This window comes from Mustela putorius, unplaced genomic scaffold, assembly GCF_011764305.1.
Source record: "Mustela putorius furo isolate JIRA1106 unplaced genomic scaffold, ASM1176430v1.1 tig00003875_pilon_pilon_pilon, whole genome shotgun sequence".
NCBI lineage: Eukaryota > Metazoa > Chordata > Mammalia > Carnivora > Mustelidae > Mustela > Mustela putorius.
Genome location: NW_025422026.1, coordinates 4,939,814 through 5,065,575, shown reverse-complemented (window position 1 = coordinate 5,065,575; position 125,762 = coordinate 4,939,814). Strand labels below are relative to the sequence as shown.

The 125,762-nt window shown below is 43.9% G+C and overlaps 1 protein-coding gene across 2 annotated transcripts; it reads right to left on the bottom strand.

Moving 5' to 3' along the window:
• Positions 1-18,881: 18,881 nt before the first annotated feature.
• On the bottom strand, positions 18,882-119,461 carry IQGAP1 (IQ motif containing GTPase activating protein 1). 2 transcript variants are annotated; one of them, XM_045067235.1, is made up of 38 exons: positions 119,295-119,461; positions 117,441-117,540; positions 84,884-85,040; positions 82,949-83,026; positions 78,178-78,254; positions 72,324-72,391; positions 71,257-71,370; positions 70,510-70,688; positions 69,741-69,825; positions 64,686-64,849; positions 63,772-63,856; positions 62,906-63,069; positions 62,551-62,711; positions 62,036-62,160; positions 60,133-60,296; positions 51,216-51,306; positions 50,857-51,024; positions 49,740-49,882; positions 44,915-45,085; positions 44,141-44,224; positions 43,973-44,044; positions 43,811-43,880; positions 43,224-43,432; positions 42,230-42,385; positions 41,828-41,991; positions 40,899-41,123; positions 37,390-37,530; positions 37,213-37,297; positions 35,969-36,201; positions 35,245-35,377; positions 33,931-34,033; positions 33,280-33,415; positions 32,808-32,895; positions 30,224-30,436; positions 28,914-29,080; positions 26,762-26,884; positions 22,880-22,988; positions 18,882-21,190 (listed from the first exon to the last, which is right to left on the bottom strand). In XM_045067235.1, exons 1-38 carry the CDS (start codon positions 119,347-119,349, stop codon positions 21,077-21,079), a joined length of 4,974 nt encoding a protein of 1,657 aa, XP_044923170.1. In that variant the 5' UTR covers positions 119,350-119,461; the 3' UTR covers positions 18,882-21,076. The 2 variants fall into 2 exon arrangements, with proteins under 2 accessions (XP_044923170.1, XP_044923172.1); XM_045067237.1 differs by lacking the exons at positions 117,441-117,540; positions 119,295-119,461 and adding an exon at positions 95,205-95,242.
• Between the last annotated feature and the right edge of the window lie 6,301 nt (positions 119,462-125,762).

Sequence of the window (125,762 nt, the reverse complement as noted above, 5' to 3'; positions counted from 1 at the left end):
TAGGTTCTAGGTTGAACTTTCAGGAGTGACATGGAGAAGCCTGCTGCAGGATCAGCCACCAAAAGAGCCACTGGCTCTTACTGGCCCAATCTGGAAGCCACTTAACTGAATGGCTGGCTAGTGAACCGCATGGCTAGTGTCCTGATTGGAACCCACCACGGAGAAATGAGACACCCCCAAGGCATTGCTCACCCACAAAAACAGCACACACCCACACTCTGCGTCACTTCCACCTTACAAATCAAGTAAGAGAAAAGTTGATCGGAAGAGCCAAAACCGAATCCAGAATCCTAACTTTTGAAATACAGGAAGGCCCAGGAAGACACAGGAATGGGTAATGAGCTAACTCCACCATACTCATCCAGCGACTCACCAAAGCATTTATCTACCATGCCTGCATTTTATTGCATTGAATGACTGGTTTTTACTTCCACATTTCCCGGATCTGATCTGGAAGATACTCATTCCATTTCTATTCTTATTATGGTTAGCCTGATCACTTTCAGTTTTTTAATCAAATAAATACATGCAAATTGTTTAACACAAGAAGGGGGGATGGGAGAGGGAGAAGCAGTCTCCCCGCCAAGCAGGGAGCTGGACTTGGGCCTTGATCCCAGGACCCTGTATTGTGACCTGAGCAGAAGGCAGACGCTTAACAACTGAGCCACCCAGGCACCCCAAGGCCTATAATTTTAAAAAGAAGTAATTCCCATTTCCCTCTATAAACAAGCTTGTCCTGCTGTTTTGTGATTTTTTTCTTTCAGCTTTAGATATTGACTATTCATTTTCTGCAGTGAAGGGGGACGCTCTGGCTATTTTGTATCCTCAACCAAAGTATGATCTTCCCTGCTCCCATTCTTTCAGTGTCATTACATAATAATTTTTGGTAAATCAGTGGTAAGTGCTTACATAGCATACCGTAGTTTCATTTTTCTACAGTTGTGCAGGCAGGGGAAATTAATTACTGCCTCTGATTTTTATTTGCTTAGATTTCTCTCAACCTGTTACAAATCCTTTTCTCCCACTCTCCAGTAGAACAGTAGAAGGTGTGACTGCACTGTGAATGGTCAGTCTGGGGGGGACCTTCCCTTCCAGGGCACTTTGACTTCTTGTCCTACCCAGACCGGTTGCTATGTGGGCCGACTGCGGCCCCCACCATCACCCTGAGGGGTCCCTTCACCCCCTGTCCATCCTCTAACCTGCTTCCTGCAAGCCCCCCGACCCCCTCAGCCCCATTGTGCTAGAGATTCACATATTTCTTCACTGTAGTGGAGAACATTCCCCCCTAGTTTCTTGAGCAAAGAAGAGTACATAAAACCCTTGCAACTCTGTGTGTGTGTGTGTGTGTGTGTGTGTGTGTGTTACCCTCATATTTGAGTGATAGTTTGGCTAAGCATAGTCTTCTTCATTGGAAATCCTGTTCACTTAGATCCGCGAACACATTGCTTCCCTGTTTTCTCACTTCTCACACTGCTGTTGAGAAGGCCATTCACATTCTGTCTCTTTTGTGGGTGACCCGGTTTTTGAGGGCCTTATTGTTTATTTTTGTTTTGTCACCCCCGTTCTCTGAAGTCTTCATGTTCTGATGTTTTACGATGATATACCTTGGTGTGGGGCTTCTGTTGTTGTCCATTGTGCTGGGCAGTGATGTGTATGTAGAAACTAGAAACTCATGTCCTTCAGTTCTGAAAAATTGTCTTATTTTTTAAAAAGATTTATTTACTTGAGAGAGAGAGAGAGAGAGAGAATGAATGGGGGAGGGGCAGAGGGATAGGGAAAAGCATGCTCCCCATTGAGCAGGGATCCCCCACCCCGGGGCTCAATCCCAGGACCCTGAGGTCATGACCTGAGCTGAAATCTAAGATCAGCTGCTTAACCGCCCAGGGACCCCAAAATCATCTTATTTTTTTTATAATTTTCTTCTCATTTACTTTGCTCTCTCTTTTTGGAAAATCTACCAGTCAGTTAACAGAACTTCTAAATTGCTAATTGCTAATTTTCATATACTTTCTCTTCTATTTTCTATTTCTTTTTCTTTTGTTGTTGCTGTTTCCTGATACATTTTCTCAACTTCATCCACTGACCCTGCTATTGAACTTTTATTTCTGCTATATTTTTAACTTCTAAGAGCTTTTTCCTGGTTTCTGAATATATTTTTTAAAGATTTTATACTTATTTGAGAGAATTTGAGCAGAGGGGAGGACAGAGGGGAAGGGAAAAGCAGACTCCCTGCTGAGCAGGGAGCTTGACCTGGGTCTCAGTCCCAGGACCCTGAGATCATGACCTGAGCCAAAGGCAGAGGCTTCACCAACTGAGCGACCCAGGTGCCCCTGAATATTTCTTTTTTAATAGCATCCTGTACTCATTGCATGAATGAACTATTAATTACAGATTATTTATGTCTTTACCTTTTCTTCTACTCCTTACATTGTCTGCCTCTGTTTTGTCTGAGTTCAATTTTTTTTTTTTTTTGTTTTTTGGTTCATATTGACCATCTAGAGGCTTTCCCCAAATCTATGGTAATCCTTGACTCTAAAATCATAATTAAGACAGAGATGATAAATATGTATAGATTCCTTTTTTCTGGAAATAAACGTGTTTCTGCAGTAGAGATTGTTAGCTGTCTGCTAAATATTCTGTCTGGATATTTAAATAGATTTGAATATTCTGCAGTAGAGATTGTTAGCTGTCTCCCCATACTCATTCTCTCCTCCTTCCTTTATTAAAAGTAATCTGGAGGGCGCCTGGGTGGCTCAGTGGGTTAAGCCGCTGCCTTCGGCTCAGGTCATGATCCCGCATCGGGCTCTCTGCTCAGCAGGGAGCCTGCTTCCCTCTCTCTCTCTCTGCCTGCCTCTCCATCTACTTGTGATTTCTCTCTGTCAAATAAATAAATAAATAAAATCTTAAAAAAATAATAATAAAAATAAAAAATAAATAAAAATAAAAATAAAAAAATAAAAGTAATCTGGGGGCGCCTGGGTGGCTCAGTTGGTTGGACGACTGCCTTCGGCTCAGGTCATGATCCCGGAGTCCCAGGATCGAGTCCCACATCGGGCTCCCAGCTCCATGGGGAGTCTGCTTCTCCCTCTGACCTTCTCCTCGCTCATGTTCTCTCTCACTGTCTCTCTCTCAAATAAATAAATAAAATTTAAAAAAAAAAGTAATCCGGAGATTTAGCGGGGTTCATCATTGCCCAACTAAGGCCAGCTACTGACTACATTTCCCAATCTCCCTTGCAAAGAGGTGTGGTCATGTGATTATGTTCCACCCAATAGGGTATCCTTTGCAAATAAGTATGGTCATGTGATTATGTTCCTCTTGAGAGGGTGTGAACAGAAGTAGTATAGGCTACTTTCTCAGGCAGTTGCATGAAAAAGGGGAGTGGCCTGTTTTCTCTTCTCTCCTGCTCACTGGCTGGAATATGGATGTTGTAACTAGATCGGGAGCAGCTATCTTAGATCATCAGATAAAAACTATGTGTTGAGAATGCAGAAGAATGGTAGCAAAGGGACCTAGGATCCCAGGACTGTGTAACCACAATATTAGCTCTGGACTGCTTCTAGATCATTACATGACTGAGAGTTAAGCATCGATTTTGTGTAAAGCCCTGCTATTTTGGCCTTTGTCACAGGAATCAAACCAGGATCTTTTATACTGAAATAGAAAAATTTGTATAAACATATCAAGATATGGTTAACAATAGCTACCTTTGGGGATGTAGGGACTACTGAGAAACTTTAATTTTCTGCTTTACACATTTCTAAATGATTTATATTTTTAAAAAACAAATACGTATTATTATCAACATCACAAAAAAGTAAGAAAGAACAAATACCACTTAGTTTTAAACTGACTGTAAGCTATGTGTGCCTGCATGTGGCTCTTTTATTTTTCTAAGTAGGCTTCGCACCCAGCCTGGAGCCCAACACATGGCTTGAACTTGTGACCCTGAGATCAAGCCCCGAGCTGAGATCAAGAGTCAGACACTTAACCCACTCAGCCACCCAGGGGTCCCATAAAATCCTGATTTTTAGTTGGGCATTTGACTTTCTTATATTAAGATGTGGCCATGTAAGTTCTGTTCAATGGCAGAGGTATAAAAAAAAAGTTAATGTAGCAGCCTCTGAGAACCTCTCTGAAGAGACATAGTGCATCTGCCCTTTTCCCTAGTCTCACCTTCCTCTGTCTTGCTGCTTAGAATGTAGATGACCATGAAGCCGAGGTTGTGAACGGCAAAGCAACAAGATAAATACCTTGCCTTTTTTTTTTTTAAAGTGAGCTCTACACCCAATGTGGGGCTTAAACTCGCTACCCTGAGGTCAGGAGTCACGTGCTCTACAGACTGAACCACCCAGATGCCCCAGTAATACCTTAACTTGTACATGAGAGAGAAATAAACTTTCATCCTGCTTAAGGTCCCTTTTTGGGAGGTTTTCTTTTATAGTCAAATCTAATCTTCACTGATATACATCTTCAGATAGAAGTATATGGAGTAACAAACAAGATAAATAAAACAAAATCCACAGTTCAACATAGTATAACAAAACTGTAAAGTAACCAAGGACAAGAGAAAGATGGTCTATGGAAGAACAGTAATTAAGCTAACAGCACCAGCAACCAGAGGCCAGAAAATTTTTTTTTAAGTCTTCAAAAGGGGTTCCTGGGTGGCTCAGTCATCAAGCATCTACCTTTGACTCGGGTCATGATCCCAGAGTCCTGGGATCGAGCCCCGCATAGGGTTCCCTGCTCAGTGGGAAGCCTGCTTCTCCCTCCCCGACTCTCCTGGCTTGTGTTCCCTCTCTCACTGTCTCTCTCTGTCAAATAAATAATTAAAATCTTCTTTAAAACGTCTTCAAAATTCTGCATTTAAAATAACTGATTCCCACAAATACTGAGCAATTCTCTTAAAATCTTTATCAAACATGAAAAGTTCTCAGAATAACTTAGCCCACAGGTCAGCCATCTACAGTCAGTGGGCCTAATCGGTCTCCCCGTCTGTTTTTGTAAGTGAAGTTTTATTGGAAAGCTGCCATATCCGTTTATTTATGTGTTGTTTGTGGCTCCTTTCCTGCTACAATGGCGAAGGTGAGTAGCTACAAGGAGATAAGACCCTATGGCCTGTGAAACTCAAACAATTTACTCTCCGGCCCTTTACAAAAAGGAGTTTGCCAATGTCTGACTCAGACAAAGGAGACATATTAGTGAGTGCGAATTCCCGTTGTTGTTGTTTTTTTTTTCCTTCTGCTCTTCATATAGGGATGCTCAGGGTGGTGGCGGTGATGGTCAGCAGGCCTGAAGAGCTTTGAAATAAAGTTCCCAGGTTTGTGATTCCACGTCTGCTGAAGTACCAGTATCAGCACCTGGAAAGCAGCTTGGGTCATCTGGGTGCTGAGTCTGGGTTCAGGTTCAGGGTCTTGAAATTCTTGGTGTGACCAACTTCTTCAAGCTTGCCTTGCCTATGCCCAACTTTTCACTTTGTCCAAGTAGGGGCTTTCTTCTGGAAGGCCTAGCTATGGCCTACCGCACATGGAGTGGCGGTAAGTGCCAAAGCAGATCAAAGAAAGCCAAAAACAAAATGTCTGAGAACCAGGGGAAGGGGAAAAGCTAATAAGTGGCGAGATAATTTGTATCAAAGAACTTTAGAAAGTGGACCAGAGGCAGCAAAGGAGGGAAGTAAAAGGCCTGAAAATACAAATATTGGTCAAAAGTGTGTACAGGAGCAGTTAGACCTGACTCTCAGTTTGGGGTCAGGTTGGGATCTCAGCGTCGTTAGATCGAGCCCTGGGATGGGCTCCATGCTGCTGAGTGTGGAGCCGGCTTAAGATTCTCCTCTCTCTCTCTGCCTGCCTCTCTGCCAACTTGCGATCTCTGTCAAATAAATAAATTCATTTAAATAATAAAAAAAAAGATTCTCTCTCTCCCAGGATGCCTGGGTGGCTCAGTCAGTTAAGCGTCTGCCTTCAGCTCAGGTCATGATCCCAGGGTCATAGGTTCAAGTCCAGTGTCAGGCTCTTTGCTCAGCTGGGAACCTGCTTCTGCTTGTGTGCTCTCTCTCTCTGACAAAACAACAACAACAAAGATCTCTCTCTCCCTCTCCCTGTCTCCCACCCACTCACGCTCTGTGTTCTCTCTCTCTAAAATAAATACATAAAATTTTAAAAATCAGGACTCTATTATGATAGAACAGTGGTTCTCACAATTTAGCATCAAACAGAACCATTGGAGAGCTTATTAAAACACAGATTCCTGAGCCCCACTTCCAAATGTACGATTCAGAAGGTCTTGGATGGGGCTGAGAATTTGCAGATCTAACAAGTTGTCAGGTGAGGCTGAGGACCATTGCATTAGATGAGGGGAGAACAGATCCTGCAGAAACTGGAAGAGTCTGCTACACACCATTCAAATGTTCTAGAAAAAATTTTAAATTTCTTCAACTATCACTTCTTCTCCATATTCTCTATTCTTTCCTTCTAGAAGTTCAGTTAGATGCATATCAAATGGTTCTCATTCTGTTTTTCATTTCTTTTTACCTCCCTTTCTCATTTTTCCACTCTAGTTCTGTGCTATGTTCTAGGTGATTTCCTTAGATCTATCTTCCACTTTATTAGCTTCTCTCATCAGCTCTATCTAATCGGCTGTTTAACCTCCCCATTGAGATTTTTCTTCTTTAAGAATTATGTTTTCTGGGGCACCTGGGTGGCTCAGTGGGCTAAGCCTCTGCCTTCGGCTCAGGTCATGGTCTCAGGGTCCTGAGATCTAGCCCCGCATGGGGCTCTCTGCTCAGCAGGCAGCCTGCTTCCCCCTGATTCTCTATCTACTTGTGATCTCTCTCTCTCTGTGTCAAATAAATAAATATTTTTTTTAAAAAGAATTATGTTTTCCTAGGGGCACCTGGATGGCTCATTTGGTTGAATGGTTGCCTTTGGCTCAAGTCATGATCCCAGGATCCTGGGATGGAGCCCCCTGTCAGGTTCCCTGCTCAGCAGGGAATCTGCTTCTCCCTTTCCTTCTGCTTGTGCTCTCTAGCTCACTCTCTCTCAAATAAATAAATAAATAAATAAATAAATAAATAAAAACTTTAAAAAGCACTACGCTTTTCTAGTTAATCTTGCCAAATCTAGCCTGATCTTTATTCAGAATCCTGTTCTTTTCTTACTTTTCCCCACCTTTATTTTATGCCTTTAGCTATACAATTTTATACTGCCTTTCAGCATGGTAGTTCTATTATCCCATGTGGGGAGCTCTGATCTTATTTGTTGCATCTACTGGCTCTTGCATAGGGAGAATTGTTTCCTAAAGTTTTTAACTACACTTTCCTCTTTAAGGGGGCTTGATTTTTGTGTGTGTGTGTGTGTGGGGGGGGTTCCTGTGATAATCCTGGGTAGTGGGAATATGACTCAGATATAGTTGTGCTTTGTTCCATGAGCCACAGAAAAATCAATTACTAGACATGAGGATTTTTATTTTTTTTTAAAAGATTTTATTTATTTATCTGACAGAGAGAAATCACAAGTAGATGGAGAGGCAGGCAGAGAGAGAGAGAGGGAAGCAGGCTCCCTGCTGAACAGAGAGTCCGATGCGGGACTCGATCCCAGGACCCTGAGATCATGACCCGAGCCGAAGGCAGCGGCTTAACCCACTGAGCCACCCAGGCTTCCCCATGAGGATTTTTATTATATGGATATTGTGAATGCAGACCCTAAACCCAGGTGGGGCCAAATTTTTGGTTTCTCAAGGATTCCCTCCCTCCCAGAGCCCAGCCAAGCTTCTTTGTTAATTTTACCAATGGGCAGATTTCACTATTTCAGGCTGAAATTTTACCTTACAAGTTAATGCATGAATCGGTTACTGATTCATGGATTCTGGGAGGAGGCAAGAGATTCCTGGGTCAGAGACACCACCCAGCAAGCAAAACGAGCATCATTTTTGTGTCAATTCCCTTTACCCACCAAGTCCCACAGGGGGTGATGCAGAAGGGCCCACATGGATGCCTACACATGCAGTGGGTTCTGTTACAGGAGAAGAATGAGCCTGTTCTTTGTGCCAGAAAAAGGCATTACCTCATCCCTCCAGGCTACCTGCTGCAACACAACCCTGAGACATGGCCCAGTAAAGAATGATCAGAGATCTGCGTTTGCAGCATAACCAACCAGAACATCCGAGAACACTCAGGTCCCATAGAGGACTGCTTCTCCCCACACACCTGAAGTCCTGGCTAGGGTTCCAGGTCTAACTCTCTGGGCCTTAACAACTGAACTCCAATCATCACAGCCAAGAAGAATCTAAGGGGTCATGATGACTAAATGTCACGTGGAACCGGGAACAGAAAAAAGATAATAGGTAAAAACCAAGGAAACCTAAATGAAGTATGGAGTTAAGTTAATTAAAAAACAAACAAACCCAAAATTTGAAGCTCCTAGATTACTAGAAGAGATAACTACAGGCTTACAATTTGATTTTTAGTCACTTGAGGATTTTCTTTTCTTGTGAGTTCAAGTGTGCATAACAGTTTTTGTTATGTCTTATCCAGTGTTTCTAGGTGTTTTACTATTTTCCATTTACCTTTGTCCACAACTTTGCTGGAATCCCGGTGTTTGTTTAAAATTTATATTCCTGGGGCGCCTGGGTGACTCAATCCATTAAGCATCTGCCTTCAGCTCCGGTCATGATCTCAGGGTCCAGGGATTGAGCTCCACATTAGGCTCCTTGCTTGGTGGGGAGTCTGCTTCTCCCTCTGCCTCTGCCTGCCACTCCCCCTGCTTGTGCTCCCTTTCTCTCTGTATCAAATAAATAAATAAAATCTTAAATAAATAAATTAATTAATTTAATTAAATTTATATTCCTGGCTCCCATCCCCAGAGATTATGAGCTTTGCAGACTGGATTGTAGCCCAGGATTCTGCCTTTATAACAAATGATTCTGTTATAGGGGGTTTGGGCACCAAACCTTAAGAAATGCTGCCATTAAGAATGGAATCATAGGGGCGCCTGGGTGGCTCAGTGGGTTAAGCCTCTGCCTTCAGCTCAGGTCATGATCCCAGGGTCCTGGGATCGAGCCCCGCATCAGGTTCTCTGCTCAGCAGGGAGCCTGCTTCCTCCTCTCTCTCTCTGCCTGCTTGTGATCTCTATCTGTCAAATAAATAAATAAATAATCTTAAAAAAAAAAAAAAAGAATGGAATCATAGGGGACACCTGGGTGGCTCAGTCCGTTAAGCATCTGCCTTTAGCTCAGGTTATGATCCGAGGGTCCTGGGATTGAGCCTCACGTTGGGCTCTTTGCTCAGCAGGACCTCTGCTTCTCCCTCTCCCCCTGCTCATGTGCTCTCTCTCTTACTCACTCTTTCTCAAAAAATGAATAAAATCTTAAAAAAAAAAAAGAGAGAATGGATTCATAGGGTTGATCAAAGAATTAATACAGTCTGTAGTTTTCTTTTCTTTGGATTTTATCTATTTGTCAGAGAGTGAGAGAGATAGAGAGAGAGAGCAAGCGTACAAGCAGGGGAGCTGTAGGCAGAGGGAGAGAAGTGGGTTCCCCTGAGCAGGGAGCCTGATGCAGGGCAGATAAGTGGCTCGATCCTAGGACCTTGGGATCATAACCTGAGTTGAAGGCAGATGCTTAACCGACTGAGCCACCCAGATATCCCCAGTTCATTGTTTTCAAATTAAAAGTATTCAACCTCTTAGCTTGGTAAAAACTCCCTCCAGTGTTCTGTTGCAGAGACCAGGCAGGCAGATGTCTCCCTCTGACCTCCCTCATCCATGAGGTTGGCAACATGGCCAGTTTGGTTATTGAGATGGAAGGGCAAGCCTTCTGGGAAGCTTCCAGGAAAACTTCCAGTCAGCTTCCAGGAAAACTTCCAGTCTTCAGAGATGAGGGACACATTAGCTGCGGCTTGCCCCTTCCTTCTGTATAGTTTAAATACGGAGGTGATGCCTGGATCTCTAGAGCCATCTCACCACCGTGGTAAGAGAAAGCATAAAAACAAACTCAGGGGCACCTGGGTGGCTCAGTTGGTTGAGCGACTGCCTTTGGCTTGGGTCATGACCCCAGGGTTCTGGGATTGAGTCCTGCATTGGGCTCCCTGCTTGGTGGGGAGCTGCTTCTCTCTCTGCCCCTCCCCCTGCTTGTGTTCTCTTACCCCCCATCAAATAAATAAATAAAATCTTAAAAAAATAACCCTCAGTATTCAGAAAGATTAAAAATAAAAAACAACATTGTCATTGTTGAATAGCTGAACCAATACTTATTTTTCCTCTAGATTTATGTGAAATAAATTTAAGTCACTAGAAGTCATTTTCATTTCTTACAGCCAAAATCATTCCTGTTGCACGTAAGGATCCTCATTTCTCTAAAGCTTTTTAATTTTACATAATTTTAGTCTTCTAGAAAAGTTGCAGTAATTTAAAGAATTCTTGGTGTGTCCGGCTGCCTCAGTCAGTGGAGCGTGTGACCCTGAACTCAGGGTTGTGAGTTCAAGCCCCATGCTGGGTGGCTCAGTTGGTTAAGTGTCAGCCTTCAGCTCAGGTCATGCCAGGGTGATGGGATTGAGTCCCAAATCAGGCTCCCTGCTCAGTGGAGAGTCTGCTTCTCCCTCTCTCTCTGCCTGTCAACCAACTCAAGTCTGCTTCTCCCTCTGCTCCTTACCCTACTTGTGCTCTCCCTCAAAATAAATAAATAAAATCTTTTTAAAAAATCTTAAAAAAAAAAAAAAAGAGAGGGTTGTCTAGGTTGCTATTGATTAAGTGGCTGACTCTTGATTTCAGCTAAGGTCATGATCTCAGGGTTGTGATATGAAGCCTTGCACTGGTCTCCACAGTGGGCATGGAGCCTGCTTAAGATTCTCTCTCTCCCTCTGCCCTCCCCTCACCCTCTCTAAAAAATTTTTTCTTAATTAAAAAAAAGAATTCTGGGCGCCTGGGTGGCTCAGTTGGTTGGACGACTGCCTTCAGCTCAGGTCATGATCCTGGAGTCCTGGGATCCAGTCCCACATCAGGCTCCCAGCTCCATGGGGAGTCTGCTTCTCCCTCTGACCTTCTCCTTGCTCATGTTCTCTCTCACTGTCTCTCTCTCAAATAAATAAATAAAATATTTAAAAAAAAAAAGAATTCTTATATACTCTTTATCCAGATGCCTCAAATATTTTACTTCACTTGCTTTATCATTTCTTTAATCTCTCTATTTTTTCTTTTTTTAAAAGATTTATTTATTTGTTTTGGTGGGGGGAGCAGAGGGAGAGGGAGAGAGAGAATCTCAAGCAGACTCATCACTGAGCATGGAGCCCAATGTGGGACTGGATCCCATGGTCCTAAAATCATGACCTAAGATCATAACCTGAGACAAAATCAAGAGTCAGATGCTTAAACTGACTGAGCCACCCAGGCGCCCCTACATACATTTTTCTAAACCATTTGAGAGTAAGCTGATAACAGTGGCCCTTTCCCCCTAGATACGTCAGTGTTGATTTTACAAAATCAAGGATATTCTCTTACATGATCACAGTGTAATTATCAAAATCAGGAAATTGACACTGATACAGTATTGTTATCTAATCTACAGATGTTATTAAAATGTGTACCTACTGTCCCTCTAATACTCTTTAGAGCAAAAGAAAACCTGAAATAGCTCACCACATTCAGGTGTCATGTTTCTTAGCATCCTTCAATCTGGAACACCTGTGCAATTTTTAAAAAAAGATTTTAATTTATTTGAGAGAGATCGAGAAATCACAAGCAGTGGGGAAGGGTAGAAGGAGAAGCAGACTCCCTGCAGAGTAGGGGAGCCTGACATGGGACTTAATCCCAGGACCCTGAGATCAGGACCTGAGCCAAAGGCAAACGCTTATTTGACTGAGCCACCCAAGCACCCTCAATTTTATTTTTTAAAAAATAGGCTTTGAGCCCCACACGGGGCTTGAACTCATGGCCCTGAGATTAAGACCTGATTTGAGATCAAGAGTCGGTCACTTAACTGACTGAGCCACCCAGGCACCCCTCAATTTGTGTATGTTTTTCATGACTTTGAAAATTCTTGACGCGACAAGCCAGTTATTTTGTTCAATGTCCGTTAGCTAGGGTTTGTCTTGTATGTCTCACGGTTTGTTTCAGATGATGCATTTTGGGCAGGAATAACATAGGAACAATGTCGTGTTCTTCTCAGTTTATCAGTCAGGAGGCAAACTATGTCTAGGTGTCCCACAACTGATGGTAAGCTTGGATCATGTGGTTAAGGGGATGTCCGTAGGCTCTCTCCACTGTGTAGTTTCTGTTTTTCTCTCTAATCAGTAAGACCCTTGAAGGGAGAGGCTCTGAGACTTAGTAAATATCTTGTTACTCAACAAACGTGCATCCAGTAATTTTAGGACCCATCGATGATTCTTGCCTTTCCCTATTTGCTGTATCAGAACGGACTCACAAAGTCTTATTTTATCCATTAGGATTTGATCCATTACTGTTATTATTTTTGTATTTAAAGTATCCTGGACTTGACCTTCAAGCTGGCTTCCCTGTCCTTTTAATATGTCCCTGTCTGTTTTTTAGTTTTTTTTTTTTCCTTCTGGACGCAACAAGATGATCCAGGCTCGTTTTGTACTGCTGTGGTCAGTCCCAGAATCAGCCATTTCTCCAAATAACCTGGTTTCTTTTCACAGAAAGCGGTTTTTTGAGTACTGGTTTTCTTCCCTTTTGGAAGCTAGTTCTTAGTTGGCTTTTTAGAAGAGGAGTTACCTTCAGTTCCTATCACACCCTCCTTTCTCGTATGTGTTCTACTATGTGTCTATCTGCAGATTTTCCTTTGCCCGCCAGACCTCAGTGCCTCTGGGAATGTGTTTCTCCAGAGACAAAGGCCAGTGGCTATGAACAATCTTTATCAAGTACACATGCTTACATTTTCGTATGAAAACTATTTCACAGACAATTTGGGGCAAAATAGAGAATACACATCTGTAACTTAAGGCCAAACATGTTTAAAAAATAATTTTACCCAACCCGATATGTAGAATGGAATACAAAATTATTTAGCAAACGTGAGATACAAATGCCCATCTTTGCTTGTTTCCTAAGTAATATTTACTACTTATTAAAAGCTTAAGATCGGGCGCCTGGGTGGCTCAGTGGGTTAAGCTGCTGCCTTCGGCTCAGGTCATGATCTCAGGGTCCTGGGATAGAGCCCCACATCGGGCTCTCTGCTCAGCAGGGAGCCTGCTTCCCTTCCTCTCTCTCTGCCTGCCTCTCTGCCTCCTTGTGATCTCTCTCTGTCAAATAAATAAATAAAATCTTAAATAAAAAAATAAAAGCTTAAGAGCGAGCTGATTGCAGCCTCCCCTCTCTCCAGCATTTCGGAGTGTGTTTCACGGAACACAGAGCCTCACAGGTGGCTGACAAGATTTTCCTGCAAAGTAAGGGGTGGGATTGCACTGTCCAATCCATTTGGGGAAAAAGCTAGGTAATCCGAAGTTAGGCAGGTTTCCCGTGTGACTTCTAAGGCTTCTTGAATTGCTGATGCCTCTTATGACTTGAGTGTAGGAAGATGGAACATGGGGCTTCCCAAACTTTCTTGATGGTAGAATACCTCCTGCTGAGCCCTTTCCTGGCTGTGTTGCCCACGGTTCCGTGGCTCCCAACAGCCAGCACACCGACTCCACTTCCCAAATATCCCCAGAATTCACACACTTCTGTCCATCCTAACTATCTCTACCTACTTCAGCCGCTGTCCTCCCCCACCTGGAACTCTCACTCAGTGAGACGTTAATTGGCCCACTTGTGTACCAGTGTCCCAGCAGGGAACAGATGGGACGCTCAGACTGGTAATTTGAAGACAAGATAATAAAGAATGAGGGCAGGATTTAGAGAGGATGCTCCCCGGGGGCCAGTTACAGCGGTTGGCACTGTGTGCGCCAGGGCCGTGGGGAGGGACTGCTTCCTGCCGCAGGGCGAGGGCAGTGTTGGGTGGGGTCCTGGGATTGAGCCCCATGTCGGGCTCCCTGCTCGATGGGGAGTCTGCCTCACCCTCTCCCTCTGCCTGCCGCTCCCCCTACTTATACTCTCTTCTCTCTCTCTCTCTGCCAAATAAATAAATCTTTCTTCCTTTTTTTTTTTTTTAAGATTTTATTTATTTATTTGACAGAGATCACAGGTAGGTAGAGAGGCAGGCAGAGAGAGAGAGAGAGAGAGAGAGAGAAGCAGGCTCCCTGCTGAGCAGAGAGCCCAATGTGGGACTCGATCCCAGGATCCTGAGATCATGACCTGAGCCGAAGGCAGTGGCTTAACCCACTGAGCCACCCAGGCGCCCCTCTTTTTTTTTTTTTTTTTAAGAGAGAACTTACAGATGAAGATTTAAAAGACCTGACAACTAGATGTGATATGTGTGCCATGTTTGGCTCCTGATTCAAACATATGAACTGTTTGAGGAATCACAAGACACTGGAGAAATGCAAACACCGGCCGAATATCTGGATTTTTTAAATGAGTGTTTAGGTGTGATCATGGTTTGGAGATATTTTTCTTAAGTGCTTCTATGGAAAGAGGGGGACTTCTCACCCCGGTACTACTGACATTTTGGACTGAATAATTCTTTGTAGAGGAGACTGTCCCGTCCATTGTAAGGTGTTGATCAGGACCCCGGCATGTACCCATTAAATGGGTAGCACGCCAGCAGCACTCCCTTACTTGGGACAACAAAAAGTATCTCCAAATATTGCCAAATGTCTCCTGGGAACACAACTGCTCCCTAATTGGAAACACTATGCTAGAGACACATACTGAAGTATTTATGGGTGAAATGATACTATATCTGGGATTTGTCAAAACAACCTAAGGGGGCTTGGGGTGGCATTCGGGGGGAGAAGTTTGACTACGTGTGCATAACCACTGAGGCCACATGGGAGTTCATTAAACGATTCCTTCTATTTATATGCTAGTTTTCCCTAATAAGAAAGTTTAAAACTTGTAGTGCTGAAACCATATTAAAATATTCCCATTTCCCCCAAGCATCTTTAGCATATTGGGTTAAATAAGTTGTCTCTAAGTCAAAAGGTTATGACTTTAATTCAGATATTTAATAAATCTTAGTGAAGCCCCTTGTCTACTTCCCAAGTCCGGAGAAAGTGGATGATCTCATAACTGAATAATAAATTCAGGTCATTTTTTTTTTTTGGCTTTTAACAAAATTGGAAGACCTAATCGTGTCCTAATTGTGATAAATCATTGAGATTCTTTGGATAAACTAAGGCGTTTCCCAAAATGGATGGCATCATTCTAACACAACACCCTCCACTGCCATATGCTTATTTAGCAGCAAAGGTTCTCAGCGTTTACATTTATAAAAATGAAAAACAGAAGAGCTGGCCATGAGCCCTGTCTCATTCTAACAAGTAGTAACATTTATCCGTAAGTTTCTTAAACCTTCATTTAAAAACTCTTCGTTTATCTCACTAAGAAACGCATTTCAAATACCTTATTTATACAACTGTCCAGACAATACAGGACTTTGATAAAATATTCACTAATGAGAACTATAATGACACAAGTATCTTTCTGGATGTCATTAATAGCCTTATAGTCAAAGGAAATTAAGCAAATATTTATTTCTGTTAGATAATCATGACAGACTAATAAAAAGTAGGATTTAAGCTTTAAATATTACGTTAGGATAAAATTCTCAGGGAAGTGGAATGGAAACATGAGTTTAAAGAGGAAAAAGATATAAGGGTACATTTAAAGTGTACCTTTAGGGACGCCGGGGTGGCTCAGTTGGTTAAGCAGCTGCCTTCGGCTCAGGTCATGATCCCAGCGTTCTGGGATCGAGTCCCACGTCGGGCTCCTTGCTCAGCAGGGAGCCTGCTTCTCTGCCTCTGCCTGCCACTCTATCTGCCTGTGCTTGCTCTCCCCCCCCCCGATAAATAAATAAAATCTTTAAAAAAAATAAATAAAATAAAGTGTACCTTTAAAAATGGATAAGGGACAAAAATAGACATATGGATCAATGGCATAGAATAGAGAACCCAGAAATAAACCCACACTTCTTTGGTCAATTAACCTACAACAAAGGAGAAGAGAATATACAGTGGAGAAAAGAGACTCTTCAGAGAAGAAAACATAGGCAGTCATCTTTGACACTGGCCTTAGCAACACCTTTCTGGATATGTCTTCTTGGGCAAGGAAAACAAAAACTAATCAATAAGACTGTAATCAAAATAAAAGCTTTTGTACAGGGAAGGAAACCATCAAGAAAATGACAAGGCAACCTACTGAATGAAAGAAGATATTTGCAAATGATTTATCTGGTAACAGGTTGATATCCAAAATACATTAAGAACTTACACAACTTGGGGGTGCCTGTCGGTGGGTTAAGCCTATCTTCATCTCAGGTCATGATCCCAGGGTCCTGAGATCAAGCCCGGCTTCTGGCTCTCTGCTCAGCGGGGAGCCTGCTCCCGCTCCCCGCCCCCCGCCTGCCTCTCTGCCTACTTGTGATGTCTATCAAATAAATAAATAAATAAATAAAATCTTTTAAAAAAAAAAAAACCCTGATATTTAAAAAAAAAGAACTTACACGACTCAAAAGCAAACAATATCTGATCAAAAAATGAAGAGAGAGGAGCACCTGGGTGGCTCAGCCAGTTAAGCGTCAGGTCATGATCTCAGAGTTCTGCGATCAAGTCCTGCATCGGGCTCCCTGCTCAGTGGGGAGTCTGCTTCTCCCTCTCCCTCTGTCCCTCTCAAATAAATAAATAAAATCTTAAAAAAAAAAGAAGAGTGGGGGATCTATTTTTCCAAAGAAGACTTATAAATGGCTAAAAGACACTTGAAAAGAAGCTCACCACCACTATTCATCAGGGAAATGCAGATCAAAACGAGATTATCACCTCACATCTGTCAGTACGGCTAGAATCAAAAAGACAAGAAATAACAAGTCTGGGTGAGGATGTGGAGAAAGAGGAGCCCTCGGGCACAGCCTGTGGGAATGTAAATTGGTGCAGCCATTGTGGAAAACGGTATGGAGGTTTCTCAAAAAATTAAAAATAGAACTACCCTATGATCCAGTAATTCCCCTTCTCCGTATTGACCCAAACAAAATAAAAATACTTATTTAAAAAGATATACGACCCTCTTTATAGCAGCTTTATCTACAATAGCCAAAATATGGTAGTGGCCCAAGCGGCCCCTAATGGATGAATGGATAAAGATATGGGCTACAGTATGGGCTATGGTGAGTGCTGTGAAGTGTGTAAACCAGGCGATTCACAGACCTGTACCCCTGGGGTTAATAATACATTATATGTTTATTTAAAAAAAAAAAAAGATATGGGCTACACACACAATGGAATATCACTCAGTCATAAAAAAGAAAGAGATATTGCTACTTGAGATGACATGGATGGCACTACAGGGCATTATGCCGAGAGAAATAAGTCAGAGAAACAAATACCATATGATTTCGCTCATGTGGAATCAAAAAAAAAAAAAAAACCCAAAACAAATGAAGCAAGAAAAAAATCAAATTCTTACTTATAGGGAACAAATGGATGGTTGGGGGTGGGTGGGTGAAATAAAGGGGATTAAGAGGTATAAACTGCCAAGGAGTAAGTCATGGAGAGGGGAAGTACCGCATGCAGACACGCCTGGTTGGCTCTGTCAGAGGAGCGGCAACTCTTGATCTCGAGGTTGTGAGTTCGGCCCCCATGTTAGGTGTAGAGATGTCTAAAAATAAAATCTTCAAAAAACACAAAAAAGGAAAATACCGCATAGGGATTAGTCAGTAGACTGTAACAATGCTTGGTGACAGAGGGGGACCGCATTTACTGTGGTGAGCACTCGGTGTAAAGAAAAATGGACAGCGGGTTCTGCTGCATACCTTCGAAAGTGAGGAATTTTTTTCTTGAAATTCACAGTATGTGGGCACTTGCATGCTTCATAATGAAAAGATTACAAGATTCAGATGTCGGGTTTAAAATCCGTGGAGGGGTCCGGTCGCCCCAATTCCTCATGGGTTTGCACAGGCATCCAGGTGGGAGGGGCACGGCTGCCGGGGGCACTCACTGTCCGCCTGCACCACTGGGGCTTCCTCTCCTTTCCCCTGGTCCTGGTTTCCTTATCGAACAGTTAGGTCCTGAGAAGCACCTTTCTGCCTCCTTTGATTTCTCTGCAGGACAACATGGAGCCCAAGTTGCCTCAGTGACACAGCCGCAGCGAGCAGCTCCCCCACTTCAGGAGAAAAGTGGGGTTCAGGGGGCAAGTGGCTGGGCCCGGGGGGTCCTGTTCCCACCACGGCGCCCACCACGCTTCCACTCACACGGAATGCTGTCTTCTCTTTCCCACTGCTGCTTACTTTAGAAGCATTCTGTTTTCCTTATTTCTTAGTCCCTAATTTTCCAATAGACCCTGGCCACCGTTCATAAACACAACGGGATGCTTGTATACTTACTTGTATTTTGAGTGAGGCTGTGCCCTGGGGCCTTACTTAAAAGGAAGCACGCCCCCTCCCGTTTGCTGTTTACTCTTTCCATATGCAGCTTCCCCAGGTCCCTTCTGGTGACGTCCCCCGAGGGACCTGGGGTGCTGCCGCTCCTAAGAGATCAGATGCTGTGGCGGTTTTAAACTTCCCACTGTCCGCTCACCAGCGGCGGGAGGACATGTGCTCTCCCACCCCGCTTTCTTTCTCTGGGGAGGCTACTTGAAGCAGATGACCCTTAAAAAAGGCTAACCTCCCGGGCTAAACATCGCTTTGCTGTGATTCAGTGAACGGGTAGCCGACTTGGGTTGGCTCCTTCAGGACTGGCAAGGTGGTTGTTTTCTGTTGTGGTTTTCAATCATTAAATCTCGCTTTGGTCGACACTGTTGAACAGGAACTGCTAACAATGAAACTGAGAAAAATAAACACAAACATGAACAAATGACCTTTTATTTCATACAGAGATACAAAGGCAATTGTGTGTAGCGATCTGATGGGCGGTCCGAACAGCTGGAAGTAAATTCACGAGAAATGTCACCATAGCCGATGGAAGAGAAGGTCAGAGGCAGAGGGACGAGACAGAGAAGGCGGCGGCTAATAATTAGGAGGCCGAAGGGCTACGTGGAGTCAACGCCGCAACGTGAGCTCGTCTGGACGCTTCCCGTGCGATCCGAACCGTAATGCTACCCAGCAACCACCAAAATCTTGAAGTGTGTTTTGTGCTACTTTGCATTAGGAGCTGTATCAAGGGAACTACAATCCTCACAAATAATCCAAACACCGTATTTTACTAAAGGAGCTGTAAACTCTGCTCGCGGTCTGCTGCGGAGGCCCGATGGGCATCTGGGATGGGTCTCCTGTTAAAGTGAAAGGGTTGGCGCTTTGGTTGGTCCCAGTTTTTGAGGTGATGCTACTTGTCACAGCATCTGCTTTTGAGCTGAGGAAAATATTCACTGAAAAATGATCTTCAGAAATACAGGAAAAAACCAGGTCAGGCTGATGGCGCGCCACACCTCACCTCTTCCTGGCTGGGGTGCGTCAAGATGCAGGCAACTCACATTTGCATGGCGGTGGCCCAACTGAGCAAACGGTCTCTCAGGAAAGACACATCTCCAATGCTTACATTTGTAATAGGGACACATCACGTAATTTGTTATTAATGAAACAGTTTATTGGTTTCCAATATAATCAATAAATTTTCAAATGTAAGTTTATTTTGTTAAACTTTATGTTTTATGATAAAAGAATACTGAACCAAAACATCAGAGAACACAGAGGCTCAGTAGCATGATTTCTAACATATTTTCCTGGATAAACAGTTGTTTGCTTTTTTTTCCAAGTATATGACTTTTTATGTAATAACAAAAGCTTCTGAAGCTCAAAGTTTAGAACTGAATTGTTTTGGACTAAACCCAGAAAAATGGGAGCTCATAAAATAAAGGCAGGGCAGGCATGGGTAGCAACAGAAGAGAAAAAAGTGGGGAAAAGCGATCTTCATACCAAGTTTATGTCCATTGGCTGGTTTTGTTTGTTTTTGTTCCGGTCTATTTAAGGCAGGATTAAGTCCCTGCAACCCTGCAGATAAATCCTAGTGTTGTAGTTATATAAGAAAGTTCTAAGAGTTCAGATATACAAATAAGCCAATTTTTAAAAACACTTTTCTTACAGTATTCTAAAGGCTTTTAAAGCATTATATAAATCTTCCAAATTTCTATCACCCACATTTCAAGAAGTAAATCTACACTTTAATAAGGCACTCTTAAGATAGAAAATAGTTTTGAAGATAATTCCACTCTACGCTAGGGCTGGCCCGTCCGCGCCTCAGGGACAGGGCTGAGTGGAGCACCTTCTGGAACAGAACCCCCTTCCGCGCACCAGCACAGAAAAAGCAGGCCCGGCGGACCGTTGTGGCCCCCCCGCAGCCGGGTGTGATCAGTGGGGGCTCTCCCACCCCAATCAGAGCTACACCAACAGCACTGCTCACATTTAATGGTGACATTTGAAAGCCGTCTCTTCCCTTTGCTAGAAATGTTCCCTTTGAACCCAGAACAGGGACTTCTGTTAGCTCCTGTGCATAAAGGAAATCAGAATGGACGAGAACCAAGGAGACCCTGGATCCCTTCATCTGACCGACAGGATGGAAACGTACAGGAACTTCACCTTTAAATGACAAGCTAGTGACTAGAGATGACCTGACATTCGAGTTGTGTGCCTTCCAGCGTGTCCTTAGTGCCGAGCGCACCCACTTCCAAATAATAAGAATTCAAGTCCCACCAACCCTGTTGCTAATTCACACAAACACCAAAGCCTACAAGAGGGTCATGCAGCCTCTCAGCCTTGTACCAACCAAGAGGGATTTTAGTGGAGCATCTGCTCCTTCCTAAGTGACGGAAAAAAGGGAAGGAACAAGAGGGTCAGACTAAGCCTGAAATACAATTTCACTATGAAGAAAGGGCAGTAGAAGTCCCATTAGATTGGGAGGGGTTAAGAGGGTGGTGTTGGGAGTGTATCAAGTTGAGGCTCTGTTCAGGGCTGCGTCTTTGCTTCCAATGAGGAAAGAAGGACCCGAGAAAGGGAACTGTGAGGAGCTTCTTTCCTTCATCCTTCTGGGCTGGCAGCAACAGATCAATTACTTCCCGTAGAACTTTTTGTTGAGGAGGAAGATCAGAAGGTTGACATTTACTTTAGCTCTATTAAATAACTTCATGACTGCGACGCCTTCATACTGTAGCTGCAGCAGGTCCTGTTCAAAGAAACATTTGGCCCATCAACCAAGTCTGTGGCACGAGACAAGACACAAGGTAGGGAGGAGGGACCCGGAAGGAACAAGGAAGGACAGACATGAAGTGGGGTGAGAAAGGAGTGCCCCAGGACAGAACCATCCCCGGCACAAGCCCCCTGAGAGCCCGAGGAACAGGGCACACTGCTCAACAGAACGTCCTGGTCCACTGGGAATTAAGACGACACGTGGTTCATATCAAAATACACAAAACAGGGAAAGAAAAAGCAGCATGTTCATTCAACATACAGACTTCCTACTTCAGAAGCAACAATATCATGTCTCCAGTTTGTTTAACTGATGGGTCACCTGCAGAAGGTGAAGGCATTTCAATCTAAGATAAACACACGTGTCACTAAAACCAGGACACGGCCACTCGGGGCGTCATGATGGGGTCCGCTAGAGTCTTACTTCCTATTTCACATGAGAAAGCTTTTATGTTTTGAAGGCATGGGGGGAAAGGACCTGTCTATTAGGTGTCTACTATGTATGAGTTCCACACTGGGTAAGCACATCAGATAGTGTCTAAGTGCTGATAAAAGTCTTAGAGGTGTGATTATCCCAAGTTTAAAGATGAAGCTTAAAGACGAAGCTTAAAGACGGAGTGGATCTGGACCTGAGTAAAGCCCCTGCTTCTCCCACTGCCCTCCACTGTCCGGAGCACCTTTAGGAAGTGAGCGGTCTCACCCATAAACTTCAGAAGAGAGGCAGGCGATGAGAGAGCAAGAATCAGAGTGCTTGAAAGAACCCCCAAGTTCAAGTTCAACCAGTTCAGCTTCTGGAAAAATCCTAGGGGCTCCATGAGAACGAAGGCCCTGGTGGGTCACCTGATCCTCACTCCATATTTAATGCCCCTGTGCACGGATGAGCATGCCACCCGAGGCGGGCTAGTGAGCCCGCACAGCCCTGGGGATCCTGAAGGCCTGACGGGGTCTCCTTTCACAAAAGCACCTGGGCATGTGCACCATGGAGTCATGGAATCACTGAGAAGGCAATGAAGATACACTACAGTCCTTACGGAGCTCACAGTGTGGGGAATGCTGGTCAGAGCGGTAACATGTATAGAGGAGGAAAGGACAAGGACTTGTGGGAAGGGGGAGGTCAGCAGGTGCAGAGAGGGCCCCTGCCCAGGCCAACAGGGTAGAGCAGTGAGAAGGAAACGGGGCTGATGAGGACAGAGCCCAAGAGGCCTCGAGGTACCTGGGGCTTTGCTAAGGTGTAAAACCTAGAGATTCTACAGAATAAAAATTAGCTAATATTATGTTATAAAATGATTCACTGCAGAGTTCTTCCTGAATTTAAAATGGGATTTAGTTTACAAAGATGCAATTTGCACACAGCTTGTCACAAATACACCTTTAAGCCCCTACATCAAATCAAGATGAGAGAAAACATTTCAAGCTACTGAACAACAGGAAGCAGAAGCTTCAGACAAAAGCTTGGAGAAGATATCCCGGCCTGCCAGAGCTCTCCGGGAGTGCAGACCATGGCAGAAGCACAGCAGCCCTTGCTCCTTCCCCGGCTGCATGCAGCCCAGCTCACTGCGGGTGTGGACAGCCATCCCCGACCCAGTTCCTTTTCACCTACTCTCCTGCCCCGCTGAGAACAACCACTTCACATCAGAGCTTTCGGTTCTGCATGGTGCGTACCCACCTGATAATGCAACATAAACGTCTCCATCTGAACGCCCATGAACTTGGCTTTCACTTCAAAGTCTCCAACTTCTTCTGTTGGACTGATTTCAAAGATAACATTCTTAAACCTGTTGAAACATAACATCGTAAGGGTGTGATTTTTACGTTCTCGTACAAAAATATTTTACGAAATGTAGAAAGGAGATTAGCAATCTTCAAGGGGCGCCTGGGTGGCTCAGTTGGTTAAATGTCTGCCTTGGGCTCGGGTCTTGATCTCAGGGTTCTGGGATCGAGCCCCCTGTTGGGCTTCCTGCTCAGCGGGGAGTCTGTTTCTTCCTCTTCTTTTGCCCTTCCCCCCTCTCATGCTTCCTCTAATAAATAAAAATTTTAAAAAAATCTTCAAGAGTGAAAAGGGGTACAAACTAAAGGTCCAAAGTATTTCCACGGGTGAAGCAGGGAGGGGCCGCCACTCTAAGTGCCACACGCTTGAAGACCTTGGGAGAGGACGCAACCTCTGCCTGCAGCCCTCGCGTTCACAGCAAGAGGGACCACTGAGGACGGCCACGAAGGCCTCTGAAGGGATGATGTCACACGAATTCTCTTGGCCTTCCCTGTGGCCACTGCTGAAATCTAATGATAAAAGCATAATCAAGAGGAAAGAAAGGGAGGAAGGGTGCGTGTGTGAATGCACCATGTTTGATGATTGCAAGGGGTGTGTAAGGAAACTAAAAGGAGTAAGAACAAGAAGAGCCATGAGGGGAGCTGCCCTAGATATCACGGCACTGGGTACCCAGTACCACCAAAGATACACTGCTATTTCCTGAAAATATTTAAGGTATCATTCATTCTCAACCTGTTATGAATTGGCTTGGAATTTTTTTTTTTACACGAGTTTGGAGATTTTATAGCAACAGGAGAAGGTGTTGTTCCCCAGATGATCAAATTATATCAGCCCGAATTTCTGGAACTCAACTATGGAGAAAACTTATCTCCCAGAAACAGAGCTGAGAACCACGAATGATGCAAAAGAGGCCAAGGAGAAGCTACGAGAGAGGCCACAAAGTCCCCGCACGGAACATGAGCATCTGATTCAACAAGAGGTCCTCACTGGTCACTCCCTGAAGGTAACTTCCTGTGATAATTTTACTTTAACCAGTTTGCTTTGTTATCTTTTTTTTTTTTTTAGATTTTATTCATTTATTTGTCAGAAAGAGAGAGCACAAGCAGGGGAGCAGCAGGCAGAGGGAGAAGCAAGCTCCCTCTGCTTTAAGTTTTCTTTTCTTTTTTTTTTTTTTAAGATTTTATTTATTTATTTGTCAGAGAGAGTGAGCAAAGGCAGACAGAGAGGCAGGCAGAGGCAGAGGGAGAAGCAGGCTCCCTGCCGAGCAAGGAGCCTGATGTAGGACTCGATCCCAGGACGCTGGGATCACGACCTGAGCCGAAGGCAGCTGCTTAACCAACTGAGCCACCCAGGCGTCCCTCTGCTTTAGGTTTTCTGATCTGAAGTAACATATATTCATTATTGAACTTTGGAAATTGGTAAAGCATGAAGAAAAAGAAAAGGCACCTATAATTTCACAAGCCAAAGACAACCTCTAAAATACTCAGTGTATGTTCTTCTGTGCCTCTGTTCACATAAAGTTTATCTAACCACCCACTTACTTATCTACCCTTTTTTTTTTTTTTTAAGCATAAGTTATAAATATAGTCCTGTAACCCATCTTCCCTCTGGTAACATTATGAGAGTTTTTCACATTCTTTGAAAGCATCCTTTTTAATGGCCACGCAATATTCCAAGTTAGAGTTAAAATTTAACCATTCATCTACTGTTCAACACTTAAGTTGATTTTACTGTTTACATTATTACGCTTATGGTACATGTTTATATGTAAATCTTTGGTTTTTACCTCTGATTGTTTTTTTATGACAGATGCCTCAAAATGGAATTTCTGGTCAGAGTATTAATTTTTTTCATTATAAAAACCACAAGACAGGGGTGCCTGGGTGGCTCAATTGTTGAGCATCTGCCGTTGGCTCTGGTCATGGTCCTGAGGTCCTGGCATTGGGCTCCCTGCTCAGAGGGGAATCTGCTTCTCCCTCTCCCACTCCCCCTGCTTGTGTTCCCTCTCTTGCTGTGTCTCTTTCTGCCAAATAAATAAAATCTTAAAAACAAAAACAAAAAACTACAAGACATAAAATTTACCATCTTAACTATTTTTAAGTGTGTAGTATGTATATATACGTACATATATGCATATATACATATGCATATACATACATACACACATATACACTGGAATATTACGCAGCCATCAAAAAGGAAATCTTGGCATTTACAACGATGTGGATAGAACTAGAGGGTATTAAACCAAGTGAAATAAGTCAACCAGAGAAAGACAATTATCATATGATCTCACTGATAATGAGGAATTTGAGAGGCAGGGTGGGGGGTTGTAGGGAGAAGAGAGGAAAAAATGAAATAAGACAAAACCAAAGAGGAAGACAAACCATAATAGACTATTAATCTCAGGAAACAAACTGAGGGTTGCTGGAGGGGAGTATTCTGAAGGGATGACATCACAGGAATTCTCTTGGCCTTCCCCATGGGCACTGCTGAAATCTAACAATAGATTGGGTGGAATGCGGTGGCTGGGTAAGGGATATTGGGGAGGGTATGTATTGTAATGAGCACTGGGTATTATCTAAGACTGACAAATCACAGCCCTGTACCCCTGAAACAAGTAATACATTATATGTTAACTTAAAAAATAGTAATTAATAATAATACATACATATTTTTCCATGTTTTTGAATTCGGTAGTTAAAGAATAGTATCCCATTTTAAAACTTTGAATTTTTAGAGTCTGGCTGAGTTTGCATGTGTATGTGTGTTTGTGAATCATGGCATACTATCTGTATTTTCTCCGGTCATTTTTCAGTTGGAGACCTTGGTCCTTTAGAGGTTTTTTTTTGTGTTGAGCACTTTATGTATTTTTTGAGTTTGTCTCATATTTATATCCCTTCCCTTCTTTTTGTCATTATTTTCTACTGTTCAAATGTCACCCACTTTTTTTTTTTTGCCTTTCTTCTTTTAAATTTGCTGTTAAAGGCTCTGAAACTAGGTTACAGGGACACCTTACTGGCTCAGTCAGTTAGGCATTTGCCTTTGGCTCAGGTCATGATCTCAGGGTCTTGGGATCGGGCCCCACATTGGGATCCCTGGTTAGCGTGGAGCCTGCTCTCCCTGTCCGTCTTCTTTTGCCCTTCCCCTGCCGCTTATGCTCTCTCTCTGACAAATAAATAAATCAAATAAATAAAAATCTAATAAATAAAATAAGAAAAAAAAGAGAGAAATTAAGTTTCATCTCAAACAAACCTGTTGTTTTACCAGACTCAAAATCAGCAAGCTCAGCTGCCAGAGGTCACAGGGCCAGCTGAGTCGGTATATAACAATGCCTGCTAATGATAGCCAGGACAGGTTCAGGAACCATGTCGACAGCAAGCTGGCACATTCCAGGAAAGAGAAGGAGGGTAATCCCCTGATTCTCAGCCTCAAATGGAATAAAGTAAATTCCTCTTCTTGTTATTCTTATTGATTCTTGGCTTAGACACAGGAGAATAAGAAATGGCATCCTCCTTTAAAGAGGAAAGGTTAAGATGGGGCCCACACAGGCAGGTACGAACACAGCCTGGAGCAAATATTCCACAACAAAGGAGAAGAAATACTTTCCCTTCTATGACAGACAAATTAACTCTGACTATTAGGCCTAGTGCTGTCCTAAACAGATATCTAAGTAGATAGAATATATGAAAATGACCAACCACGTAACAGAAATAAAGGCAGTAAGATAAAGAGGTAATGAAGTAAAATATAAGACAAAGTAAAAAAGTAAATACTCACTGGTTCACTTGTAGGTCCTCAATTTCCAGAAGGACTCCTTTTTCATGTAGTCTCGCTGCCGTGTATTTCAGAGAAATCTTTTTGCTTTTCTTTCCTTTCATTTCCCTAGGCTTCTTGGAGACCCTGTGTGTGTGTGGGGGGGGGGGAATCACACCATTATCACTTTCTTTCTTTTTTCTTTTTTTTAAAGATTTTATTTATTTATTTGACAGAGAGATCACAAGTAGGCAGAGAGGCAGGCAGGGCGGGGGTGGGGAAGCAGGCTCTCCGCTGAGCATAGAGCCCCATGTGGAGCTCGATCCCTGACCCTGGGATCATAACCTGAGCTGAAGGCAGAGGATCAACCCACTGAGCCACCCAGGTGCCCCCATTATCACTTTCTGTATGTAACTGTGTACTACAAGTCTGTCGATAGTTCAAGGATATGAGGTCAGAAAACGAACTTCCCATACAGCAGCCTGAGTAACATACTGATTCTAAAATGGCAAGTTAGTATTAGGATTAACCTGAGCAATCTCTGCAGAGGAAACATCACTAAATAGCGTTTGCCTTTAATTGTACTTGCAAACCCACCATGAATTTAACCTTCTAACACCAACATAAAGGAACTAACTATATTGAACCTCAGGGGAGTCCCTGTAAGCCCCGTGCCCTGGCAGGGCAAAAATAAATATATCTCAGAATAAGTAATGTTTAGAAGACTTTAAACCAGTATAGCAAATACAGAAGAATGGGGACAAGTAAAGAGAAATAGACCTTAGGAGGCTATTGGGATAATCAAGGTAAGAAGTGATTTTTCAAAAATAAACATGGGAAGACTAGAGATCCCTGAGAACTGGGATTTGAGGCTCCACAGAAGGCCTTCAAGAGATGGGGCGGGAATGCTGGTACAGGAGTTAAAGGGAGTAACCACCATAGAAGGCAACTGAAAGATCTATAGGAATTACACCTGTACAAAATCTTTGATCCAGTGATTCCACATCCAGGAATTTATCCTCAAAATATGCCCACATCTGCAAAATAACCTAGGTACAAGAGGTTTTGGTATTTGGTGCAGAATTTTTAAAATTCTAATAACTAGAAACAACACAAGTGTCTACCATTACAGACCTGATTACATCAATTGCTGTGTCTCTGTATGCAATGGGGTACCACAGAGCCACTCTGTCTGCTTAGAATGCCTACAAGCAACGACGACCCTGTGGCAACGAGCACATCTAGTGCATGGATTTTGGTTTCTAAACACCACTCTTCATTAGAAAGCACCAGGAATGCTTAGAGAAATGGCTAATTCCAAGCCTGGGGAGGGGAAAGTACAACTTGAGCCAGAACACCTGTGTCTATATGAAGTCAAGAAGTGCTCAAAGAATGATGGGGAAAGGCCAAAAGGTCACAGGAACCAGCCCCACAAGCTGGGTTGGGTGGGCCCGACTTTCATCCCTGCCTCACCTCGGTCTTCCAGGGAGGGAAAGAGAGAGCCAGAGTGCAGGCAGAAGAGTAACGAAGCCAGAGAAGGGGAGCTCATGTGGTAAAATGCCAAAAATAGGTGAAGGGTACATATTGCTCTCTTCTCTCAACCTTTCTGAAGTTGGAAAATTCTTAAACTTAAAACTGAGAAGTACAAAATAAACTAACCCTAGATAGCAGTGCAAGTAGAACTTGGACCTACCACCCCATCTCTCTGGGTCCTCAGTTTCCCTCCCTATAAGATGGGCATGTTGCTAATCGTCACTGGAGCCAGCTGGGAAAAAGCTGGGGTCTGGGATCCTGGCCCCAGGAGGTATAGAGAGAGGCCAGGGGATCAAAATGTCTATCATATTCCTTAAGTGATTTTGAGGCACAGCCGGGTTTGGGGAGCACTAACTAACCCCCTTCCATGATTCTTTCATTTCTAGGGTCAAGAAGATATTTTAGAACAGGGATGTTTAGAAATAAGCACCCTGAAATACCCCCTCCATTATTTATTCACATCACACAATAACAAATGGAACTAGGTAATCATGCAAACAATCAGAAGCAAAATCAAGAATTAAAGCAAAAATTAACACACATGTTTTAAGTAAGAACTTCCAAGATCACTTCAGTTGCCTCTATTTCTTTTTCCCTTGATGCTGATTCTTTAAAAAAAAAAAGTATATATATATACACTCACTTGCCCTTGCTGGCCAAGTTATCCAAGCAGGTTTTGATATAGCTTTTGTAGTAATCCACCTGCTCTCCATAGAAAGTGGCCTTCGAGTTCAGAGCAGCGTAAGTTTGTTGCAATTTCACCAGCTCCGCCTTCCTTCTCTGTCTGTATCTCCGCTGATTCCGAATGTCCTAAGACACAATTTTCAAAATGAGGAAAATGACGGTAGGTGTCACATGCTTCTCATATCATCCATGGCAGAGCCTAGCAGTGCTCAACTGTTTGCGTGATCACACGCAGCAATTTTTAAAGATTTTATTTATTTATTAGAGAGACAGCAGAGCACATGCACGAACAAGCCATGGGTGGGGGGAGGGGCAGAGGCAGAGGGAGAAGCAGACTCCCTGCTGCTCCATCCCAGGACTGGGTGATCATGAGCTGAGCAGAAGGCAGATGCTTAACCAACTGAGCCACCCAGGTGTCCCAACAACATCAGTTTATGTTCAAAAATTAGCAAAGAAATTCAGATCTCATTAATCTTTATCCCTGTCTATATTTTCCCCGTCTGTATTACAGGCAGGGAAATATGTTACTTTTTTAAGATTTTATTTATTTATTTGACAGAGAGAAATTACAAGTACACTGAGAGGCAGGCAGAGAGAGAGAGAAGGAAGCAGGCTCCCTGCTGAGCAGAGAGACCGATGCGGGACTCGATCCCAGGACCCTGAGATCTTGACCTGAGCCGAAGGCAGTGGCTTAACCCACTGAGCCACCCAGGCGCCCCGGGAAATATGTTATTTTTACAGAGTTCCATGTTCTTATAATTTGCTTGCAAAGCTGGTTTAACCTCTAAATACGGTGTCAGGAGAGGGAAGAAAAGATCATCTTACTGTATCAGTTAGCAAGCTCCCTAGTGTGCATGGTACGGCCTTACTGGGCCAGCAGTGCGCCAGCCCACACTCTGGGCCCACACCAGAGCCCCTTACTTGGGAAGACTGACACAAATCAAGTATTTCATGACCCACTGGATGTGAATTTATGTGTCACAGCAGTCATTAAAAAATCTTCCTTAAGGCCAAAGACAAATCAAGGCATAGGAAGCTCTGATTAGGGTCTCTCCCTAGTGACATAGGCCATGGAGTAAGTCATAAAAGGGCAGGCAAGGTCCTTGTGCTGGAGAAGCTGACAACAAGCCCTCAGAGAAGAGGTCCCTGACCTGACTGTGCACTGAAGGCATGCTGTCCTCCAAACAGCTACAGTCACCTCACAAGCCGCTGAGACAGGTTTGCGCATGGCCAGGCTGCCCCTGCCCATGCCCATGCCGCACGCAGTACCTTGGCAATGTCATTGATCAGCTCCTGGTATCTGTTCTTTGGGTCCACTGTCCCAAGCTCCGTTAGCTTCTTCAAGCCCGACTGGATCTTCTCCTTCTTCTCCTGGAGGGTGAGGTTGCTGTCTTCCTTTACGAATTTGGACTTTTTCATCTTGTCGGGAGTTTTGGCGTCACGAATAGCGCGCCTCTGCATGGCCCTCTGATGTTCTGCTTCCTACAGACACAGAGAAGAGAAAGAAGTTGCTGGCAAGTTCAGCACACTAACCCAAAACTCGAGTCTATAGAGCATATCCACACCCGGATTTATACAGCTCTGACAGTTCATTCTGGAAACAGAAGGAACAAACCTGCCCTCTGACAATGGACAGAGAAACCGCATGGTGCACAGGCGGATCTCCTCTAGAAGAGGTTACATCGCTGAAATCACACGGCCTCATGGGACTTCTGTCCTGGATTCTCTCGTACAGTTAGGAGACTGGGCTCCAGTGCTACAAAATCCCTTGTTTTTTTCCTATCCCATTTTGAGACACGAGAGTCATTTAATTTTCCCAGAAACACAGCTTTGCCCTTGGGTGAATGTTGTAACCACACCAAGGTGATACCAGTACTCAGTTGATGCTTTTTGCCACCTAGACCAGGCCGGGTCACGCGGACGGCCTCCCCCAGCTCTCATGCATGCTGTAAATGCCAGTGTCTAGAGAATGAAAGTCCTTCCTGTGATTCTTCTTTAGGCAGTCAACATCCAACGTTTGCCCATTATGTCTCTGCCCAACATGACCCACACCACTAATCCATTTTTCTGGTGCTTTCTTCCTTCTTCAGCTCCCTGAAATCTGGCTTCTGCATCTCTACTCTCACGCCAAACTACCACCCCTCATTCGTACCCTCTGCACTTTCTCCCTGCCCTAGGCATGGCTTTGGTACCTCCAAGCAACCCATGGCAGTTTCTCTCCCATTGTTCATTCTCAAAACCTCATTCATCAGATCTATGCGGACAGATCTCACATTTCTGCGCCTAAGCCCTGGTACCGCATTCTGAACTGTCTGTACCGGGATGCTCCCATTTGGAATGGCTTGTGACTCCTCCCGAACTGGAGCAACTCCCTCTCCCAGAATGCCCCTTCCTCCTGCTGTCAAGACCACTCCGCAACGCACAAGACGAAGGGCATAAACCTTGGAGTCAGACGGAGTCGAATCCAAGATTGGTTCTGCCTTGACACGCGGACAGCCGTGGGCCAGTTATGTGACCTCTAACGGTCTTAGACTCCGCGGCTGTAACAAGAGGATGAAAAGCCTCACCTCACAGAGGTAGTGGGAGGAGGACGTGAAAGAACACAGGTGAGAGGCCCACACTAACAGCAGGCTCTCATTAAAGACGGGGTCTGCCTTTCCTCCTGTCAAACAAGCTGCAGTGGTTGGTTATGATTCTCTTCTCGTCCCTCCCACACATCTAGTCAGTAATCAATCACAGCAGGTAAGAGCTGAGAGTTCATTAAAAACAGTGGTTTTCAAGGAGTCCTGGGTGCCGCAATAAGGGACACCCACAGGTACCCAGAACCCTGGGGGTGGGGTTGCAAGAGCCCGGAGCAGCTCCTGTTTTTCCTCCTTCATAATCGGGTTTCCCAGTAAACTCTCGTCTAACAAAAAGGATATTTGTGCTCAACATTTCAAACAAATGACCTATTCTTCACATTCTACAAATGCAAAAGAGGGATCTTAGACAGGAAGTGCCTCATCCACCACTTCCCACCGCCAAGCTGCCCCCAACTAGTGGGGCCAGACTTGATCCCACAGCTCAACTGCTTGACCACCATTTGCTGTGAGAGTAGTAAATGGTCCCAGGGTTACAGAAGTCCTTTACTCTGCATCTGTCCAGTGCTAAGCAGAGGTTCTACTTAATTTGTTCTCCGGTCTTACTCCTCCCTGCTCACCCTCACCCACATCTCCATTCTAGAAATGTCAGACCAACTATATGTCAGGCCCTTCCCTCCCTCATGCCTCTGCGTGGACTCTCCTACCCAAGACGCCTCTCGTCTACACGCACACCCAGTCCCATCCACGCCTCCTGAGTGTGGCTCAAGTCCATGTCTTCTGACGCTTTGCTCCTCCCTGGCCTCTTTCCTGAGCTTTGGCTATTTTTAAAGCCAACATCAAAGTCAATTTTTAATGGTTTTCTAAGTATTTCAGATCCGTATGCCATATTTCTCCAACTAGATCATGAGTTCAGTGAGTTCAGGAGCCACATTCTGAAATTTTCTTCTATCTACCAAGGCACTTAACAAAATTCTAATGATATTGGACAGATTATTAGACAAACTTGGCAATTCCGCCTCAGTTAATTAAATTAACACATACACAGATTGCATGAGCCTTATGCCCTGAGAGCAGCGGCCTCTCGACGTGGGAGCCAACAACTTTCTCAGCGGGCTCCAACCACCACCTTGCCCCGGTCATCTGACAGCTGATGGACGGGACCACTGTTCTGGGCCGCCCTCAGGGAAGCATCTCCTGGGATTCGGGCCCCACCCCCTCGCCCATGGCCCGCACCAATCACGGGAGCTCCTGTGCCCTTTGTTAAGTTTTACCTGTTCACTGGTGGCTGGGGTTTCCAGGATTTCCGTCAAGGTCTCGCCTGGCTGGAACCGGATGACGTCCACAATTAAACGTTTCGTGCTAAAAGGAGATGGGGGGAGACCGTCACCGTCACCAGGTCTCCCACCTTCCCTTGAACGGAGCTGAGCAGCAGCATACACACGCCGCTTCACACAGGTCCCGCAGGGCAGCTGCTAGCACAAGGCACTCGAGGCCCCAGGCTGACAGCACGGTACCAGGCTGAGGATTTCTCAGGTGTGAGTTTCACCTCAGCCTCTTATTAGCAACTGAGGCAGGTAAGCCCTGCGCCGAGTATAATAGATAAGGGCAGCCGGAATCATGACAGGCTTAAAAGGTCGTGGTGATGGTTTCAGGGATGAACAAATGGACATGTCCGCCAAGGCCAAGGCATCACTGTGCTGTGTCTGCCTCCTTCTTCCCACTCCCAACACTCCCAGCACTCACTTCAGCAGGATGGTCCGAGCGTCCATTTCCGCATTCTCGTCGCCAGGCACGTCAAACTTGTTGGTCAGCGTGAGGGACACCTCTGTCTTAGCCAGCGCCTCCTTATTGGGGTCATTTAAATTGCCAGCGCTCTCTCCTGCAGTTTGGGGAGAGGAGAGAGGATCAGCATAACAAAGAGAGGAGACCCTGGAGGACAGATGTGAATGCTTGCCTAAGGAGATAGGAATGCCAGCCTAAGGTGCCTAAGAAGATACGTGAATAAGCCAGCAGCTCTGCTGTGGCAAGGACACCTTCTTGTTGAGAAATAAAGAAACTAAAGGCCAAATGACAAAAGCAAAGGATCCATAATAACAATTTCATAAATGCTAACAAGCCATTTCAGTCATTGTAATATGACAAATCTCTAAGATATCCTGTTCATTTCCTTTATAGGACTTCTAATTTACTTATAGGATTATGTGTATAATATCCATGTGTAAAAGTCCCCCTTCCACTGGACCTCAGCTTCTCAGAGACGGGGGTGGGACACATCTGTTGTCTTCCCTCAGGCACACTCAGAGCTGGAGGGACAGAGAGGCGGAGAAGGTGGCAGTCGAGCCTCCCTCCAGCACCTTCCCTGTCACCTTCTGGGTGGTTAAGCCAGAACTTTACCTATCAGGGACTCGATGGTGGGCACCTCGCCCAGGTCGTCCAGCAGCTCATGGATGGGATCGTTGTGTTCTGGAGCAATGGCGTCCTGATGATCCAACAGGAGCTGCATGGAACACCCAGAAGTCAAGTCCATGTGCGACACAGCCCATTGGCCCTCAGCCCCACCAATTAGGCCTGACAGCACAGAAGGGTCTGATAACCAAGCTCCTGCATTCAAAGAACTGACGGGCCAATCCCCAACAAATCAAGCCAAGTCAACCGTATAACACATGAAGCATCACGCTGGCCTCTGCTGGATGACTTAGGGGATAACGCAGGGAGAAGAAATACCAGTACAGTCTCTACCTCGTGGATAGGAGGGATTTAAGCAGACCCTACATGGGGGAGAATGACAAACCCCACAGACTTCAAAATCCAAAGTTATAATGTACCCTACAACAAATTCAAAAAATTCACATGCACACTCGTACTTAATGTGTGCTACTTACGGCATCTCTTAGGTCAGAGAGAAGTACACTGGACCTATGACCCCAGTGTCTTGGGGACACTGAAGCAGAGCCTTTAAGATACTATTGTCCTAAGGGATACCCTCAGAGAGTATAGTACCTGAAATTTCCTTTACCTTTTTTTTTTTTTTTTAAGATTTAATTTATTTATTTATCAGAGAGAGAGAGAGAGAGAGAGTGCATGAGCACACAAGCAGGGAGAGCAGCAGAGGGAGAGGGAGAAGCAGGCTCCCTGCTGAGCAAGGAGCCCAGTGTGGGACTCGATCCTAGGACCCTGAGTTCATGACCTGAGCTGAAGGCAGACACTTAACTGATTGAGCCACCCAAGCTTTACTTTTTATGTATTTCCTCATTTCCTGTTCTGTTTCTCCAAATGAGAAAAGAATGAATTACAAAAATATTGGGGGGAAAAAGAGCACCCAAGGGAAACCACTCTAAGAGCCACAGAGGAAAAAGTGGGTATTTTAGATGTTGAAAAATCAACACCGAGGGCCATGACAAATAGATCAGCGCTCACAATGGTGACTCTGGAGCCCACCCGTGGCGACTCTGTTTCAGTGGGCCTGTCGTGGGGTCCAGGAACTTCATTTGTGACCATCAGCCCAGGTGACTCCAATGCAGAGGGCCTTGGATCACTTTGAGACACTGAGCAATCTTGTTAATACGCAAAGGGAAACAAGGCAGATGTGATGTCAGCAAGACCAAAGGAAGGGGAGGTATCCGGCTTTCCAGAGATGGTAAGCAGCACCCAGGGAAGGCAATCAAGGACAGAACAAGGAAGTTAAGTAATTAAAGAAAAAATACTTACAGTGTGGGTGTTGATGATTTCACCAATAGAAATGTAGATCACTGGTTTGGTGAGGGTCACTAAATCAGAATATTCATCCACATTAAATTTATCCTGAAGCTCTGGGACATCACAAGCAGTTTGGAAAAACCGTCTGAAAATAAACACGAGAGCCAGATCCCCAGGTGACACGTGTGCAGAGCCAGCGATTAGACATCCCACAAACCTCCGGAGTGAGGCGTTCAAAGAGAAGACCGTCAGTCCAAAAATTCCAGAGAAGCTGCACATGTTCGCTGCTCTTCCTGGCCTCCGGGTGGCGGTTCTAATAACTTCTCCCTCCACCCAGTTTTAATTCCACCCACAGGAACTGCTCACCCGTAATTTAAGACCATTTGCAAACACTGGAGTCATTAGGCAAACCAACTTTATCTTTAAGACAATGTCCTGAACTCACAACTGGATGTTTAATTTGCAAATGCTGAAAGCACTCTCCAGTTCTTCTCTGATTACAAATTAACACCTGCCCAATGTGGGTTCACTGCTTTTATGCTAAGTGTGGGCTACTCTGTTGGAATATATTTTAACAGCTCAAAAGCCTCTTCTTCACATCCAGAAGCTATGAGCACATCAAACATATATCCAGCAGCATAGCAGGGTCCAGGGAAAGCCAAGTGTGGTATCTATTTTTGTCCCGACACTCAGAGATAGAAACACGCCCACAAGTACCTTGTTCCTTGCCCCCTACCTGAATTTCTGGTAGGACTGGGAGAGATACTCGTTAATGATGCCCAGGTGCGCATTATCTCCCAGAAACATCTTATTGGAAGCTGCATGCTGGAGCATCTTGGCAATGGAGCCAAGATTTCGGCGTTGGTCTGTGGTGAGCTGGCCTCCAGCTGACAGGTCAATGATATCAAAGGCATCGGGAGCAACAATGGCTGGATTCATGTATCGATAGTAAAGCAAGTTACCAATAATCTGCAAACAGACGGAAAAGAGAGATGGGTGTTAAAAACCACTCTACCGAGCAAGCCACAAAAGACTTTGCTAGCAAAGAAAACCAGAAAATGCAGTCCTGTGGGGAAAAGTAAATACCATGCACACGCCCACACATGCATACATGCACACACTTCCTCTCAGGGTCTGAAATTAGCACGACCAAACATCCCACAGTTGGATACAGAGAAAAAGAGAACAAGAACAGAACTGAATATCACTACAAGGAAAGAGCAGCTTTAGGAGGTAACAATGACAGACTTAAAGTCTGTCACTGAGTGTTTTAGGGCATCCTCTGTTCACATTATCACAGCAGCAAATCGGGCTGCCGTAGCTTGCATGACCTCATTAGCATAGTGTCATCTGTTCAACCCCCACCATCCTCATGCTGCAGACTTCAACGGTGGACAAGTTCATGCCTCTGAAATTAAAGTCACTCGACACACATCTCCACAGAAGAATTCAAGGATAGTCATAGCATTTCCCTAGGAGTTTCATTAAAAAAAAAAAAAAAATTAATTCACCTGAATAGAAAGTCTAGAATTGAGGCCTCATTGTAGGAAAGCACAGAACTAGGAGAGAGAAGAAAAAAGCGTTCAGATTAAGGGGAGGGAAAAAAAAAAAGGGAAGGAGCATAGCCGAGTAAGAAAGACAGTTATCAGCAACAGCCTTAGCAGAAACGGCACTTGATACCATTCACCCGACCACCAGCAGAGGGAGAAATTCTTCAGCAAAAAGATAGGACCCAAGAAATTTCTCTTCAGACAGGAAAATCTTCCTCCTCTACTTGTTGGACATCTGTGTGCCAAACAGTAAAGGAGCTACACAGGGACTAAGAGAGGTATCATTTATGATTTACGATCACTTTCAAGAGCTCACAACCAAAGGGGAGCTATTGTCGGAATCTACGCTTCCACACTAGCTGAAGGTCTCAGTCGGGCCTCTCCTCAACAGTCTGCCGGAGGACAAGGACGGGCCAGTGTCCGGTCTTACCTTCAGCAGCTCATCCTCACCGGCGTCAGGGAACTTCTCATGCAACGAGTCCTTCAGCACTTTGGCGATGAAGCGCATCCCATAGCTGTGGGACAGACAAAACTCCATGAGAGTAGCCGGGGGGCAGAAGGGCACTCACACTGGGCTCTATCCGGGCTCCCGGCTCATGGCACTCACGGGATTTTGTCCACAGAGCTGATGATGGCCGAGAGGAACTTGTCTGTCACGGCCCGCATGTTCCTGATGGAGTTGTCTAGCCGTGTCTTGACCTCTTCATGAGCCAGAGCCTGCTCAGGGGTCACATCATAGGGCAGTTTGCTGGGAAAGCAAAAATCACCCCCAACTGGGTTAGGTAACAACCAGGAAGAGCCCGAGGCAGGACTGTGTCTTTCAGAAACAGAAAGACCCAGAGAGATCAGCTAAGGTGCTGATGCTCAGACAGCCGGTCAACGGTGGGGCTGGAATTTGAGCTAGGGCTTTTCAGGTGTGCACCGGGTGCCTAGAACTATGTGCCAGGCACTGTGACAGGCCCTTGGGATAAAAGCTATCATAAGACACGACAGCTTCCTGAGTCTCTCACAGTCTGGTCGGAGACACGCTGATACTGGTAAACATACTACGCCGTACAATAAGCCAACCGGTGCCACAGGGTAGGGGGCTGCCACTCAGAAGGGAGGAACGGAAGAGACACCTGAACTCGGGGAAACGGAGAAACACTGTCCTCCAGGAAGGAAGCTCAAATGCAGAGCAATGGAAGAGGAGAAATGAAGTGGTCAAGTAAAGAGGGGCTGGGCTGTGGAGGGCCTGGTAGGTAACACTGAGAGGTCTGGACTTCCCTGGATGCCAGGGAGAGCCACCAGAGGACAGGAGACCTGAGCCTGAGGAAGATTTCTGTGGCTCCCCATGAAGAATGCATTAAAGACGGACAGTCCCTGATGAGAAAGATGGGTTAGTGCCACAGCCTGATTAAGAAATAATGAGGGCATGAGCATGGTTGCAGCAGTGGGGACCAAGGGGACAGATCTAAGATGCTACGGGGACACAATCAGTGGGATGTGGTGACTCTCTGGGTATTGGTGAGGGAAGTGACAGTTACATACAGAAACTGAAGCCTGAGGAGCTGATAAGATCCCTCAGAGAGAGTCTAAAGAAACTGGCAAGAAAATATAGTAGACATGCTAGGCTTAACTGGGAAGGATAGGAGGGGCTAAAAGACAAGAACGAAATGCTGGGATCAAGGTTCTGGTACTGCCAACGAGGTCAAAAAGGAGTAATGATTATCCTGGATTATCTGGGTGGCTAAAATCCAATCGTAAGTGTCCTAACGAGACAAAGGCAGGGGGGGATTTGACAGACAGGGAGGAGAGGGTGATGTGACTACAGTGATCCAGCCACGAATCAAGGATGCCAACAGCCCCCAGGTAAACTGGAGGCAAGGAATGGATTTCCCACTAGAGCCTCCAGGGGAGCCTGGCCCTGCCGACACCTTGCTTTTGGTCCATTGATACTGATTTCGGATTTCTGGTCTCCACAACTAAGAGAATAAATTTGTTAGTGTAAACGACCAAGTTTGTAGCAATTTGTCACAGGAGCAGAAGCAAACAGATACAAGCAGATAGGGATACAATGGCATTTGTCATGTTATGTCTGAATTACAACTAAGCAGACTACCATCACCAGACTTCAGCGAAAATCAATAAAAGCATTCTGTTTGAAACTGGCTATGTGGGATTTGTAAGAGTAGCATATGTTTTGTTATTTGTAAGTTATGTGTTCTGTACATTTTATATCAACAAAATGTTTAACTTTATGTGTAACTGACATTTGGTAAAAAACAGTAATGAGCAAAGGGAATGAAAGTGCTCAGCACAATGAGTGAAGTCAGAGAACAGAACGTTACATTTCTCAGATTTTAGAGGCAAACATTCCCAAGAGGGGACCAGGTCCCAGTCCCTGTGTCTAGTGTCTGAAGCTCAGGGATCCGCGACACGGATCAGGCAGGATCAGCTCCCACTGCACTGTTACACCTCCCAGTTATCACTGGCAAAAAATGTATTGAAATCAATTTCCATTTTATGAAAAATATAACAAAGTAAGACACCAGTTTGTGACAGGCACTCACAGGGGTGGGGTGGGGGAAACAACTCTGGCATGCCTACCAGAACTTTGATCTGAAACGGCCTGACTCATGGACCATGAGAAAGGGTAACTCTGCACCCTTGAGCCAGTGTCCTGTCGGGCAGGGACACCCTGGGTTGCAGGCAAAACTTCTCAGTCTGGCACGGCATTTGTCAACCACAGTCCCAGATCTGAGCCTCAGGTTTCAGGGCAAAACACAAATGCACTTTCCACCACACCCAGCAATGACCCGCCTCCTGGTGACAGACACAGGTTACTGAGAACAGATCAGGTTCTCAGTGATCCAGAGGGGATAAGGCCTTTCTCAGAGTCAGCAGAGTGTCAGTCCTCAATCCAGAGTGTGCCTTCCCCTTTGCCTGGGGGCCAGGCACCTGGACAGCATGACACTGGGCAGCAGAGCTCAGAGCGGGAGCTTGTGCCAGTCCACGACTCCATCTGGGACGGGAAGGAGCCCAAGCCAGGATGGAGTCAGCGCCCTGCTTCCTTCCCTGAGAAATCGTGGTTATGAGAAACACCAGCTGAACTCCACGTGTGCTGAGGTGCCCAGGATTTTCAGCTACTGGCCCACAGAGGACGCTCTAAGTAGTGACAATACGAAGAGCCAACCCTGCTCAGCTCCAGGGAACTTGACACACAACCTTGATCTCGACCTGCTCCACGACTGCCAGGAAAAACCAAAAGCACCTGAACCAAGCTGCTCAGCCTCTCTGCTCCCACTCAAGCTGGAGAAAACCAGACACATGCTGGCTCTAGGAACTGTAATTTCCCAGCATCGCACACTCTACTGACACACCTTTCTCTAGATGTGTTCATGCTGGTGGTTAAACGGCTGCCCTGGCCCAGAAATCCTGAGTTATGTTAGTCCATCCTGCCCCTAGGGTTCCAGGGCCGCCCCACACCATCTCCTCCCCTTTAACAAAACACGCTGATTTCACGCACCTAAGTCTTCCCGTCCAACTGCATCTCCAAAGATGCCAGTGTCCTTCAGGTCCGGGACCCCCAAGCACGTTCTACCTCAGAGCGCTCAGACATGAAGCGCCTACACCTCGCTCTCAGCAAGACCGGCCCCATCTTATTAACCTTCAGGCCACAGTTATGTGAAATTCCACCTTCTCAGAGACGCCTTCCCTAACCACTAGACCTAAGTTACTTCCGTCCTGTACTCCCCATTATAGTTCCCGAGGCAAGACTTCATAAAACTCTCAATCCGTCATTTCATGTTCAGGTGCCTGTCTCTCCCATGCAAGAAACCATGAACAGAGGGCAGAGAGCTTGTCTGTTCCATTTGTACTGTACGTATGCCCTACACAGAGCCTGGCACGCGGCAAGCACTCAATAAATATTTGTGGATAATAAATAAATTGTGCACTCAATAAATATTTGTGGATAATAAATAAATTGTGCAGGGATAAATCACCAGGTCAACAATGTAAAGAGGAGGCTTCTAAGGAAAAACTATCTGAACAAGTATTACTTTATAAATCAAAGGTTAAATGCTTAAAAAAGAAAATAACAAAAATACCAAAAAGGTGTTGCAGTTGCCTTACCTTGCCTCTCCCGTCTGAGACTCCATCTGATTAACCCAAGACTTGTATATATCCACAGGGTCAGTTTTGATGTTGAGAGACTTGTCATCCATAATCTCCTTCACGACGGGGGCCAGGATTTGTCTCAGGGCATTCTGGCCCCGGGCGCCTCGGTTAAAACTCACAACCATCTTAATGACTGTAGGATTTCCTGTCACGATCTCTTGAATCTGATCTACTTTTGACCTACAAAACATCAGACACAAATTCAAATTAAACTAATCATGGAGTCTGTCAACGTACAGACAGAACATTTACTCAAAGAAGGCCCCATCCCCTGGAAAGAGAAACCACTGGAAGGAAGGAGGTATGTGCTCTTTGTCTAGAAACACTGCCTGACACTGACCTGAACCCAGGACTCTCCTGCTGTTTGCAAACTCAATCACGGGAACATGAATAGGACCTTTACTAAGATAAAAATGTGGCATCTTCGGGTGCTTGGGTGGCTCAGTGGGTTAAAGCCTCTGCCTTCGGCTCAGGTCATGATCCCAGGGTCCTGGGATTGGGCCCCGTATTGGGCTCTCTGCTCAGCGGAGCCTGCTTCTCCCTCTCTCTCTGCCTACTTGTAATCTCTCTCTGTGTCAAATAAATAAATAAAAATTAAAAAAAATTTTAAAATGTGGCATTTTCATGTTCGGATCTGCTTTTTAAAAAAATCGTTATCTTAATATAGAATCTTCCTAAAATCACTTCAGTGAATCTCTTACTCTACCACTTCCTTGAAGCAGCAACACTTTGTACTTGTGATTTAAAAACTGGAAGCTTCTCTCGAGTCAGTGTTTCACCTAGATCATAGTGTTAACTGAGATCAAGCAGAGGACGGGCAGGCCTGAATCTCAAACTGTGAGTGAGTGTGACGGGGTCCCGGCCCGGCAGCCATCTGCTCGTACTTGATCTCCTCCTGGAGCGCCGTCTTGAAGAGCCGTAGGAGCAGGTACTCCTCTCGCTGGTTGGACGCGTAGTTGTACAGGGTGAAGATTACAGAGTCCATGAATTTGGTGGATTTGTTCTGGGGCATCTGAAAAATCAGCTTTGCCAAATAGGTTGGGTTCGTCTGAAATAAAACCAAGGGATACATAATTTTTAGGTAATATAAGGGCTGGCACGGATATTCACACTCTGTTGAACTTGAAGCCTTAGGATGTGTGGAAGTAATCAAGAAAAGTAGACATTCCTTTGCACCCCTCAGTGGAAGCCAGAAATGCTCTCACAGAGATGCATGTTAGCTAAGGTCTTCTTGTGGGAAAAGAAGCAGGTTAAGCCTTATAAGAGCAGCTCCAGGAACCACTCACCTGCAATAAATAAAAGAGGTGTTGGTAGGCCTCCAGCTTCTCTCTCTTCTCCTTGCTCAAAGCCTTGAGCCCTCCCTTCTGCTTATTTAGCATCATCATATCAGACAACTGCTCCTTATTCTTCTTGGTGAGTTTTTTACTGTGGGAAACCACATCCTGGAAATGAAAACATACACATAAATCAAAAAGCTTTGAAAGATGAAACTGGGCACTGCGGGAAAGGCCTTGGAACACCAAAAAAAATTGTAGATCCCATTAACTATTTTAGAATTTCTACACTGTAGCCTATTTTCAGCACACCCATCAAATCTCCTACTTCCAGCTCCCTCTTAAGAACTTGCAGCAGGGGCTCCTGGGTGGCTCAGATGGTTAAGCATTTGCCTTCGGCTCAGGTCACGATCCCAAAGTCCTGGGATCGAGTTCCGCATCAGGCCCCCAGCTCAGTCGGAAGCCTGCTTCTCCCTCTGTCTCTCCCCCTGCTTGTGCCTTCTGTCTCTGTCTCTCTCTCAACTGAATAAATATCATCTTTAAAAAAAAAGAACCTGCACCACAAAAATGTCCATAGACTCAGAAAACCAACTTCTGGGAATCTATATTAAAAACAAAGTCTTAAATACCACAAGACATTAACTACAATGTTATTTGTAATAAAAACTTGAAAACAATGAAATGTCAGGTAGGTGCTGCCATTAAAAACAGTATTTAGAACTAGTGATCACATGTGAAGCATCTTATCCTCTAACAGTAAGCGAAAATGGAAGATACAAAATGACCGCGGCGGGGGGGAGGGTGGAATTCTGGGATGATTTTTGTATCTTTTCCTCTATTTAAAATTTTGCTACTGAATTATTTTGTTTTTTACATAATTTTTAAAGAAGGCATTAGCTGAGAAGAAAGCCAGCCTCCACCCTACCTGCAAGTCAGAACAGGTAAGACAGAGGGAACCAAAAGCAGGACAAAGGGCCCCAAGGCCTTTGCAGGTGCCAGATCATACCTGCAGTGTGATTTTATTTTTCACGAGCAGTCCAATTTTGATATCCATGAGATTGAGATCATTCTCCAGCTGTTGGTTAGAACGAATGAGGGTAATGACCTCCTCCCGCATCTTCATCAGATCAAGTTCCTCCTGAAAATCTTGGTCACTTTGGTCAAGAAGGTGGACAAATTTTCGGACCACGATCATCGGAGGATCCTCAGCATTGACTGACAGAAAGAAAGCGTGTGTCAGACACATAATGCAATTACCAGAAGAAGTTCTAAGTCTTGGGGAAACGTCAGCTTTGTCTTGAAAAAATAACTCGACACACACATAAGATACTTGTTTATTTTTGAGACATGCAAAGGCAACTGGCAAGTGTAGCCTTCTTGGTCATGCCATCGCTATGTTATTATAACAAAGGTTAAGACGGCAAGCATCAAGACATCTAGCCATGGGTTAGCAAAGCGACTTACATCACAAAGCAGCACCCCAGCTCCCAAGCCTTGCCTTCAGAACCCGAAAAGCGATCCGTGGAGAATACCCAGAACCTGGTAGCTCTCAACCACTGCCTCAACTCTTGTCTGTCGAGCACAGTTACTCACTGAGAGTCTTGTAGTCATCACGAGCTTTGTTTGCCCGAATAAAGGCCTGGATTTTGATAATGTCATTTATCTAAGGAACAAAGAAGAAATTCCTTTGTTCATCTGCTCACCAAAAATAGAGCAAAACTAATTCTACTGGTCCTTATCCTCAAGGGTACTTACATGGTCTCGGAAATACTGCAGGCGATCTCTATAGCGCTTTCTAGCCTGGTGCATCCTTGCCAGGGACTGAATCTGTGGAGAAGGGATCCTGGATATTAGAACAGTCCCCCTTCTCAACACAGAGCACATTCACGTCCCGCGCTGAGAAATGCTGCTGGACTACCGTACCTTTACAACTTCATCTTTGTGGGCACGCAGGTAAGCTAAGCGATCTTGATATGCCTTCTTCTGCTTGTATCCTCTCCACTGTGACTGAAACCATCAAATATGAGCAGACATATTATTGTCCAAGGATCAGAGGGAGTTAAAAAAAAGTCTCATCTTTGTCAATTACCCAAATGCAATTCACAATGAAGCTTTCCAAAGAACCATACCCAGTGACAGGGGAATGAGGGCGTGGGCTGTCCCTCCATCAGGGGAGCACAGGGTTACCTCCCCCTTCCCCTATGTTAGCACAGGACTTCAGGCCTTTCAAGGCCACCCACACAGGTTCTCTTATTGGCTCCTTACAACAAATCAGGTGAGGAAGGTAAGTATTAGTATCCCCACTTGCAAACGAGGAAGCAAACTGAGAGGGGCTCACCCCCATCTGGCAGGGGTGGGGACCTGATTGCTAACTTGGAATTCTTCCAGTGACACCACACTACCCTGTCACTGCTGTCAGACCAGATTCAGATCTGACACAAAGGAGCAGTGTTGGAAGACAACGAGGTACCTAGGAAGAACCCTGTCTGGGCCAGACTACTCACCCTGAAAACCCTCCAGCCCATGCCAATCATTCTGATCACAACAATAACAAAGAGGAAGTACTTATCAAAAAAGGGAGAGACCAAGAAGAAGTGGCAAAAACCACTCCCACTGGATCGTAAGAGCTAGTGCTTCTTACCCCTGCTCCTGAAGCCCCCTGCCCCCACGCGGTCTGCAGAATGGGCTCTGAGATACCTGAATGCAGGTGATGGCCGGGATTTGTTTCTTCAGGAAGTTCATCCTGGATCGGAACTCTTTTCGAACCAAGTATCCACGGCAGCGAGCCTGCAGCCTGGTGATCAAGCCTTCGTTGGCTAGCCAGAGTTGTTCTCGGTTGTACGCAGCCGTCACCCCCGAGATGGAGCTCTGGAGAAACAGCCGGTCACGTTAGAGGACACACACGGGGGGCACAGACACTTTAACCACTCTCCTCCCCTGCACACACACCAACCCTCACGCCCAAGTCTGTCCTACGTCTCTAATGAAGCAGTGGGAATGAAGACTTCAGGGCTATTTCCCAGGGCCAAGTTGTTCTCACATCCAAAAAAAAAAAAGTTACAAACACACATGTGACTTTTACACACTCACCAACCCAACCCTGCCTGCCAGAAGCATGCTTGCTGACAAGAGAACGGGATGGCAGGTATAACCCAGGAGCCCCTAGAATGCCACAGTCGAGGAAGGACACCACAGGGAAATGGCAGGACTGCAAATGGCCTTCAAAGTAGCCCGGAGTGTGTGGATTGGGACCACAGGCACCGGAGAACCAGCACGCCTTCCAAGAGAGGAACGGAGCCAGGAGACTGATTTTTAGAGAAGCAGCACTGTTATCAGAGCAGCCGGCAGTGGTGAATCAGAACGCTGTTACTGTAATCCAAGTGAGGGGTGACCCAGAGCTGAGCAGGGGCGGCAGCCGCGAGGACAGTAGGAACATCTGGTTACCCCCCTCATATCCATGTTCCCCTTTTCCTTGGTATCAGAGTCCTGGTATCGTTTTCTGGCCACCAACATGTGCAAGTAAAAGACTCCATGAGCTGGGGGTGGAAGCAGCCCATGCAGTGTACGCAGTTGTCTGGGGAGACCTCAGGGAAGGCTCCCAAAGAGAGACAGATAGGGGACATCCTGCCTTCTCTGCTCTCCTTCCCTTCCTCCAATTTCCTGCCTGAACTGGTAACTGGATGGCTGATACTCCAAGAGGTCATTCTGAATGACAAGGTGACCTTGAGAGTAGAAACACGTGCTAAGAATGGCAGAGCAGACAGACAGATGGATCCTGGGAACAGACGGCTATGGAGCCACGACACCTTCGCTGGACTGCCAGACTCCAGAATTACTTAATGGGAGAAAAAAATACACCTTTATATACTATTGGGGCCTGTTTTTCTGAGACTGTGTTTGAGATGCCTGCTGGATGTCTAGACTGCAAATGGAAAGGCAGACCTGGCAGTTAGGAGAACTGAAGTCCAGAGGTACAAGATTTGGGGGTTCATAAGCTCCAAAGAGAGAGCTAGAGCCACGGACCTGAATGAGGCCCCAGAGATGATCAAGCAGAAGGGAAGGAGGCCGGGGGCATCCTGTCGTGATTCAGTGGGGGGAGAGAAGGCGGATTAAGAAGGAGCCCTGGAAAGTGGGAAAACCAGAAGAGAAGTGCACTAAAGAGGCCAAAAGAGCCACAAGTTTAAGGAAGAAAACACAGTGAGAGGTCAAATAGGAGATCTCCTAAGTGAACCAGGCAGTTAAAAGGCTATCCGTAAGTTCTAAAGCAAGAGTTCTACCAAAGTAAAAGCAGGACGGGAAACCACACTGCTGTGAGCTAAGAAGTGAATGGTAATGGGGGATGAATTAGTGAGGGGCCAGACTAACTTTCAAGGCATTCAGCATGAAGAAACACATGACAAATCTGTAGGCAAGGCCACATGAGGAAAATTCCACAGGACTTTAAAAATATTTGTCCTTTTTTTTTCCTACAATGATGGCAGCATGCCTACATATGTAGGCTACTATCAGAAATGTACCCTGGGGCCAACGGCATCAGAGTCGGGAAGGGGGAGAACGGCATCAGCGTCGGGAAGGGGGAGCCGGTCAGAAATGCAGATTCTTAGGCCTCATCTCATACCCACAGACAATTCAGAAAAGCACAGATCCAGGTTCCCTATGAGAATAACTGGAACTATGAGAAGACAAGGAGCACAAGGTGGTTGAAGAACTGGGAGAATAAAATCAGAGACAATATGAACGATAAGGTTTGGAGAAGAAAATGACTAAGGATTCCATGAAGATCCAAACTGACTCAAAGGGCAGAAGTGGAAAGTGGGAGAATTCAATTTGAGGGCCACTATTTTTTTTTAAGGAGGTTAGTGCCTGCACCAAAGTGAAGGAACATCCCTCCCCTGTTAAAAATTCTATTAGGTCTATATGCAAAACATTAAGTAGGAGCATCTCTGTGGAAGTTAATGAGATAATTGAAGTGGTGTGCGACACAAAGTTAAAAATCACTGTTAGAAGAGGTGGCCTGGTTCCTTACTGGGGTATGTCAGGCCCTGGAAACTCACCAAGGCCTTTCCTCACATGCCAGTAAACAGGCCCAGGACTGCTCGTCTCCCCATAAATGGCCCATGCTCCCCCAGTCTCTTTCCCCACAAAGTCCCTTCCCCTTCTCCACGCCTGCTAAAATATGATCTGTGCCATCTTTCTCCAGAACAAAATTAATTGCTTCCTCTACATTCCCTCTACATCACTATTTTCGAGCATCTGTTTTTGTCTGCCTCTTACTGCAGGACCTCAGTCCCGTGCTATCTTCACCATCACTCTGGGAAGAACAGGAACCCAGAGACTGACACATCTTTACATCCCATCACAGAGTTTGAGCGCTTTCCTTAAATTTCCTCATGGTGAAATCATCAGCAAAGAAGGTGCAACACTGACCAAGAAGGTGAGAAGAGAACTTCAAGCCCGAAGCAGAAACGCATCCCTCTGCTAGGTGTTCTGAATAAGGGGACTATCTCACTTTCTGCACATGTGGGCACCGCAGTTTTTCTTCCCAGGATTTGGGAAGTGCTGCCCAACAGAAGCAGATGGCCTGTACTGTCCTCTCCTTCTAGGAATCTCAGTCCGCAGGGCACCTGACAATATCTCAAGGTCATAAATTGAGCCCCCCCACGGTATGCATAGAGATTACTTAAAAAAATGAACTAAAATAAAATTAACATTTCTAACTATGACCTAGGGGAGCTCCCTGAACATCTCCCCTCCATACCTTTTCCTCTCTTTTAATGTTATAAGACAACTCTGGTTTAATGCACATGAACCCAGGACCAAGTAATGTTAAAAGTGCACAACAGCCCATCAAGGACACAAACCCTGCAAACTTAGAGGCTCACTTTAAAAACCAGAAGTGGGCATGAGACAAGTACAGACATGACTAAAATTCAAATCCAAGTTGGTTCAATTCTGAATTACTATTAAGTTCTTGGGCGGGAGGCTTCAAATGAAGTTGGAGGGGGAAAGGAAGGGAATTTTTAAAAGATTCATCGAGGAGGGAAGCCTGACTGGCTCAGTGGGAAGAGTGTGCACCTCCTGATCTCGGGATCATGAGTTCGAACCCCACATGGGGTATAGAGATTATTTAATAAACTTAAAAAAAAAATCATTGAGGAGGTGAAACTTGAGATAGGTAGAAGTTTGACAGATATACATGGCAGGGAAGGGACACCTCATGACAGTGGGGATTAGTGTTGTCCACGACTGCAGCCCTACTGCTTAGACAAGAGCCTGCTACACTCATGGAGGTGGGAGTAACCACTGAATCCATGAGCAACCAGTAAGAATGACCAGCATAAGAAAACACACAGAGGATGGGGGAAAAGCACTTTAAAAGCGGCTATACAGCAATGTCCACAATAGCCAAACTATGGAAAGAACCTAGATGTCCATCAACAGATGAATGGATAAAGAAGATGTGGTATATATACACAATGGAATACTATGCAGCCATCAAAAGAAATGAAAATCTTGCCATTTGTGACAACATGCATGGAACTAAAGGGTACTATGCTTAGCAAAATAAGCCAATCAGAGAAAGACAACTATCATATGATCTCCCTGATATGAGGACGTGGAGATGCAATGTGGGGGCGGTGGGGGGTTGGAAAAGAAAAAATGAAAGAAGATGGGATTGGGAGGGAGACAAACCATAAAAGACTCAATCTCAAAAAACAGACTGAGGGTTGCTGGGGGGAGGAGGGACAGGAGAGGGTGGTGGGGATATGGACATTGGGGAAGGTATGTGCTATGATGAGTGCTACGAAATGTGTAAACCTGGCGATTCACAGACCTGTACCCCTGGGGATAAAAAGACATTATACGTTTATTAAAAAAATTTTTTTTTAATTTTTTTAAAAAGCAGCTATAAAAACACTGAGCTTATCTGAAAGTGCAGATTACATTTTAAAACAGCACAGTCTGGGGGCACCTGGGTGGCTCAGTGGGTTAAAGGCTCTGCCTTCGGCTCAGGTCATGATCCCAGAGTCCTGGGATCGAGCCCCACATCGGGCTCTCTACTGAGCAGGGAGCCTCTTTCCTCCTCTTTGTCTGCCTACTTGTGATCTCTGTCTCTCAAATAAATAAATAAAATCTTAAAAAAAAAATAAATAAAAATAAAACAGCATAGCCTGGAGTTTGTGGGATAGTCAGAAAAGACTGGAAAGGTAAATCAGAGATTAATAGTCACTGCATTTAACAAGCAGTTCAAGCAACTTTTCATTTTTCTTTTTTCCTGATCATCCAACTTTACTTTAGTGAGCACATAATTTACCAAACTTCATTCTATAGCTCAGATGCCTTACTAATTTACGTACTTAGTCATCTCCTCAACCACTAGGAAAAAACGAGCTCACACAGTTCATTATATAGCCTTAATTTTAGTCCAGGGCTTCTAAGCACAGGCCCTGTCCTCCTCACTAGTATTGGCTCTAGAACACGTTCTCTCAGCTTTTTCTCTTTGTGAGGAAATGGGACCTACCTGGATCTCCTCCCGAGAAAGCTGCATTGAATTCTGCACGAAGTCTGGGGGCTCCTCCCATCCCCCTTCCTGGGTCTCCAGGTTGTGGTAGTAGTAGTATCCACCTTTCACCCAGTGCTTCACCCACTTGCTGTTATTATCTCCTGACAGAAAATAAAGGGTGGATAAAGAGACCCGGAGCCACATCCCACACTCATGCATCCAACACTGCAGGATTATTCTAGCCCGGGTAACAGTCCAAACAGAACCATTCCAAACCCTGTACCTCGCATCCATAAGAGTAAGGGGCATCCTAAGTCCCTCTAAATCACAGTTTTGTGGTGTCTCATTTAGCTCAGTCATTTTTATGTTATAAAAAGAGAATATGAAGTCCAATTGTGGATCTGACCTTGACTAACTTTGTTTCTTCCAAATCAGCATCTAAGACCTTCCATGTCAGAAAACCATTCCAATAAAAAGATCTGCAACCATTCGGCCTCTCCAGTTAATAAACAAGAAGGCCATGCAACAGGATGAAAAATCTTATCTTTATTCCCCTCTTTCTGCAGATAAACGACTTTTAACTCTTTGTAGACTTAGGTGATCAGAACTCTGATTGCCCTATGAAATGTTGCCCTATTAGGGACGCCTGGGTGGCTCAGTTGGTTAAGCAGCTGCCTTCAGCTCGGGTCATGATCCCAGCGTCCTGGGATCGAGTCCCACATCAGACTCCTTGCTCAGCAGGGAGCCTGCTTCTCCCTCTGCTTCTGCCTGCCATTCTATCTGCCTGTGCTCGCTCTCTCCCCCTCTCACTCTCTGATAAATAAATAAAATATTAAAAAAAAAAAAAAAAAGAAATGTTGCCCTATTAAAGATAAATTGTCAAATACTTGGATCCTTCTTGCTTTTTCAGAAAATTGACCTTTTTAACATAGCTGCTCTCAAAGGGGGTGGGGAGGTGGGAATATATATACATGTATTTTTAAAATAGGGATATTATCTCTTTAGGAGCTCTAAAATAAGCCTAAATACTGTGCCTCTATACTAAAGTATATTTCCCTACAGCTGCCTCTACCCCCCATGCCCCTAGAGTCAAGCTTTTCCTTTCAGGGCATATATTTATGTCCCCAAAACTCACCTGCTGCCAGTTTCTTCTTCTTGGCCTCAGCAAGGTCACTTTGGTAAGTCTCACCACATTCGGGGATGACTCCATACAAGCCGACATCAGGGGAACGAAGGGCACTCAGTGTCTTGCCAACATCACCACTGTCCACTGCCTCATTAATGGCATAGATTCCTAGGGCAACTATCCCGGAAAAGAATCGTCACCAGAACAGTTTAGGAAGTGTCTAAAGTCACACACTACTTCACCCATTGTCCGCCTCCTGGCAAACTGCCCCTGCCCACACCCCATCTCTCTGCCAAGCTGAACGCTGAAACAGGAGCACGGCGTCACCCCACTCGCCATGGGAACAGAAATAAACCAGGGATACGTACACCTCTGTGCTTCCTGGGTGTCTTTGTTGGACTGCCAGATCCCACCTTGAATTTCATCCAACCACAACACAGCTGACTCATCCCGGGTTTCCTACGCACCACGAGAAAGCAAAACAACATCAGAGGTAAGGAATTAGGGTACAAGACATCAATGGGGTTTTGGGGACTCGATCACATGAAGAAGGAGTTTCAAACACATCAGACACACCAAATAGTCAAATGAAAGAGGCTGGGCATCAACAACCTGGTAGAAGAGTACAAGAGACACGCCTCAGATGCAGCTGACGTGTGCGGGAAGATGAAGGTGAATGGTTTGGGAGGTCAAGAGGAGCTAGAAGTGGCAAAAGGACCAACTGGCAAGGGGCCCAGGGACTTCATTAGTGTGACAGGGGCCACCCTATGAATATGAACATGTGGTACTTTTTAAAAAGCCTCCTTGGGCAACAACACTGACATTCTTTATGACGACAGTTTTTAAGAGCATCAGACTTTATCACTGGTAAAGCCAGGAGCCATTACAGGTAATCTAACATACCCCACCCCTTTAGATTCTAAAACTTGAATGTTAAATCAGTTTTGGGAAACTTAAAAACACATTTTCACACAGAAACATAATAAATGGTGATTAGTTTCCTTGGTATGGCCAACAAAGGCCTCACAGGTCCATAGTGTGGTCTGAGTTGAATACTGGGGACACAAATGAAATAGCAGTGTTGGCTTACTTCCCTTTCTAAATATGTCTTGGGCTTTTTTTCTTTTTCCAAGAGAGAGACCACATGAGCTGGCAGGGGTGGGGGTGAAGGGGAGAAGGAGAGAGAGAATCTAAAGCAGGCTCCTCACCTAGCACAGAGCCTGACATGGGGCTCGATCTCACCACCCTGAAATCATGACCGGAGGCAAAATCAAGAGTCAATGCTTAACTGACCAAAGCACCCCCAATTTTTTTTTTTTTTTCAGAGCTTACTGGAAATCATTTGCTCTGAAAGGCTTTTTTTTCTTTTTAAAGATTTTGAGATCACAAGTAGGCAGAGGCAGGCAAAGAGAGAGGGAAGCAGGCTCCCCGCTGAGCAGACAACCTGTTGCAGGGCTCGATCCCAGGACCCTGAGATCATGACCTGAGCTGAAGGCAGAGGCTTAACCCACTGAGCCACCCACACGCCCTCTGAAAGGCATTTTAAGTAGAACTGGACTGCCAGAAATAGCCTTCCAGTGTCCACGAATCTGGCTACCACTCTCTGATTTGGGCAAGTGGCTTCGGGAGCAGCCCCGGGACTCCATGCTCTGGGGGCACGGGCAACACGGTCCATACCCTGCCGCTGCCTAGTCTCAGCCCAAGAGTCAGAGATGGAAACCTTTGACACTGACTTAGCTTTCAGGGGTCATACTGGGGTTACAGAGGTTTCAACTGTCTCCAACAGGGTCGTCTGTTCGCTCATGTTTCCAATTCGGTAGATGAAGATGGGAGTCTTCTCCACAGGAGGTGAGGAACCTCAGGTTTTCACACGGCCAGGCTGACAGCATCACATTTGAGACGATCCTGGCAGAGCCAACAAAATTAACTGCTTCTCGGGCTCGAGCTACTAGCCTTCGGGGTAAATGGCAGATCAAAACCCCACTCTGACTGTCTGGTGTAAATATGATCTGCCAGTGAGACAACGGGGTGGGCGTGGGGCAGGAACCAAAACGATGGTGCCAGATGAAGCAGGGTCTGGGCTCCGAGGCCAAGTGGAACTTTTCACCACTCGCAGGAGGCCCACCAGCCGAAGTCGCCAAAGCTCAGAGAAGGCCTCACCTCCCCCCCACATTACTGTGGAGGGAGACACAATGTTTCACTCAGCAAAGCCAAGCCGTCCCCAATTCCTGCCATTTATAAAACACACTGATGACAGAGAAGGCCCAAGGCAGGCCACTGACACTGAAAGCAATGATCTACTCCTTTGAAATGCAGTTTGCAAAGAAAGATCATTTAAGCAAACTATGGTAAGTGCTGGGCTTCGAATCCCAAGGGGGCACTGTCCCAATTTTAAGAAAATGATGGTGGGGAACAAATCACCACAGAGCTGCAGAAGCTCATGAGCTTCTACTGCCTGTCCCTGTCCATTACTGCAAACAGAAAATGGCCATACACGATCCCCCTAAAATCACACAAACAAATTCCGAACAAATTCCGGAAATGCCAAGCACGAGTTTTAGGGTGACACAGGAGGATGAGGGAGCCACAGCTCTGGGACGGTGTGAACAGAGAGATCCTCAGTGAGAGGGCTGGAGGCGCAGGCTCCAACAGAGGAAGCCTGAAAATCCTCTCATGTAAAAACAGAAGTATTTCCACAGAACCAGGCTCTTTGGGGTTCGCTTTTAAGTTAATTACCCATCAGACTGATACCTCTGAGCAGAATCTGCTACATGCAGAGCCAGGAGGTTTGGCACAGGAAGGTACAGCTTACTAAGAATTCTGCCTGTTCAGAGTCGTGCCTTCTCTCTGCCCCAGGCGGACTAGAGCAGAACCATGAATGCATATCCGAGTGTCCTCCCCTAAGAAGCAGGGAGCAGAGCTACAGTATGGAAGGCAAGAGAAGGAGAACAGATGGGTGTCGCAGGTGTGTCTGGGGGAAAATGATACAGAAATACTGGGAAAGAGAGGCGGCATACACCCCCTCATCCCAGGGCAAGGAAAGAACGGGTTCTCTCAGCTCCGATCTGATCCAGTAAGATGACAAAAGCCCCAGATTCCCCTGCACACTCTAAAGAGATCACCCAAGATTAACACAAATCACTGAGCAGAGAGTTACAATCTCTGGGCTAGGTGGTATGGAGATTACGGAGATAAAAAAGATTTAAAGTGAAAATGCTACATAAAATATGCTGAAATACTGCCACTAACAACGCTAATGCTGAGCCAACTGGCTCCATTTCAGGAAAGGTGAAGAGACAGAAACCAGAAATAAGAGCCAAAAAAGTGGGCAGCGACTGTAGGTAAAAGAGGTGGAGAAGCCACAAATTATGGGAAAAGGAAAGGGACAAGGAGCAAAAGAACAGCTATCATACACGTACACGCACATGTGTGTAAAGCACAGACTCGCACACCTTGAGAGGGCACTTCTTACCCCTTAATACGTCCTTAGAAGTCTCTCCTGTTATATGCAGCATGGTTTGCATGTGTGAGGATAAATAAAATCCAGGCTGCAGCGGATCATGTGTACATGTATGCAACATATGTAAGAGTTTATCTGTCATCACACATGCAAACCATGCTGCATATAAACTCTGCCACACATGCCATATACACATGTAGACACACACATACATGAACCTGAATCTCTACAACAGATGCATCAACTACGCACCACAAGCACTGAACATCCAGAATGCAGCAGAATCGTGTGGCCCGCTGGATTAGGTACAGTAATCCTTCAGTTACGGCACAGAAGCGGTGTGCCAAACAAAAGTATTTCAATATCCTAGCAACTGCGACAGTCACACAGGTGCATACCAGCTTATTTTTAGCTACATGCATGTCTGTCTGTGTACACACATACTATAGGGTGGGGGAACAGAACAGAGATTTACCAGTCATTCCTTCAGAATCCCTGATACCCATGGCTTGGCATTCAGATATTACTGACCAATACTGACTGAAAGCCACAGCAAGGCTGTCTTCCTTTGAACTTAGAGCTTGCCCAGTGCAAACAGCTTTTTTTTTTTTTTTTAAAGATTTTATTTATTTATTTATTTGACAGAGAGAGAGATCACAAGTAGGCGGAGAGTCAGGCAGAGAGAGAGAGAGAGAAGCAGGCTCCCGCTGAGCAAAGAGCCCGATGCGGGGCTCGATCCCAGGACCCTGAGATCATGACCTGAGCCGAAGGCAGCGGCTTAATCCACTGAGCCACCCAGGCGCCCCTAAACAGCTTTTTCTCCAGGGGCATTTACCAAAAAGAGAAAGAGGCACTTGTTTAATATCACAGATGTCTACAGCAGTGGATAAAAATGTAGGCAAACAATAAGCTAACCCAAAAGATTAAAAAAAAAAAGTTTGAGAATGAGACGTGCAGAGAGCTTTGAAAAGTCTCTGACATGCTCCTGAGATGGAAATCCAGAAGGCCAGATGCACGTGCAAGCTGTGCGCATGCTCAGAAGACATCTGGTAAGGCTGTAAGGGCTCATCTCTGGTTGACCTTGAGGTTCTGTGCAAGCATGAAGCGAGGGCTAAGGCAGAACCGTAAACTGTCTGGCTGAGTAGTGAAGGTGTGCCCCAACATGCACACTGGCCCTCTGCAAAGGCTGGGAGCTTTACTGATTCTAGGCATTTAAAAATCCTCTGCCTACGGGTGCCTGGGTGGCTCAGTCAGTTAAAGGTCCAACTCCTGGTTTCTGCTCAGGTCATGATCTTGGGGTTGTGGGACGGAGCCTCATGTTGGGCTCCACACTCAGCCAAGAGTCTACTTGTCCCCCTCCCTTTGTCCCTTTCCCTGACCCCACTCACTCTCAAATAAATAAATAAAATATTTTTTAAAAAATTAAAATATTCTGCATCATCATTAGCTGATCTGTAGCTAATCGAGCAATCGAGCAGACTTCAGTAGCCACACATGACTTAATAGAATTGAAAGTCACCAAACAAACAACAGTAACAAACACAACAATAAACCCTGAGGAAGGGATAGACTCTTATTTCTAGAGTTACCCAGTAATCCCACGGTTGGGTATTTACCCAAAGAATACAAAAACACTACGTGAAAAGCCTTATGTTTTCTGCAGCATTATTTACAATAGCCATATTACAGATGCAGCCCAAGTGCCCATCAACAGATGAATGGGTAAAGGAGATAGGGTAAACGGCATACTACGAAGCCATAAAAAAATAGACTCTTGCATTTGCAATAACATGGATGGGACTAGAGAGTATGATGCTAAGTAAGTTAAGCCAGTCAGAGACAAATATCATACGATTTCCCTCATATGTGGAATTTAAGAAACAAAGCAAATGAGCAGTTTTTTGACAAACCAAAAAACTGGACTCTCAATTATAGAGAACATGCTGATGGTTACCAGAATGGAGGGGAATAGGAGAATGGGCGAAACAGGAGATGTGGATTAAAGATCACCACCATGATGAGCACTGAGTAATGCACAGAATTGCTGAATCACTGTCTTGTATACCTGAAACTAATGTAACAGTGTATGTTAATTATACTGGAATTAAAATTTTTAAAGGAAGAAGAAAAGACAATTCTATGAAACTACCAAAGTGGGGGGTGGGGGGAAGAAAGAAAGAAACGGGAAAGCATGGTTCAAACAGGAAAAAAAGGAAACAAAGACTTAACTCAGCTATTTCGAATATGCTCAAAGAATTAAAGAAAACCATGTCTAAAGAACCAAAAAGATAAGAACAATATCTCACCAAAGAATAACAATAAAGAGACAGAAATTTATTTAAAAAGAACGAAATGAAATTCTGGAGTTGAAAAGTGCAGTAACTGCAATGAAAAATTCACTAGAGGGATTTCAGCATGCAAAAGAAATAATCGGTGAACTTGAAGACAGGTCGATTTAAATTAGTCTGAGGAGTAATCTCCAGACTGAGGAACAGTAAAAAAAATGAGGAAAAATGAACCAAGCCTCAAAAACCTGTGGACACCATTTATAATACCAATCTATGCATAATGGAATTCCCAGAAGGCAATGTGAAACAGTAGGAAGCATACAGAACACTTGAAGAAAATCTGAACTGACCTATAACAAATACAGACATGGAATTAGTAATCAAAACACATTCTACAAAAACAAAACAAAACAAAACAAAACCCAAAACACAAGACCACATGACTTCACTGGTGAATTCTACCAAATGTTTAAAGGCAGTCGACACCAACCCTTTAGAAACTCTTCTAAAACCTCCAAGAGGAAGTAAAGCTTCCCAGTTCAGTCTATGAGGCCAGTAATTACCCTGATACCAAAACCAGACACAAAGATATCACAAGAAAACTACAGACCAAATTTAAATTAAGATATTTTGCTTGCTAAATTTAGAACTCAGATGATTATTTTTAAAACCACTCCCAAAATGGCTAGAGGAACTAATAAGCTAAGGCCTAAAAAAAAGCCAATTTACCAAATATGCAGTCTACTAAAGCCAAGCCTGGCAGTGTGAAGCAACTGCCCCCCTAACCTGCCCCCCTCCCTTCTCCTCCTTTGATGAACTCTCAAAGTTATTTCCCAGCAAAAGGAAATGCTTCAAACTCTAGTCACATCCTCTAAAACTTTAACTGCCAGGACCCAAACAAAAAGAACAGTCAGGCTTACAGCATGAGTGAGAGCAGGTACAAGTTATACCCTCCAACGACTCTCTCCTTTTTCAGAGGTTGCCTTTTTTTTAGCGAACCAGATCTAGGTTATTCGCCCAAAGCCCACGCCTCTGTCCATCAGACACAAGATTCCTTCCAGACTTATATGGTAGCAAAAACAAACACCGCCACCATTGCCTTCCCAAAACTACTGCAGCCAGGCCCCAAGTTAGAGATTCTGAATCAGCAGGAACAGAGTTAAAGCTTAGAAATCTGTATTTTAAAAATGACTTTCCAAGTGTTTTAATAATCAGCCAAGTTTGAGGGGCTCTGATCCAAATGATCCCAAATTAATATCCAAGACAGAGAACTCCATTTACAACTTCCCTACAGCCAACTGCTTCTCACCCAAGTAAATGAAATCAGTTGATCCCTTTTTCTAAGTTTCCTGACTACACAACAGGAGCTGTGTTTCAACATTCAGCACAACCATGTGCCTCTTAAATGAAACCTCCTACTTGCCACATTTACATGATTAGGACATGGTAATGCCAACTACTCTCCTGACAATGGAATCAAAGGGGACCTGTCAACACTATAGTATTACCCACACTCTTCTATCCCAACCCAAACTTAACAGAGCCTGCATAGGTGTGAGTATACAAAAGCTCCAATAAACACAGAAGCCCTGGTCTGTTTTTCTACCTCTGATTTTCCAGAAAGAATCTGACCCCCTAAATTAAGAATTTCTTTTAGAGGGGCACTAGGCTGGCCCTGTTAGTAGAGCAACTCTTGATCTCAGGGTTGGAAGTTTAAGGACCACCCTGGGTATAGAGGTTACATACATTTTTTTAAAAATTAAAAAAAAAAAAAAAAGAATTTCAATTATTTCTTCTGCTTGTTACGAGAACCTCATTATAGGGAGCCTCTAAGTCAGAAAAGAAAAGTATTGTCCTTCCAACAATGAATTGTTATTAGTTAGGAAGAACCTAAAAGGAGATCAATCACAATTAGAAAACAGAACTATGCCTTAACCATGGAACTAATATCTGAGGGTCTACTACATACAAAGCAACTTCCTACTCAGCAACATGATAAGAGGAGGTATAAATCTTGTCCATATCCTCAACAAGCTGGCTGAGAGGTAAGACAAACTTTTAAATGATATGCTTGTGTTATAATCAGCTACAAAAGTCCTCCTATGCTCCTATGCTCCTATGTTCATAGGAGCATTGCTCCTAATAGCTATAAAACAGAAACAACCCATGTCCATCAACTGATGAATAGATAAAAGGAGCTAAAGCCACACAATGGAATATAATTTGACCGTAAAAAGAAATGATGTACTACCAGTACATGCTACAACTTGGATAAACCACGCTAAGTGAAAGAAGCCAGTCACAAAGGACCACATGTTAATGATTTCATGTCCGTGAAATGTCCAGAACAGGCAAATCCATAGACAGAAGTAGACTTCTGGTTGCCTTGAGCTGGAGAGATCGAGGGAAAATGAGAAGTGACTTATGAAAGCCAGGTTTCCTTTGGAGTGATAAAAGTATTCTAAAGTTGACTGCAGCGGTGGTCGCACAATTCTGTCATGACTGAACACCATGGAAATGTATACTCTGAAATGGTGAGATCTAGTTATATATCTCAATAAAGTTATCATAAAAACATGACATTATCTGCTAAAGCTTAACGCATGTACATTCCCTATGGTGCGTAAGTTCTACTCCTAAATGTACACCTAATAAAAATGATAATGTATTTACCAAGAGACATGTACTAAAATATTCAAAGAAGCATCAGTTGTAATAGCCAAAAAGTGGGAAGCAATTCAAAATTTCCAATAACAGAATCTAGAACCACAGAGGGGAATGGGACACAACAGTAAGAATGAACAAACTATTGCTTCTTGCAACCACACAGATGAATTTCACTAATACTATTTTGGGCAGAAGAAGCCGGAAGCAAAAGAGTATGTAATGTATGGACTCCTATACCGTTCTAATACCATTTTAAAACAGGCAAAAAATCAACTGTGGTGTTAAAAATCAGGATGGTGGTTCCCAGCAGGTAGGGAAGTAGGAGATGGACGAGGGCAGAATGGGATGCAGCACACTGTTCTGTTAAGTTTTTCCCAGGTATGCTCAACTTTTGAAAATTTATACAACTGCATACTTACATAACTTACACATTTTTTGGATCTTACACTTTGACACAGAATTTACTTAACGAGACACAAGAATGGGGGCACCTGGGTGTCTCAATTGGTTTAGCATCTGTCTGACTCTTTATTTCAGCTCTGGTCATGATCTCAGGGTCGTGAGGTCAAGACCCAAGTCAAGACCACACTGGGCATGAAGCCTGTTTAAGATTCTCTTTCTCCCTCTCCCTCTATCCCTCCCACCCCTTCCCTCTCTTAAAAAAAGAGAAAGAGATAGAAATAGGGATGTGTTTACAACAAGAACAACAGAGAACCACACACACACACAAAGTCGGAACCTGTACTGTCACATCTCATGTCCCTCCAGTGCTCTGAATCTAAAGGTGTCCAGGAAACAGCCCTACCTTTATCTTGGTTCCCGGAGGGAGGAAGTTCTCTGAACACAAAGGGACAAGTTCACTCCACTCACCTGGGCTTTCTCTCTCTTGGCTCTGATCAGTGTGTCTTGATAGTGCTGGGCCACCTCTGCAAGGACGCCCTCAAGTTTGGCCGCAGGAATCTGTAGGGCCTGCAGAGTCTTCTGGGCGTCACCTTCATCCAGGGCTTCATTAATTAAACCAATGGCTAAAATCCCTAAATATGAAGTGACAACGGTTATTTTTTAAATTAAGAAATGATATAAACACATCAATTTTTAAACATGCTAAGTAATCAGAAATCTACCCAAACACTATCATGACTCAAATTACAATTTGCCGCCTGTAATATTGAGTAGCATTTAAATTTTTAAAAATTTTTGGTTTGTTTCATTTAAAATAAACTCCCTGGTATCCATAGTCCCATTGAAACCTCAAGTCTCTGTTTTATTTGTAATTGCTCTAACATGAAAGAGAATTTTGATGAAACTGGCTTTAATAGTATAGCTTTCAAGTACATTCCAATGTGATTGAAACCATTTCTGATTCACAAAATGTTAGTGTTCAAGGGCTCGTAAAAAGTCCCCTGATTCAACATCTTTAAGAAAAGACTAGGCTCAGAGATTTCTTCCTCGAAATTCCACTATGAATAAGTGGACAGCGGATCCCACCCCAGGGCTCCCCAACCCTAAGGCAAGGCTCTTCTCAATCAATGCACTGTTTTTCACAGGAAAACAAATTAAAACTAGAAATGTTCACTCCTTAGGTATCTCGGGCAGCTGTGCTACTTCTGTAAAGATTCTGTGGTATAATAAAAACTCAGTTGACCTTTGACCTCAGTTCCTGGGAAGGCGCCACTAACCCCATTAGAATTTCCTAAATGAGGGTGCCTGGGTGGCTGTGTTGGTCATGTGACTGCCTTTGGCTCAGGTCATGCTCCTGTGGTTCTGGGATTGAGTCAGCATTGGACTCCCCGCTCAGCGAAGAGTCTGCTTCTCTCTCTGCCTATCTTTCCCCCATCTCATACTCTCTCGATCTCTCTCTCTCAAATAAATAAAATCTTAAAAAAAAAAAATTTTCCTAAATGACTGGATTATCTATAATTATCTGTTATTCCCACCCCAGCTTCTAGGACCACCCCAGAGTTTAGGCCTACGAGGTGGCCTCCCCTCCTCCCACTCATAGTCTCAGGTTTGGGGGGCTGGTCATGCTGGAAAGACCAAGCTTGCGAGCAGAATATGGGGGCTCTGAGCCCCTTGATATTGTGGTATCAGCCCAGCTTTCCTATCTCGAGAGAGGGGGTGGGGTGGACTGGAAATGGAGTATAATTACATGGCCACTGATCAATCCTTCACAATCATCCTTAAAAACCTCTGCCTGGCCAAAGTTCAGGAGAGCTTCCCTCATTGTGATTCACATCCCAAGGACACTGCCTGAGACACAGAAGCTTGGCATTTGGGTCCCCACTATATCTGGGATCACTGTTGGCCTCCTCTTTTGGCCAGTCCTGATTTGTATCCTTACTTTAAAAACGATAATCATAAATACAGCACTTTCTGGAGTTCTCTAAGTCATTCCGGCACACGACTGGACCTGAGGCGGGGTTGCTGAGGGAAGCTCTGAGTTTACAGCCAGCGGCTCAGAAGCATGGTGACCTGGGAGTGCCTCAGAGCCCAGGCTGGTGACTGAAAAGAGAGGAGTCTTAGGGAAGACCTAAGGCGGGGTGGTGAGTGTCAGAACTAAACTACCTGTTATGAAACATTTAAAAATGACAGATCACGCTCAAGTCACTCCTGAGAGTTTTAGTTCTGGTTACATACCACCTGACTGGAGCGGTTGCCTGACGTTTTGGAAACAATGTGCCACCCTGGCTGGAGCAGCGTTTAGAAGCAGCTCACGGAACCCCACCACGTGGCACGGGCATTCTCTGAGGGGATGGGTGGGCCCATTACTCACGCTCGTGCTCCTCCTGCACCACCAGATTCACATGGTCCACGCAAGCCTGGATGTCATTCCACGTAATAAACGCAGTGTTTTCTGCATGTGCCTGTGTTTTTAGTTTCATCAGCTCATCCAGATACCTGCCCCGCCCCCCAACAAAAAAAGCAATTAAGCACAATGTAAGAAAAGGGACCTTCAGGATTGTCAGGGGTGACAGGAATGAGAAGACTGGAGACACAGCATCCAAGGACCAAAGAAAGACAGCTAAGACGCTCCGACAGCCTCACATATCCTGGGGGGCAGCTTTGAGACTTGGGGAGTTACCTTCAGCAAAATGAGAAAATGCAAAAATAGCACTTTTTCTTTTAAGGTTGTGCTTTTTTGTTTGTTATTTTAGTAACCTCTACACACAATGTGGGACTCAAACTCACAACCCCAAAGTTGTGAGAGAGAGAGCTGACCCCCAACAGACAGAGTACAGACAGAGAAACAGTGTCCCACAGATCCCATCTACCGCCCTGGGCACCCACCTCTGACAGTTTTCTTCTTCGATATTGGTAAGGCCTGTCACAGAACTGCTCAGCTGTTTCCACACTGTGTTCATGTCCCCTGACTCCAGCGCCCTGTTGATTAGGGCCACCGAGGACAGCATTTCCACGGCGACAGAGAGCTCAGGGTGGGTGAGGCTATGCTGTACAGAGAAGGGGAGGGGAAAAAGGTGAGGACAGACAGTCTTGGATACAGAGGGAGGTCAGAGGTTCAATTAAGCCGTAAGAAGTCTAAGTTTCTGGTTTAAAAAAAAAGCTCTGCCAAGTACACTGAGAAGTGGGGATTAAGTTCACCCCCACCCCACTCCGCTCTCCAACACAGGCGCGGCTGACTTACTTCAGGACTCTGCTGCTGCAGGGTAGCCAGCTCTTTCTGATAAAGATCAGCAGCAAAGGGGTACACCTGGGGCAGCTGGGCCTCGGGATTCGTGAGCTCCAGGACAGTCTTCTCGGCAACACCCTTCTGGATGGCAGCATTGATGGCTGCCACGGCTGCCAGCCCTGTGCAGAGAACGGGCCAGAAATGCAGCTGGCTTGGGAAGGCCCGAGGGGAAGGAGACGCAGTTCTCACAGGACAGAGTTATATTCTGCAGATAAACTGTGAACTGTGATGTCTAAAGTGGAACTTTCATCTTTAAAAAGATAGCCTCCCCCATTGTGTGCTGGGCAACTGTCCGCTACGCCAACCACGTCCTAATAAAGCTGTTTCCACTCCAATTTGTCCTGCACCTCTTTCTAAAACATCTCTTCTATCCCGGGCGGCCTGGTGACTCAAGTACCAGCTTCTCAAGCTGCCATTCAAAGGTTTCCACAATCTTTCCAAGCCTTTGTCTTACACAGCTCGGGCCCAGCTATCTACAAAGATCTTATTCTAACCACTGCTGCCTCCATACATCTTTCACCATCCGCATCTCTGCTCACACTTCCTTTTCCTCTCTGCACACATTGGGAACGTTCTTCTCTCTCTTTCACCGTCCAGGAGGTACCCACCAAGCCCTGAAGTGTCGTCTCCTCCAACGCTCAAGCGCTTGCTAGCTGAAGTGAGCCCACACGGACTCAGGTTCTACTCTGAGAACTAGAGGAGCCCTCCTGCCAGAGGCACCCTGTACCCGATTACGGCTGCAGGCTTGGAGTGATGGGAGCTGACCTCAGACGCCCCAGGGACCTAAGCCCCACTCAGGATCTCAGGGAAGGGCCCCGTACTTCTCTGATACTGTTGGGCAGCACCGTTTGCAGCGTCCACGCCACACTGGAGCTCCTCCTTCTGCAGGGGATCGGCCTGGCCACCCTGAGAAAAGCAGAGAACATTTACGTGAAGATTCTCATGCCTCTGCCTCCAGGCCTTACCGTGGTATCTTCACAGCAGTCACAGGGGGGAAGAACCACGGCACTAAGTGACAGCATCGGGCTCCATGTGGAGAAAGCGACAGTCCTCCTAAGAGCCAAAGCCCCCGCCAGATCTGGGGTAGAGTGACTTTCCAGATACCAGCACATTAAAAAAAATAACAACAGTCTATGAGAGGCATCAAAATATTGACACAAGAGGTTTACAGACTCATTAGCACATTAATGCTGCTTACTCTGGCTGGGATATGCTGGGAGTCTGCAAAATGTACACTTGTTTGTCCTCATTCAGACAAAAAAGGAAGCCACTCGCATTTGTCCTACAAACCCCACTGAGTACAATTCCACAGTCCACTCTTCCTGCACGTTAAGCATTTCCCAGTGCTGGCTGGAGAAAACTAGTGACGTGTGCTTTCTTTTAAGTAGAAATCCCCAAAGTCAGAAAGTAAAAGAGACTCAGGTTTTCCCCACGGCTTTTAGTTGGGGGACAAGCAGCATGTTTCCAGTGAAGGGGTGGTTAGGTTCGGAGAGAGGTACGACCTGTTTAAGAGAGCTTACAACTGGAAAAAGCAAGAGAGCTAAAGACAGTGTGTTTTTTACCTGAGGATATTTTAAAAACCTACATCTATATGCAGGAAAAAAAGTCATACTAAAAACCATAGGTTATATTCTAACTACAGGGGGAAAAGGCCCCATCAAAATCTTTAAAGGACAGCGCACGATTCACATGGCTGTGCCAGAATGTCTGTGGCTTCAGCCCGCCCGACTTTTACCTGTCTCTTCTGCTCTCTGTCACTCAGGAGCTGCTTGAGGTACCAGTCCCCATTCTGCTGCTGCAGCCCTCGAAGGCCCAGAGCTGGAGACTGCAGGGCCTTGAACAAGGCAAGTGCCACACCCTGCTCCAAAGCCAGGTCCACATTTGCTAAGGCAGAAGACGCTGAGGAGGGAAAAAGGCCACAGTTTATGAGAACACTATGGGAGCATCACAGCCTAAAATATTCTTCCTTCCCCAAAACCAATCTTGATTTCAGATGAGGGAAATATAGTTCAGATGGCCTTTGTTCTGGAATATCACGGAAGCACAAGATCTTGGGACTGGAAGAAAACCTTAAAGTCACCAGGTCCAGGGGTCCCCAGTAAGGCTGTTAGTCAGTTAATGGATTCCTGGACACGCCTCAGGCCTACTAAAGAGCTTCCAGATGCAGACACCTTGGCACCGATATGGGCAGCAACAGAAGACGCAACAACCTAAACCAATGCATGTCTAAATACTCTCTAAACACCAAGTTATTATTTAGATGAAACTCCTGAACAAGAGAATGTTTCTCCCACAGGAATTTACTACATCTTTGGGCAATTTTCCTTAAAAACAAAACAAAACAAACTGAAAGCTTTCACCCTACTGCTGATGCTTAAATACATCCAGTCCCTCTTTCCCTCTGACAGTCCAGCTCAGACTAAAGAGCCCTCATTCCTTAACAGCACCAGTCTAAATCCCTTCACTACCCTGCTACCTCCTAAACACACCAGGACAGTGAGTGCCCAGACAGCAAGGGTGGTCTGACCCCGGGGAATGGTAGCGGCTGTCTACACCCTCTTGAACTCTCTACTCCGAGAGGATCGTGGTCACAAGAGATCTTTAACATCTGGCAGTGAAAACCTAGGTGTTCCTTAATCTGAAAATAATAAAGACACATTCCTTATTGTGTTGTTGTTAAAATTAAACGAAATCACACACATGAAAGCACTTTGTATATTGTAAAATCAACAAGGTCTTAGGTTGGCAGTCAGAAAATAGCTATTTTCTGACTTCAAAAATAACAGCCACTGGGAAGTAATCATTACTGTATTATTTTCAGTTTCCCCATTTTTAGAAGAAAACAGAGTTCTCCCACCATTCTCAACCCAAGGATCTGATTTTATCTCCAATGTAGCAAAACAAATCAATAATAATATACTAAAAATCAAAATATCTGGAGCATAGCAGCACTTAAAAATTTTAAATGTTTCAATGTTAGTAAAAACAAAAAATAAAAAGAAAATTAATATGAGGTGTGTTAAAAGGAAAATAAAACTTAACTTAAAAATTTTTAAATCTCGGGGCGCCTGGGTGGCTCAGTGGGTTAAGCCGCTGCCTTCGGCTCAGGTCGTGATCTCAGCGTCCTGGGATCTAGTCCCGCATCAGGCTCTCTGCTCAGCGGGGAGCCTGCTTGCCTCTCTCTCTCTGCCTGCCTCTCTGTCTACTTGTGATCTCTCTCTGTCAAATAAATAAATAAAATCTTTAAAAAAAAAAAAAAAAAAAAAAAAAAATTTTTTAAATCTCTGTAGATGCCTAAAGGGCTCTTCACTTCTTCCCAGTGATCACACCTGCAGCTCAGCTAACTCATCACCACACCAAGGCACCGGCTCCTGGAGTCCAGGCTGCGGGTCCCTGTGACCATTAGCCAACGACCCGCCCACACTCCCTCAACAGCATTTACCCAACACCTGCCTTGTGCCTCAAACACAGCTGTGAACAGAACAAATGATGTCCGTCCTGGTAGAGCTTTTACAGGAGTGGGGACAGAAAATAAAACCAATACAGGTAAACAACCAGCCCTTCTCTAGGTATGCGATGTAGAATTTGAGATTATCTATCTACAAAAGCATCTGGCTGATTATGCTTTTACCAGAAGCATTCTTACTACATAAATAAATTTAAATAAGCATGTACTAACGCTCATACTATAAAGATGATGAAGTTTAGAACATTATTTAAATAGTTTCTTTCACTAAGGTCTAATTTTCCTTGTTCTTCTAAAAAAGTATATGTGCTGCCGAAGCGAGCACATGTTCTTCTAAAAAAGTAAATAAAAGCTTGTTCTCGTTTTTAACTATCCGGCCTGCAGCTTTCTCCTGGGGCAGTGGCTTCAATGCTGGTCTCAAACCCTCAGGGAAAGAATCTTATCTATATTTAAGATAATTCCTGGGACCTAAAGTTCCCTTATCTTTCTAGCACGCAACCTTCTCTTGCTCCAGAGTTGCTGTCCGGTTAGGAAAAGACTGTCCCTCTTTGGGGAATCCTGCCTTATCCTCCCTCGTCTATGCAGTGAAGGTTCTTACACAAACCTCCAAGGAGAAGTCATTGTTCCTTTCTTTTTCTATGACTGCACCGCACACACCTTTGATACCTTGTTCTAAGCAACTTGCCCTGAAATTACTCACTTGCAGGTCCATCTTCCCTGCTACACTGAAAGCAACTTGGGGGAAGTTTTTAAAGAAATATTTATTTTAGAGAGAGGCAGTGGAGGGGGAAGGGCAGAGGGAGAGGAAAAGAATCTCAAGCACAACACGGGGGTTCATCTCACAGCCTTGAGATCGTGACCTGAGATGAGACCCTGTCGGGCACTTAACCCCGAGCCACCCTGGGCACCCCTGAAAGGAACACTGTAATCACATATGGCTATGGCTCTTCCCCCAGAGGTTTATAACCGACTCTCACTGACTTAGCCAGGTAAAGCTACAATGATTATAAAATCCTAAACAACATAGTAAGAAAAAAACAGCCTTATTAAAACAAAGAGTGTTTTGTGCAGTGTACACAGCAAGAAACATGCTGGACTTTCTTCTCACACAGAAAACTAAAGATAAAAGGACACTCTGGTTTGTATCTGCTGGCTTAGGATTCATAGGTAGATACAGCACAACACATCACCCACACGTGAATGGAAAAACTGTTACTCTATTCAGAAAACCATTATCTTAAATGAATCAGGATGGAACAGAACACAAAGACTGCTGGTCGAGATTTAAAGCTCCCAGTCATATGGAGCTGGTAAAATCCTGTCAAGTTCTCTCTAGTTATTCAGATTCTTGGTTCAAAAGAGTGCCTCCCAGTGAACACAGAGGACACAGATTACTATTACTATAGTTATTATCCTCTTGAGCAAATAAAGGTCAAGTCTGGTTGAAATCAAATAAGCTTTTTAGTTCTTCTGGTGAGTCTAACCATTACACTAAGAATTACAGGGATTTCAAAAGAAGCAGGACTCCTAAGTAATCTGTACTTCAAGGAGTTAGAGATGTCAGAAACAAAGGCAAACAATATAAGACAACATATAATTGCATAGAAAATTATGCAGTTAGTCTATAAATGCCACGGGAGAGCGAGAATGGGCGCAGGTGAAAAGTGAGGTGGACCGTGAATGCCAGGTATAATCTGGGTCAGGCATGAGGGCATTATAGCAAGAATACACAATCAGCAAAAGCTGTGATAATGCCAATGTTTATGGGTACTCACTAAATACCAGGCAATTTGTATGCATTATCTCACCATCGGCAAAACAAGTCTATGCCACAGGGGTCCCATGTCACACAGCTATTAGTAAGAAGTCCAGAGAGCAAGTCCCAGGTCCATGCCATTCCAGAGGGAGACTCTTTCATGAGTCAAGAAAGGAACAGAATGAATATGGGATACAATTAGGCAAATGAGTTCACAGAGAGTTGTATGCATAAAATACCACATTAAAAACTCCGCTAGGCTAGGGAATCTGCTTTTTGCTGGGCAAGTAGTGAGGGACCAATCAATGCAGGTTCTATAGCGGAAGAGTGACAAAATGAAAATGACATTTTTAAGACATAAATTCCTCAAAAGTATGTAACACATATAGAGAAAAATCAGTAAGAATGGTATAATCTCATTTTTGTTTAAATATATTTTTAAAGATATGCATAAAAATATCAATAGTAGTGGGGCACCCGAGTGGCTCAGTCAGGCTCCCTGCTCAGTGGGGAGCTGGCTTCTTCCTCTCCCTCTGCCCCTTCCCACTGTTTCTGTGCATGCATTCTCTCTCTCAAATAAATTAAAAAAAAAAAAATCAATACTGGTTATTTCTAGGGAATGGAGGTCTAATTTTTTGTGTGGCTTTGGTTTATATCTGGATAACTTTTATTACTCTTTGAAGTAAAAATGAAATTATAATACTACTTTCAAAAATAGGAAAAATATGGGCGCCTGGGTGACACAGTTCATCAGGCCTCCAACTCTTGGTTTTGGCTCAGGTCCTGATCTCAGGGTTGTGAGACTAAACCCCACACCAGGCTCCACTCATACCATGGAGTCTGCTTGAGATCTCTCTCTCCCCCTCTGTCCCTCTCCCTGCTCTCGTTCTAAATAAATAAATAAAATCTTTTTAAAAAATAAAAATAGGAAAAATAGGGACACCTGGGTGCCTCATCATTTAAGTGTCCGACTCTTGATCTCAGCTCAGGTCATGATCTCAGGGTCATGAGTTCAAGCCCTGTGCTGGGCTCCACACTGGGCATGGAGTCTACTTAAAAAAATAAATAAGGAAAAATAAAATCCCTATTCAGATTTTTTTTTAAGTGTGTTAATACAGGGTAAAAGAGTGAAATTAGCCAACAAGAGGAGTTCTAGCAGCTATGGCAGATAGAGGGAGGGCCTGCCTAAGGAAGACAGCATCTGAAACAGAAGACATATGTACCAAAAAAAGGCAGAAGCAATAGTTCGTAAGCAAATCCACTAATGTCTAAAATAAACTTAGGGATGCCTAGGTGGCTTAGTCAGTTAAGCATCTGCCTTTGACTCAGGTACCATCCCACGGTCCTGGGATTGAGTCTCAAATTGGGCTCCCTGCCCCACGGGAAACCTGCCTCCTCCCCCTGCTTGATCTCTCTCGCTCTCTCTCAATCTGACAAATAAATGAGTAGTCTTAAAAAAATAAAAATAAAATTAAGGTAAATAAGCCATGTCGTCAGTCCAAGAACAGATCAACACCCACATTATTCTGCAGCATTCCTGAAGGTACCCAACTCAGGAACATACTTACTGTTAACTTTGTTTATATTGCCTTGAATTTCAGCTTGAGTGAGCAGCTCCTCATAAACGTCCCTTTCTCTCTCAGAGTTTTCTGTCTGAAAGTGAGTAAAAAGTGCAATGAATCAGTTCAGTTCTCTAAGACCTCAGAAACATACTGCTTCCCCAGCCAGGAGAGAACAAAGAGTAAGGGTGTGGCTTAAAATAATTAATGGAGCACACAGTGCAATGCTACACAGCCCTTAACTAAAAACATAAAAAGCAGACCCACTTGTTAACAACAAGCCCAAGGAAGCTTCCAGAACTGGGCAGGAGCAGGAAGCCCTGGTGAACTCTGCTCACTCAGGAGCCTGCATCCTTGCCTTAGACTTGAGCGGAAGGGCACACCCAAGGACCAGATCTCAGAACTTCTCATCGGTTCACACAAAATCAAAGAATAAAAGTCAAATTGGAATCTAATACCAAAAGACTGCATACTATGTAAATCCATTTCATTTATATGTAATTCTTAAAAAGGTAAATACAGTGTTCGATTCAGACTGGAGGTTGCCTGGGGTTAGGGATGGGGAGTGGAGGCTGATTGTGAAGAGGGACCGGGGGACTCTGGGATTGATGGTTTTGTAACCACACACGTTTGTCAAAACCCATCGAACCATACATGTAAAACAGTAAATTTTACTGTGTATAAACTATACTTCAAGAAAAGTGATTTTTAAAATGGACTCATATCAAACAATGAAAGAATATAAATCAATTAGAAGGAAGAAGTGCTCCATTTTTACCCTATTTTTAGCGTTGGTCATTTTCTCCTGCTTGGCCCGATAAAGCACATCCTGGTACGTGGAAGCCAAGGGCTCTTCAAGATTTACAAGCATGGCATTGGGGTTTCTCAGAGCCACAAATGTGTCGGCTGCAATTCTACGGTCAACAGCCTCATTAATGGCAATAACAGCAGCATGCACTAAGAAAATAAAATTAAATTAAAAAATCAAAACACAGAACACTGGGGTTATATAGAGTAAGGGAGGTACATGACACACCCAGAACAACATCGTGCCCCCTACTGCAGGAAAAGGCTCACTGTGATAGAGAAATGAGGACTGGAGTTGGAGGAATGGCTCCCTGAATCCAGTAAGCCTAGTCTCCTCTGGGATGCACAGAGCCACAGCTCTCCCTGTGATCCCATGTCTGGGATGCTGAGTTTGGAATCTCACAGGGAAATATTTGTTAAAGAGCTTTGCAAGCAGGTATTATGGCAATGTTCACCCTCAATCATCATGTAAATACCATGATAAAAATAACAAACCCACAGAGACAGTGAAATGTAGAACTCACTTTCTAATGCTTTCATCTTCATCAAAATCATTCACTTCCAAATAACAGTAGCAGAGAAGACCGCAGCAGTGTTGACCTCCCTCTACCGACCTAAACTTGCTAGCAAAACTCCTAACGTCTGGGACCATCACAGTATTCCTGATTGAAGGCGGTAGCAACAAACCCATCTGAACCCACAGTTTCTCCTTGCTTACACGCAGCTTCGTCCACCGAGAGCTCGTTAGCCAGGATGCCCCCGATCTTGCTGAAGGCAGGCATCTGGATCCCGTACTTCTCCAGCTCGATCTTCATGTTGTTGATTTCCTCTTCTACAGAAAAAGATGAAGACCCAGGCGAGCAAATTAAGCACCTTTCCAGAACTCAGAGAAGGAAAGAGATTCCCCAACTACACAATGGGAAGAAGTGGCGGCTACCTCCTAGAACTGTTACGAGGATTTAATGAGATGATATACGGAAAGCACTGAACATAGTGCCTGGCACAAAACATACACTCTATAGACATTAACTATTATTACTATTATCAAGAGTACCAAAAGTCAGTGTAACATGAGAAAGAGCCCTACAGAAAAGAGTTGCTCAAAACTGCTACTTGTGGCATTTCCTACAATGTACTTGGGAAGGAGCAGCTGTGAAGGGAGCCCAGGAACAAATGGCCCACAAGCCAGCCAGATGTCTTTACACACCAAGTCACAAGCTGCTATGGGACCATTCTGCTTCCAAGGCAGGAAGCCAAATGATAAAGAAAACAACATGTAAGGTTTGGCCCATTGCCCCAGGTCTGGTGAACAACTTCCCCAGAAGGAAAAATGTCACAGATAAAAGTTTTATTAAATTTAAAATTCCCAAGTCTATAGAATAATGACCAGTTCAAAGGATTTGAATCTATATTACTCCAACCAATAGTACCACTGTTCTTTTTCTCACCAAGTCCCCATCTCTTCAAGCATCTGACAAAAGTAAATACATACAGAATAAGGTAAACAAGTTCAATTTTTAAATTACTAAATTTAAAATTACTAAATTACTAAATTGTCACTCCTTGCTCTATGCCCACTGTAGGTACTTCCTAAAATGAGAGAACAAAGTGTGAAATTCCCAGTTTACCTGTCTTCTCAATGCACCGGAGAAGCAAGTTACACTTCTTTGATCTCTGTTGCCAGAGTGTTTTTTTAAGCCCTATGTCTTTAAGATTGGTATTGTTGACTCTCCAGGCTATTTCCACATAAATCAAGCATTTCCTGCCAAGTCTGTAACTCCTTACCTGTGAAGTCAACCTTTCCATATAGGTCTTGAATCTGAGGAGCCAGGCCCAGTTTGAACAGGTACAAACTAGAAGACACGATATGCAAAAAGAGTTAGGCCTCCCAGCTGCACCCAGGGGCTGCTCTTAGATTAAGGAGGAAAGTCAGCATAAAGAGAAAAAACATTCTGAACATATATTCCCCTGCATGCTGCCCTATCCCCCCTTTTGCAGCTACCGCACTTCATCTCAGAACCTTTTCTGAGTTCTACATCATATTGTTCTAGAAAGTCACTTCATGCAATGCAAAAAGCACTGGGCTGGGAATCAGAAGACACAAGTTCAAGTCCCAGTTCTGGTACAAATCCAATGTGCAGTGTGAATGCAGTCTATCTAGGTGGAGAAACCTTCACTTCTGTACACCTTCCTGTGATCAATAAGTTTTAACTAACAAGATATTTATGAAAGTATCATGAAAATGGGGGTGCCTGGGTGGCTCAGTGGGTTAAGCCTCCGCCTTCACCTCAGGTCATGATCTCAGGGTCCTGGGATTGAGCCCCACGTCGGGGTCCCTGATCAGTGGGGAACCTGCTTCCCCCTCTATCTCTGCCCACGCTCTGCCTACTTGTGATCTCTGTCAAATAAACAAATATATTTTTTTTAAGTGTCATGAAAATGATTCAAATAAAAAGTCTTATTTAAACTGAATTCATATTACTGATGGAAAAGTTTCAGGTAATTCATGAGTCTTAAATAAACATCTTATCTTTACTGTTTAAATAAAAAAAAAAGGAATCTATTCAACTTTAAATCTCATGAAGGCAGGAACAATAAAAGTCTTGTTCACCACTATCTACCTGGAACCTGACATGTATTAATAAATATTAACATTTCACAGACAGACAGGTGGATAAGAAAATGTCTATAAGCCTGAATGACCATAACTGGATGCTAAGGACCCAGCAGATCAGAATCAACAGTAAGAAGTGTACTTGACAGAGATGGACACAAGCAAGACACCGACAGACTAGCAATAAGGGAATAAATTAAAAACGCTTAGGAAACAAATCACAGAAACTCAACAGAGTGACCTACAATTTGTGTAAATAATCTGTAAACCTCAGCTTGATCTAAACACGAATACAGATCGTGTATTTTGCATTCACAGAACTGATCAGGTCTTGAACTGTATATGATAAACACAAATGTATAATCTAAAAAAAATCAAGTTTTTGGAAAAGACATTCAAATTTATACATTCAGAGTAGCTAATTATTTTCTCAGATAATTACAAGTATGAATCATATGCATATGATTAAGTGTTTTTTAGAGTAAGATGCTCAAAATGGAACTATACAATGTTCCTCTCAACAAAATTTTTCAAAGCAAAATAGCCAATAACATTCTAGATCTATACCATGTACCCACAATATATATTATTTCTCCCATATAATACATCCTACCCAGATTCCAAATTTCTTCAGGAATTTCTCACTCTTTTATTTCTATGTGGACAGCAGAAAGTGATTGCCACACATCAAGAAACTTCAAGAATGTCACTTTTATAAGCCCAAGAATAGTGAGTTCATTTTTTAGGTTTTTCAAAGGTAAATTAAAGTTGTTAAGACATTCCAAGCTGCTACAAGTAAAGTAGAAGAGAAGCTAAGACAGAGGCACCATCTTTCTTTTATCTCAATTATTGAGAATATTTTAAGGAGGTGCTGGAGTTATGAATATAACTACAATGGCCACTTTGACCCTTTTGCCCAGAACCAAGAGTAGTCAACTTCAAAGCTGAAACTTTCAATCCTACCAGTAAACACCCCTTTCCAATCTTTGCTCCTGTTCTGTAGGTAACTGTTAGTTGCCTACAACAGTCAGCCTATGATTGAGCTCAGGTTCATTTTCCTTTTCTTTTTTTTGCTACTGAAGCTGTACTTCATGGTAATGGGGAAAGGAGGGTGTGGATTCCTCTTCTCTTTGCTGCCTGCAGAGCAACCTGGAAGTTACTATGCTGATCTCAAAGACTGTTAATAAAGGCTCTTAAACACAAACACAGCAGTTGCTTAGGAAACAGAATCTAGTACCGTCCACAGTCCCTGATCTAAATTCTTTAGGCCAGATATGAATTTAGATTTCTCAGATATTAGAAAGGTTTTATAGTGTATACAGTATTATACAGTATCTGTTTACTTAAGTATATACAGTATTACAAAACACACCAGCAAGCCTTGAGGCAGCACACCTGAAAAAATATATTATTTTTTTATAATTATAATTTTATAATATATTACTCTGCAGAGAAACATACACATAATTACAGTAAGGAGACAAATATTCTAAATAACTAATTAATTCTGATCAGATTTTGCCAACAAATGAGTTTGAAACAAACTTAAAGATGATTTTCAGCTTTTACATTTCTTTAGGATTATGGGCTAATTTAATCCCAAAATCAGTTCTTAGAAAGATAAAACATCAGAGGAAATGGAAATAAAGAACTGGGGTCTTGGGGCACCTGGGTGGCTCAGGTCATGATCCCAGCATCCTGGGATCAAGCCCCACTTGGGCTCCCTGCTCAGTAGGAAGCCTGCTTCTCCCTCCGCCTCTCCAGCACTCCTGCTTGTGTTCGCGCTCTCATAAATAAAATAATTAATTAAAAAAAAGAATAGGGGCACCTGGGTGGCTCAGTGGGTTGAACCTCTGCCTTCAGCTCAGGTCATGACCTCAGGGTCCTGGGATCCAGCCCCACATCGGGCTCTCTGCTCAGCAGGGAGCCTGCTTCCCCCTCTCTCTCTGTCTGCCTCTCTGCCTACTTGTGATCTCTCTCTGTCAAATAAATAAATAAAATCTTAAAAGGAAAAAAAAAAAAGAATTGGGGTCTTATCTGAGGGTGGAATGTAATCCAGAAAAGTAATTTAGCAGGACTAAATACAGTGACTATCTCAAAAGAGAAGAAGAAAGAAAGGCAGGAAGGGAGAAAACAGGGAGCTAATAATACTTTCTGTTACTGCAAATCCAAAAGGGAGAAGGGGCCTCAGCACACACAGTGAAGCAAGGTGCCTTTCTCCAACACTGCTGTACCATGCACTGAAGAGGAGGCTCCCAGCAGGTATACACTGCCTGCCTATCAACAACGGCCAGCCCTTTGGGAAAAACACTCCAGGGAGGAAAGAAATCATAAATCACCAACCAGAACACACTGCTCTGTATATAATTTCCAAGCACAGGCTGCATAACAATAGCAGACTTCCTCCCCTTCCAATTCTGAGAAAGGCACAGTTAATTCTTCATCTCCAATTCAGGGACTTTGGGGGCCTGGGACCCAGATGACGTTGGAGAGAGCCGTTGCTGCAGAACTCACAGAGAGGAGCTCTGCCAGCGGGGCCTTTTGCCGGCCACGTTCAGATATCCATTGTAGGTACAACCTTCACAAGGTTATCAACAAAGGCAAACCTCACTTTAACACTGAGCCAATCACAACACTCAGAATTAATCTGATTTTGGCTCAGACAGATACACTTGAAATTGCTACAATCTGAACATTCCCCTAAACAACACCCACTTCTAAGTGTTTTCTATTAAATCTTGGGTTACTTTTGTTTGTCCGTTATGACATGTACCTTGGAGGGAAATGTATGACATGTACCTTGGAAAAGCAATGTAAGGCATGACCTCTGTCCCTAAGATGCTAATAATGTAATAGAGAGAAAGACAGTGAACGTATGCAAGAAACAACAGAACTAAGAAACAAAGAAACATAGGTGTTTAGACAGAGGAATGAGCAAGAGTCACTGAAATCACAAACCCTCACCAAGAAGATGGGAACTGAATTAAAACTTGACTGGATACACTGAGACAAACATGAACAGTCATCTGGTAAAAGAAAGTACCATTTTCTTTTCTCATTTATAAGGCAGAAGATAATCCCTTGAGCTAGAGAAGGAGAAGGAAGGCTTGTTACAATGTATGATTTTGACTACCTAGTGCATGTGAGGCATCTAAGTACTAGAGACACAAAGATCTGGGGAGTCCTGCCCCCAAGGAGTGCAGGGAAAGCCAGCAGCAAGAACGAAAAACCCAAGGATGATGGAAAGCCATGCACTCGAAGAGGTCTGTGCAAACACCAGAAGAGCACAAAGATGGGAAGCAGCTAATTCAGTCTGAGGGAGAAAAGTAAAAGAAGGCATCCAGAAATGTGGCAATCCACAGTAGCATCTGAAGAAGAACGTGGGTTAAACTCGGGAGTAAAGGGCATCCAGGCCATGCAAACAGAATAAACAAAGGCACGGGAGCGTGGCTATGCACTGGTCCTCAGCTACATTCGTTCTTTTGTGGGTTTCACACGGCTTCCAGGGATCCAAAGGGTCTGGCACATATTTGATCAGACCTGAGACAACAGGCTTCTCACAGGTCAATATGATACATATATTCATGTATGTAATTAACATTTATTAAGCACACATAGAGGATGCCTTATAATTTCATTAAATGAGCAGCCCGAGCAAAGAAACCACAGCCACATGTCCCACTCACTTCTACCTTCTCATATAGCCCTGCGGCCACCAGGTAAATCTGTCCCGCTCCGCGTGGTGCTGTCATATCTACTGAACCCCACCCTCCCTCCACACACATTGCCTCTTCCTTCCAATACAGTATTTCGCCGATTCTAACAGCCAAGGGCCTGAAATTAAGCCATCTTCAGAATCTACTATGAAATTATGAAAAAATTATACTTTGTTTCAGTTCCTATTTGTCATATCTGTTTCACATAAACATTACTTAATGAACAAATGGCTTGGTGAGGACCTAGAAAACTAAGTAAATTAAAAATCAACCATTTGACAGTTGCTGGCATTATCTGAAGATGTTGATAAAATTTAATTACACTACTAAATTATTAAGACATGGTGATTGAATTTTGTAATTCAGCTATTGGCTTGTGGCAAAACAGTAAACAGTAATAAGTTTTGAAATGTACATGCTTCTTGTAATTCTTAAGAGATTTTAATTAAAAAGAAAAGAACTGCATCCCAGCTGAAATGTACAGTTCACAGGAATACTAGATCAACAATGAAAGACTATACTTTGTTTTCAGAGCCAAATTATCTGCTATTATGGGGATAAATAAATCCCTTCTCCCTATTCCCTAGAAAAACACAGCTGTTTCTCACCACTTTGTTAAGATAAAAGTATCCCATTCTATTTGGAAATCCTGAAGCTAATGCAAGAACTTTCTCGTTGCACCATGGACAAAAAGCTATACATTCAAGTCAGACATTATTCCTACACTGCTTTCTTTTTTACTGAGACAGAACTGACATGTAACATCACATTAGTTTCAGGGGTACAACATAGTGATTCAATATATGTATATATTGCAGAATGGTCACCTCAGTAAGTCTCACTAACATCCATCACCACACAGAGTTACAGATTTTTTTTCCTTGTGCTGAGAAACTTTTTTTGAAGATATATTTATTTAATTTAGAGAGAAAGAGAGAGAGCATGTGTGCTAAAGTGGGGTCGGGGGAGGGATGGAGGCGGGGGGGGGGGGAGACTCCCCCTACCCCGAGGGGGGAGCCTGATGCAGGGCTCGATCAAGACCTGAGTCAGCACCAAGAATTGGATGCTGAAGCGATTGAGCCACTGAGACGCCTCATGCTGAGAACTTTTAAGACCTACTGTCTCAGCAACTTTCAAGCATACACTACACCATTAGTAACGCAAATCCCTGGGAAGTAAGTTACAACCCCAGGGCTTAGTTGTTTTACAGCTGGAAGTGTTTTTTTGACTCCCTTTACCCATTTCGCCTGCCCCCAAGTTCCCACCTCTGGCAGTTTAGCAGTCTATTTTACCAAGAAAATCTGATTACCTGAGTGCGTGGATACAGTAGATACATCTTGGCATGTTTTTTCGATCATAGATATCTGTAGTTTCTGGGTAAAAAATCTAAGGAGGAATAAAAGAAGCAGAATAAGGTATCCATCCACTGGATCGTTCACCAACCACCAATTATACAAATAAAACGATCAGCAAACATTATTGGCATTCAGCAAGTAACTTCATTAGGGGGAACAGACAATTCATCTTAAGTAATGCAAAGAATAAAACGCTATAATAGAGAATAAAAAGCACGAGTTGGAAAAGCCTTATTTGGTTAATCCACTGAGTTTCACCAGGTATGTGAAAGGGATTTGCTTCCTGCAGACTCAGAATGGGCAGAAGACACACAGCGCTGAGCAGTTTAAACCACCGACCAATGTGGGAAGCTCCGGAGGACCGTGATCTGCCCAGTTACCATCTACCATATCTAGACACAGAATAACTCAACCATGAACACTTACTGGGGTGCTTTCGGTTGTGTGAATTACTACATTTAGACATTGGAAAAAAGCTATAAAATATTAAAATGTGTTATATGCAGCGATGTCTGGCTGGCTCAGCTGGTGGAGTGTGTGACTTGATCTCTAGGTTGTGAGGTTGGAGCCCCACACCAGGTACAGAGATTACTTAAAAATAAAATCTTCCAAAAAAAAAAAATGTGTTACATGCTTGGGAGAAGATAAAAGATACACAGATAAAGTAGATGAAAGAGCGGATATTGTATGGGAATGTGGAAGACTGGTGGTTCTCCTTAGTAATTGTCACAAATAATCGATTACTTGTGCTATTATCTCTTTGACTAGACACTACATGAAGGCAGGGATCAGGTCTATGCAATTCATTGCCATATCTTCAATGCCAAGCCCAGAGCCAAGGTCATGGAAGGGATTCTACATTTAATGAATTAACAAATGAGGTCAAACAGGAACACAGTAGGTTTAGACTGGGTATAATCCTGAATTTCAAGATCTATCTATTTTCATGGTGATGTGGCACCACGAAATTCATTCTATAATGTAGGGAGAAAGGAGATGATAATGGTCTGGAGAAGTGAAAGACTGAATTTTGAGGCCGTCAGAAGAATCTGGATGAGTAGTGAAAGGCAGCAGGAGAAGGCCTGTAGCGCCGTGGGCCTGTCAGAGCCCTTGACCCACCGTGTTTGTCTGTTTTCATGCATTTCCCACAATACCTATGACTCTCAACTAGAAAGAACCGCCCCCCTCGAGAGATGGGATGCACCAGAACTGTCTTTTGATCATTTCTCAAACTCCGCATGCTCACTTTCCAAGATAGAGATATCATCATCTCCTGAAAGGTGAAGATCATGGTCTCCCTGAGCCACCCTTTCCGAAAACAGCACAGAATATATTTTAGAAAGTAACAGAAAGATACAGTTGGGTAGGGTAGGATGCAATCCAATTATGAGGGCCTCGAAAGTCAGACAAGTCTGAACTTGATATGTAGGCGCCAGAGAAGTCCTAGCTGTGAAGCCAGGAATAAAAACAGAGCCTCAGAAGATCTGACTGGAGACAGGACACAGGGTACATTGAATCACGGAGAAACTGAAGCTCAGGAGGCACACTGATAACCTCTCTGAACAGATAAAAGAAACATTTAAATACATGAGGAAGGCTGGGGGCATAACTGCATTTAGGAGTTCAAGGTAACCTCAAGATTCTGAAATGGGATGACAGGGGAATTGAGGACAGGCTACCATTTAGTATAGAGGAGGGGAGGTTCACTTGGGGGAAAAGGAAGGTTTACGCTCAGACAGGAGGAATTCTAGTTAATAGAAAACTATCCGAGAGCTGTCGAGCAGCCATGTGAAACCGTGTGTTTAACTTATAGCAAAGCCTTCAAAATAACTGAACGCATGAGAACAAGAATGTAAGTAAATAAGGACAGCAGCTTAAGGAACCCCCACGACTAGGAAATGGTAGGCAGAACACAAGAGGAAGATGGAGCAGGAGTTGAGTAGATGGAAAACAATTTAAAAATCAAAGTCAAGGGGTGCATGGCTGGCTCAGTGAGGAGAGCACGCGACTCTTGATCTTTGGGTTATGAGTTTGAGCCCCACACTGGGTGTAGAGATTACTTTAAAAATAAATTATTTTTAAAGATTTTTTTAAAAATTTATTTACTTGACACAGAGAAAAACAGAGAGAGAGTGGGAGAGAGAGAAGCAGACTTCCTGCTGAGCAGGGAGCCCGATGCAGGGTCCATCCCAGGACCCAGGGACCATGACCTGAGCCGAAGGCAGACGCTTAATGATTGAGCCACACATGCGGCCCTTAAAAATAAGATCTTAAAAAAAAAAAATCAAAGACAAAAATCATAAAGTATTTTCTGGAAGAGGTGGCCAACAAGACCAATTATAACAAAAAGACAAAAGTGAGAAGAACCAAAAAGTTACCACATTAAGCTTTTATAATTAGCCTATATGTACCATATTAAGAAATTAGGAAAGATATCCCTACAGACACTATATATGTATTGTCAATTATATATATTATTATATTATATTATATATATTGTATATATATAATATATATATTCAATTCTATATCATACATTGTATTATGGGCAACAATTTTTAGACTAAGTATCATTAATCCACATTACAAGTCTTCTGGACCTAAATCATATAGAGTGGACATTTCCAGGCTGATAGCCATGATGGCCCTATTGTCTCTGAAAGCCTTTGGGGAACTCTATGTTTGTTATAGCTATGGTCCAGGACAATATACTACCATTAGTAAACAAAAGAAGTAGTAAAATTATATCAGTAAAAAAGCATTTTGTAGTAACAATACTACTAGTAATAGCACATATTAACAAAGCTCTTAGTACCATTTAAAAGAGGTTAAATCATCATTGCCCGTCAGGCATACTACAAAAGAAACAGGTACAACAAGATACAGGTGCACAGAAAGGCCAAGTAGGCGTAAGAAGTTGACACACTGCATTTCCTGACATTTGTGGGCCTAATTCTCAAACCTACCAGTGAAAGGAAGAGAGCTTCAGCATTCTGCTCTGAAAAAAAGAGGACAAAGGCTAGTCTTCTGCCAAGACTTGGCTCTGGATTTAACTCAATTCAAAACACAGCTATGCAAAACTGAGCTGGCCCTATGCTAAGTACCGAATGTTCGATGTTCGTCTCCCAGTGGTTCTAGCCCCTCTTGGACTTCGGATCCTCCCTACCTCACTTCTTTCAATCTGTCTTTGGTTATAAAAATTCAGACGCCACAGGGAGTTATAAAGAAAATAAAAACGCCCCTTAATCCCATCACACAGAAATCCCATCCCATTACAGACTTTTCCCAAGAATACAAGGGAAATTTTTTACATAAAATGATACATACATAAAAATAGAGATCTATTTTTTTACATAAAAATAGTGATCTCACCTTAGCCAGAACACAAACTTTTATAACCTTAGGCCATTCGGGTTTTTTCTCCCACTTAACACCTCACAGACAACTTCTCTTGTCAATACAGAGTAACATCACCCTTTCCAACGAGCTGTACTAGTATTCGACTGGCTGCCACACAGTTAATGCCCCCAGTGAAAGAACATGTGGCTGCTATCTTTTCTATTCTAAGCAATGCTGAAAAACTCTATGTGCCCATCTTTTCGGGCTTGTCTGATTTCGGGGGTGGGATGAATTCCTAGAAGTAGAATTCTTAGGTCAAAGGATATGGAAAACAAAAAAGATGTCCATGCCTCTATGAGTTGATGATATTGCATGGCCTTCCGGGTTCAGGACAGGACCAGGGATGGGGGGCAGAGGGGGATGTGGAGGCTGGAGATGGCAAATTTCACTAAGAGTGGTGCTAAATAAAATAAATTCCTGAGCAGAACACTCGAGGACACACACTCACTCCAAACCCATTCAACTGTACACATGCAGGTTCTACATACCAACCGTACCTCAAGAAAGATGTTTTAAAAAACAAAGACTACAGGGACACCTGGGTGGCTCAGTTGGTTGAGCCACTGCCTTTGGCTCAGGTCATGATCCCAGCGTCCTGGGGTTGAGTCCCGCATCGGGCTCCTTGCTCCCCAGGGAGCCCGCTTCTCTTGTTGCTTCTGCCTGCTACTATGCCTGCCTGTGTGTACGCTTTCTCTCTGACAAATAAATAAATAAATCTTTAAAAGAAATAAAAATAAAAAAAGAATGTATTTCTCCCAATCACTGTGTCATAAAAATAAAAATAAATAAAAATAAAAAAACACGAAGACTACAGCCTTGACCAAAACAAGATACGGGAGGTAAATGCCATCATATTGCCTCTACAACTTGAAACATAAAACAACAGCCTATCATGTTCTCTTACAGACAAAAGAGTATTCTGTAGCTGTAAAATGACACTTCTAAAATATTTCCTCCTATTTCTTAAAGTCAAATTTTAGTGTAACAACATTGTGAATAAATAAAAACACTGAACTGTAGACTTTAAAAAGATGGATTTCACGGCATGTGAATTTTAATGTAAGTCTACAGTTTGATGTAATAAAAGTCAATGACATCATAGGGAACTTCTCTAGGGTGAGGTGAGCAGGGATGGGGAATAAAAAAGAGAAAGAACAAAACTATTCCCTAAAACAAACAGAAGAAAGAGATCCTTTAGTATTTAAAAGAAAGAAAGAAAGAAAATATCATCAAAGGTTCAATTAAGAATAACTTGATAGGCAGAATGACAACTATGCGCCAACACAGCCTCATGTAAGCCAGAACTCGGAATCTCACGTAAGTTACCTTAGGCAATCCAATCTCATGCATGGCATTCAACCACTGAATCACGTTATCAGTATGTCTAAAGTGCAGGCCAGTTGCCTAGAACAAATAAGAGACAGTTAGGCACTGTTGGAAATATTGAAGCAAATACCAAATAAAGACTCTCTTTGCAAAACTTCCCTTATGCAACTTTGCAAGGGCCCCTTAAATTGAAAGTCTATAGCATTATGTTCACATTCCAATCCTAAAAAGTCGAATCCACATCTCAGTTCCCTTCATCTAAGAACCATCTGGAGAATCTGCCTGTGTAACGTGGTCTACAGAACACGGTCTTCAGAATTCAATTATCCTGGATTCAGTCCCCAGCTTGGCTGTCTACTGATGACATTGAGTAAGTCGCTTCACTTCTTTGAGCTTCGTCATCTGTAACACCTACTTCACCAGTTTGTTGTAAAGATGAAATGGGAAAATGTACATAAAGCACTCAGGGTGGTATCTGGCATGTAGAAAATACTCATAAACCGACAGATACCATTAAATATATCAATCAGGGTTTTCATACTACACACACAAACACCCACTCATGTGGTGGACATGGTGTTTGGTGGTATAAAGGACTCATCTCTAGGTCTGCTATTTTAGAGAAAGATTTACTCTCAAGAGGAAGATGGGCAGGACTACTGTTTCTATCGCCAGCAGTCTTCACTCTTGTTTTGAATGTCCTGTTGCCTGGATGGCTCAGTCAGCTGAGTGTATTGACCTAGGTTTTGGCTCAGTCATGAGCCAGGGTCATGGGATCCAGGCCCGCTTTGGGCTCTAGTGCTCAGTGGGGAGTCTGCTTGGGATTCTCTCCCTCTGCCACTTCCACCCACTCATACTAGTGCTCTCTCTAAAGATACATAAATCTTTTTAAATTAATGAATGAATGTCTCGCTGCTCTGTCCACACCGTAGAGTGCTCCACAGAACAGCTCCAGAACTGTCTTCAGAAAAGAAAAGTTTCTCTTTGAGATGTTAATTTTAGTTGAGGACCTGGACCTTCCTTGTTGTCCTTTGAACATAAACATGGAACATAAAAACCTCCTTGGACTCTGTCTTCATCCTTAGCTCATTCCAAGTTCTGGCCCAACTCCACAGTCAACCCGCTTACATCTGCCCTTGGTTTTGCAATCTTCCTCTATCTTTTACACTCATCCTTTTCCAAATAGCTGCTCGTAAGAAAGCTCCCCCACAGCAGATTTTGGTCCTTGTCAACATCCCAACTTGATTTTTCTTTTTCAGGGCCCTGGGCCACAAGAATCAAAGCCTCTCACTGACCTCGATAAATTGGACTGCTTTTCCAATTTACCTCAAATTTTAATGTCACAGAGAGATCTTTATTCCTCCTAAAGTTGCAAGGTTATTGCTTTAATTTGCCAATAGATCTCAGTGCTTGGCTAAAATTAAAGTTGTAATTCCCCCTAGTTACTTCCTCTACCTTCTAAGAAATTAAAAAAAAAAAAATCATCACGAACCATAAAGATTTCCAGACATACCCCATCACAGGAATTGTATCAAAAATACAGAGAGTTGGGGTGCCTGGGTGGCTCAGTGTGTTAAAGCCTCTGCCTTCGGCTCAGGTCATGATCCCAGGGTCCTGGGATGGAGCCCCGAATCGGCTTTCTGCTCAGCAGGGAGCCTGCTTCCCCCCGCCCCCCGCCTGCCTCTCTGTCTACTTGTGATCTCTGTTTTCAAATAAAGAAATACAATCTTTAATTAAAAAAAAAAAATACAGAGAGCCACCTTTCATTACTATACCTGACTTTGCATTATCTTCTCCACTCTCCACCAGGTGTTTTATTTTAAAGGAACACACACACTCACACATATTTCTCAATAACTCTGGGACAGGATAAAGTCCACAAATCTTCTCTTTCAAGTTTAAGGAAATTTAAGCCCCAAGCAAGGAAGGACTCACCTTGTATCTGGTCTGCTCTCGATCGTAAATCTTCTTCAAGGATACCACTTTGGGAGAGAAGAAGTTTCCTAGTTTGGCAAGGTAGACCCCATTCCTAAGCCCCTCCTCCAGTTCTGTGGTGGGAGGCAGGTCTTCCCCGAGGCACGCTTCCATCCACCTGCACGAAAGGGAGAGGACGTGACAACAGAGGAAGGGTCTGATCCCCTCCTTAAGAGATTTTTGAGACTCATTTCCATTCTCCCTGGAGTTTAAGTTCCACATAAGCAACACTCTTTTAAGATCCAATTTCACACACATCCTTGTCCTGACCCAGTCTTAGGAAAAGACTGGAAAACTCCCGAGCAACAAAGCCACCTTCTTCTCTACCCTGCTTTCTTCTGTGGCAGTAGAGCCAACTGGCTCCCCAGCCCCTGACTGCCCAGAAACCTCAGGCCCTAACCCGAGGTCACTCCTGCAGAACTCCTAAGAAAAGCCATGTGTAGCTGACGGCAGCACTTCAGTTGTTCAAAAATTCAAATGTATGTTCTCTTCCAGTTTCAGAATCCACAAAGAATTTCTAGGTTCAGCTTTTAAGGCTGTTTGGGGGTTACATGAATAGTCTATGATCTCAACTGAAACAGGGAAGGAAATGCAGTAAAAATGAATGTGTGTTTGTCAGAGGTGGGGGAGGAGACTACATTTCCCCCTAAAACATTTCTCAAGAGATTTCAGGGAGGCTCAAGATAAAACAATGCACATCTGCATGTATTTTCTATCAACATACGTGTAGGAAAATAAAAGTCATTTAAAGGCGATGCTTTGGCTTTTTTTTTTTTTTTTTTTTGGACAGAGAGAGCCAGAGCGAGAATAGGAACACAGCAGGGGGAGCAGCAGAGGGAGAGAAGCAGGCTTCCCAGCAAGCAGGGAGCCCCATGTGGAGCTTGATCCCAAGACCCTGGGATAATGACCTGAGCCCAAGGCAGATGCTTAACAACTGAGCCATCCAGGCACCCCTATTTATTTGAGAGAGAGAGACCAAGGGGGCGGGCGAGGAGAGAGTTGAGGGAGAGGGAGAAGCAGACTCCCTGCTGAGCAGGGGCTTGATGCTGGGACCACCAGGACTCTGAGAGCATGACCTGAGCCGAAGGCAGATGTTTCACCAACTGAGCTACCCAGGCTTCCTGTATGCATGTTTATGTAATTCTTTTATTAATAAATTGCTTGAATGATACACAACAGACCTTAGATTTATGATAGTTCTATAAATTGCTACTTTTATAATTCAGAATAGACTTTCTTGTATTAATTCTGACTTTCCAAACTGAGGTTACTGCTCAGAATTTTTACAAAACAGTAAGGAAAAGGAACAATTTCTCTGTGTTTCTCAAGTTCTAAAAATAGTCATAGTATGTATTTAAATAAATACTGGCTGGGGTGTATGCATGGGCCAGAGAATTTTCTCATCATTCCCTATACCCAGTGATAATAAGTTTTTACCTCTGGCTTTTCTTTCAGGTACTGGGAACTTAAATCACGGCGGTTGGAGGTGGTGGGGGCGGGGGGTGGTGGTAGGAGCACACAAATGAGTTTTCCAGAAGGGCTGCCACGGTAGTTAAGACAGATACCAATGGGTAAGAGCTACAAAATCCAAACCTCTGCAAGAGCCCAACGACCAGAAGGGCAAAGTGGAAAAGAATACAGCTCACTGGTATGGAAAAGAGCTGTAGTCCAGGATTCATCTCCTGTTTCCAGCCTTCCAATATTTTCTTGCTAAAAAGGATACAGCAAATGGCTCCTGCCAATCCCAGCTCTCAAGGGACAGTGGAACTTGTGTTCTCATTAACAGAAACAAGCCTAGAACAACTGCAGTCTAATCCAAGAACAGCCCTTCACCATGTAATGAAGAAAAAATTACTTATTTTCTCCTCAAAACAAGGTAAACACATAGACTGTGGATAAAGAGCACAGCGCAATACTTTTGCCTTGAATGAGGCTAGCTACCAAAGGCGTTTCGGTTCTTCTCTGAGATGACTACATCAAAGTCAAAGTCAAAGGAGGAACCACAGCGTCATCTCCCACAAGCTTTTATCCACGCCTTCCTGAGGCAAACTGCTGTAAAGCAGGCCTGATTAACAGCTAGTTTTGTAGAGTGGAAGAGAATACCTTGCACATCACAGAAATGTCAGGCCAGAAGAAGAGGCAACTGTGATCTGATGAAAAGGGGTAAGGGAGAGCCAGAATAAACAGGCAAAATACAGAAGTGTCTCTCCATGCCCCAAACCCAAAGCTGCCCTCCATATTCCACACACAGGGTGGGAACCTCTGTCTCACAAGAGAGTATCAGCGGGTTTCATTTATAAGAATTAAGTTTAAAAAGTAAGTTAAATCGGGACCATATTGCTTTGAAAAATGAAGAGCACTCAGTAGGATGCTATGTTACTCTAATTGTTAATATTAGCTGAAGTAGAGATTCTACTATAGTCCTGAGAAGATTCAACAAACCCCCCTTTCGGTCCTCCACAGCCCATCTGAGATTTCCCCCTCTGCCACTAAACCACAGAATCACAAGATGATAGCCAAGAACTTAAAGCACTTCTAGGGCAAATCCCTTTGGGTTTTGCTTTGTTCTTTCAATATAATAATACATATTCATTAAAGAAAATTAGTAGACACCTCTCAATATTTTATGAATATTTTCCATGTTATTATATAATTTCTGAAGACTGAGTTACACAAAAATTCTCCAAAGTGCTTAACTGGCCACCTATGTTGGACACTTATGTCACTTCCAAACAGTTTCAGGTATTAAATAATACTGCAAGGAACATCTTTGTGCACAATGTTCTGCTGTATTTAGAATTAACTCCTAAGGAAAGGACCTTAGAAGTCTAACTCCAAAATTAAAGAAATATAAACATTAAAGAAACTTTTTTTATTGTTCAAAAGCTTGTCCAAAGGCTGTATCTACTTATACAACCCCCTCATTTTATAAGTATAAGGTCTATCTGTCCAAGTCAACTACTAGCTACCGGCAAAGGCAGAATCAATCAGGTCCCTGATTCCTAGTTGATAATCCTCTTCACTAGACCACTGTTACTCTTATCCCATCACTCCAAAAACCTAACAGGGCTGAGCCCCACAGAGCAGAATGAACAGGACCAAGTTGCAGGTATCCTATACAGGAAAAAGTCTAGTATCTCTCCAGATTCTGTCCACTAAATGGGGTTTTAGGTATTTTAGTGTAAGTTCACACTGATTTCCAACTCAGACACAAAGCTTTCTTATAAAACATAAGCATTTAATTTAGCTTTTTGAATACATTTTATTTTTTTAAAGATTTTATTTCTAAGTAATCTTTACACCAAATTGTGGGGCTCAAACTTACAATCCTGAGATCAAGTCACATGCTCTACCAAATTAGCCAGCCAGGTACCCCTTGCTTAATAAATACATTTTTAAATAAATCTGCATAGATCCCTACCTTACACCACACACAAAAATCAACTCAAAATGGATTACAAACTTAACGTTAAGACCTGAAACCATACACTCCTAGAAGAAAATATCACAGGTAAGCTCCTTAGCGTCAGTCTTGGCAATAATATTTTTGGATTTGACAGCAAAAGCAAAGGCATCAAGAGCAAAAATAAACAGAAGTGGAACTACACCAAACAAAAAGCTTCTGCACAGGCAAAGGAAACCACCAATAAAAGGAAAAGGCAACCTATGAAAAGGAAGAAAGCATCTGCAAATCATGTATCTGATAAAAGGTTAATATCCAAAAAAATTAAAGAATTCATGCAACCGAAGAGCAAAAAAACAAGCAATCCAATTTACAAATGGGCAGAGAAAGTGAACAGACATTTTCCCAAAGAAGATGTACAAAAGGTGCTAACTGTCAGCAAATGAAATGAAATGCAAATGAAAACCTCAACGAGACATCACCTGACACTTAGAACAGTCGTCATCAGAAGGGCAAGAGACAACAAGTGTTGGGAACGATGTGAGAAAAGAGAACCTGTGTGCACAACTGGTGGGAGTGTAAACTGGTACAGCCACTAAGGAGATATGTGGCATTTCCTTAAAAAATTAAAAACAGGACTGCCTGCGATCCAGCGATCCCGACTCTGAGTAAATAGTCGAAGGAATGAAAGCAACTGTGGAAGAGATTATCTGCACTCCCGTGTTCACTGCAGCATCATTCAGAATAGTCAAGATAAGGAAACAAGAGACGTGCCCATCAACAGATGAATGGATACAGAAGATGTGACACACACGCGCACGTGCACACACACTGGTCTATTATTCAGCCATGAGAAAGAAGGAAATCCTTCCATTTGTGACAACACAGATGAACCTGTGGGCATTATACTTCACAGTATTGCTCATATATAAAATCTAAAAAAAAAACCAAAAGAAAACTCATAGAAACACAGTCTAAAAGTAGTTGCCATGGGGTAAAGGAAATAGGGAGAGGTTGCCAAAAGGGTACAAACTCTCACATATAAGAGGATGAGATCTGAGGCTCTAATGTAAAACACGGGGACTGTTGTGGACCACAATTCTTGTGTAACTAAAATTTGCCAAGAGAGTAGAATTTGAACATTCTCACAAAAAGAAAATAAAACCTAAACCTTTCATAATGTACACGTATGACAAATCACAATGTACACGTTATTTCTGTACATGTTAAATATCCTACAATTTTATGTTAATTATACCACATAAAGCTAAAAATTAGAAAGTAAATAAACCTAGAAACGCCTAGGTGGCTCAGTTGGCTAAGCGTCTGCTTTAGACCCTTAGGTTATGATCATAACCCTTTAGGTTATGATCCCATGATCCTGGGGTAGAGCCCTGCGGCCTGGGGCTCCCATCTCAGTGCAGAACCTGCTTCTCCCTCTCCCCTTGCCCTTCCCCCAGCCTATGCATTCTCTATAAATCAATGGTAACACAACTTTTTGCCAGTTCTTATGTTCATCACAGAATCCCTCGGGTGGAAATCTCACTAAAGATCTCCTCCTTAGGGCGCATGGGTGGCTCAGGGGGTTAAGCCTCTGCCTTCTGCTCAGGTCATGATCTCAGGGTCCTGGGATCAAGCCCCGAGTTGGGCTCTCTGCTCAGCAGGGAGGCTGCTTCCTCCTCTCTCTCTCTGCCTGCCTCTCTGCCTACTTGTAATCTCTGTCTGTCAAATGAATTAAAAAAAAAAAAAAAAAAAAAAAAAAAAAAAGACCTCCTCCTCTGCCCCAACTCCTCCACTCCCTCCACCTCCCACTTACTCAACCACTTTCATGCCTGAATGCTTTCAAATCCTCTCATGAGCCTGACTGCTGCTGATGTATAACCAAACGTTCATTTCTGGATTCTACCAGCCAGAAGTTTTTACTAAACCAGCACCTGTTCCCCCTTGGCACCCTAAGCCGCCCTGTGGAGCAAGACAACACATGGAATTCAAAATATAATGTGGCCATGAAGCACACTGGGAGTTATATGCAACTGACAAATAACTGAACTTTATATCCAAGACCAATGATGCATGATACACAATTTAAATTAAAAGAAATATATGTAGTACACACACACACACACACACACACACACACACGTGTATATAACGTGGCCTGCACTGGACTTTAAGAGACCTGGGTTTAGGGGCTCAGCTGGTTGGGCATCCAACCCCTGGTTTTGATTCAGTCATGATTTCAGCATCCTGAGATTAATCCCCACATCAGGCTCCCTGCTCAGCAATGAATCTGCTTGTCTCCTTCTCTCTGTCCCTTCCCCTACTTGCACACTTTCTCTCTCTAAAATATATAAATATATCTTCAAAAAAAGAGTTAAAATAAACAGAGAGAGAGACGCGGATTTATAACCTGTCCCTTATCAAGACAGTCACGTAGCCAGTTTCTTTGTTTGTTAAAAAGGAATGACAAGGGGAGTTGAGGTGGCTCAGTGGGTTAAGCCTCTGCCTTCAGCTCAGTTCATGGTCTCAGGGTCCTGGGATCGAGTCCCACATTGGGCTCTCTGCTCAGCAGGGAGCCTACTTCCCCCTCCCTCTCTGCCTGCCTCTCTGCCTACTTGTGATCTGTCTGTCAAATAAATAAATAAATAAAACCCAAACTCTTGTTACAATCTACTGTCTCCTTCAATAACTGTAATAGCTGCCACCTCAGAACATTCACTAACAAAACCTCAGGTTCTGAAGCTGGACTTCCTGAAGCACCCTGCCCCACCTCATCAGTGGACTTTCCTGTATCAAGCACCCGGAGAAAAGCCCATTAAACACTAAGCACTGGTGACAATGACACAATTAGTGTGAAAAATGAGAGTTTATATAAAGGTTTATTTTTAATATAAATAGATCACAATTCTCATAAATAATAATCTTATCTACCTCTCACATATAGCCTATTTCTATGGAGCTCTGTTTTATACATATTTTAAATCAACTTTTTTTTCTTTAAAGGTTTTACTTATTTATGTGAGAGACAAAGACAGAGATAGCGAGAGAGTGTAAGTGGGGAGGAAAGGGAAAAGCAGACTCCCCGGTGAGCAGGGAGCTTGACGCAGGACTCAGTCCCAGGACCCTGGGATCATGACCTGAGAAGGCAGAAGCTTAACTGACTAAGCCACTCAGGCGCCCCTTAAATCACCTCTCAAAAAAACACCTGTCCACTCTGACGGCTACACATCCATTCAGGGCAGCATTTTCTTTCTTTTTTTTTTTTTTTAAAGATTATTTATATACATATTTATTTATTAAGATTTTATTTGCTTATTTGACAGAGAAAGCACAGGCAGGGGGAGTGGCAGGCAGAGGGAGAGGGCCAAGCAGTCTCTCCACTAAGCAGAGAGCCCGACCTGGGGCTCGATCCCAGGACCCTGGAATCATGACCTGAGTCAAAGGCAAATGCTTAGGGGTACCACCCCGGCACCCCTAAGATTTATTATATATACAGAAAAAGAGTGGCGGGGGCAGAGGGAGAGAGAGAATCAAGCAGACTCCCCGCAGAGCTCGGAGCCCAGTGCAGCCAGAGCTCAATCCTAGGGCCTTGAGATCATGACCTGAGCTGAGATCAGGAGTGGGCCGCTTAACCAATTGAGCCACCCAGGTGCCCCAGGACACATTTCTTTCTTTCTTTTTTTTTTTTTTTAAGATTTTATTTATTTATCTGACAGAGAAAGAAAGAGCACAAGTAAGCAGAACAGCAGGCAGAGGGAGAGGGAGAAGCAGGTCCTCTGCTGAGCGGGGAGCCCAATGTGAGGCTCGATCCCAGGACCCTGGGACCATGACCCGAGCCGAAGGCAGACACTTAACTGACTGAGCCACCCAGGCACCCTTGTCCCCTGTAGGACACATTTCTAATAGACTACACCATGCAAGAGCTATCAGCAGCTTGAGATGTGCTAAATGCCTGCAACCACCTTCAAGGAGATCACCCCCAGGAACAGAGGTGATTAAACAACTAGCTACAATGGGATGATATTTCAACTAGGCTTTATAACATAAATTGTATTTGGAGAGAAGAAAAATGGGAAAAGGAGACATCTGAGATAAAGCAAAAATGAAGGGCAAAAAGGCACAAAACAGGAGCGCCCATCTGGCTCAGTTGGCAGAGCATATGACTCTTGATCCCAGGGTTGAAAGTTCAAGCCCCCCATCAGATGTAGAAATTACTTTTAAAAAATAAATAAGTAAGGCATGACAATAAATGGTGTATTTGGGGAATGATGAGTTACTGTAGTAGAGATGTATCTGGAGCACCAGCATTTTAATTCTCAGGCAGTGGGAACCACCGAAGTTTTCGAACAGAAGAGTGGGTTGGTCAGAGGAATCCAGTAAGGTCCTTGACTAGGGCAATGGTGGGAAGAGAAAGAAAACTGGTGAGCAATTACAAGGGAAAAACTGACCCCTCCTGACAGCTGGTTAAACAGCTGGGAGTAAGGGCTAGGAGTGGGAGACAATGGCTTTATAGACAACAGGAAAAGAAAAAGGGGGGGAAAAAAGCAAAGTTAAGTCCTGACTTCACATCTTGCTAATGACACAGAACATCAAACGGGTTCAAGGGGCCTGGCCGGCTCAGTCAGTGGTGCATGCAGCTCTTCATCTCAGTCATGTGTTCCAGCCCCAAGCTGGGGGTAGAGTTAACTGAAAAAAATTTTAATTTAAATTTAAACAATGGATTAGAGAATTTAAAGAGTAAGATAAAAGGAGGGAAAAATTACAGATGAATGGTTGTACAATCCTGAAATGGGAAAAGCCTTTTCAAACAAATTTATGGCAGCAGATATAAAGGAAGAGGGAGGGGCGCCTGGGTAGCTGAGTCAGTTAAGGAACTGACTCTGGATCTTAGCTCACATCTTGAGCTCAGGGTCCTGGGTTTATGCCCTGTGTTGGGCTCTACAAAAAAAAAAAAAAAGAAAAGAAAAGAAAAAGTGAGGGGGGAATAAAGTGGCTATATAAAAAGCAGTTAAACTTCAGGACATTTGGGAGGCTCAGTTGGTTAAGTGTCTGCCTTTGGCTCAGGTCATGATCCCAGGGTGGTGGGATCGAGTAGCACATCAGCCTCCTTGCTCAGCAGGAAGCCTGCTTCTCCTTCAACCTGCCACTCCCCCTGCCTGTGCTCACTATCATGCTCTCTCTCTCTCTCTCTCTATCCCTCTGACAAGTAAATACATAAATTTTTTAAAAAATTAAACTTAAGGCAATTAAAAAATTTTTTTTAGAGAAAAGATAAACTGGAGGGAAAACTCTGCAACATAACAAGAAATTAACAATCTCCTATATACATTTTAAATGCTTGAAATAAATAAAATGACAAGTATTTCCCTAGAAAAATATAGAAACATAAACAGGCAACTCACGAAAGAAGTAAATGGCCATAATTACAGGAAAAATTCTTAGTCTACTAATCAAAGAAATGCAAATTAAAGTAACAATAACACCATTATTTGGCTACCAGACTGGCAAAGATAAGGAACAATAGTGACTTATTATTGTCCAATATGTGGGGAAACCCCACATTCTCACACTGTTCCAGAAGAAAATCTGGCAACATGTACCATGTTTAGTAAACTTTCAGAAACTTCTATAAAAGGCAAAAGGTTGTTTTATTTTAAAAGATGATGTGGTGACTTGTGGCGCGGATGACTAAATGAAAGAGGATGCCAGGCAGCGAGGTGGGGCCACCGGCAGAAGCAGGCCAGAATGATAAATTCAGGCCGGAAACGTGTTCAGCTCGAAACACGAACAGGACGTCAGGTGGTGACAACCTGCAGGCAGTGGAAACACAAGTCTGGAAAACTCAGGGGGCAGACCCAGCTGGAGACAAGGCGTGAAGAGTGGCACCATGGGGGGGGGTAGGGGGGTGGATGAGCTCACCAGAGAAACGGACTGTAAAGCAACATATAATACGGCCAGGGGATGCCTGGCTGGCTCAGTCAGAGGAGCATGTGACTCTTGATCTTGAGGGTCGTGAGTTCGAGCCCCATGTTTGGTGTAGAGGTGACTTACATAAATAAATAAATAAATAACTTAAAAAAAAAAAAAAGTCAAGACTGTGCCTCAGAGAACACCAACACCAACACTTAAATGTATTACAAACAGGGGCTACTAAGGTAAAATGAGAAACATGAGAGAATCGCATGACCACAGGGAAGGAGAACTTTGCCGGAAGCTGGGAGAGGTCACCAACTTCGACGCTGCAGAGAGACGGATGGCCTAGGGAAAAGGATGTACCAAACACGGAAGAAGGCCATCTGTGACCCCCATGAAGGGGCATCTTAGTGGAGTGGTGAGCAGGGGAAGGGAGATTACAACCAGAAAAGCAAATTCTAGGGGGAACTAGAAACAGCCAAGGCAGACTTCCTTTTCAGGAAGTTTAAGAAGGGAAGAGAAATTGGAGGAATGGAGAAAGGGTGGGTCTGAGGTGGTGGCATGTCCTAGGAAGGCACCTCTCTCTCTTTATGACTCAGGAGGAGGCACTTAATTGCAGGCTGCAAGAAAGCAACAAGTGCTGAGGGGACCGAAGAGACGAGACATAAAGAGCCAAGGAAGAAGGCAACGTTCTAGAGAACACGGGGGCACTAGTTATTGAGGAGGAACAGACCCAGTTCTTCCCTGCGTAATGAGGGAAGGAAGTAAGAATGACAATTTACCTAACTAGCCTCTCTGAGCTTCAGTTTCCTGTCCGTAAAAACACGGTAGTTGTGAGCATTAACTGAGATGCTATATGCAAACCCACACCCATGGGCCCTAAGTCATGGGCGCTGTGCACCCGTGTTCCACATACAGGAGGACGTGTGTGCAAGAGCCAGATCCCAGGAACACCCAGTACCCTACCTTCCTTGTCCTGCAGAGAGCATCCGTCAAAGGGACTGCAGGCTGGGCCCTACCAGTTCCAGTCCGCAGCAAGACAAAGAAACCAGTATTCAGAGAACTGGTGCGGTAAGCCCTGAAACAAGCCCAGACCTCCAGCATGCACTGGGAGAAAACAATCAGGGTGGGAATGTGAATTAGGGGTCTGTGAGGAGGAAACAAGTTGAACGGGTTCTGCTGAGCACGTGACTTCAGTGGTTTCCCAGCTCGGTGCAATACAGAGGGGAACATACCAATGCCGGAAATGACTACTCCAAACCATCGAGATTCGGTTCCTCCAGGAGCCGCTCCTCTGGTCACCACACCCCGCTTGCACAGCAGATACCCCCACATGCCAGGGTTACTCGCTGCTGAAAACGTCCCAAGCTGGGCAGTCTCTTCCTGGCAATCAGGATTTTACTCAGACGCTAACATGTCTAAGCACCATTGAGGCACTGGAAAAAGCCTAGTAATTTCAACCCAGCATGGTAGGAACAGGTCTTAAGAGAAAAAAGGCAGAGTATTCGACTGAGAACTGACCAGCTAAAGAAGGAAGGGCATTAGCGCTACTTTCTCAGAGAGAAGGGCATTTAGGTCTTGAAGGACTATGTGTGGGGTGGGAGGGTGGTGGTGGTCAGGGGGGCGAACAAGTCAGGCCAAGGGGAGAGAACGTGCAGACCCTCTGAGGGATCTGAAATGGGAATGAAATGATCAGGGGCACCTGGGCAGCTCAGTCAGGTCTTGAGCTCAAGGTTCTGAGTTCAAGCCCTGCACTGGGCACTGGGCTCCACACTGGGCAAGGAGGCTCCTTTGAAAAAAAAAAAAAAATGAAATGATCGGATATAACTTGAGCGGTCACTCCAAGCAGTACGGATCATATGGATGAGGAGGTATCCTAAGGGGTGAGGAAGATCGAGGGAAGCACCAGCCGTAATCCAAGAAATGATAAAGGCTTGTTTTCCAAGCCCTGCAAGCACATGAGAAACCTTGACAGTTTCTCCTTTAAAAGAAACTTTAGTGTGAATTAAGCCAATTTGAACAGCTGTAAGAAAGAGTGAGAAACAGAAGAGAAACTACTCTTTGCTGAACCAGATAAAGTGTACCAAGTCCACAGGCAGAAATTAAACGTTAATGGTTATCCTCTTTCAAGAGCCCCTTTCTTCCTGGGGTGATGGAAACTACTCTAAGGTAACAACTGCACTATTTGGTCAACTTACTAAATATCATTAAGTCGTACATTAAAAAATAGGAGAAATTTATGGCATGTAAATTATTACTTCAATGAAGTTTTTTTTAGAGTCCCTGGGCTAAAAGGATTAACTGCACATTCCCAGAGTCTTCAGATGCAGACCCCAGGGAAACACCTCCACGCTGACCTACCAAGCCCTCCATCTCTACTTTACCATCTATCACAAAGCGTGAAAGACCTTTTAACCTTAAGTGGAAAAATAAAATAAATGTTCCAGCTGAGCTGACCTCAGGTGATCCGAAATCTCAGCAGCTGCGGTCACGGCTGGCCGTGAGCAGCATGGGAGAAAAGGACCAGGACAGAGTCCTCTATGAGGCAGCAGACAGCTAGTTATTTCTTCGCAAAAGCACTTCTCAGTCCTCAGCGCCTACGGCTGCAGCTGCTGGAGCCCTGGGGGAACAAGGGGAGCCTGCAGAACAAGTCATGGGTCAGAAATTTAATTTTCAGATCTAGTACTTAGTGAGAACAGATCACGGAGAGGTTAACTGTCATACTCACTGAGGACATACTCCTTCCCCTCTGAGGCTCACAGTATATTGGGGAAGAGAAAAGTATAAGGCGTTTATAATATATTGTGAAAAGTTATATAAAAAAGATACGGTGGTGAGGAGTGGCAGAAACACAAGACAGGAACATCTAATTCAGACCTGGAGTAAGGGAGTGTGCTCCCTGGAGGAGGTGCTACTTTCACTTTACTTTCTCTGACAGGCAATATATATACAAAGGTTAAAATTCAAAAGTATAAAAAGCTGGGGGGCCTGGGTGTCTAAGTCAGTTAATCATCTGCCTTCCGCCCAGGTCATGATCCCAGGCTCCTGGGATGGAGTCCTGCATCAGGCTCCCTGCTCAGTGGGGAGTCTGCTTCTCCCTCTGCCTGCTGCCCCCCTCCCGCTGTGCTCATTCTCTCTCTGACAAATAATAAAATCTTTAAAAAAAAAAAAAAAAAAAAAGGTATAAAAGCCACCCAGTTAAAGGGGAGAAAATTTCATGAAGTGAACAGAGTAGAGTGTCATATGCCACCGAGATTAAGAAAGCTACATATTGGGGCACCTGTGTGGCTCAGTCAGTTAAGCATCTGACTCTTGATTTCAGGTCAGGTCCATGAGCTGAAATCATGGTCGGGAGACTGAGCCCTGCACTGGCCTTCTCCCCGGGTGTGGAGCCTGCTTAAGATGCTTTCTCTTCTTCCCCCTCTGCCCCTTCCCTCTCAGTGTGTGTGTGGGTGCATTCTCTTTCTCTCTCTCTCAAATAGTACTGAAAATTTTCCAAAGGACATAACAATTAGGTCATCAGTGATTCGAGCAAGAGAAATTTCAGTGGGGGAAGAGGGCACACAAATCACACCCACAGGAGTTCAAGATAAATAAGTGGACAACGGGGAGTAAAGACAAATTTTTCCTAAAAGAAAAAAAGAAGGGATATAATCAGAGTAGGGCCTAGTATTAAGGGAGTAGATTTTGAATGGATGAGGATGTTTATTACTACAGAGAAAAGAATCAGCAGAAAAAACCTTAGTTATAGTTAAGAAAACAATACTGGAATAACAACCCTAGAAGACAGAAGGGATAGGATCCAAACCATGCATAGAAGATAGAGACTTGGGTGCCTGGATGGCTCAGTCAGGTACACTGGCCTTCAACTCGGGTCATGATCCCAGGATCTTGGGATCAAGCTCCACATCTGGCTCCCTACTCAGCAGGGAGTCTGATTCTCCCTCTCCCTCTGCAACCACCCCACCCCTCCACTCCTGCTCTTGTGCTCTCTCTTTCAAATAAGTAAATAAAATTAAAAAAAAAAAAAAGAGGAAGAAAGATACTTCTCCAATTGCTACAGGGAAGGTAAAGCTGGAAGGCTAAATGACATGGGATAAATTTGTTAGGATCAGAGAAATTAAGAGAGCTTGTAGAGAGAGTGAAGGTCATCAAGCCATAATGAGAAGCTAGGGATGGAGGGGACTACTGAGAATACAGATTGGTAAAATTTTTGATCAGCCTCACATGTGACAATTCAAATGTTACTTTCAAAAGTCACCTCCTCCATGCACTCTTCCATGATCTACCCTTGGAAATAAGATCTCCTTCCTCCAAACTCCCTCTAAACTTGATCTCCTGGGTGCCTGAGTGGCTCAGTTGGTTGAACAACTGCCTTCGGCTCAGGTCATTATCCGGGGGTCCTGGGTTCGAGTCCCACATTGGGCTCTCCCTGCTTTGCAGGGAGCCTGTTTCTCCTTCTCCCTCTGCCTGCCTCTCCCCCACTTGTGCTCTTTTTGTCAAATAAATAAATAAAATCTTTAAAAAAATAAATAAACTTGACCTCTTAACCTCTTAATATAGTTATTTAAGTATATAAGGGTGGAATCCTTTTCTGATTTATCTCTGAAGCATGGGGCTCGGTAAGTAACTGAACGACACAAAGTGTTCCTTCCCTCTGGCTTCAGGACTACAGTACTGAGGTCTCAATCATAACCAAGTACTAATACTAATATCATCATAAGCTCCTATCCCCACAACACTGAAAGTCCCTTCACCACCCCGACGCCCACACTCCACACACTTTGCCCCAATTCAAATGAGCATCTACTTTGTGGAAAAGCCCTGTGGAAGGGGCGCTCCTGGATACCAAGGAGAAAAAGACAGTCTCAACTCTAAAGGAAGACAGAAACATGTGTATTTATACTTTGCCTTCTCTCCCTTCTAATTTCAGCTTATCTTGCAAAACTCAGCCATAAAATAACCTTTCCCTCATCTAAACTCTCACACATTTAACTGCATCATTTCACTGGCAGCTGTAGGTCGTCTTGTGACATCAGTTAGACCTTTCAGCCTTTGATGTTGAGTAACTTCTGAAATGGTGATGCCCTATCCGTCCGATCAATCTGCACACCCACTAAGGACAGGCTGAATTGAGCTGCTGTCATCTTCTGCAGTTCTAGTTCAGAGGGGCCTGAACAGAGCCCAGAAATGCTTTCTACCTGTTTTATTTTATACAAAGTGCTTTTCCCCAGTGTTTCAGCCATGTCAGAAAGAAGAAGAGCAACAGAATGTTATCAAATTACTTAGGGGCGCCAGGTGGCTCAGGCAGCTGAGCATCTGCCTTTAGCTCAGGCCACCATCCCGAGGTCCTCGGATCCAGCCCCACGTCGGTCAGGCTCCCAGCTTCTCCCTCTTCCCCTCCCCTGTCTCGTGCTCTCTCTCTCTCTCAAATAAATCATGAAATCTTTTTTTTTTTTTAATGTTCATTTAAAATCAAAGTACCTCTTAGTAACACAGGAAATGAAAATAAAAACTGTTTTGAGTAACTCAAGAAGTACTTAGGTTAGAACAAAATCTTCCATCAGCTATTGTACAGTCTATGCTTAAAAATCTTTTGCAACATGGATTTTTCCAAAGCACATTTTTTGGGAATTTTTTTTTTTTTGAGATTTCTTACTATTATAAAGTTCCTTATATTTGGTAAAGATTTTACCATATCTTTCTTTTTTTTTTTTTAAAGGTTTTATTTCTTTATTTGACAGAGAGATAGCATAAGCAGGAGAGCAGCAGGAAGAGAGAGAGGGAGAAGCAGGCTCTCCACTGAGCAGGGAGTCTGATTCGAGGCTTGATCCCAGGAGCCTGGGATCATGCCCAGAGCCAAACGCAGCCGCTTAACCGACTGAGCCACCCAGGTGCCCCACCATATCTTTATTCTTATTGTTATAAAGTTCCTCGTATTTGGAGCTCCTGGTTGGCTCAGTCGATTAAGAATCTACTTTGGCTCATGGGGACCCTGCTTCTCCCTCTCCCTCTATCTGCCACTTGTTCTTCCTCTCTCTCTCTCTTAAATAAATAAATAAACAAACAAACAAATAAATAAATAAAATCTTTAAAAAAAAAAAGTTCCTCATATTAAGCAGATTTCCATTGCTTGGTTCTGTTCCTCTGTGACCACACGTGACAAATTGAACCCCTCTTCCATTTTTCAGGGATTTTTTAAATGATGTATGCAAAATGTTGGGGGGCCTGGGTGGCACACCAGTTAAACATCTGACTCTTGGTTTTGGCTCAGGTCGTGATCTCAGGGTCATGAGATCGAGCTCTGCACCCAGGACAGTCTGCTTAAGACTCTCTCCCTCTCCCTCCCTTCTGCACACATGCTCACACACTCTCTCTCTCAAATAAATAAATCTTTTAAAAAATAACATAGGCAAGATGTTAACAGTTGAATGAATTCCTATACTGGATGACTATTGCACTTCTGAGATTCTACATTTCTAGAGTCCCCCTAACTCCTGTCTCCATATTAAATAATCTGAGTCCTCTCAATGATTCCTCATACATCGTAATTTATAGACCTCTGATCATTCTGGTTAGGCTCATTCAACATGCCCTAGTCCTTGAGCAATAATCGTGTCTCAACCAGTGGACCAACTCCCACTGATTGGGAGTGGCTCCTCAGGTCTTATGTTGAAAAGGATTCTGATCTATCAGCAGGGCCTGCTGCAGGTGTGAAAGAATCCCGCCACTATCTACCATCCCTACTCTAGACTATTGTCAAGATCCCTCTTAAATTATGGCCTCCAGACCTGAAGACCAACTTCAGGTAGCCCCTGACCAACACAGAGGACAGTGAAAGAACCTCTTCCTTTTGCATATGCCACATTTCTATTAATTCAACATAAAAAGATCATTTTAGAGAAATTAGCTAGAATTTTCCAGAGTACATTCAAGCAAGTTGTATTGTGCCATTAAAAAAAAGATTAATAGTGTGTAATGAAGTTGGCATTGAGGAAACAGGTTTTAAATTAACAGCTTTGGCATATATACTGTTTAGAGATGAATCAACTTGCCAAGCTACATAATTTATTCTTTGTGCTAAAGGAGAATACAATTCAGGATTTGAACACTGTGTGGCTGACTTTCCAGATCACTATTTTTTGAGGTATATTCTACTAATGAGTATTATGGAATTAAGAAAGAAAGTGTTTAGTAGTCAAACTTCAGAAATCATGGATTAAGCCAAATTAAAGAGATTATTTCCTCTGTGGGTTAATCTTCATCATGGGCTGTAAATTCTGACTCTCCAAGGGAGAAGATAGTATAAACAGTATTTCTCAAACCTAGTTTACTATCAGACTCTTCTCACAGACCATCCTTCTTAAAAGGACTCTTGTTCCACAATTGTGGGGTTTTGTTTTTAAGATTTTATTTAGTTACTTTAGAAAGAGGGAGAGAGGGAGACTGTAAGCTGAGCAGGGGGCATAGGGAGAGCGAGAATCTCAAGCAGACTCCCTGCTGAGCGCAGAGCCAGTCCAGGGGCTGGATCTTACCATCCAGAGATCCTGACCTGAGCCCAAACCAAGAGCCCAATGCTTAACCAACTGAGCTACTCAGGTACTCCTGTTCCAATATATATTGGATTGAGAAATGCTGTTCTTTGCCAGAATGATGGATTTGAGAGACTACTTCATATAAGAATTTGGGGCATGTTTATGGTCAGTTCTCAACTGTTACATGTTTTATCTGCAGTTTCTTTCTATTCTTCAGAGTTCTCATGTTCTTGGCTTAGCTTAAATTAAAGCCATTATTGTAGGTATAACTGATGAGCTGTCATCAGTAATCTTTAAGGCATTAGGCAGAAGTGTGGTTTTTTTGTTTTTTGTTTGTTTTTTGCTTTGTTTTGTTTTGGTTTTAATGTGGTTTTTAAAAGTGGAGAAGGGCAAATGTATTAATTATTAAAAAGGAAGAGAAGGTATCACAAATTGTTGTCTAGCAAATGAGTCTCGGGCAGAATTCCTAGCATAACGTCAAACAGATGGCTTATGAGCACTTAGTGAGGAAAGAAGTGACACTTAGGATTCAGCTAGGACTTCTCAAGACAAGCCCTTTCACATTAACATCATTTCCTCTTGGACAGGGTCACCAGATTGGTGAATCAGAGAAACACAGTAATGTGTAGGTTTTAGCAAGGCATTTACAAGTATGTCTCATGCAACTTCAGTGACAGGTTGGATAAATGTGGACCAGGCTGTAAGGAGGTTAAGATATAGAGCCAGCTGAATAAACCATATTCAAAAAGAGCTGCTAGATGAGGAGTGACTGCCTAATGGGTGTGGGCTTTCTGGGGGTGAAAATTTTCTGGAATTAAATAGTCATGGTGACTGCACAACATTGTGAATATACCGAAAAAAAAGTATTGAATTGCATACTTTAGAATGGTTAAACATAGCAAATTTATGTTACGAATTTTATCTCAATGAAGAAAGGAGCTATTAGGTTTTAAATTCAAAGAAAGCTCTTTAGGGAGTGTTACAGGTAAAACATTTTTATTGGCACTTATCAGCGATATGTACTGATTGAATTTGAGTTTGCCTTATTGCTGGAGTGATGGGTTAATACACTGCATGACAGTTCTGCTTTCAAAATACCTTGAATCTAATGATGAGCTTTAATAGTGATAAAATGTGACATCCTATACTGGGGTATAGTTGCAAATGGAGTGTCTAGGTACAGGACAAAGTAGTTCCATTAATGGGAAATAGCATTAGTGGGAAACCTGAACAAAATGAAATAAAACTATGTTGTTAAAACACATTCTATTAATGAGTCAATTTCTTTATTCTCTATTGACTCTATTAATGAGTCAATTCCCTCAATATATAAAGAGCTCTTACAAGTCAGTAAGAAAAGCCAGAACTTCGGGTGCCTGGGTGGCTCAGTTGGTTAAACACCTGCCTTTGGCTCAAGTCATGATCCTGGAATCCCAGGATCGAGCCCACAATAGCCTCCCTGCTCAGCAGAGTCTGCTTCTCCTTCTGCCCCCAACCCACTTGTGCTTATTCTCTTGCACACTCTCTCAAATAAATAAAATCTTTAAAAAAAAAAAAAAGTCAATGACTCAACAGAAAAATGAGCAAAGAGTTCAACTAAAACAGCTGACAGAAAAAGAAATACATCTGGCTTTTAGACACGTATAAAGATGCTCAGGGATGCCTGGCTGGCTTTGTTGGCAGAGCACATGGTTTCTTCAGCTCATGGTTTTAAAAGTTTGAGCCCTACATTGGGTGTGGAGCCTACCTTTAAAAAAAAAAAAAGGAAAGAAAGAAAAAATTAAAGTTTTTTATTTTATTTATTTTTTTAAAAGATTTTATTTATTTATTTGACAGAGAGAGATCACAAGTAGGCAGAGAGGCAGGCAGAGAGAGAGGAGGAAGCAGGCTCCCTGCTCTGAGCAGAGAGCCCGATGTGGGGCTCGATCCCAGGACCCTGGGATCATGACCTGAGCCGAAGGCAGCGGCTTTAACCCACTGAGCCACCCAGGCGCCCCAATTAAAGTTTTTTTAAAAGATGCTCAGCTTCACTCAAAATTAGATAATCTGAAAATGAAACTACAAGGAAATACCATTTTTCACCTCCAAAATTCACAAATACTCAAAAAAACTATTCATACTGCAGGCTGGTAAAATTATGGGTAAGCCAGCCCTCTCATATATTGAGGATGGAACAACCCTCCACCGAGAAAGTTGACAATATTTATCAAAACTAAATGTACACACTCTGAAATTCCACTTTTAGAAATTTACCCTCCAAGAATATGCACAAGCATGAGATGGCAAACACAAAAAGTTGCTAACTAGAAGACTATTTATAATAACAAAGTTGGGGGAAATGTGCACCGGTAGGTTAAATCTATACACAGAAGAGCGTGCAAATGTGGAGATAAAAATGTGGCACTCTAGGGCACCTGCGTGGCTCAGCTGGTTGAGCGACTGCTGTCAGCCCAGGTCATCATCCTGGAGTCCCAGGATGGAGTCCCACATCGGGCTTCCTGCTCAGCGGAGGTCTGCTTCTCCCTCTGACCTTCCCCCTCTCGTGCTCACTTGCTCTCATTGTCTCTCTCTCTCAAATGAATAAATAAAATCTTTTTTAAAAATGCGGCACTCTAATGTACTCATGTGGAATAAGTCACAAGATGCAAAGCAAAATGTACAGTGCACTATCGCTTCTAAAGAAGGAAATAAAAGTGACTTGTATCTCTACATACTGAATACTGAAGCACATGCATTCATGACAGTGGTTCCATCTGGAGAAAAACTGGGTGGCTGGGACACAGCTTTTCACTGTATACCCCAGGATAGACTCTAAGACAGGTTCATGTATTATCTTTCTCTTTTTTTTTTTAACGATTAGGAAAAAAGTTTTAGTTAAAAAACTAAAATCTACCTAAAAAATATTTTTGGGGGAATTCTCACGTTTTTAAAGGAAAACCCTCAGAGTCAAACCACTGCTTAGCACTACCAATTCAACCAATGATTAAGAAACACTGTCCAGACTAATGATAGAACAGTATGTTTTCAGGGCAGAAAGACATTTTGTTGCAATAGTCCTGTAAGTAGTAAGTATATTTTGTTTCCTTATAGCTGTTCTAAAGGTCATCTGACCTGCATGTTATTTGGGTTTTGTTTTGTTTTGATTTGATTTCATTTGACAGAGACAGAGCGGGCAAAAGTGGGGAGAGCAGCAAGCAGAGAGAGAGGGAGAAGCAGGCTCCTTGCTGACCAGGGAGCTGGATGAGGGGCTTGATCCCAGGACCCCAGCATCATGACCTGAGCAGAAGGCAGCTGCTTAACTGACTGAGCCACCCAGGAGTGCCGGCATATGTTATTCATAATGAAATGACTGGCTATACTGTGAGGCTTTTTCTTATGATTTGTTATTTATTTGACAGAGAGAGACAGCAAGAGAGGGAACACAAGCAGGGGGAGTGGGAGAGGGAGAAGCAGGCTTCCTGCTGAGCGGAGAGCATGATGTAGGGCTCTATCCTAGGACTCCAGGGTCATGACCTGAGCCAAAGGCAGACACTTAAAGACTGAGCCACCCAAGTGCCCCGAGGCTTTTTCTATTTATTTTTATATCATTTTACTACAATGATCATCGGTTTTTCCTCCTTCTTTTCAATTTTTCCTTTTCTAATTTTTCCCCATTAGCTCCCTTTATACTTCAGTTTCTTCTGCTTCAGTTTTTAGGAACACTAATTAATCCTATTCTAGAGAATATTTTGATTTTGATGTGGCTGAGTAATTATCCCCAGAAACAGATATTTTCTACGTTATGGATAAATACCCATTACAACAATAGTATTTTCCTTCCACTACAAAAGTCTTACAATTTTGCCTCAAGCCAGCATCCTCTCAGTCCCCAGACATCTGCCCCAACAGAAGCCAAGCCCTGGGCTGGCAGCTACCTCTCCAGTGCTCCTTCTGCTTTTCGTTATGATTTCCAGTGAGTCAACAGGAAGGTATTCTGAGTAAAGAAGAAATAGAGGCCTTTAGACAGGACTTTCCTCCACCCACAACACCAAAAAATACAGCTCTTGCCAAACGATCCAAGGCAATTTCCAATCCAGTTTGCCACTCCTGTCTGCATGAGGTCATTATTTAAAAAACAAGCAAGTGGGAAGAAGAAATGCTTTTCTAAGCTAAATCAAAAGTAGATCCCAGGCTGTGAACAAGGAAACCAATTGGGAACTCTCTGGCCTCCCCAAAGCCCCCGTATTTTACTCCATCATCTCTATTGCATCCATTTCCATTTCCAGGAAAAGTCTTTGTGAGCAGGAGTTAGGTCAAAAAAGTTAAGTATACACATTTGTCACAGGCCAGTATCATGCTTCTAGACACCTACAAAATTCCCTAAACTTAGATTTTACGTTCATCATATTTTTTTTTAGATTTTATTTTTTAAGTCATCTCTACACCCAACTTGGGGCTCAAACCCACAACCTTGAGATCAAGAGCTGCATGTTCATGGCTGAGCCAGCCACGAGGCCCTATGTTTACTACGTCTCTCATAAGCATGAATAAATCTTTTACCAATCAACATTTTTTAAAAAGATTTTATTTATTTATTCGACAGAGAGAGATCACAAGTAAGCAGAGAGGCAGGCAGAGAGAGAGAGGGAAACGGGCTCCCTGCCGAGCAGAGAGTCCGATGTGGGGCTCGATCCCAGGACCCTGGGATCATGACCTGAGCAGAAGGTAAAGGCTTTAACCCACTGAGCCACCCAGGCGCCCCCCCAGATCAACAAACATTTAATAGCTACTTACGTATGTCCATCACTATCTTTAGCTCTCCACTGAATAAAGAAAGTATAAGACAAAATCCAACACTCTAGTCAGACATTAAGCTATGAGACAAATCAAAACAAAACAAAGACATGAGACAATCAGAGAACTGTCGTGAGACAGTCAGAGGGGCAAGCCAGAGACCGCAGCAAGCAGCAGGCAGGCGCAGACAGTACCTCGCCCGTAGGACAGCCTGGCAGTTACCAACTCCAGGAACCAGTAGACTTAAACGGTGGGCTGACATGTCGCCCCTTCCAGGCCTAGAGAGGCTGACAGCACCAGTAGTACTAGGGTCACCCAGAGCAGGCTCAGAAGTGCACGGAGAGTTACAAGACTATCAGGCGAGGGATACTAACTCATTTTTTCCCCCTCTGTAAAAATAATGCCTATCTCACAGTTGTGCTGTATATCAAGTCCATCATCATTCTGCTGCGTTACCGGTAGTGATGGTTGCTATCAGTATTTTTAGAAGCAGTAGAACTAAGTGGCAGACTGACCCTGTAAGTACTTGCCAAACCTGAAATCCAGATCTACCACTTACTGGATGGGCGAGTCAGCCTCCAGCCTTGCTTTCTGTTCTGTTAAATGTAGATAAGAATAAGTACCTCGAGGGGCTTCCAGACTAGCTGGTCAGAGCACACAAGGAAAGCAGTAAGCACAGCGCCAGGAGTGCAGTAACTGCTCATGAAATAGTAACAAATGGTCCCAAGGGTGACAGTGAAGAGGCAGAGGAGGACCGTGATCTTGAGGCAGACAGAAAATACCTTCTAGTATGACGTCCTTGCAAACTGCAGGGTTGGGTTTTGGGGTTTTAGTCTGTTTCCTTTTAGCTGTTGTAAAAGTATCTATTGAGGTTTCTGTAATAAAATGCCTTATTAAAAAATGACAAAGTAATTCTTCCTGACATAGAATTAGAAGAAAAAATTTAAAACATCCAAGTTTAAGCAAGTAAACTTTTTCTCCAAGGTAAAACATTAACCAGATCTTCCACTTATTATATGTTTATGATGTTTGAATCACACACGTCAAGGCAAAGGGATCAAATCAGAAAACCTGGGAGAAAAACCAAGCGGCAGAGTCATGATTCAATCAGGTGGGGAGGCAAGCCTCCGTACTCAAGTGGCACTTCACTCAGTCTGCTCAAAGATACCGTCTCTAGGCAACCAAGTCCCAAATTTTAAACAAACAGCCCCAGTCAGATGAATCACTTCCGGATGGTCTCACTTTGCCTACCAGCACTTTCTTATACAAATACTTCCCGTGAAGGAGTTTATTCAGCAGCTCAATTGCAAACAGCGAGGAATTAGTTTATCAAATGCCACATGGCTTAAAAATGTTCAAAACAGGTCCTGCTACCGACAGATATCCCCAAAGTGCTAAACTTTGAAGCAGAAGAAATTACACTGAAATCAGGGACAGGTCACCATGCAAAGCCAGAAAATTAAATTCCTTAAACATGCCAATGTAGGTCCTCAAATAGATTTTTACTATTTTTTCACTGGGAACATTAAAATATATAAACACAACTGTTACTCTGACCTTGAAGATAAGAAATATATGCCAAATTTGACCAGATGGATGGCCCACTTAGCCCAGTTAGACTTTCCCAATCTTGACTGTTGGACAATCCACACACTTAGCCAGCCAACTAACACTGGTTTCCTGTGGCCACACCCACTCCAAGACTTACTGAAAATAAGGGGAACTGGTGAAGTATTAAACCCAACTCCTGGCTGCAAGCTCCTTTCTTCTGCCTGAAAAGAATGCTATATGTGTCACACTATTCTTCATGAACTAATTAAAGACCATTTCATCTGTTAACAAGAACAGAGAGGGAAAAGGAGTTAACAGTCCAAAATGAAAACTGCAGTAGGACAGAGCAACTGTCATTAACAGACCAGGAAAAAAATCAAGACATTAGAAAATCAAGTCAGGGGGTGCCTGGGTGGCTCAGTGGGTTAAGCCTCTGCCTTCGGCTCAGGTCATGATCCCAGGGTCCTGGGATCGAGCCCCACATCGGGTTCTCTGCTCAGCGGGGAGCCTGATTCCCCCTCTCTCTCTGCCTGCCTCTCTGCCTACTTGTGATCTGTCAAATAAATAAATAAAATCTTTAAAAAAAAAATCAAATCAGTAAATCAGAAGATAGATGTGAGACACATATCTAGAATGCTGATAAAACAGACAAAATGATAAAGAGCCATAAAACAAACTATACAGATCTAACCTACCAACAGACACCCCAAAATAAAACCAATAATAACCAATAATAAATCAGAATAAAAAATCAGAACCAACTAACAAAGGTTCAACAACTTCCTAGAGCTAAAACAAAAAAGATAACATAAATCAAGAGTTTCCACATAACAGGCAAAATTACCAAGCCAATATCAACTTTAATATGTAACTTGAGGAAACACTGAGAAACAAGAATTTTCCAAGTTTCAAATAATGAAAAATTGTTAAAAAAAAAAAAGTTACTTGTACGGCGCTAAAATCAAGTTAGCTTTGGGGTGCCTGCGTAGCTCAGTAGGTTAAGCCTCCGTCTTTGGCTCAGGTCATGGTCTCAGGGTCCTGGGATCAAGCCCCGCATCAGGCAGGCTCTTTGCTCTGCAGAGAGCCTGCTTCCCCCTCTCCCTCTCTGCCTGCCTCTCTTCCTACTTGTGTTCTCTGTCAAATAAATAAAATCTTGAAAAAAATAAAAAATAAATCAAGTTAGCTTCATTTAGATATTTCTCAGTAAGTACAAGAAAATGAAGTCCAACACATTTTCTCAAGAAAAATGAAATACAGGTGCACCCAGGTAGCTCAGTGGGTTGAGTGTCACCAGACTTTTGGTTTCTGCTCCAGTAGTGGGACTGAGCTCTGGGGCAGGGTCTGCGGACAGTGGGGGAATCTGCTTGGGATTCCCTCTCTCTCCCTCTGCCCCTCTCCCCACAAAATAAATAAAACCTTAAAAAAAAAAGAAAGAAAGAAGGGGTGCCTGAGTGGCTCAGTCGTTAGGCATCTGCCTTTGGCTCAAGGCATGATCCAGGGTCCCGGGATTGAGCCGTGAATTGGGCTCCGTTATCAGCAGGGAGCCTGCTTCTCCCTTTCCCACTCCCCCTGCTCGTGTTTCCTCTCTCGCTGTCATCTCTCTCCATCAAATAAATAAATAAAAGCTTTAAAAAAAAAAAAAAGGAAAATGAAATATATTTCGCCATAGAAGAATGAAGAGTCTAGAAACAGAACTATACACAATTTAATATTTGACAAAGTAGATATCAATTGCTAATAGCTAGTAAAAAGATTGTGGGTTATTTGTTTTGTTTTGTTTTTTGTTTTTATTTGAGAGAGAGCATGGGGTGGGGGGGGCAGAGGGACAGGGAGAAGCAGACTCCCCGCTGAGTAAGGAGCCCAACTGGGGGTGCTCAATCCCAGGAAATCATAACCTGAGCCAAAGGCAGAGGCTTAAGCCACCAAGGCGCCCCAAGATTGCTTTCAAGTGACAGAATAATTTAGAAAACACCGTAAGATTTAAAGACCTAGATTTCTAAAAAAAATTTAAACCATTAAATCAAAGAAAAGCCAACAATATAAACTTCACACTTTAGCAAGGCTTTAGAGAAATGAAACTACCTAAGCATTGAATTTATAGAAGAAATTACAAAGAGAAAGATTTAACACCTCAACTGCATAAAATTTAAAACTTCTGTACAAAGGGTGACTGGCTGGCTCAGTGGACCACACAACTCCAGATCTCGGGGTTGTAGGCTGGAGCCCCACAATGGGTGTAGAGATTACGTAAAAATAAAATGAAAATAAAATAGTCAGAAAAAATTAAAATAGTAAAACTTCTATACAGTGGAAAAAAATAAATAAATGGAAAGCCAGGGGCGCCTGGCTGGCTCAGTGAGTTAAAGCCTCTGCCTTTGGCTCAGGTCATGATCTCAGGGTCCTGGGATCAAGTCTCAAGTCAGGCTCTCTATTCAGTGGGAAGCCTGCTTCCCTGCCTCTCTCTTTGCCTGCCTTTCTACCTACTTGTGATCTCTGTCTGTCAAATAAACCTAAAAAAAAAAAAAATCTTAAAAAAATGGAAAACCAAGAGAAAATGTTGGTAGTAAATACAACGGAAGGGGGGCACTTGGGTGGTTCAGTGGGTTAAAGCCTCTGCCTTCAGCTCAGGTCATGATCCCAGGGTCCTGGGACCGAGCCCCCACATCGGCCTCTCTGCTCAGCAGGGAGCCTGCTTCCCTTCCTCTCTCTGCCTGCCTCTCTGCCTGCTTGTGATCTCTGTCTGTCAAATAAGTAAATATAATCTTAAAAATACAAGAGAACATTGATGTCCATATTATGACAGTTCATGAAAGTTAACCTCATGACCCTACTAGACAAACATCATCAACAGTTTGCACAATAAAATAAAACTGATAACAGGTACATGGGAAAAATGTTTAAACTATCCAGCAATCAAAGCAATGATTTTTAAACTGGAATTAGCCTAAATAACTTACGGATGTTATGTAACCACTGAAAATAGTAATTAAGACAATACTATAGCAATTTAAAAGTCTAACTTTGTGAATACCACTATCTAAAAATTTTATAGATGGTTTTTCCTTTTACTTAAGCCCTTCCTTTCTTCTGTATTACAAAATTTATGATCACTGTAAAAAGCATTTTAAACATACCAAAGTGTTCTAAAATAAAAAGGAAAGTCTTCTCACACCCTCCACCCCCACACTCCACTCCCTAGAGGTAGCCTCTATTTCTGGTGTTTCCTTCCAAACAAAAGCTTAAATCTGAAGTGAAAAACTAGAGCTACCAACCGTTAAGACCTTGAAAGTGCCCAGATAATTCTCCAGAAATGTTTACTAACACGTCATCATCTTCGTATTACATCTGTTTTTGCCCCAGGGACCAGGACAGACAATATACCCACTGAGTGTTCACTGCAGCCCTACCATAGCTCAGACACTGTGCCGGGCAAGTAGCCCTCACGGCACCTTAGGCACCTCCGTAAGATGCGGGGCGTCTCCATTCTGCAAAGTACAAACTTGGGCTCACTCCAAAGGTGATGCTTAACCAACTCACTTTGCAACTTAAACAACTTGCAAAACCAGAATCAAAAATCACACCTGCCAAAACTGAAAGTCCTCATTCTTTTCACTTCATGTATCTCAACCGTCAAGATTTTAAAAACGTTTTGTTCAGACTTTTAAAATGTCTGTTTCATTTAATTATAAGTATTATGAGACTAAAGTCATATGACCTTTCTTAGTACTTAGTGCTTAGTACTAACAGATGACTGCCTAATATGTATCAGGTTATTCTCCAGATTTTTTTAAAAAGATTTTATTAATTTGTCAGAGTGAGAGAAAAAGAGAGTGTGGGCACAAGCAGGGGGAACAGCAGGCAGAGGGAGACGCAGGCTCCCTGCGGAGCAGGGAGCCTGACACAGGACTCCATCCCAGGACTGTGGGATCGTGACCTGAGCCGAAGGCCAACATTTAACTGACTGAGCCACCCAGGCATCCCTACTCTCCACATTTGTAAATTGTAACTTTTGCTAAGTGTCTCAGCTACACCACAGGGTAAACAGCAGTAAAACATTTTCCTGGCTACACTAGGAGCTAATCTTCCCATTTGTAACATTATTACCATGTGCAAAAGCACTCTTAGTTTGAACTTTAACAAATACTTCTTTAAAAATATTTTATTTATTTATTTGACAGAGAGAAAGAGAATAGCAGGGGGAGTAGCAGGCAGAGGGAGAGGGAGAAGCAGACTCCCCACTGAGCAGGGAGGCTGATGCAGGGCTGGATCCCAGGGCCCTGGGCTCATTATCTGAGCCAAAGGCAGATGCTTAACCACTGAGCCACCCAGGTGCTCCAATACACTTTTAAATGCAACCAACTTCTTATTAGTAAGTCTATCCAAAGCAGGTGCACCAAGGTAAGCTTCAGAAAAGAGAATAGGGATTTTTTCATCTGTGTCATCATTTTAAGAGTTAAGACTAGGGGTGCATGGGCCAGTCAGTTAAGTGCCTGCTTTAGCTCAAGTCATGATCCCAGGGTTCTGGGATCGAGCCCCACATCAGGATCCCTGCTCAGCGAGGAGCCTGCTTCTCCCTCTCTCTCTGCCCGCCGCTCCCCCTGCTCTGTGCTCTCTTCTCTCTCTCTGTCAAATAAATAAAATCTTAAGAAAAAAAAAAATTAAGACTAAATCCCACCCCATACTTTAATAACTATGAATACATGAGTATACCCAGCTTGCAGTCAAACGTGCCATTAAGTAACGACATTTACATGGCCCCGTTACTCACACAGGGTCTCATGAGGCAACTAAATTAGTTTTCCCATCTGTAAGAGGAGAGCATGGATCAGCCTCCTACAAATGAAGTGAGATTCCTCCATTTGGGGATTCTAGAAGCCGGTGGGCAAGCTGTTCTTCTGAGCCACCTCACCTACCATTTTTTATTTTCTTGCCTAATTAAACGTCTTTAACTTATTTTCATGATCGCGGTGTACCAGCCTGGATATATCCAGATGTTACTGGAGTTCTGATCCCATGAAGAGGAGAAGAGATCTGAAGAGCCCATCCTGTTCAATGTCAACAACAAAGACATATGCACAAAAGAGAATTTGTTCTCAAGACTGGATTTGTTTTCACGATCCTTTCTCAATTCCCCCAAACTAGAGAAGGAAGAGTGTTTCTATCTGGTGCTATGCTCTTGTTAACACCATATCATCTCTGGCGGTCTCCAACCAGCTGGAACCCTTAGTTCCCCTTCTACAAGGGGCTAGGTAGGGTACCCTGCCCCTTCAGCTGGGGTAGGGACACAGCAAAAGGAACGTGGCCCAAAACAGCAAGCCTCTGAAAGAAGGCACACTTCATCGTCAAACTCAAAGACTGCTACGATCACCCTTCTTACTGTGACCTTTAACCTAACTGAATTCTCTCCTGGCTCCGCTCAGGCACTGTCCTCACCTGCACGCTGCCTGCTCTGCCAGGCCCGATGTGTTCTCTTCTTGGGGCTGCTCACGTAGACATTCTGACCTTTCCCTCGATTACTTCCTTCTGACCGAGACTCAAGCACTTCCTGTACCTCATGCATTTAAATTTTGCCTCCCCAAATGGAAATGTTATTCACCTCTACAACTGCCCCTTAGCCAAAACAAATGTAAGGCCCATCAGAACAGGCAAAAAGATAAAAATAAACCCATAAAAATACACACACATTAGGGAGCCTGGGTAGCCCAGTGGGTTAAGCCTCTGCCTTCGGTTCAGGTCATGATCCCAGGGTCCTGGGATCGAGCCCCACTTCGGGCTCTATACTTGGCAGGGAGTCTGCTTCCCCCACTCCCTCTGCCTACTTGTGATCTCTCTCTCTCGTCAAATAAATAATTTTTTTTAATTAAAAAAATAAACCCACATTTAAAATGCCTGGTCTGCTTTGCAGTCCTTAGCAAAAAGCCCTGAATCCTCAGATGATATTTTATTCATTTCCATATTAAAGCTACTCTCCAAAACATAGGAAAAAGCAGAATCTCTATATTCTCTTTTTTCCAACCACTCCTGGTGCACTCTTCTATGGAACCACTCCTGAATTCTCCCACTTAACCTTTGAGGGAAACGTAAACCCACACCACAACACACTGTCATTTCTCTATAAGCACCCTTCCACTCACTGTTTCCACACACTCATATTCATGCTCTCTACACAATCTCCTCTCTTCTCGGGAAGGAGCTCTGTTACAGGTACGGGAGAAAACGGAGTGTCCTAGGATACACAATGGAGCTCCTGTACTCGAAGGGGAGGAGCATCGGTATTATAAATAGAACCAAAGAGGGGAACCTTTTCTCCCTTGGATCTCTCTGATCTTTCCCCCTGGACTTGGAAGGGGTGTAAATTCCAGACTCTGGGGCTCCTCCAACTTGGGAGGTGTGGAGGTTGTGAAGGAAACAGGATCCGGGCCAATCCGAAAAGGTAAGCCAGGCTCTAGCTGGACGGGAAAGTGTGGCCCTCGCCGCACACGAGGTGGAGTCCGGTTCACCAGGGCAGAAAACCCAAGAGGAGCTGAAGCCCCAACTAATACGGAAGGGCAGGTGATTTGCCTGTGGTTTACCTCAAACGCTTTTTAGGGGTGGTAGCACCCACTTCAGATGGCCAGTAGAGATAGTAGTCTTCTTTTCTAGGGGATTCTTCCAAGCCCTTTCTGGTAGTAAAATCCAAATACACGCCTCCAAAGTTGATTTTCTCTTCAAAGCTTTCAACAATAACCACCACCACCACGGCATCCTGTGACTGCCTCCATAAAACAAACCAGGCACATTTCCACAACGCCAGGCCAAGAGGGCAATGTGCCACAATTTTACCCTTCCTTATAACCCAAAGCGTAAAAAATAAAGACTGTAACCAATGTCTCACTGCACTTCCTAAGTTTGCAAAAGCGTCCAGCTAAAGAACCCTCCAGGTGATCATGGATGTTAAGGAAATAGGCTGCTTTTCAATTCTGGGAAAAACACCTGACAGAAAGGAATGCACTCCAGAGCAGATGGAAATGTGCCTTGCTGCCACAGCACTCAGAGAAGGAAATGTGACTGACAGAAAACACCATTCTGGTCAGATTGTCATAACCCAGCATAAGGCCGAGTTCTAAAAGCTTTCTGGATCTTGCTTCTCAGTGAAGGGGGCCCAGCAGAACCACAGGAAGCCTTTAAAACATACAGATGTAGGGAACCGTGGGTGGCTCAGTCAGTTAAGCAACTGCCTTTGACTCAGGTCATGATCCCAGAGTCCTGGGATCGAATCCCAATCTCGGCAGGGAGCCTGCCTCTCCCTCTGCCTGATGCTCCCTCTGCTTATGCTCTGACAAATAAATAAATAAAAACAAAAATATACAGATGTCTAGACCTTCAGCCCAGATTTTCTGAACCAGAATCTCTATGGTAAGGCCCAAATATCTGTATTTTTAAGTTCCCCAGATGATCTAACTAACGGTATGAATTGATTTTTTTTTTTTTTTTTTTTTTTGAGAGAGAGCTAGCACAAGCAGTGGGGAGAGGAAGCGGACTTCCCACTGAGGAAGGAGCCCGATGTGGGGCTGGATCCCAGGACCCTGGGGTCAGGAACTGAGCTGAAGGCGGATGCTTAACTAACTGAGCCACCCAGGCACCCCTGAATTGACTTTTTTTAAAAAAGCTACTGCTCAGTCAAGAAAACTACAAGTAGACCATGCAAACGCAGGCTCTGGTGTCCTCGCTGAAATGAAAGAGTTCAAGCAGAGGAGTAGCTGAACTGCATCAGTGGAGCAAGGGAGTGGCAGCCAAGAGAGCCTGTGTTAAAAGGGAATTTCAGTGTGGAAACCCAAGATTAAAACAAAAGCAGAAGTGTTTCAGATGGAGGAAGGAAGGGCGCTGGGGTTCTTCCCTCTCATTCCCAAGTCACCTCAACAGAGACACCAGAGGCTTCACAGAGCACAAGATGGTCTCCCAGATGCCAGCTGCAGCTTTCAGATTCTTTGACCTTCCAAAACCAGATCTAGTTCAGTTTAAGTAACAGAGGACTTAACCTTCTCCCCCTCCATGGGGCCCTTACAAACTCTGTATGAGAAACATCCCCCTCCTTTCTTTTTTTTTTTTTTTTTTTGGAAACATCCCCTTTTCTAATTACATATTCACTTCCTGCTGTTTAAACCTTCTATTTAGAAAAATAAGTGTTATTATCATTCTTCCCACCTAAACCATCATTAATCCCCTCCCCCTAGTCTAAAGGAAAAGCTTTAAAGCTCAGAAAAGCAGCAGCCCCGATTCAGGACACCTAAAGCATGCCAGAGGGAACACCAGGGACAGAAAAAGGAAAACGGGACCAGGGAGGGGCACAAAAGGGACTCCAACTGGGTCTTTTGAGAGGAAAAGGAAAAGGACTAACACTTGTAACTTCAGAAATACGAGGATTTTTTTTTTTGTATTATTCTCTGAACTTTCCTAGACTGCTTTAAGATTTTCAGTATTAACCAAACCAAACAAAAATACCTTTGTTTATTAGCACCATTTGAAACACCCTTGATTTTCATGAGACTTTGATCACAAATACCTTCCATTATCCCATACTGGCCTTTTCCACCAAAGCTCACATATAGGAAACATGATCTGTAATTACATCTATCTGCCCTGTGGCCTTGTAAAGAAGCACAGGCAACAGAACAAAAGAAATGAACCACTGATAGCGAACTGACACTCCAAGAATAAGATGGCAAGGTGTCAGAGCATCTGAAAAATAAAAGCTGCCCTATACACCCACTTTACAAAGAAAGCAGAGGATGCTGACTTTGGTAAACTTTGGACATTGCCAAATGGACGGGCCTGTTCCCAGAGCACTACCAAAGCAGAAAATGAATCCAATTCATATATTAAAACCAGTGAAGAACCTGTGAAACATTAAGGCCAGGAACTTCAAACTTCAAAAATGCTCTTTCTGGGGCACCTGGCTGGCTCAGGCCTAAAGCATGTGACTCCTGATCTCAGGGTCCTAAGTTCGAGCCCCATGTTGGGTATGGAGCCTACTTAAAAAAAAAAAAAAGAAAGAAAGAAAAGAAAAGTTAAAAAAAAAAACTGTTATTTCTCCCAAACAGCTGGTAGTGCCCAAAAATGTGCATCATAAGCACAAAACCAAACAACACATATCTGGAAATTTTTCAGAATACTTAAGTGCCCATCAAAGAGTTTCACAATAAACTGCCATCAAGGCTACTTGCTCCCATGAATAAATACCCTACCTATACTTACTCCTTCAAACTACCAGCCTCCTCCAGTCACACCTACAACACATTCAAAGAGATCTCTATCTGTGTTCACACCATAACAGCTCCCTTCTCTCCAGCCGGCCAATCTTTACCTCTTTGCTTCTTCCAAATGACAAAGGTACTCATAAGCCACATTCTGACGTCTCCTCTCATCCATCTCCTCGGCAGTGAGTCTCTCATTATCCAGGACAGCTAAAACATGAAAGAAAAGAATGTAAACACAAGGACCTATAACCCTTCTGAGCAATAAAAGAATGCCACAGCATCAAATTCCTGTTAGTCACCGAAAGAGGCAGGGTAACCTGTGGAGATACATGGACAGCCAGATGTACTACAATGACTTTCCTAGAACGGCAATTACGGGGTTTCAAGTACATTCATCTAACCCCTATGATAACATAAACATTGTTTACTATATAGACAATAAATTTTATTGTAACTTGAAAAAAGTATACGGACTTGAGATTTTGGCCCAGATCTGCTCTGGTCTATCTGCCAGACTCTGTCTTGATACAGAGCTGATCATGTCATTTTCCCTTTTTTATTAATAACCAAAGCCAGCAATCACTGAGAACTAAATGGCAGTACTGTGCGAAGCATTTTCTGTGCATCCTCTCACTGAAGTCCCACAGCAGTCCTGTGATCATCCCTCCTGTTTCACAGATGAGGTAACAGGCTGGCTTGCTCTTCGCTCCACCGCTAATCAGCGCTTGGCTCCACATTCAAACCCAGGCAATCCGTGTCAACCTGCCTCCTTCATGGACACCCAGGGTAGGGCATAAACTCCAAATTCCTTGGGATGGCACTCAAGGCCTTTCCCAGTTTGGCCCCAACTATTTTTAGAAACTCTTCTCCCTCTCCCTGCCCCTTCTCATCCCACCACTGTGCCCTTCTACCCTTCAAGACCTTAATTCACGCTCTTTCCTCGAGTTTCCTCTCTGACCCCGCCCTGCCCCGTCGGACTTTGCGTCGTTCAAGGCTCGCTGCTGAAGGCTACCTGTGTTCCCACTGCCTTCCCCCAAGACCCTCCTCCGCACGACCCTACTGCCAGGCCGGTTCTGCCCCTTTTATCTCTATGGCACCTGCCTGTCATTAGGTTGTACACCTGTCCCTGTCTGATTAAAACGTTCTTGGAAGGCAGGGCCTGATCTTACTCATCTTTAATTTCACAAAGTGACACAGTACCGCACACCTAACTGTTGGGTGAAATGATCCTAAAAACGGACCCTTATCCCGAGAACACACACTAAAAACGAAATCTCCGGGTTCCGAAGGGCTCGCCTTCGGCCGGTGGCACAGCTCTCCCACCTCCTACAGTTCAATGACGTTCCACGGACAGCGGCAGAAAATGAGGTTCAGAAAATGAGGAAGTCATGGGGTTGGGTTCTGGTTTTTTTCTTTCTTTCTTGTTTTAATTTTTGAAATTGTGCGAGGGAACTAAACCCGAGAAAGGTGAAGTGGCCCGCCCGGGGCCGCCCCTCTCCGCCGGCCTGGGGCCCGGCAGGTCCGCACCCCGGGGCCAGCTCGCAGGCAGCAGTCGGGGCAGCGCCTCCCCGCGAAGCGCGAGGGAGCCCGGGTCTCCGGGACACGCCCTGCCCCGGCCTCCTGCCACCTCACCCGAGGTCGTCCCCCCCGCGCCAAATCTCGGCGGCTCCCGGAGGCGGACTCCGAGGCGGGAGGCGCTGGGTGGGGCCGAGGGTCGCGGCGTCCCGGTCCCGGAGAGGAGGCCGCCCGCGTCCTCGCCACCGCCTCGGAGACCCGGCTGGGCGCCTCGCGGCCCGCCACCCCGCCCTCCCGCCGCCCGGCGCGGCCGGCTCTTCCGGGTCCGCGCGGCCCGCAGCCGCCCTGCCGCACCCTCCCGCCCGCGCGAGCCCCCGGGAAACCCGCGCCCCGGAGGCAGCGAGCCCGGCCCCCAAGCCCCGGCGCCGCGGAGCCCCCGCACTCACAGCCATAGTGCGGCCGGGCCACGCCCAGTCCGTCAACCTCGTCCGCGGCGGACATGGCGGCCGAGCCCGGGTCTCTGCTGAGGAAGCGGTGAGACCTTGAAGGCGCGGCCGGCGGCAGCTGCAGCTCCTGCAGAGTGCGCGGGCTGCCCGGCGGGCTGAGGCCCCGCCCCGCCGTCCGGCCCCGCCCCCGCGCCCCGCCCTGCTGGCCCCGCCCCGCGCAGCGACGCCCTCGGGAGGCGGAAGGAAGGAGGCAGGTCCTCTCGGCTAAGCAGGGGTGGCCGCCCCCGCCCTGGAGCCCTGCCCTGCGGGCCACCGCCCCATGGGCAGGTCGGGGACTGAAAAGGCCGATTTACGGGGAAAAAGAGGTGTTCCTAAACCAGAGTAGAGTAGAGGTTGCGCGGAAGAAAAAGGTGTTACAGAAGAAACAAGCGCTTATGGGCCGGGATGAAATTCAGCATTAAATAAATCCACATCAAAGTTTAAGAAAGGGGCACCTGAGGGACTCCGTGGATGACGCCTCTGCCTTCATCTCGGGTCAGGACCCCCCGGGTGCTGGGATGGAGACCCACGTAGAGCTCCCTGCTCAGCCGGAGCCTGCTTCTCTCTCTCTCTCTCCCTCTCTCTGCAGCTTCCCCTCCTTGTGCTCTCTCTCTCTGTGTCAAATAAATAAAATTTTTAAAAATAACAATAAAAATAAAAGTTTAAAAAAGTCTTGAAATCAAGTGCCTGGGTGGCTCAGTGGGTTGAGCCTCTGCCTTCAGCTCTGGTTATGGTCTCAGGGTCGTGGATCTAGCTGGCATGGGGCTCTCTGCTCCTCAGGGAGTCCGCTTCCCCTTGTCTCTCTGCCTGCCTCTCTGCCTACTTGTGATCTCTCTCTGTCAAATAAATAAATAAATAAGGCTTGAAATAAAAGGACGGCCCCCTCTTTTCTCCTGTCTACCCAGCTAAACTCCTTTGCACCAAAGGGTTGGAGGAAGGAGTCCTTTGCAGTGGCCCAAAGTGTTCTTGTGGTTTGAAAGCAGGACCCAGACTGCCTCCGCGGGTGCACGGTCTGGCCTGTCCCCTCCTAGATTCGCTGGCAGAAGCCAGATTCAAACTGCTCCCCGCCTCCTATCTGAGAAGTGGTCGCTAAGGCAGGAGAACCGTCCACGCTTCCTTCCCTTGGTTTCCCTGCCTCTGTTCTTGGCAAGTTCTTCTTTCTTTAGGGGATTCTTTGCCCTTTTTAGGGATGTCCCTTCTCCTTTTTGGCTTGTGGCCTGCCCTTAAAGTACTGGTATTCTACGGAATTCTGTCCTCAACCTCTTCCCTTTTTCCTTTGCCCAGACTTTCTCGCTATTTTTATTCCCGCTCACCTTATACTGCACAAGAGCTGTAAATGTACATTTCCAGACCAAACTGTGGATGACTTGACTCAGTCTTTTCAGCTGTGTAATGGACATTTTCACCTGTAAATCCTGCAGACACTTCAAATACAATGTGTTGAACACGGACTGTTCCTGCTGTCTTCTCTGTTAATGCAAGTGCTCTTTGGCCTTCAGGACAAGGCCTGGCTCCCTGGCTCCCTGCCTCACGCCCTACACCCAATCAGCATTCTGAAGTGCCTTGCTTTTGTCTCTATCACCTCTGTCATACTGCTCAGACTGTCACCATCTCTATGCCCTCTTCTGCCAGCCAGCTCCCCAGTGTCAGAAGCATATTCTTCGTAAAGTGCAAATGCCCTTGCTTTCCTCCTTTTTATATTGTTTCCTTATTATACCCTTCAGCATATGGTCCAAGTTCCTTAGCATGCCAAATAAGCCCCTTCACAAACTAGCTTTTTTTTTTTTTTTTAAAGTAGGCTCTGCCCCCCCAATGTGGGGCTTGAGATCAAGAGTCACAGGCTCTACAAACTGGGCCATCCAGGCATCCCCTGACTGGAGGCTTTTTGGTCTAGCCATTTGCAATCTCTTCGGTCTTTCTTCAAAATAAAATGAGAATCTTGAAGACCTAGAATGAAATACCTTTCATTAAAAAACAGGCAAGGGGGGCACCTGGGTGGCTCAGTAGGTTAAGCATCTGCCTTCGGCTCAGGTCATGATCTCAGGGTCCTGAGATTGAGCCCAAAATTGGGCTCTCTGTTCAGCAGGGAGCCTGCTTACCCCCTCTCTCTCTGCCGGCCTCTCTGCCTATTTGTGATCTCTCTCTCTCTCTCTCTCTCTCTCTCTGTCAAATAAATAAAGTTAAAAAAGAAAAAACAGGCAAGGATTTAGGTTTTGGGGGTGGTTCAGTGGGTTAAGCTCTGACTCGATTTTGGCTTCTGTTATAATCTTAGGGTCGTCAGAGCCAGTCCCCCACACCCGCCCACCACACTGGGTGCAGAGTCTACTTGGGATTCTCTCTCTCCCTCTCCACCTCCAACCCCCTACTGGTGCTCGCTCTCTCTCAAAAAATAAATAAATAAAACAGGCAAATGTTTAATTTTTTACAAATTCAAAAGTTCCTAAACGCTCAAGTTCAGCTTAGAAATTTTATTATTCTACACCTGACATATTTTACCAATCACTTTTCAGAAACTTTGAACAATTTTTGGTCCCATTCACAAACTTAGTTAATTCAACATCTCCAAACATTTCAAATTATGTCTATAAAGTTAATTTACTGGGTTTCTATATAATTTCTTCAACTGTCTAACCTAGAAACCTTCAAAGCTTAGCAATCCTTATAGATCAAACTTACAAATAAATGAATCTAAATTTCTCTTAGATGGCCCAGTTACATGTGCAAAATTAGTAAGAGTTCAACCTAAAGCTTAAGTCTAAAACCAACTCAATTATTCATACGAGGCTGTCACTCTACTGAGCCAAATTTTCTTAAACATTGCAAGTTCAGGGGCACGTGGCTGGCTCAGCTGGTAGAGAATCTGAGTCTTTTTTTTTTTTTTTAAGATTTAATTTATTTGACACAGAGAGAGAGCAAAAGCAGGGAGAGCTGCAGAGTGAGCAGAGGAAGCAGGCTTCCGACTGAGCAAGGAGGGGATTGTGAGTTCAAGCTCCATGTTGGGAGTGGAGATTACATTAAAACTTTTTTTAAAATCTTAAAAAGAAAAACATTGACCTTGGGATGCCTGGGTGGTTCAGTTGGTTAAGCGGCTGCCTTCAGCTCAGGTCATGATCCCAGGGTCCTTGGATCAAGTCCCCCATCAGGCTCCTTGCTCAGCGGGGAGCCTGCTTCTTTCTCTCCCTCTGCCTGCCTCTCTGCCTGCTTGTGCTCTCTCTCTCCCTCTCTGTCAAATAAATAAATAAAATCTTCTTTAAAAATAGAAAGATCGGGCTCCTTGCTCGGCAGGGAGCCTGCTTCTCCCTCTGCCTTTAGCCTGCCACTCTGTCTGCCTGTGCTTGCGTTCTGTATCTCTCTCTCTCTAACAAATAAATAAAAATCTCTAAAAATAAAATAAGAAAGAAAACATTGACAGTGCATAAAATGTGAAATATGCACACATTTCTTCTTAACCCCAACATATTAATCCCACAGTTTTTACCCTGTTAAACTCTTCTGAACTTAATTTTAAAGCTTCTCTGAGTTGAAAGGTACGGAACTGCTAAGAAAGTTTCCAACCTAATTAATTAAGATTACTTTTGATCAGAGGTTTCCACCAGACATAACTCCTGGACCTGCAAACTTTCAGAGCCATTCTTTTCACTGTGCCAACTGTCACTTTGAGCTTCTTTTCATATTATATCATAGATTGCAAAACTTGTTATCTATTCCTCTGACTACTCTTAGAATTCTTCAAGTCCTACCCAGTTTATCTTTTGATTTTATTTTATATTTCTTGGCTTTTTAAAATACATACATGTGTTTTTATTTGAGTTCTAAAGACCTTTGTAATGGATGGAATCCAAATACATAAATATTTTTTCTAATGATAAAGGTTATGAACCTAGTGGGCTCATGCATTTCTTTTTTTTAAGTAGACTCCAGGACCAAATGCTGCTTGAACTCAGGACTCCAGGGTCAAGAGCTGCATGCTCTACCCAGTAAGCTAGACAGGCACCCCTCATGCATTCTTTCTTATTCCTAGGACCATGCAATTCTAACTGGTATTTAAATCAATATTCCATTGAATTTCAGATATGTCACAAAGCTTCATCTGTGAGTCACAAATTTAGTCATTCTTCATAATCAGAATAACTGAAAGGTACTAAGGCCTTACTGGACTAAATATTTTGTGCTTATTTTCTCATCAGAGTCTCATAATAACCCTACAAAGTAAGAACTATCAAGGCCACCTGGCTGGCTCAATTAGGAGAGTAGAAATTACTTTTTTAAAAAAGAAAAAGAAAGCGAATTGGGGCACCTAGGTGGCTCAGTTGGTTTAGCATCTGCGTCTTCATTTTAGCTCAGGTCATGATCTCAGGGTGGTGAGATGGAGCCTGGCATTGGGCTCTGCACTGGGCATGCAGCCTGCTTAAGGTTCTCCTTCTCCTGGGGCGCCTGGGTGGCTCAGTGCGTTAAGCCTCTGCCTTTGGCTCAGGTCATCGTCTTCAGGGTCCTAGGATCAAGCCCCGCATCGGCCTCTCTGCTCAGCAGCAAGCCTGCTTCCCCCTCTCTCTCTGCCTGCCTCTCTGTCTACTTGTGATCTCTCTCTCTCTCTCTATGTCAAATAAATAAATAAAATCTTAAAAAAAAAAAAAGAAGAAGAAGAAGATTTCTCCCTCTCCCTCTGCTCCTGCCTCACCCCACCCCCACCCCTGCAAAAATAAATAAACAAATAAACAAAAAGAACTATCATTATCCACTATCTCCAATTTATAGATGAGAAATGGAGAACTGGTAATTTAACTGAAGCCACATAGTAAGAGATAGATCTGGAACTCAAACCCCAAGTCTAATGACAAAGCCCAAGTGCCTGGTCAATAAACAGGAGATTCAAGAAAATGCACATTAAGATCATAACTGGTCCCTTAGTAGTTCTTGCCTATCAGAGTAGCAATGTTTTGTTTGTTTTAATTGATACTGTTGGCAAGGGGCTGAGAAAAGCAACCAGTCTTCTGCACAGCCTGTTGGACTAAATGGATACAATCTTGCTGAAGTCCAATGTGGCGCTAAGCAGCTTTCTTTCCACCAAGAAGTCCCTCTCTTGGAATGTATCACAATGGAATTTTTTTCAAAGATTTTACTTATGTATTTGAGAGAGATGGGGAGAGTGATCACAAGAGGGAACGCGGGAGGAGGAAGGCAGAAGCAAAGAGAGAGGGGGAAGCAGACTCTCGGCTGAGCAAGGAACCCAATAAGGGGTTGGATCCCAGGACCCCAGCAAAGGCAGGCACTTAACCGACAGAGCCAGCCAGGTGACCCCCCCTTTTTTAATAAATTCTACCCCCAACATAGGGCTCAAACTCACAACCCTGAGATCAAGAGTCTCATGCTCCTAAGCCAGTCCGGACACCCCATAATGAAATTACTTTTAATGTGCAAAAATTAGCAATAAATATGCTTATTGGAAATGAGCTAAATGCCCATAGCTAGGCTTTTAAGTCAGCAAGGGCTTCCACCCAATAAAATGCTCTATAGTCATAACTGGGATGATCTGTAGCTCTGGTCACGCTTGCCTGGCTACAGGAGATAGCGACCCACTTGTTCTACCTCCAGAGAAAATAGACTAGAAGAGAGGCCATTATAATAAAGATATGTATGTATGGGAACTGGAGCAAGAAAAACAGGACTAGAGGAGCCTGGGTAGCTCAGTCGGTAAGGCGGCTGACTCTTGGTCTCAGCTCAGGTCATGATCTCGGGGTCATGGGATCGAGCCCCATGTCAGGCTCTACTGACAGTGGGGAGTGTGCCTGAGGATCCTCTCTCCCTCTCCTTCTCCAACCCTGTTCACTCTCTCTCTCCCTCCCTCCCTCTCAAATAAATACATAAATCTTAAAAAAAAAAAAAAAGGAAAAAAAGAAAAGAAAAGCAGAACTAGTGGAAGGTTGGAGGTATCTCCACTTCTCTGTAGGTCTGCTCCTACCCTCCTCTTTTTGACTACCAGCTTCCTCCGTTCTAATTTTTTCTGTTCCTTCACAACTCTGACTTCTATTTATTTGACTTGCCAGGGCTTTAATATAAGGTCACAGCATCCTTACACCATCAGCTTCTTTGAGGATAGTCTCCGTCGCCCAATTCTATAACCCAGAAGCATGATTGGCCCAGCTCATCTTTTCACCTCATGGGTATGTCTCTGACCGCCCACAGGTAGGCTGTCCTGCAATCATATGCCAACCCTTTAGTTCAATTAGTTGTGGACAGGAAATAGAGCCAATTAAGGATAGAAAACTATGAGCTAGGCAGTATTTCCTCCAATGGGACACTGGGTATGCAAATAATGATCCGTATTTCTAATACGATGATTTAGTGAAAATAGCAAATTATGAACTGATAAATATGATACCATTTTTGCTTTAAAACTATAGAAATAGAAAGCCTTGAAACACATACCCC

Coding starts and splice junctions, on each gene's coding strand:
- IQGAP1 (XM_045067235.1), bottom strand. CDS start 119,349: ATGTCCGCCGCGGACGAGGTTGACGGACTGGGCGTGGCCCGGCCGCAC. Junction 33,416..33,930: donor CACCATCGAGTCCCTGATAG/GTAAAGTTCTGG, acceptor CCCAAACTGCAG/GAGAGAGCGCTGGCAATTTA. Junction 26,885..28,913: donor AACTTGGCCAGCAAGGGCAA/GTGAGTGTATAT, acceptor ACACACACACAG/GGTCTCCAAGAAGCCTAGGG.